This window comes from Harpegnathos saltator, unplaced genomic scaffold (genome assembly GCF_003227715.2).
Source record: "Harpegnathos saltator strain DR-91 unplaced genomic scaffold, Hsal_v8.6 scaffold573, whole genome shotgun sequence".
Taxonomy (NCBI): Eukaryota; Metazoa; Arthropoda; class Insecta; order Hymenoptera; family Formicidae; genus Harpegnathos; species Harpegnathos saltator.
Window position 1 is genome coordinate 207,753 of NW_020230397.1, and position 121,579 is coordinate 329,331.

Consider the following 121,579-nt stretch of genomic DNA (forward strand, 5'->3'; position numbering starts at 1 on the left):
GACCAGCACTCGACGAAGGAATAGACATCTCTATTTTTCATCGGAAAAATGCAATAACATTTTACGTTTACATTATGTTATGTGAAACATAACATATATTATGTGTGTAAAGCATGATGTTACAGTAAAGATTCTCTATCGTGAAACAAAGTGTCTTGGTAAAGTAAATCATAGACGAGTGAAAATATTAGAGAGATCTTCTAGGTAGCCTGTTGAAATGAAGGGCGTATCTAATAGGAGTCATTGTGAACAATAGTGAATGATATTTCCCTCGGCGTAGAAACGTCCCGTGATTTACAAGAGCTGTTTGCCGACAAAGATCTCAAGCGGCTGTTACAATGTGTCGAGCGAGAAAAGAGCGTTTTTTTGCGTGCCTGGTTTTGTCGCTCTTAGTGAGGAACATCGATTTTCATCGTCTCGGATCCACAGAGACGCCACTAGTTATGACCAACCATAAGCGTTCTTAGGAAGGCGAAGGGACGGCTCAAGAATTTGGAGATCTTAAGAATTTCACGATTTTACGATTTCACGTTCACGTTTTTACGTAATACGTGAACAGTCAAAAGTATTTCCGTCTTTTCCGACTTTTCGAACAGCTACCTGAAGGATGAAACTATTGAAATTTCCACAATAAACGGTCATAATGACTTGTGTTATCATTTTCCCATTATTTTTCAAAATATCTTCGAAGAGCATCGCTCATATTATTTACATCACCGGAATTACCGGAATTTCCCGTCAAAATCACTTCAAATAAATTTTCACTCATTCTCGCGCAAGACTTCACCTCGAGAAATTTCAAGTGTGATCGCAGAAATCCCCGGTTCTTTTTCCCTCCTCCCCTCTTCTCGTCGTGGTGCTGCGAGTTATGCTGCGAAAAACGACAATACAAGAACACACCCGTTGAAAGTTTCGCGCAGTTGATTTTACGTGCATTTCCCCCCCCCCCCCCCCGCCCTTGCCCCAACGCGCCTGTGGCAGATTTCACGCTGCTCTTCGCGCGCGGAGCATATGTGAATGTAAACCTCCCCCGGTGTCGCCACCCGTGGACACGGATACGCAGCAGCCAGACCGTTTTGTCATTGGAATTTGATGATCCCGCTCCCGCGGGAGCACGCTACATAAATATTTGCACGGTAATCCCCCCCTTCATAGATCCACTTGTCTCCTTCTCTCGCCGCCCCTCGGTCTAACTGCCGTCCTTGCCCCGCGCGCCCACCCTTTCGTTTTATTACGTGCATGTGGATCTCGGGCAGTCACTTGGACGGCCAGCACTTTATGATCCGCATTTTAATACAGCCGGATCGTATTACCGATTACGACTCGTATCATTTTCCCTGTCTGTCGGCGCGAATGAACGAGTGGATATCCACTCGTCGACGTCCGTAAATTAGTTTCGGTTAATTTCTCTCTTCCGGCAATTTTGCTTAGCCGATCTCACTCGAGTGTACTGTTCATTCGAAATAAATCGGATCAGCGAAGCTAATAAAGAATTGAAAAAACTTCTTCTAAAAAAGATTAGAGAATTAGAAAAAGTTGGAAAAAAGGAAAAATTAGAGAAGCTTCTTGTACTGAAGAAGATTTGGCAGCCCTCTCTCTCTCCTTCTCTCCCTCTTCTTCCTTCTTCCTCTCGCTCCTGATTTTTATTCAATTTAGCTAGATTGCAGTTATTTGTCTCGTGTCACTCCAAGGATTGGCTCTTCCCATGTGCATTGGTTTCTTTTTTCCACTGAACATACCGACAACGCAGAAGACGTCCCAATGTTCCAAATATCATTTGCGTATGCTCCAAATATTGGCTTGTTCGAAAAGTAATTTCGGTTTTGTGCATGAAAGACGATATTTTTAATGGAAAGAAAAGTTTTCTTCTGTCAAATATAGACCATTTTGTTCTAACACCTTTTGCCATCTTTGAGGTAATAACATAATTCCACGTAGAACTTTTGGTCCTTATTAGAGAAAAATTGAATTAAGTGGTTTTTCATGACACCTTCATTTGAATTGAAATTTTTACCATCCAAAGAATTTTGCAGTGACCGAAACAAGTGATAATCGAATGACGCCAGATCAGGTGAATATGGTGGATGTGGTAGCAAATCCCATTCAAGCGCTAGCAGCTTCTGACGAGTCATTAAACTTGTGTAAGATCTGGCGTTGTCATGATGAGACACAACACCTTTTCTATTCGCCAATTCTGGTCTCTTCCGCTTGATAGGATCATTCAATTTGTCCAATTGATGACAATACACATTCGAATCAATCGTTTGGTTGTTTGATAGCAGTTAAAAAAAAATCATTCCTTTCTAATTCCACCAAACGAAGAATTTTTCTTCTTTTGATGAGTATCGGCTTTCGATGTGCTTTGAGTTAGTTCATCACGTCTGCTTCGTGATCTTTTGCGTTTAATATTGTTGTACACCATTTTTCATCTCCAGTTATGAATCGCTTCAGAAATGGATCGTTTTCTTCACGTTTCAACAGCAAATCGCAGATGGTAATGCGACGAATCGAATCTCTTTCTTTGAGAACGCGTGAAACCCAAATATCGAGCTATGACACGAAACCAAGTTGTTTCAAATGCTCATGCACGGTCGAATCCGATAAATTCAATCTCTCAGCAATTTCTCATGTTGTTAAATGACGATTTGCGTCCACCAATGCCTTTGTTTGGTCTTCATCAGCCTTAACTGGCCTTTCAGAACGTGATGCGTCTTTGAGGTCGAAATGAAGCTTGAAATGTGCATTGTGAAAATGTAAAATGATCTTCCGATTTAGATTATGAGGTTAACTGCTCAAAACGGCAATTAACACCATCTATTGAAAAGGCCGAAATTACTTTCCGAATAGCCCAATATGTTGCAGTTGATCTTGACAGCGATATAATTTTTGCGGCAGTGTAGACGCACACATGTTGGTCTGCACGGGAGGGGCGTCTGTAAGTCGCACTTTCGAAAGTGACGAATTCGCCTGGCTGGAGCGATAAATCGGGCACTTGCTGGCTTCTCCCAGGGATCACGTCACCGTGACACTGCGTATGTTTCGTGTATCTACGACTGATGCGTCGCGACGATGTTCATTATTTTTCGAGGCGATATCCCCCGCACGAGGGGACTCGTCGTTAGACAGAAAGGGTAATCCCTACCTGCTGTCATCCGGCAAATAACAGTACGAATCTCGACGAGGGGCTGAGGGTCCCCGCACACGTCAATAAAGCGGTATGATAGTCAGTTTAGCTGCGCGCGGGATATGTTTCAGCACCCCAGGTCTTAATTTCAATCATAGAATCGGAGTCACGAATTTTCCGTAAGCAAAATTAAGAGCCCGTGTCCACATGTGGGGCGAGGATTAGCAGGAAGGTTAAGAGTGGAAAGGTTTGAGATGTAGGCTAATATGGCTTAAATACTTTTTGGAGTAAAAGTAACTAATATCGTTACTGACAATGGACCTCAACGGTAGACCCAACATTTCAGCCCCTCAAATGTGAACAACTATAAAACGGAAAAATGGGCGACTTAAGGCAAGATCTTTATACAGGGTCTTTCAGAAATAGGTGGCCAAATTTTAAGGGCATATTCTTCTCGATGTAAAGATGAAGAAAGGACACATAAACATGAGTCCATAATCACTTCTTTTTCGAGTTATAAACGTTTCTTATTAAGCACATTTCCAGCACATTCTAGCACAGGTTCAAGATTCAGGGTTCAAAGTTCAATACATTCATATCTATCGCTAGATATCACAGCCGTCATATAATTGTAGGTTAGGTCATCCTGAAGAAAAATGTCCTTTACCATTTTGCAAATAAGTACGCAAATTTTCAAGTTATCAATTAAAAGAGTCTCTAAACAAGGTCATTTTCAATCATTAATAACTATTAATAACCATTGAGATTTTTTCAAAATAATACTTGACTCTTTTGCAAAATAATACGTGACTCTCAGTTTGATTTGATTAATCTTCACAATTTTTTGTTTCCCGGACTGTATATTCGCTATCGCTTTAAAAACAAGCTACAAATTTGTGCTGATCGTTAAAATCCGAGTGTTTTGCGCACATCGCACTTAAATAAGTCACAAATATCATTAAATCGTTAGATTTCGTTAAACACTCACATCGCTCACAGAATGCCTGGCTCTTCAATCGCGCGCAAAATATCCAGAACATATGTCAGTCAAGACTGTAAATCCCATCATAATCCTGATGTAAGCGGTCGTCGGGGAGCGTCGATGAGACGACGTAATACGGAGTCCATCCTGGATGATTAATCGCCTCCGCTCGTGCCGCGTGAGCCTTGTAATCTCACTCGGATCGACGAGCGACCTACGACTTTGCTTTTTTCCGCATTCCCAAAAGGATGCACCTTTCGTAAAACAAATAGAAAAAAAGTGAAGAGAAAAAATGTCCTGACCACGCGGAGGCACAATTCGCGTCGCTCATCCGGCGAGGGTGACGTAACGATACTTTATGAATTCCGCGGCAGATTTATCGCGAAAGAAACGCGCGAGCCCCGCACACGTTCGTATCTGTTCCGTTTTAATGAGAACGCGTTTGTCTTCATTTCCGTCTCCTCCGCGGTAGTAGCATGCTCGAGCGGACGAAATTTCAATTCTTTGAAGGAGGATCAGCGGAAGAGGCTGAAATACAGTTTACGTTTTATTTTATTTGGAATAGAGACGGGGCTGATGCATCGTCGCTGACAGATTTTTGCTTTTTGTTTCGAGTATTTTTTAACGTAGGCAGAGCGCAGAGCGATGCGTACTGCTTTCGAGTAATCACGACTGAATCCACGAACCGAAAGCACGACTTTCTTTTGATACGCAGTGGCATTTTTAAAGTAGAAAAAACTCTGTTAAAAAAGAATAGAAAAAAAATTTGGTTATACTTAACCATACTTTTCGATCACTTTTTCTCTTTTTTTCAGCGCAATGTTTCCTGCGCAGTGTTGAAAAATTCGATGTTTTTCCCACAAAATCCGATATTTATTATTAATAAAAAATCAAATACACAAGTTCAATGTTCGAAATAGTCCCCATTATTTTCTGTAACTTTGCTCCATCTATCGGACAGCTGTCTGAATATTCTCGCGGAAGGAAGTTCGACAGTTTTGAGTCGATAAAGTCTTCAAGATTTTTTCGGGTCTCTTTCTCTGCCTCGTAATGTATCAGCCAGGTAATGTTGAAATGATTGGAACAGGTGGTAATTCGCGACGGGATTAAGACTGATAAATAAGCCATATAAGAGGAAGAATTTTCCAATCCAGAACTAGAAAATTAGTAACACTTAGGCGAACCATTTGCGATCTGTAACGTACATTCTATAACGTTATAATTTGTAACGGTTTGCAAAAATGATAGAAACATTAAACGTACAATTTCTAATTTGTAAAATTCTAGAAGAGTTAGGCAAAATTTCGTATTTTTGTATTTGTTCGAATTATACTTTGAGTTATATAAAACTTGCGACTTGCCGGACAATACGCATAATACAGCACAATTAACAAATATAGAATCCGAAAGGGCGAGTTAGCATTTATTAGACAAGATCGAATTTAGCCACAGAAGTTCAGCTGACAACACTAAATTATTGTTTCGCGCGGTATATATATGCAACTCATGAAAATTCTACAAAGGTTGCAATATTGTAAATTCGCTGCGCGATATTGCTGCATTATTATTGTCATAGGCGAATGGAAAGGCGCAGCGTACGTGGTTGTATGGTTGCCATGTGGTAGGAGTCGCAGGATGGAGGTCGGGCAGGACTAGATGTGGAGTTAGGTTAGGTTAGGTTAACACGCGGAAACTCGCAAATTCTTTCTTATTCCGGCCTAATCCGAAGGAACGACCGTAATAAAACGGATCAAAGGGGGATTATGCCTCGGAACACGGCGATATCCCCCACTCCATTCCACGACTCGCTCTGCGAACGCTCGTTTCGGCTCGTTTCTCCACCTCGATTCGCTACTTTCGCCACCAACTTCGCACGGCCGTAGTTCCGTTGTAGTCGACAGACCAACCCCTGTGATCTTCGCAGTCAAGATTAGAAGGGGAAATTTCAATCGGGGATGGAAAAGAGACGCGAGGAACGTGAGAGAAAGAGAAAGGGATGAGGGAGGTGGAAAAAAGAAGAGAGGGAGGGGGATGGCAGACAAGAAATGGCGAAAGGGGGAAAGAGAGGGGTGGAGGAGTTCCATGCGGTGAAACGATTGCTTTTCCGTTCGTCAGATTTTTATCGAGTTATCGAAACTCCATCGACACCGAAACAAATTTCATTCCGCGCCGGCAACCTCGTTGGCGCGATAGCAAGCGTATTCGTGAGATCGAACCGTATCAGTCGGTGCGGGGTGTAAATATTAGATTCCCGCGTGGATTTTTTGCACGATGCCTCTATGTATCGCAATGTGTGCTCTCTGCATTATAACGTTACTTTAAGATGTAGTCTGCAGAAGGAATATTTGCCGAGCCGGGACAGATGATTGACGATATTGATGCGTCTAGTTTTGTGTTACATGTAGAAATATACAATTACGTCCCAGCTGTACATGTGCATTTACGAAACGACGAGATAACTCAATTGTATCATTAACACAACCCGGCAAACACAATGTTATATGTAACGTGCATGTTAGTTGTAATTTCCTACTCAACAATATAACTGTTATATAACACAATTACAACTAACATGCACGTTACATGTAATATTGTGTTTGCTGGGAATATGTGCGCCTGGAAGTCTAGACACTTACGAGACTCGTACATCACATAATCCAGAGCACTTTCGGCAATATTATTTGTTTCTTTGTCAAATTATTTACGCACTTACGTGTTTGATGAAAATAACATGAAAATAACACAGTCAATGTATTTCTCCTAAATGGCGTGTGGTTCTTTCTTCTTTTCCTCGTTTTTTTTTTCTTTTTTTCATTAGTTGAAGATACTGACAGACACATTAAGCTAAACGCTCTCAGGAATATGTTGCTTGTGAGTTTTATTTATATATCTAACACGAGAGAAACGAAATTGCGAAATGATTTTTATAGAAAATAGGTTTTTTCTTTAGATTTTATTAAAACTGCAATGATATTACAGTTAAAAAATAGAAATAACTGATTTAGAAGTACCACGTGTAAGACAAACAAACCTCTGAAAGCCTGCTTTGGCGGCGCTATCGCTACGCGACTTTCGTTCGGTAAAATTATGCAGGATATCTCAGAATTATCGCGCCGTGCGTTGTTAACCGCGCCGCGGATTAACGTTTTTCCTAACGAGAATGAGTTTACATTCTCGTCGATGAGAGCAAGCGTATAACGAATCGTCCGGCGCGTCGACTCAATACCGACTTTCCATTCCCCAGAGCAATACCTTCGGCCAAGTGAAGAAATAATATGCGGCTTTTTTTCTTTTTCTTTTCTGTTTGGCTTTTTTTATATTGAATACATTTTTATGAACGTGGTATATCCGCTACCGTCGCGTCGCGCTGCGCCGCGCGCAATCAATGCGCAATTTGAGATTATTTAGTTTTCGAAATGTGACGAAATCGCCTCGGACTCAGGGAGGAAAAGAAATAGAACCGACGAGAGATGCATTCTACGATTCGTTCCACTTTGATGTATTTTTTATATTTTATATCACTGTTTTTCAGGCAAATGTAAATCTGAGTTATATCATGGAAAAGGAATCAATGGTCCCTAAGAACATTATGGGTTATATGGAAAATCGGAACATTGGTGACTGTTCTTCGGAAAGGAATAAAAAGTGGATGATGTATCTAGAGTGGCTAAAAGTAACAGCTGAGATTTCTGTAATGAAAAAGAGATAGCGATCACTGCTAAGGAACTTTATAGGAACAAAAGCCAATTTGTTCACTCTCTGTATAAATATGGTATTAAGGAACTATCAAACATGGCGACTTTTTGACCATATTTGCACAAAGAATGAACAATATTGCTTTTATTCCTATAAAGTTCTTGATTAGCGATTGCTGCTATCTGTTCTTTATCGCAGAAATCATCAGGAAGCATGGCTTTTACTTCTGGCCGTTTTATACGACGTCTAAGGCAACCAGGAGTGAAAGCCAAGCTTCTTGAAGATTTCTGTGATAAAAAAGAAATAGCAATCACTGCTCAAGAACTTTCATAGGAATAAAAGCGAATTTGTTCATTCTTTGTACAAATTTGGTCAAAAGGTCGCCATATTTGATATGGTTTCTTAACATCTAATGAATGGAAGCTGGATGACATTAATATAGAAATTAATCCCAGTTCCAAAAAACATACTTCTCAAGGTTAAATCTGACGAGGTAGAGGAAATGATAGTTTAAACTTTAAAATATAAACCTCTGTAAAGGAATTTGCAAGACGTTTTGGCCAAAATCGCTAAACTGTCAGAGGATAGCACGATGGCTGCTGACGAGGACGCGTGGTTAGTTCATTAACTCATTAACGGAGAATCGTCATTCGCTGGGCGAGCCTTCTTGGTCTCCTTGATTCAAGTCAACATTTCGTTGCAAGCGTTCACCAGGAGACGTGGCCTTGCATTTGAGATCGTTGGACGTACACATAATCAAGAAAGCGACTGAAGAACTGAAGAAGAGGATGAACGAGATAGAGAGGAAAAATGAAATCCTGATGAAGACCATCGCGGAAAGTAGATCGAGGATACGCGCGGCGAACAACAATGTGGCGAAAATTTTGGATCATGTGCCCGTTGCTTGACAACGGTTGGAGAAAACGAATGAGCAATTGGCGACTTGCTTGATAGCAATTGATAGTGAATGACTTTGGACACAGGTTCGACGACATAATGTATAGATGTGGTAAAACGCATATTTTTATTGAAATCAAACATTTTTGTCGAGTAGAATTACACGGAAAAAATGTCTGCTTATTTGTACATTCCGTTGTGTATCGCTAGGTAAAATTACATGAAGTTAAGTTACGTTGGGTTCTAAATAAAAAGTTTAATTACAAATACAAATTAAAATATAAATTCTTTTTTTAAGTACAAATTAAATACAAATTCTTACTATGTTGTATCATTCGTGGTGTTGCTCCTTTCGTCTGTCTTCGAGTGTTCCAGAAGAGCATTTATTCGTTTTCGTGTATCTTCCGGGATGGAAGCGGCGTACTCACACTTTTTCGCAAATGGTGTCTCGTCATTGACTCGTTACGAATACAGTGATGTAAACGTTGGGATTACTTCTAATTCCATGATCATGGCTTTCATCTGGGCGAGTCTTCTGTCGTTATCGTCGTGATTTTTTCTCAATTCTATCAGTTCCTGCATCAACATGTTCCTCTGCGTCGTCGCAACATTGTTGATTATCGCGTGAATCCTCTCGTCGAGATTTTCGTAACCGCCTGTCTTCTCCACGCACGTCTCATGACTCAGATATGTTTTTTCCAAACACTCTTGCAGAATCTGGTCTTTCATTCGCGTATTGTTCAACTCGAACAGCGCTTTGTACCAATACTGCTGCACGTCGCAAATCTCCATCTTCACGTTTTCGTACTTGTAGCGACGGCTTTTCAATTTTGATTTGTAACAATTAATGCTTCGCTCCATCTGATTAAGTTCGCTGGCAAGATCGATGCTCTCAGAGTCCATCGTACCGCTCTTGATAGATGTTGCTACTGTATGAATCATCATTTCATTCGATTATTTTATTCCACAAGGAAATTTGAAAGAGCAGCCATAAAGAATCATTACTAAAGAAATCGATTACTTTCCGATTACTTTCGTCGTTCAACAAACTCGCCAAGAGTTTGACTCATTGAATTCTTCACGATCCATATTTGAAAGCGACCGTTCCGATTCAAAATATATCCAACAATATGGCAGCCGTTACGGCAGGCCGTTTCCCGCGTAAATCAACGCCAACCTCGCGATTGGCTGAGTTGTGCCAGTGACACATCGCGGCTCGCTCGTGTTTTGCCACGACGACCGCGAGATGGCGGCAGCGTTTGATCGACAACGCAGCGGCGCGGTGATTTTCTGATTGCAACGTGGGCAGTGTTTTCTTCTTCTTGCCTGAGTAGCCGTTAGTTAATGTAGAAAGATGGTGAGTTTCATATAAAATTCATTAAAATATTTCCATAGCGCAATCGTGCACGATATATGTTACATGCTTTAGTGAAGTAACAATTCTATCGGTGTAGCATTTATTGGAGAAGTATTTTAACGCTTCTTTTAGAGGAAACTATAACAATGGTTTGTGGTTATGCTTTCAATCGCACGCATTTTTGGATGCTTGTAATCAACGAATTTTTTCATTAACGACGATTCACTTAATCATTCCGAACGTATCTGTTGATTTTCTATAGTTCTTGCTACAAACGTTATGAATTTATCCGGCATATACTTGTTTATACCAACGTCAGTAATTACACAGTTTAAGAGCTTGTAATATTGGTAAATTTGCATTCAGTCGACGCGTTATTGCATGAAACGAAAGAACCTGGCAGGAAAAATCATCTTGTCCTGCGAAGCGAAATATTGATTGTTAAAGTTGACAATTATTTAGGTTAGGATTTATTAGATCCTTAGGATTTATTAGATAGGTTAGACAATTTTTAGGTTAGGAAGCATTATGAACGGTACGCAGCGGCGTGAACTTTGGCTGCGTTCAGCAGCGATCTTATATTTAAGATCGTCTTAAGTTTATCTTCAGATGCTGTACAAATTACTTCATTGGCTACGGGATATCTGAAACTTAAGACGATCTTAAATATAAGACCCGACTATGAATACCGTCCTTAGATTCTTCATAGACCCAGAAGTATTTACCAATCAGGAGCGAGAATCACTAAGCGCTCACTGATCATTTTGTTCTTCTGAACGCAGCCTTTGGGCCAAAGCACAGATTTCTGCATAACGCATAATACACAACGCATAAGAGAATCAACCAATCAGAGTTCTTCATTTCTGTCATGAGGAGGGAAATGAAAACTAATTGGTTTATTCTCTTATGTGTTATGTATTATGTGTTATGCAAAAGCCTGTGGCTCTTGCCCTTTCTCTGTGGTCACACGTGCATGCGAAAAGAGCGCGAAATTGAAACGTATGCGAAGATCTATTAAATATTCATCTTATATAAGTCTGAGGGCCGGTAGTTCCAACTTCTTAGTAAGTTAACTGATAGTTAAATCATATGTTTATCTTCGTTTCTTCTTCAGGTTAGACAAAAACAGACATAATTTAATTATCAGTTACCTTATCAAAAGGTTGGAACAACCGTGAGCCCTGAGACTATTAGAATTCGACTGAGTGTAATGTATACATTTATTAACTAAACCTAGCCAAATCTATAATCTTTACATTGCACAGAATCTTTGCCAAACTTCTCAGGATTTGTTATTTTAGTATACTTTCTGAGTAACATTCAAGAGATTTTAGTCGTTGCTCATTGTTTATTAAAAAATGATTAACAAAAGAAGATTTATAGATAGACCTCATTTTTCTAACACAATGTACATTAGAAAGAATGTTAAACAGTATACATATAAGCGGAAGGGTTCTGTCCTAACTTAAATAACTGTCAACTTTAATAATTAATATCTCGCCTCGTGGGGCAGAGCGACTTTTTTCCTGCCATATTCTTTCATCTCATGCAAAAACACATCGATTGAGTATAAATTTAATAATATTGGAGATGAAGACCCTAAATTATATAAATACTCCATCAGTTAAACCTTAATCTGTGTTTAACTATTCAAATAGATAAACACAAATTAAGATTCAAGTCATGTTGCTAGGAGCAGGCAATATTTGCATTAAATTAAAGAATTTATGGTATAACAGAACGACCTGAATTGCATCAGGATTAAGTCTACTTAAAATATGTACTGTATAAACGATTAATAATATACTTGGATTTTTCAGTCTCTCGTCATTCCTGAGAAGTTCCAGCACATTCTTCGTGTCATGGGCACGAATATTGATGGTAATAGAAAAGTTATGTTTGCTATGACTGCAATTAAGGGTGTTGGTCGACGTTACGCCAACATTGTCTTGAAGAAAGCAGATATTGATCTGGATAAACGAGCTGGAGAATGCTCGGAAGAAGAGGTAATTTTAATTTAGCATACTTTATTTATAACTCGTATGTTTGCATCGTGTGAATCATGTTTAACATATTGGAAATATTTCAGGTTGAGAAGATTGTGACAATAATGGCTAATCCCAGGCAGTATAAAATTCCCGACTGGTTCTTGAACAGACAGAAGGACATTGTCGATGGGAAATATTCGCAGGTATGAGCATAAGCTATTTATTTTGTGAACAAGAAGAATCAACTCTTAAGAATCGTATATACTTTATCATTGAAAAATATAACGTATACATCTAGTGAAATGTTTTCAACACTTGTGATAAGAGTTATATGACAATATTCATTACTTGTATATTGGAATTCAGACTGGCATGAAAGTACTCTGTAGTATTTATGCTATACATATCTCTTAAATGATAAACCTCGTTCCACCGTGCCTTGCAAGTCGTATCGCACATTTCACGACTGATCGTGCAAATACCCATTGTATGCTCAGTTGGTAGCTTGTGCAATAGCAACAGCATCGCTGTACGTTAGAATTGCTTTGTGTAACGTTCTTATTACGCTAAGTGGCAGGTACGCGTGCAACAAGGGTGCAACCGTATTATACAAATAATATAGTTCGCGAGACATCACAAGATAACTCTTTGACTTGTGTGATTTGTTTGCAGCTCACGAGTGCCAATCTGGACTCCAAACTGCGTGAAGATCTGGAGAGGATGAAGAAGATCCGTGCTCACAGAGGCTTGCGTCACTACTGGGGTCTCCGCGTACGTGGGCAACATACAAAGACCACTGGTCGTCGCGGACGCACGGTCGGTGTGTCGAAGAAAAAATAATTTTGTATATTGTATAAGTAACATTATACATTAATTTATATATTATAAACATCAGTATAATATTACCTTCAGCTGTATTATACTGATTAAACAATAAAATTTCAAAAACTTCAAGCTCCGTTGTGTTTTCTCGATTATATCAAAGGGGAAAATTATCGTGATCGCGAAATAACTTTATACGCATGTATATACATTACGACGACATTGAAATAGAAGAAAATCGAGAACGTTCATTGCGAGTGATATCATTGTGAGTATATATAGGAGAGTAATTTATTGAAGTGGAAGTAGAGAGTGGCTCTTCTTTTGGTCCTGAAGTGAGCTGAAGTAAGCATTTCTCAAGCCTAAGTGCAAGATCGCCGTTGCTTCGACTGATCGAGGAGAGAGAAAGAGCAGAAGTAGCGCTAAGTTCGCTCTAAAAATGCAATTGACAGTAGATAACAACAATTCTTCTTCTAAACGTTTCAACGACGTATAATAAGCGTCTCCAAATACGCCTTGGGCACCTTTCCTCGTTGGTTGCCTCTAACGCCCATGAAGTAATCTTCGTCATCGGGAATTTCGTAAATACCGATTACCTAAAAAAAAGACATCGCGCGTGAGATATGTTCAGCTTACGTTCGCAGCACGTTGCACGTTCTAATCATAATATACTTTGTATTAATGTAACACATACATCCAAGGCACATATAACAATACACTCGATACCGATCAAGATACACATATGGAGTCAAACGTACAGATAGAAAAAAAGAAACGGCATAGTACACACAGTGGCTGCGCAACGAAACGGTGTGAATAAATAAGAATGCAATTTAACAAAGTAAAACGGCAGATGTTTATTGATAATACATGCACAACTCGAATAAATATACACATACAGTAATTCGTCTCGCGTACAAGTACGCTTGTGACTCGGCCCTTCGCGAGTGTGTACATGTTTCGCATAAAATCTAAAGGGAGAGACATCGCCTTTTCTTTTTTCGTGTCACTTTACAAATCAGTAAATCTAAAAGTGTACGCAATACTAAAATATGACGTATCAACGACTATGACGTCGAAAGAAGGCTGATGCAAATAAATTCCTTCGATGTACAACTTGATAATCGACACTATCTCTATCATGCACAATAGTACACGGTGTAGGTAAACGGGACGAATATAATCGCTAATTTCACGGAAATCAATCGATCTCTCCTCAGTGGGATTAATCTTATTTCCCGAGCAAATTTCATCGGACACATTTTTTCTCATGACGAAGGAATGCGTTCCTTCGAAAGATCGCATGTAATATTCGTGAACCTTACTAATATTGCTGTTATCGTTATTACTGTCTCTCTCTCTGTTACAGCGTGTCTCTTTAGAAAATATTTCTTCTCTCCTGATTGAAAGCGATTAGTCCGTTTTATCTCTTCATATAACTAACTGCATTGCACGACTATCACAATCTGCACAATATTTCTCTCGGTGTGTGTTCCGCCCCCTCACGATCTATGACTCGCGGGGGGAGGAGTGTAACAAGGCGAATGCAATTTCTTCCTCGAAATAAATATATATTTTCGTCTAGAATACGTGTAGTATCTCGAGAGTTAACAATGTATTAGCTGCTTGTGGGTAAATGCACCAGTACAATATCGTTAGTATCAAGAGAGCAAAAAGGTGAGATTAGAAAGGGTGGGAGGTATCCTCGAAGACTTACAGATACGAGAACGGTTCAAGGTAAGTTTTTAAACGATACGTCTAATGTATATCGAGAACTTCAACAAACGATAGTGTATTGTGTTTCTCTTTCGATAGGTGGACGAGAGAAATTCGGTCCCTGCGTCTTTATGGAGAAAGCGACGAGAACGCAGTCCCGAACGGTGATTTAAGCTTCAAACGGGCCTTAGGCAGCGAGCTGACGAATACAAGAGGAATGAAAAATTTTTTTCGAGCATACGCTGGCTGCCAAAACGGCTCGAACACTTTCCCCGGGTGCAATTCGGAACGCAGCCCCGATGATTCCCGGGAACTCCGTTTCCTCATCGGCTACGTAGGTGCGTTCCGAATTGCGCTGAAAGAACGTTCCAACCGTTTTGAGGCTCAGCGTGCATATGAAATTCGAAAAAAAAAAAAGGAAAAAGAAAAAAGAGAGAAGAAAGGAGATCTACAAACTAAACGCTCCAACGGGAGTCTTGCGACTTATACTCATACGACTTTCGCTCATACGATTTTCATGCCTTTAGTTTCGCATCGCATCACAAACATGCTCTGTCGCACGTTTCGCACCTAAATTACAAATTTCGTTACCTCGTCCTGCACGACGCTTAATTCGCTAGGATCTCTCGCGTCGTAATTGCATAACACTCTCGCTCGGTCCTGATCGTTCTCTGCTAATGCATTGGTGGAGGCTGGTGGGGTGGTGTAATAGGGACCCCCAGGTAGGCTGGGTAGGATAAATGACAAGTTCGAATGAATAATAACATTTACCTCGAAGTCATCGAATTCTTGTGTGGGGTAAAAAAAAAGAAAACAGGCTGAAACTTCCGAAAACCAGTCGCGCTCAATTGCTGCGTATTTGACACCAAAAAGTACTCAAGTAATATTATATTATTAATATTAATAATAATCATTAATATATATATATATTATAATATGTAATAATATATATTGACTAAGTTGTATATTATTAATATTAATAATAACAATATTTGTTACTTTTCCAGATTCATCTATGCATGTGAGAGGAAAAGAGATAATATATGAGTTTATAATAATATTTAAATAATATAAATTTCATAATAAATAACAAATTACATGTTAATAATATTATGAATAATAATGTTATTAATTATTATTATTAATAATATTATTATATTATTTTTGTTACTTTCTCGGATTTATCTATGCGCTGTGATTATATATTTATACGATAACAAATGAATATTTGTTCTCATCTAATTTAACTACGTGTAGAGAGAGAGAGAAAGAGAGAGAGAGAGAGAGAGAGAGAGAGAGAGAGAGAGAGGGGGGGGGGAGGGAGTTGTTTTTTTTTAACATTTATACTAAAAGAATCGAGTGACTAGGTAAAAAGAAATCATAGTACGTGAACTTTTATCTGGGAATGTAATCTTATCAGCGATATACAACGTTACTAAAACTCTCTTGGCATTAAACTCTTGTCAGTGAGAATTCACGAGCAAGAACATTCATTTAAGATGACGAAGTATTTTCACGAAAGCTCATGACAATAGGGTGTGCGTGGTTTTCGGAAGTTCACCTGAAAATAAGATAGTAATAGTGATGATGACTAATGCGTAATTTCAAGTTGGGCAATGCAAACGGAAGTTATACATTGCCAACGAGTAGCATCACCACACATTTAATCGAGCTTCCGGTGTCGTTTGGCTATAAAAAAGAAAAAGAACTTTGACGTCTGACAATTAATGTAAGAACCCATGAAAAACAGTTAACCCGTAACTGCTGTTCTCCGGTCAATTTGACCATTGCACTATTTGAAATTTAAATTACGCGGTTAATTTTCTAGCTGCGTATTCATCCGTCAGTGTATTTTCTTACATTCTGAATGTCAGTCGACTGATATACGCGCAGTTGTATGGTCGTGTTATTTGTCAAGATATTCATCAATTCCGTTTCCTACCGGTCAATTTGATCGGTGAACAGTGTGCGCGTACTTAAAATGGCTTCACGCAGTGACGGGTTAAATATCTTTTAAATGTAGCATCATCATTTGTCTTTTATACAGACCAAGTTAAACTCAAACTGTAAAAACCAAATTAAGCGTTAATTAAAATCTTATTTATTCCAAATATAAAATCAAATTTGGATTCAGTTTTAGTTAGATATATATTAAATATTAATATGATCTATAATCACAAGGTGTCCGGGATCTTCTGGAAACGAAAAATTGTGAAGATTAATCAGATCAAACTGAGAAGAAAAGTCATGTACTATTTTGCAAAAATTGCAACGGTTATTAAGTTATTAATGATTGAAAATGACCACATCGAGAAACTGTCTTAATTGATAATTTGAAAATTTACGTATTTATTTGCAAAATGGTAAAGGACTTTTTTGTTCGGAATAATTTAATCTACTTTTTTGTTCAGAATGACTTAATCTACAATCATATGACGGCTATTGTGTCTAGCTATAGATATGAGTATATTGAACTTTGAACTCTGAATCTTGAACCTGTCGCTTAATAACTTAATATAATAATAACTATATAGTTGCTATAACCATTGTGATTTTTGCCAAATAGTACTTGACTTCTCTTCTCAATTTAATCTGATCAATCTTCACAATTTTTCCTTTCCAAAAGATCCCGGGCATCCTGTTTAATAGCTATTGTGCTTAACGACAGGTTCAAGTTCAATATTTCTCATATCTCACTCATATCTATTGTTAATGCAATAGCCGTTATATAATTGTAGATTATCATTCCGAACAAAAAGCCCTTTATCATCTTTTCAAATAAGTACGCAAATTTTCAAGTTATCAATTAAAAAATTCTCGAGATGTGGTCATTTTCGATCATTAACAACTCAATAACTACTGCGATTTTTGCAAAATAGTACACGATTTTTCTTCTCAGTTTGATCTGATTCTTGATCTTCTCACTTTAATCTGCACAATTTTTCATTTCTAAAATATCCCGGACACCCTATATATGAGCCTGGGCAAAGTTAAGCTAATAACAGCGGGATCACATTTAAATTTAATTTAGATGCATACTGAGAACACATTTGAATTAAATTGTTTTCTAATTTAATATTCGATTTTTATTTGAGTTTAACCAAGGTGGTCCATATAAAGGACGAATGTGAACCACATTTGAAACATATTTAACTGTTTTTCACGGAAACGAGTGCAGTTTACACGTAAAACCAGACGACGGCCCTCGACCAAAGTGCGTGATATGTACCTTCGTACGTATAAACATACGTTTACGCGTGCTACACGAAGATAACTTGTATTGAACTATAAGTACGACATATTTACAGCCGAAATACGCCGCACGCGTTTAAGTTTTACAATCGAGTGTATAATCGGGGAAGATAAACACACTACCGGATTTTACCGTTTAGTCGTATCTGACAATAAGCAAGATAACAATTTAAGTGAAGCCAATATACATGCAACTCAAGGAGATCAGCTTCCGCGTATTTCGCAATAGATATCGCTTCGTTGAGAATAGAAGAAGAGAGAGAGAGAGAAATTAGTCTGCTTCAACGAGCGTGTGTGTGTCTCCGACTCTACTGCGACTGTGTGCATGCATCATTGTTAATTTACGTTAATTTACCGCCGAGATATACCTGTTACACGCGTCGAATGGAAACTTAATCCTTCCGCCACCGTACAGTACACACAACCATACCAAACAACACAATCAGGATGAAAAGAAAAGAAAAAAAAAAAAGAAAAAACGAGGAAAGCGTGTCTATACATTTTTCATCACATCACTACGTTCAATTCGCACGGCGTTACGGAATAAGTTTCCACCATGACCATCTGCTGTCGAATTACGGCGATTCAAGGCAATTACTCGGAGGACGATGCAGAAGAAGAAAAAGAAGAAGAGAAGATAGAGAAGAAAGGGGAGATAGAATTTCGAAACCGCAGCGATTGCCGTAAGTTGTTCGCAGGAAAGACTGTCATCTCGCGGTCGCAAAGAAGTTGGGTCAATAAGGCCTGTTTTTGACCCCCTTTAAAATTGGACCAAAATGAGTGGAATCACTTTCTTAGGCTCTTGGAAGTAATATTTAGTCGATTCCAGCCTAAACGGGGGTATTTAGAGCTCTACCGGCATATACAGAGTTGGAAAAAAGTTCCGCAACGATCTAAAATCTTAGAAAATATTGATTTCTTAGAAAAATGTTTTAAACAAAAGGAATAAGGCATAAAAAAGTCTATTAGATGGTGACATCTATCTAATCTTGGTATGACCTTGAAAAGCTCTCTCATGGTCAACATAAAAATCTTAAACGGAAACCCCTATTTTTTTACACCGTCTTTTTCTACCAATTAGTTTGAACAACTTTTGTCTAGAACATTTTTTCATTTGCCTAATATTTTTTGAGATATTTAAGGAAAACGATGACTTTTTCAATACTTAATAGTTACGATATGACCTTAAAAATCTCGAAAGATATAAATCTTACAGAAAAGTGTTTCAGATAAAAGTTATAAGGTTCAAAACGATGTATTTACTGATCTTATCAATTTGACTTTGAATGACGTTGCCAAGGTCAGGTCAAGGTTAACTTATTTTTTTTTAAACAGAAATCCCATTTTTTATTGTATCTTTTTCTACCAATTAATTTGAACAACTTTTGTCTGAAACATCTTTTTGTTTACCTAATATGTTTTGAGATATTTAAGGAAAACTTGATGACTTTTTCAATACTTAATTTACGATATCTCGTTAACTATATGTCAGGAGAAAAAATGGTACTAGACTTCTATTTGGTCTCAAGAACATATTGTTACAATAGTTCCCTAACTTTTGTTAACTTACTGACTTGGAAATTTCAAAATCATCAAATTAACAAAAGTCAGGGTGCTATTGTAACAATATATTCTTGAGACCAAATAGAATAAAAAAGTCTAATAGCATGTTTTCTTCCGACAAATAGTTAGCAAGTTATCATAAGTTAAATATTGAAAGTTTCCGAGTTTTCCTTAAATATTAAAAAAAATATTAGGTAAATAAAAAAATGTTTCAAACAAAAGTTATTAAAATTAATTGGTAGAAAAAGACGATATAATAAAAAATGGGGGTTTCTATTAAAAAAAAAAAATAAGTTGACCTTGATCTGACCTTGGCAATATCACTCAAGGTCAAATTAATAAGATCGTACATCGTTTTGAGCCTTAATTCTTTCGTCTGAAATACTTTTCTGTAGAACTTATATCTTTCGAGATTTTTAAGGGTTTCCATCTTTTTTCCTCACCTTGTATATCGTTACAATCACACCCTAATTTTTGTTAATTTGATGATTTTGAACTCTCCAAAAGTCAGTAAGTTAACAAAAGTCAGGGCACTATTGTAACAGTATATTCTTGAGACTAAATAAAGCAAAAAAGTCTAGTACTACTTTTTTTCCCGACAAATAGTTAGCGAGATATCGTAAGTTAAATATTGAAAACGTTATCAAGTTTTTCTTAAATATTTAAAAAAATATTAGGCAAATGAAAAAAATGTCAGACAAAAGTTGTTCAAATTAATTGGTAGAAAAAGACGGTGTAATAAAAAATAGGTATTTCCCTTTAAGATTTTTATGAGAGAGCTTTTCAAGGTCATACCAAGATCAGATAGATGTCACCATCTAGTAGACTCTTTTATGCCTTATTCCTTTTGTTTGAAACATTTTTCCAAGAAATCAATATTTTCCAAGATCTTCAACCGTTGCGGAACTTTTTGCCAGTACTGTATATGCCGGTAGAGCTCCAAATATCTCCGTTTAGGCTGGAATCGACTAGATATTACTTCCAAGGGTCTAAGAAAGAGATTCCACTCATTTTGATCCAATTTTGGAGGGGCCCGAGAACAGGCCTTATTGACCCTCCTCCTCCTTCCTCGTGTTCGTTCTACTCACACATATATGTACAGGTCTGTGTTTCATGTTCAAGTTACAGCATCACGTCCATGTACTCGACGACGAGTCCGGCGCAGCGATGAAGCGATTAATTTCAACTAACTAGGTTCTAGTTCGCGCATATCGTAGCGGGAGCAACCCCGATCGATCCTTGAAGAGAGAAGAAGAAGCGGCGTTCTCGTTTATACTTCGCACAACGCTGGACGTCGTGGATGGGCCCGTCTCTCTCCCACAATCGCGCGAATCGCTAATTAAACTCTCTGGAGAGTCATCATCGATGTCGACTGCGCCGTCACACAGCGAGCGGGGCGAGGGCGAGCCTAGCCGAGCTAGACTTTACTGATATCAGTGTCGAAGGTGGCAGTAACGTAAGTGGTGGAACCGGCGGCGGTTATTGGCGAGCTTTGAGGGTAGACGGATGAATTAACGGGGAGCGTAGGCGAGGGTGTCAGCTCGATCACTTCTTCGCTGTTGACTCTCAGCAAAGGACTCGGTTGACGCGCTCTGCAATCCCAACCGTTCGTGCAAGCGAGAGAGTAAGGTCCGTTCGTCTCCGAACAACAACTTGTCAATCGATGCGATGGGTCGGAGTGAAGCGTGCCTTCTTCCACTCTGACTTATCGCATTATCATAACGCTGCGCATTAGTCCGCGAGCTCTTTGGGAACGAGCAGACCCGGAATAGCGCGGGGCTGAAGAGCGGCGGAGAGACGTGAGAGAATGATGAGACAGCGAATTTACGTCTATATTGCTAACGTGATCGTTACGAAGCGTGCAAAGACATGTTGGACGAGTGCAAGAGTTCGTGTCCGATTGCAGATGTCATGAGGAGAGTTGTACGGTAGCGTCGTTCATTGTTAAGTGTGCGTATTGTGCAGGATGTAACATCGACATGCAGGTCAGTACGACGGGTTGCCTGCCCCTACTCGGACGATAACGCAGAGATTACCGAAAAAGTCTCTCGTTGACTTTGTCGATAATGATATTTGATAATTAATTTTGCCAGCTTATGACAGGAACCAAGCCTCATTGAAAATTCCTCATTAGAATGTAGAATGCTCGTACTTCTAACTCTTTTTATCGAAAAAAGTGGCTTATGAGTCTTCTGATTTGCTTATCAGCTGCGAAAACTTCGGAAAACAAACGCCATTTTTTTATAAAAGAGGCATCAAAATGCAAGATTATGCCATACCGAAAATATGTCGCTTGATAGTTATCGTCGATTAAGTTGCGATCAGTAATTTATATGCTGCGTTTCCGACCGGTTCATATTTTTGGAGAAAATATAAAAAATGAAAAAATATTGAATATTAAAATATTCAATATAAAAATATCAATATAAAAAATAAAAATAAATAATAAATATATAATGTAAAAGTAAAGAAATAAATAATAAATATATAATATAAATATAAATAAAATATTAATATTATAATATTAAATATATAATAATATTAAATATATTTTTCTCATAAAACAGTAACATAAAGCTTTTAAACATTTCTGTATAATTTTTTCTAATTTCTAATTCCTATCGGACTTTCACATGCGAGAAAGAAATTAAGAGATTACGCGAAACAAGAAAATATGTTACACTACTCATCCCCTTAACTATTACTCTTAATTTATCTGCTTAAATTCGTAATATTTATTTCTCTATTAAATAAAAACTCTATTAAATAAAAACATAAAAAAGTGAAACTTTTATGTTTTTATTTTTTATTTGATGAGACTCAGTTGTTATTATAAACGATCACAGTGCAAAATTAGTTGCACTCGTAACTGGGAGCACTGCAAGTATTATCGACAAGATCAACGAGCGACTTTTTCGGCTACCTTTGCATTATCGTCCGAATGGGAGTAGGCAACCCATCGTACAGACCTGTATGTTGATATTATTGATATTACACCTTGTACGTCGTTGGAAACGTGACATATTTAGTTATCACTGAAACGAAAGACTCGTGTGTTTTGATTGAATTTACGTTGCGAAAAAGAATCTTGAAAGTCAGTGGAGAAAAGGCGCATTTACAGCATGTTATGCTTTATGAGTTTCGGGAGGGTGTTGGAACCGCCATAAGAAATAGTTTGAGAGATTTAGAGATTTAGTAATGATTTCCACCTTGACGCGGTCCGCTCAATCTTCTGGCACGAATGATGACATTGTGCGCAATTTCATGCAAAATAGTTCACGAATTTCAACAAAAGAGATTGCTGAGAGACTTCACATTGACAGATCGATCGCATTTGTTAAGCGAAGCGGACAAGTTGAATCGAGTTTCTGCAGCTGCTTCCTTACTGAATAAAGAGTCGTTTTCAGATGGACTGATGATTGACGATGAAAAATGGAACAAGCAAATGAAGATGCAGAATCCATGGCGAAAGCCAATTTGCATGTTGAGAAAGTGACGCTTTCTGTTTGGTGGGATCGCAAAGGAATAATTTATCTTGAGCTGCTCCTCGTTGGTCCAACGATTAATTTTGACAAGTACTGTCAACAATTAGACAATTTAAAGACAGCAGTCCAGGAGAAGCGTCCAATTCCGACTAATCAAAAGGGAGACGTCTTTCACGACAACGCAAAACCACACATTGCAAAACGGACCTTGTGTAAATTAAGGGAATTGAAATGGAATGTCACATCGCACCACCAAACTATCATTTGTTTCGAACATTACAAGAAAATTTAAATGGAAAGAAATTCGCATCTTTAGAAGCCGTGAAAAAACACTTCTCTTCATGAGTTCCTCATGAGAAATCGAGGTGGTTTTATGATCGAGGGCTGCCAGAATGTTGGAAAAAGATTGTAGAAAACGATTACATCATTAATTAATAAAAAGAAATGATATGCCAAATTACTCCTTGAGTTTTAATGAGAGCACGAACTTTTGCACTCATCCAACAGACTGATGACGGAAGCGACTGGGTCGTGTTGGCGAAGACCCGTGAGACTGCTGTTCCGGTCTCATCAGACAGCTGGTTGTCCCTCGAACTTGGCGGTTAACTCATCACCGACTGCAGTCGAGTCGAGTTCAGAGGTCTCCGATGTCGATGAAACCGGGCCATAACAGATGATGTTTGTCGAACCAAACGTGTCGACAAGACAGACAAAGAGAGGGTTGGGGAGAGAAGCATAGATAGATAGATAGATAGATAGAGAGAAAGAGAGAGAGAGAGAGAGAGAGAGAGAGAGAGAGAGAGAGAGAGAGAGAGAGAGAGAGAGAGAGAGAGAGAGAGAGAGAGAGAGAGAGAGAGAGAGAGAGAGAGAGAGAGAGAGAGAGAGAGAGAGAGAGAGAGAGAGAGAGAGAGAGAGAGAGAGAGAGAAAGAGAGGTAAGTCACAGACGTGCGATCGACCGCTCTTTTTCCGTCCAGATGTGTGCCCGCGGATGCTCTAGGGACAAGCGGAACGCGTAGATCGATACCTAAGTAACAGCCATTACTACATTCAAGGTTTGTCAAACATTACTCACTCGGATTACCATAAAGTGGGATAGCTGTACAAGAAATGTCGCAATAACACACGCTGCGAGGACACATGAGTGCGGAATAGATAAAATAGACGTTACTTTTCTACAAGACAGAGAGAGAGAGAGAGAGAAAGAGAGAGGCCGAGAAAGAAAAAAAGGAAGGATAAAGAAGGGACAGAGATAAAGAGAGAGAGAGAGAGAGAGAGAGAGAGAAAGCAGGAAACGAGTCCGACAAGACGTCAACTTACCCGGCGAGCTCGCGCTGCAGGTCCTGCATGACGGCGTGACACTGGGCGTGGTGGCGGGCTTGCGCTTCCACGAACTCGTGCAGGCATCGCAGGTGTCCAGCTTGCGAGCTTGAAACACCCTCCAGCAGCAGCTTCACGATCTCCGCTTGCCGATCGAATTCCGACTGCGCTACCCTCAACTCCCTCTCTGCCTGAGTAAGCAATACATACATTATATTTCTTGTCTCCTTCGGCACTCATCGTCATCGTCGTCGTCGTCGTCTGGAGCAACGCTCGGAACTCCAGGACGAGGAGAGTCACGGGAAACCGTTACCGTTTCGGGTATCACTTCCGATCAACTTTGCAAGTAACAATTATTGTTATCATATTACATATACAGGGTGAATGAAAAGTATGAAAAAAATGAAAAAACCTCGAAAGATATAAGTTTTACAAAAAAGTGTTTCAGACAAAAGTTATAAGGCTCAAAACGATGTATTTACTGATCTTATCAGTTTGACTTTGAGTGACGTTGCCAAGGTCAGGTCAAGGTCAATTTATTTTTTTAAAATAGAAACCCCCATTTTTTATTATATCATCTTTTTCTACCAATTAATCTGAACAACTTTCGTCTGAAACATTTTTTCAGTCGCCTAATATGGTTTGAGATATTTAAGGAAAACTTAATGACTTTTTAAATATTTTTTCAATACTTAACTTACGATATCTCGCTAACTATTTGTCGGAAGAAAAAGTGGTACTAGACTTTTTTACTCCATCCGGTCTTAAGAATATATTGTTACAATAGCGCCCTGACTTTCGTTAATTTAATGATTTTGAAATTTCCAAAGGTCAATAAGTTAACTAAAGGTAGGGCATTATTGTAACAATATATTTTCGAGATGAAATAGAATGAAAAAGTCTAGTACTATTTTTTCTCCGGACAAATAGTTAGCGAGATATCGTAAGTTAAATATTGAGAAAGTTATCGAATTTTCCTTAAATATCTAAAAAAATATTAGGTAAATAAAAAAATGTCTCAGACAAAAGTTATTAAAATTAATTGGTAAAAAGAGATGATACAATAAAAGATAGGGGTTTCTATAAAAAAAATAAAAAAAGTTGACCTTGACCTGACCTTGACAACACCACTCAAGGTCAAACTGTTAAGATCAGTAAATACATCGTTTTGAGCCTTATAACTTTTGTCTGAAACATTTTTCTGTAAAACTTATATCTTTCGAGACTTTTAAGGGTTTCCATACTTTTCACTCACCCTGTATATTACGCACGTTAGATGATACGGTGGATATTTTGCATATAAACAAACATACGCATGCACGCGCCTATATACACGCACACGTATACACATGGATGCGAGGAAATTCTTGTAAGATGTATCAAACTTGCTGAGAATCTCTTTGATACGAAGCCATATCAGAGATTCTCATCGAACATATCTCTGATATTCATCGCCCCCGAGAAGAAACCAAACTTGAGAAGCAACCAAAACGGTCGATTGCGTTAATATACCTGATCAAGCAACACTTCGGGTGGTACGCCAGACTCCTATCGATCGCAGCAGTATGAAGGACAAAACACATCGTAAACATCGAAAACGCATTTTTAAACGGGATCGACGATAACGCAATACTTACACTCTGTTGGCCCAGCAGACTTCTCGCTTTTCTCACTCTGTTTTTACACGCGTCCAAGTCCAATCTGCAAGCATCACTTGGCATGAGTAATGAAACTTTGCTTGAATTCAGCAATGGTGGCTCCAGCAAATCATACAACACTATTTCATTTCACCTTTTAGTTTCCAATATTGCCATCTCCTTGCTAACAGTTTTCATCTCTCCATCCAGAAACTTCCTCAAAGGCTGTATGTAACAGTTAGCAGCGATCCCTATAAAATCTCTCTCAACCTGTCCCAACTTCTGCTGGCATTGGCCAACCTTTATTAACGCGCTGCCTGAAATGCGATTGAGATTCTTTACGCACAGTTCTCATTTGTCATATATTGTGATTCTCTCAATACTAACCATAAGCTACTCCTGGACCAAAATCGTTTCCAGCTTGAATCATATCAATGCCTACATACTCCAAGTTGCTCAGCCTATTAGGTTTCTTCTTATCAATCTTTTCATAGAAGAAATCTTCGATCCTATTGCCTATAATATATAGTTGCATAGTAATATGGTTGATCAATAATAGTGTAATAATATATACATACAGGATAAGGCAAAAGTAGATTTACATTACCAGTCATCATTACTAAAAGATAACTCATAAGGATACAAAATAATAATAAGATAAATAACACAAATAAATAATACAATAATTAATAAATAAATAATAATAATAATATACAAGATGTCCAGAATCTTTTGGGAGGGAAAAATTGTGAAGATTAATTAGATCAAACTGAGAAGAAAAATACCATTTTGCTAAAATCGTAATAGTTATTAGCGATTGAAAATGACCATATCTTGAAAATTTGCGTATTTATTTGCAAAATAATAAAGGACTTTTTTATTCAGAATAACCTAATCTAGAATTATATGATGGCTATTGTGTCTAGCAATAGATATGAATATACTGAACTTTTAACCTTGAATCTTGAATCACTGGACATAATATAATTGTAGATTAGATCATTCTAAACAAAAAAGCCCTTTATCATCTTGCAAATAAGTAGTCATTTTTAATCATCGGTAACATAACTATTGCAATTTTTGCAAAATGATACTTGACTTTTCTTCTCAGTCTAATCTGATTAATCGTCACAATTTTTCATTTTGCAAAGGATTCTAGACATCCTGTATACAAGAATAAAAGTAATAAAAGATACAAGAATCAGCTCTGCGTTTTACATACTCCCAACTATAAACATACTTTTGCCCTATCCTGTATATATATATATATATATATATATATTTAATTAATCCATACCAGGATTCGGAGTGAGCACAGCTTCCATGTTTCGCAGTATCTTCTCTGTCCACGTTTTGGTGGCATTTCCTCTCTCCACTAAATGCTCTAAGTGCGCGTCCAACTCTGTTTTTTCCGAGGTGCCCAGCGTCTCCTCTGTTAACTAAGAAAACACAGAGACGTTGCTACACACGTTACTCATTCCCCGGTTATTTTGGGGGGAGACAATTATTCCGCTCGGTAGCTTACAGATAAGCGCGCGATATCTATGCGTAAACAGCTCTCGCGAAAGCAAAGTCCTTCTCATTAGTATGATTCACTTTCGCGACCGTGCAAGGGGAACGATGACAGATCGGTATCAAAGGCCCGGTAATGTTACTCGTCGAAATGGGATTAGAGATTTAGGTTAAGCGTGATAACGCTACTGCGTATGCGGGAACTCGACGAGTTCGACGGGAGCGAGATCGGCCGGGGACGAGGAGGAGGACGCGAGAGAAATCGCGCGGAGCGTCCGTCCGGCGACGGAGCAGACGGTCGCGTCGCCGCCTGAGGCGTTAATCGTCACGGCGACGAGCGCGATCGGGACGACGTGCGTACTCGTCCGCATCGGCCGTCGCAGGTCGACGGAGCCGGAGAACCGTGGAATTCCCACCTGCACGACTCTGCTGAGGGCGGCTCCCGCATCCTTCACCAGCTTCTTCACGTTGAAGTCCATCCTCGCGCGCGTCTAGGATTCCACCCGATCGGGAAATTCGCTCGTTAACGGACACCGCGCTCTCTCTCTCTCTCTTTCGCTCTCCCTTCTCCGCCAAGCTTGGCCAAGCTTTACGCGCACTTTTGCTTTGTGCGCTTTATTTTCTATCGATCACTAATATCGCATGTTTCCGCGGAGTGGCGACATGTTGTCGCATGCGCACTGCGGGTCCGCTCTTTCGAAAAGGAACATCCCCCGCATGCTGCCGCGCTGACGCGAACTTTTGCCACAGCTTCTACATTGTATATACAGGGTGTCGTAAAAATACCGGAACCCCCGGATAACTTTGGAGGATCAAGTTTTCATGAAAAACTTTAAATACAAAAGTCGTAGAAGATCGAGTAACGGAATTGTTGGTGACCCTGAATTTGACCTTGGCCATGATTTTCAAGATTATTTGTAGGTCAACTTGCGTTTTTTAAATGGGAACCCTTATTTTTTATTACACTGTTTTTTTCTACCAATTAATTTGAACAACTTTTGTCTAAAACATTTTTTTATTTGCCTAATATTTTTTGATATTTGAGATATTGAGATATTTGAGGAAAACTTGATAACTTTTTCAATATATTTAACTTATGATATCTCGCTAACTATTTGTTGGAAGAAAAAGTGGTACTAAAATTTCCTGCTTTATTTAGTCTCAAGAATATATTGTTACAATAGTGCCCTGATTTTTGTTAATTGGATGATTTAGAAATTTCCAAGTCAATAAGTTAATAAAAGTCAAGGCACTATTGTAACAATATATTCTTGAGACTAAATAAAGCAAGAAAGTCTAGTACCACTTTTTCTTCCGACAAATAGTTAGCGAGATATCGTAAGTTAAATATTGAAAAAGTTTCCGAGTTTTCCTTAAATATTTTAAAAAATATTATTAATATTAGACAAATAAAAAAATGTTTCAAACAAAAGTTGTTCAAATTAATTGATAGGAAAAAACAGTGTAATAAAAAATAAGGGTTCCCATTTAAAAAACGACCTCCAAATGACCTGAAGGTCATGACCAAGGTCAAATTCAAGATTATTATCAAGTTCGTTACTCGATTTTCTACAACTTTTGTATTTAAAATTTTTCATGAAAATTTGATCCTGCAAAATTATTCGGGGGTTCCGGTATTTTTAAGACACCTTGTATATACACTAAACCGATAACTTGTCTCTTTAACATGTTCCCTAAAAGTATTTGTTAAAATTTCTTTCGCATGCTCATTGCAAGCTCTTGAAAGGGATGTGACTGCACCGTACAGGCATTTTTCTCCAGAAAATATTATTTATACAATATTTAATATTTCCTCTTGCATTGTCACATTCAATGTTCACATTGATATTAAATATTGGACAAATATTAACATTTCCTGGAATAAAAATGCCTATACGATGCAGTTACATTCCTTTAGGGATCTTGCAATGCAAATGTGCGCACGATTCTATGTTTTACATCAGGAACACTTTTATACATGAAAACCAATGGAAGTTATCAGTCTAGCTTATACAGTGCTGGCGAAAAGTTCCGTAACGATCGAAAATCTTGAAAAATATTGATTTCTTGAAAAAATATTTCAAATAAAAGCAATAGGACCTAAAAAAATCTGTTAGATAATGATATCTATCTGACCTTGGTATGACCTTGAAAAGCTCGGTCAAGATCAATTTATTTTTTTTAAATAGAAACTCCCATCTATTATTACATCATCTTTTTCTACCAATTAATTTTAATAACTTTTGCCTAAAACATTTTTTTATTTGCCTAATATTTTTTGAGATATTTAAGGAAAACTCGATAACTTTTTTAATATTTAAGTTACAATATCTCGCTATTTGTTGGAAGAAAAAGTGGTACTAGACTTTTCTGCTCTATTTGGTCTCAAGAATATACTGTTACAATAGCGCCCTGACTTATGTTAACTTACTGACTGTTGGAAATTTCAAAATCATCAAATTGACAAAAATTAGGGCGCTATTGTAACGATATATTCTTGAGACCAAATAGAGTAAAAAAGTCTAGCGTCACTTTTTCTTCCGACGAATAGTTAGCGAGATATCGTAAGTATTAAGTATTAAAAAAGTCATTAAGTTTTCCTTAAATATCCCAAAACATATTAGGCAAATAAAAAACTGTTTCATGCAAAAGTTGTTCAAATTAATTGATAGAAAAAGACGGTGTAATAAAAAATAGAGGTTTCCGTTTAAGGTTTTTATGTTGACCATGACTGAGCTTTTCAAGGTCATGTAGACCGAGCTTTTCAAAATCAGATAGATATCATCTAATAACTTTTTAAGACCTCTTTCTTTTATTTGAAACATATTTCCAAGAAATCAATATTTTGCAGAATTTTCAACCGTTACGGAACTTTTTGCCAGCACTATACAGGGTTATCGAAAAGTATCGGACTCCCCTATTATCTCCAGAAATACGCACTTTTACGGAAAAAGATTCGAATAAAAGTTATAGGGATTATAAAGTACTATCTTTTGGTGACCTTGAAATTGATCTTGAACTTGACTTTGAGGGTTATTTCAAGGTCAACTCGAAATTTTCAAATGGAAACCCCAATTGTTTATTATACCGTCCTTTTTTACCAATTAATTTGAACAACTTTTGTCTGAAACATTTTTTTATTTGCCTTATAGTTTTTGAGTTTGATTGAGTTTTTGAGATAGTTTTTGAAGGAAAACTTGATAACTTTCTCAATATTTAACTTACAATACCTCGCTGTTTGTCGGAAGAAAAAGTGGTACTAGCCTTTTTTGCTCTATTTAGTCTTAAGAATGTATTGTTACAATGGCGCCCTGATTTTTAGTAACTTATTGATTTTTGGAAATTTCAAAATTATCAAATTAACAAAAATCAGGGCGCTATTGTAACAATATATTCTTGAGACTAAATAGAGTAAAAAAGGCTAGTACCACTTTTTCTTCTGACAAATAGCGCGATATTATAAGTTAAATATTGAGAAAGTTATCAAGTTTTCCTTAAATATCTCAAAAAATATTAGGCTAATAAAGAAATGTTTCAGACAAAAGTTGTCTAAATTAATTGGTAGAAAAAAACGGTGTAGTAAAAAATTGGAGTTTCCATTTGAAAATTTCGAGTTGACCTTCAAATAACCCTCAAAGTCAACGTTCAAGGTCAATTTCAAGGTCACCAAAAAATAGTACTTCATGATCCCTACAATTTTTATTCGAGTTATTTTCCGTAAAAGTGCGTACTTCTGGAGATAATAGGGAGGTCCGATGCTTTTCGAAAACCCTGTATATAGAAGTCTGTGACTTTTGCGCTCTCTTCGCCTTATCGCGGAGATCTTCGCTTGTAATTTCAATACAGGAAAAAACTTGCGAATGAATCACAAGTCGGAACTCGCGCGGATAAGTCGCGACTTCGCGAAATAGGCATTACCGATGCTCGGTTTCGCTGAGCAAAGTAAGCGCGAGATCGACACATTGTGTGATGTTTCATGAAATTTTATTAACAAAATCTTATATGAGGCATATGTATTTTTCCCGCACGCATTTCCTCTACTCCGGCCTTCCCCGGGAATTCAATCACCATGTAAAACGTTACTATCGACGTCGCCCGCTAATTTATATCGGACTAACATTGGACGTCGTCGTCGTCGTTTATGCGACGAGCCTCTCGGCTCGCGCGTTTTTTCCATCCGAGGTCGAAATTTTCGGGAACGTTACGGCGAAGGAAAAGTCGAAAGAAAAAATATGAGAGAAACGAGAAGAGGGCAGTATAGTTTCACGCGGTTTTGACGTGCAGTATATCAAGGCAGACGACGAGGGTGAAATCTGTCCGTGAAAATATCCTACGTGGAATAATCACGATCTAACAGATAGATAGGTACGAGTACTCGCTTGCGATATTGCACCTACCTTCTTAATCTCGCAAGATCTATCCAGACGCACTCACATGGTCGCGGGGAAATCGAGCGATTGTGTGTTCAGTATAAAGGACGTCCCTTCGCCACATACGACTCATGACTGTTTAATCACCTTGTGCGTAAACATTAATCCTTAATATACCAAGTACGGGCATTTGTTACCCCAGAGAGTAATTAACAATTTTGGTAATGTAAGTAATTATAATATCAAAATTCGTCGTTAAGTCATTAAAGTACATGTTAAGCAACCCGAAAAACGTAATTCAGGTCGACTGCGACATTGAACAATTGAATAATTTCCGAAAAATAATTAACCATCATTTTTAGTAATGTAATTTTTAGTAATTATAACATCAAAATTTGTCGTTAAGTCATTGAATAATTTCCGAAAAAACAACGGGGTCCTGTCGGGACCTCAGATGATAATTAATCATAATTTTTGGTATACTGCAATTATAACATCAAAATTTGGTTTTAACAATACTCGAGTCCTTAAAGTACACGTTAAACAACCCGAAGAACATAATTTGAGCCAACAACAATATCAAACAATTAAATAACTTCTAAAAAACGATGGGGTGGATCCTATGAGGACCCCAGAGGATAATTAACCATAATTTTTAGTATACTATCAAAATTATAACGTTAAGATTTGTTAAGTCGTTAACAATACTCTCGAGTCCCTAAAGTACAAAGTTAAATAACCCGAGAAACACAATTTGTGTCAACTACAACGTCAAATAACTGAATAATTTTCAGAAAAACAACGGTTCCGTGAGGGCCTTGGCTTGGTAAAGAGCAGCTGGATTGAAGATCCTTGGTATATTAAGGATTAAACGTATGGTATATTAGCCACACAGAACAATTTGAGCAGTATGACGTAAGCGATGAAGAAATTGACTGGTGAAAATTACTTATTCTTCTCACGGCTCAAAAATATTCAACTACGTTTGGTTCATTTGTTTACTGCTTACACTTGTCTTGCTGTTTTCTGCGTGTCCGGACCCAAAGTTTCTCTATAAGCCTATTCTGTAATCCTCGATGGTAGTGTCGTTGTAGTTATGTCGTTGCGCAGTTGTTGCATCATGTTTCCACAACGATAACGACCCTATCGCAGAGAGAGTTACGAAATAGGTCTTTAATATCTTTCTCGCGAGATAGAAAACCGCAAATGTATAGGTGAGGTCTCGATGAACATGTCGTGGAAAGCGATCTACTGCAAAACTAAACTAGATATATTGTCGAGAGACGCGATTCTTCTCCTCGCAGCTGCTCATTGTTGATTAATCGCAACCCCGCCTCTGCTCTGTTGTATTATATAACAATTTTCAGTCTCAATTTAAACTAAACGTCGGCCTGTAAACGCGTTTTCGACTTTAACTTAATTAAGTATCTGAACACAGAACGGAGAATCCGCTGCTGACGTACCGTATCTCTTAGGAGTCGGTGTGGAACGTATCGTTGAGCGTTTGCGATATTCGATGACGATTTGTAAGAAAGAATGTAGCTTGCAGAGAATACAATCGTGCTTATTAAATTTGGAACATTATAAACAGGCATTCGACTTAATGTATATGTGTGTGTATGCGCGCACGCTTGTACACAATCGGCAGAAGTTCTAAAATCAATGAAAGTGTCAAGGATGTCACATATAAAATCTAAAAAGAATCAAGCAAGTCAATGAGAGGCAATGTAAAGTATCAGAAAGAGAGAGAGAGAGAGAGAGAGAGAGAGAGAGAGAAAAAGAAAGTTGCAAATATTTATAATATAATTAATTCATTTCATAATTCAATTACCCCATATGATTTAAAAAATTTATTATAATTTAATATAATCTTTAAGTTCGGATTTTTTAACAACAAGAACAATATCACAGACAAGTGAAAATAAGGTAAAGGCAAAGGTGTAATTTAGTGTTTCAAAAATTTGGTTTCAGCGGGAAAAAATTAAAACCTGTGGAGGATTAGAAAACTGATGAAAAAAAAGGATGAAGTGGTTCTTTTCATGTGAAACTAAACTATCGCTAGGTAGCTCTTAAACTGTTTTATCAAACGATGTAGATAGAGAGATAAAGAGCAATTAAAATATTTTTATTCTCAGGGGCAAATTACTTTTTTCTTGTCACTTAAAAGAATCGAAACTACGATGGTTAACTCTTGAAGAGTTTTATTATATTGGATCAGGAGTTTCCGGCTTGAAACCACACTTTGTTTATAGATTCGTTTTCAACATTTCGCGAACAATTTACTTGATTAAAAGAAAGAGCAACGAGATACTGTACTGTTCAACGCTTAACGCTTGATTAATCTGTAATAATTAAATACTCGCAAATGATATCTCGCGTTGGCTCTTATCGACCTTGATTCTTTCTAGTCTTAAAATTTACCAGGTTCGAAAGCCACTGAAACTTTCTGATCTACATACTCCTCGCGTATGATAGCTGTTTGTTATATGAAGAAAATAACAAGGATATGTGAAATATTATTCAGACAGGAAATGGCTCTATATGGCGTAAAACATAAGATCACGTATAAATAGGAATCTGCAAGATATCGTCTGTATAATTATGTTAATTATACTTGTTATGCACGGATATGCGGCGCGTGCGATCGAGAAATTCAAATGACCCTGAACCTAGCGAATGTTAAAGCTATCGTGCCAATTTGTATACATGTCCTTTAACATAGCACAATACGACGCATAGCGGTATTGTTTCTCCTCTCGTACAGCAACGTCCCCCTCCCTCTCAACTGCCAAGCGGACTGAGTCCTTCTTGTGTAAAATTTGCGTGTCACCACCGTTGTGCTCCGACTGTCTCAGACGTCTCGATAAAAATGCTTAATTACCGTGTATCAACACTAACACTAACAATAGTGAGATAATATTGTTGATGAGAGACGACAACGACGATATTGGATGACGGTGAGATGGCGAGAACGATCGTTCCGTAGTCGTTTCCGTGTTTGTACTGACATTTCTTTTATTTTTCTTTTCGAACCCGACGTATCTTCTCTCCGATAAAACGAGGAATCCGGCGTCAACTCGGCGTCACTTCCCATCCGCGTCGTACATTCATGCTAATTCCTGAACTCTATCGAACCGTGAACCGCCATGTTGCTTTATCGTCTGATCGTTCGTTATCAAGGCATCTTTTCTTTTTTATTTCAGTTCGTTATCAGCACATTGGCCAGACGGCATTAGATGTCAATGCGATCTGCCAATCGCCGATAGCTTTCGAGCGCGCGCCCGAGCCTCCGTGCGAATACTTGTGTACTCGAACCACAAGACGTTAGGAATCAATGTTGTGTCGCGTAATAACAGGTATTCTGATATTCGCCTGGAAAGAAAATTTCACATATAGATGATAGATGATTGGATATGTAATTAGATGGTAAATAATTAAGCACTATGGTATAATTAATTAAGAGAGATAATTTTATCTGGAGATCATTGTTATCATTCTTATCATTTCAAACTTTAAACACCTTATTGGCTCTGAAGAATTCAACCCAAGGAAGATGAACTATTCATTAGTAATTAGATATGATAAAAAATATCTAATCTAAGAGGAAAAATCTAATCTAGCAGGAAAATAAAATTATCCAACTGTGTAATATACACTCCAGAGACTTTTTTCTGGGTTTTTTTAAGCGAAGCACTGATAAGTAGCAAACCAACCCCAATTGCATAATTTTTTTACTTTTATTACCCCTACTTTTTATGCTTAAGATTTTAATTAAAAGCTGTTGCATATTAGTGTTGCAAAGAATATTGCATCAATTGAATTAAACCAAGCCGGAAAAGATGGTTATACATAGTTATATAAAATATTTGATTATGATCATATATATTATTTATGATTATAATAAATAATAATAAATTATATACAATCACAAACATATGAATTTTGTCTCTGCATAGTCACATATATGACCATATGTAATCATATATAATTATATATATCCATACAGAAGAAAAAAACTATTATACAGGGAGAAAAGAAACAGCTTGATTTAATTAAACGTTGATATCGTGCGCTGTCGTAAGTATTTACTTCCATTGCATTAATATATCATTATTTTCGGTATGGACATTATAAATATTTATTATTTACGTATAATTATATAAAAACAAAATTTATATACAATCATTTTTTTTCAGGCTGATTTCCCAACTTTTTCTAGGCTGACTTTCGCAGTCGGGTCGGGCGCGAAACCAATTTTTCCAATAGTTATTATTATAAACTTTTTACTTATTACTCACCATGAAACTATTATAGGGAAAAGCGGCGTCAGAACCGTATGTGTGACTGCAAACCATGCTATCCCTAGTGCAATGCCAATTAATGCACCCCAGACTACCTGGGTATTGGAGTGGTACAGTAAATATACTCTGCTGTAGGTTACCAATACAGCTGTAATAACACATCCTACTACTACTATTGTCCGCCAAACTCTCTCTGCTATAGTACAGTTGTAATTTAACCTAAAACAGGGCATTCCTAAGATTGTAGATACAATGAGAACAATATATGAAATGAGACATGGTTACGTAATGTCTGCTTACCTAATGTATACAAAAAGTGATGCATATGCAGCGAAAAACCACATAAATTGTGCGTGTGTAGACGGCATACCATATTCAGTATACAAGCCATCTCTCTTAATCGGCCTATCTTGGCAGATTGTGTGTTTCAGTATAAAATTTATACACTCATTGATGAGAATTCCACTAAAAAATACTATCTGCAAAAGAAAGAAACACATGTGTACACATACATCCAAATTTTATAGATATTAAATATGTTTATATTTATATATATACAAGATACATAACATAATATGTGAGACCTATTTCAGGGATAAATTCAGCATTTATATAAGAACAATAAAGATGCTCATATATATTTTGCATTTTTTACTTACATAAACATTTTTATTGTTTTTAAATGCTAAATTCATCTCTGAGGTAGACACAAAGCAAACAAATCTTATCTGAATCAATTTTGCTTCCCAGTTGTAGTCTATTTTGTTTTGTAAAAACTTATATTTATTTATTTCCACAAATAATCAATAGCTACCTTATATTTCAATATAAATATGTTTTATTCTTATCATATTCTTTTGATACATCTAGATGATAATAGATTTGCTAAAAACTTTCCTCAATTCAGTAGCAAAATATTTCATAATCTTATCAGTAGTTGTTGCATGTATATGAAGGATTTCAAATCTCATAGAAAAAGTCTAACAGATATATAATATATTTTTATTCCAACAGATTAAACTTAAATAAGTCATAGAATGTTATGAAATTCTAGAAAATAGTTAACAAAATTATAAAATATCCAGTGTTTCTTGTAAATAGTTGAATGAAATTAAGTATATTAACTTAATTTATTAAATAAATTAATACAATGCAAAATTTACTATAACTCAGGAACAAAATTGAATCAGACATATATGTACATCAGCTGAGTCTATTCATATATATTATGTTATACCTTGTGAGATATATGAAATATCAGCTTGATCATATGAAATATCATATGAAACATCATGCTTACTTACAGTATGTAAATCTCTTCTAAACAATATTAATGTGAGAAAGCCAGCTATAATGGCAAAGGGTATTAGAGTTATTACGGCCAAGAGCTTCCCAAAGAGGTCTCCTGAAAGTTTAAGTGTATATGTTATTATTAGATACAAAGCAAACAAATTTTACCACAGTGTATCTTATTATTTTAGTCCTCTTGTTATTTTGGATATTATTTATTATAAAATAATTTTTTTAGAAATATCAAATAGCCAATTTAATTATAATACAACTTAACAATTATTATAGTATAACAGAACATTGCAAGAGATTTTTCTTAGAAAAATTAAATGACTAATTTAATTATAACTTAACTGTTATTATAGCATAATATAACTGAATGAAACATATGTTTGCACATGGAACTTTTTCCCCAAGAATCTCAAGTGGAGTATTGCAAACAATCCATCAAACTTTATTATACCAATATCAATATGTACAAATATGTTTTGTCTACAGTTGTACCTTATTATTGCAACTACCATTTGTAGCTCGCAACAGCCTGACTGCCCATGTGAAGGGCAGCAGGTGTGTATTTAAGTAACAAAATAACAAGCAGCGCACTAATTAGTGAGTGATAAACAGCCAGGCTTCGAGAGTTCGACCTCGCCGTCGTTGGCGAAATCCTCGAACCGACCGCGTTTCCGGATTACTTGCTACCACGAACAAACGTAAAGTACACCAACCTTGCGGATACTCCACCAATATCAAAGACAACGGAATCCATTCGGGTTTGTCGGCAGCATGTGCGAAACGCAACTTGATCACCTCCAAAGACTCGTTCAACGACGATGCCATGTTACCGTAATCCTTGAAGTGGCATGTCTCAAACGGATAACGGAGTGTATGTGTATTGTGATTACGGCTGCACCAACTCGATTGCGATTACCGCCTACCACTGGCGGCACCGACCGGGTTTCTTCTTTCTTCTCTTCCTTTCGTTTATCTATCCTTTTCCCAGGATATTGCCCTCTCCCCTCTTGCACTTCCCTTTTACTTCAGCTCCCATGAAAGTTTGCGAAAGCCGTCACAGCTGAATCAACGGTACTTTCGTCCATCAATTTGAACCACACATATCCATCACATTCACTGACCGCGCTTTCTCCATGCTGCCACTGACGAGATACTAATAAAGATCGTTAATCTTACGGGATTTAGCGTACTAAAGATATCTCTCTAGATGCTAGCGCCATCTAAAGCATATCGTGGCCGAAATATGAAACTGTAACTTAAAATAAGTATAGATGGTAACGGACATGAGGTGTATGGAAATAGCTATGACTACTGCCAGTAAGGAAAATAAAGTTGGCTATAGTGAAAATTATTAGTGCGTTTCGTTTCCACCACAGACTTTTATATATATAGGGTGTTAGAAAAATCTGGAAACGGTTAAGGCCCAGTTCCACAACTTGCTTTAAACGGAGTTTAAACTCCGTTTAAAGCAAGTTGTGGAACTGGGCCTAAATATCTCGAAAACAAAATGTTTCTGAGAAAAATGTTTCCAACCAAAGTTATAGGGTTTTAAAAGTTCTATTGAATGATCATATCCGTTTGACCTTCAGTGGAGAGGTCAAGGCGAGGTCAAGGCCAACATGATTTTTTTAAATGGAACATCCCATTTTTTATCACACAGTGTTAAAGATAACAGCGAGACGTTTCCAAAACGCTACTTGATAACTTATTTTTATTGAGAATTGTCTGAGTTATGAGCTTTAGAATTTACGGTGCCGCTAGCATTAGTATTATCAGAGAGGAACGTGAGAGCGGCCAACACGGTGGGTGCTTCCGAAATGTCCAGAATTGGATCGAGTTGAGTTAGTTCCACTATAGTATATGTGACGGATATTATAGTGAAACTAAAGCCAGCGGCACACGGTGCTTGTTTTCGTGCTGGATTGCTTGCTGGATGAAAATATTGCGTTGTGATTGGTACATTTCCGAAGATGGATGGAAATGCACCAATCAGAACGCAGTATTTTCATCCAGCAAGCAATCCAGCACGAAAACAAGCACCGTGTGCCGCTGGCTTAACTCAACTCGATCCAATCCTGGAGATTTCGGAAGCACCCGGTGTTTTCGACGACACCGACTTTCCGCACTGGGAAAGGGCGCCATCTGCACCCATTTTGAGAGGGGAACTACGATGCTACATCCACTTTCAGGTTTCGGCGGTAAAACCTGTATGTGGTGGCAGTCCGTGCTACATCCATTTTAGGCGGTTTATGTCCGTGTTACAACCATAATAGCGTACTTGACAAGCATGGTCTCGCACATTGTTACGCGTTTATAACATGAATTAACATGTTAACATGTGCAAAAAAAAAAGAATTGACATTGTGTATAATTAATATCATGAAGATCATACAAAGTGTCCGGTAATTAGCTGCCAACCCGAAGTGTGAGGGTAGATTGGGTTGAGACAAACATAAAAGTCTCATACCATTTTGCGAGATTCGCAATAATTATCGAGTTATTAATGACAGAAATCTGAGAAGTAAAAGCGCGCCGACATAGATGATTCGAAAAGCGTTGCAGCTGCTCAGGGCAGCGATCATGAATCTTTTCCCTAGCGTGAACTAGTGAAGAGTGAAAGTGAATTTTATGAATTAGTGAAAAATGAAAAATTTCATATGAATTTGTGAAAATTGAAACATTTCACACGACAATTTAGTCGTTCAACATGTTGCGGTTGCGATCTAGATAATTCTTAATGAATATCAAACAAATCAAAATAGTCAAAATAATAATGTCTTTGTGATCCGAAGGATATTACGTGCAAAATCCGTTTGATATAATATCCAAAGAAAATGTTTCAAAATATGTATGTACAGGTAATATAAAGCTTATGCACCGACGAGATATACAGTCTGTAAAATAAGAGCGTGTACGGCATAAATGGCAGTTGGCTTCAAATATCGTCCTAGTTCTTTTTAGCCGTATTGTGAGGCATATCTCAAGCACAAGCTTCGAGGAAAAAGAGTGTGCACTTTGAAGCAGCTGACACGACAAATTCGTCTCATTTGGAGGTCTTTACCGAACGAATACGCAGTCAACTTAGTGGAAAGTATGCCTCGGAGATGCCAGGCAATTATCAATGCCGGTGGTGACTGGACTCATTATTAATGGTATAGCGTTTTTCTTCTCATGAAGTACAACAAATCCATATACTTAAAAATCATTAAAAATAAATTTTTCTACACATTAACCCATACACGCTCTTACTTTACAGACTGTACTACAAAGACTGATGGCCTTACGGGATTTAGCGTACCAGAGAAATTTCCCTGGTGAGGCACCCGGGTGAAAGAGACTGTCTCGCATTTAGCGCAGTAAAATTTAATGGGAACTAATACTTTTCAATCCTTTTCTTCGGATCAAAAAGATTCAGAATTCAGAAACATTCAAAATGTCAATACTTTTTAATACGTTACAATTCGACATTTTATACAGGGAAGCAGGACGAAGGGAATGGGATGCGGACAAGATACATCATGCGTCTCTAGACGTGTCAAATGTTTATTATAGAAGAGACTTTGATACGGTAACATCTATTCGAATATTTAATTGTCCCATGGATCACTTATATATAATGAAAAAAAAAATAACGCGCATAAATGAACGATTCGTATCAATTTTTCCTTTTCTTATAGAGCAATGAAAGAGTAAATCAGTATCGAAAATCGAATACCGATTAATATCATAACTCAGTGTCAGAAAATTGTCCAATGACAATTTGTTCTCATTTTTCAGGTATATAGTTACCGATGTAATTTACACAACAAATTAACTCGTTTAAACGAACGATTCGTACCAATTTTTCTTCCCTTATAAAGAAATGAGAGAATAAATCAGTAACGAAAATCGAAAGCCGATCAATACCAAATTTATTCATTAAATTAACGCGGATTAATGGACGATTCGTATTAATTTTCTGCTTTCCTATAGTGAAATGAAAGAGTAAATCAGTACCGAAAATCGAATATCGATTAATACCATAAATCAGTGTCAGAAAATTGTCGAAGTGCAATGACAATTTGTTCTCATTTCCCAGGTACTTACCCCTTTAATTTACTCAACAAATTGACTCGAATAAACGAATGATTCGTATCAATTTTTCTTCTCTTATAAAGAAATGAGAGAATAAATCAGTACCGAAAATCGAAGGCCGATCAATATCTAATTTTTTCATCAAATTAACACGGATAAATAAACGATTCGTACCCATTTTTTTCTTTTCTTATATAGGAATGAAAGAGTAAATCAGTACCGAAAATTTAAAACCGATCAATATTTAATTTATTCATCAAATTAACGCAGATAAATGAACGATTCGTATCAATTTTTTCTTTTCTTATAGTACAATGAAAGAGTAAATCAGTACCGAAAATCGAATATCGATTAATACCGTAAATAAGTGTCAAAAAATTGCAAACGTGCAATGACAATTTATTCTTATTTTTCAGGTACTTACCCCTCTAATCTTATTCAGCAAATTAACTCGGATAAACGAACGATTCGTATCAATTTTTTTGTCTTATAAAAAAATGAGAAAATAAATCAGTACCGACAACCGAAGACTGATCAATACCATAAATCAATGTCAAGAAAATTGTCCAAGTGCAATGACAAGTTGTTTTCATCTTGCAGGTACTTACCCCACTAATTTACTCAACAAATTAAGTCGGATAAAAGAACGATTCGTATCAATTTTTATTCTGTTATAAAGAAATTAAAGAATCAGTCAGTACCGAAAATAGAAGACCGATCAATATTTAATTTATTCATCAAATTAACGCGGATAAATCAACGATTCCTATGAATTTTTTTTTCTTATAGAGAAATGAAAGAGTAAATCAGTACCGAAAATCGTATATCGATTAATACCATAAATCAATGTCAAAAAATTGTCCAGGTACAAAGACAATTTGTTTTCATTTTTCAGGTACTTACCCCTCTAATCTTATTCAACAAATTAACTCGGATAAACGAACGATTCGTATCAATTTCTTTTATCTTATAAAAAAATGAGAAAATAAATCAGTACCGAAAACCGAAGACTCATTAATATTTAATTTATTCATCAAATTAACGCGAATAAATCAACGATTCGTATGCATTTTTTCTTATAGAGAAATGAAAGAGTAAATAAGTACCGAAAATCGAATATCGATTAATACCATAAATCAGTATCAAAAAATTGTCCAAGTGCAATGACAATTTGTTCTAATTATTCAGGTACTTACCCCTCTAATTTTATTCAACTAATTAACTCGGATTAAACGAACGAGTCGTATCAATTTTTTTGTCTTATAAAAAAATGAAAAAATAAATTAGTACCGAAAACTGAAGACTGATCAATACCATAAATCAATGTCAAGAAAATTGTCCAAGTGCAATGACAAGTAGTTTTCATCTTGCAGGTACTTGCCCCACTAATTTACTCAACAAATTAAGTCGGATAAAAGAACGATTCGTATCAATTTTTATTCTCTTATAAATTGAAGACTGATCAATATTTAATTTATTCATCAAATTAACGCGGATAAATGAACGATTCATATGAATTTTTTTTCTTATAGAGAAATGAAAGAGTAAATCAATACCGAAAATCGAATATCGATCAATACCGTAAATCAGTGTCAGAAGATTGTCCAAGGGCAATGACAGTTCGTTCTCATTTTTCAGGTACTTACCGCTCTAATTTATTCAATAAATTAACTTGGATATATAAACGAACGATTCGTATTAATTTTTCTTCTCTTATAGAGAAATGAGAAAGTAAATCAGTACCGGAAATCGAATACCGATTAATATCGTAAATCAACATTTATATTGCTGTTTAATTCGTCGCAAAAGATTTGACGTTTTCTCTATCCTAGTCCTAACTTGTAGAAAATTTGGTACTCATCTCTATTTGACAAAAGTACGTCGGACTTTCTGTACTAACTAATATAAAAAATTTTTTTTCGTTCTTATTTTTTCTACGTCTAATATTTTAATACCGAATCTATCGAAATGAACTGGTCTGCAGAATTCCTGGTAAGACGTTTCTCTCTCTTTCTCGCTCTCCTCTCTCTTCGTCTCTGAATCGCCGCTAACGATCGAAAACCGCAAGCGGAAAGTAACGAAAATTTATTCATCCAATTAAAACATTCTCCGTGTTATTTTTTAAGCGTTGCATAAATACCGATCCGGCGATTTGTCAAATATCTAACAAAAATATCTCCGTTTTTTCTTGCCGACATTCAAATCGATAGTTTTCTACAAGTTAGGATTTGATAAAAAAAAAGTCTTTTCCGAGTCGAAATATTAATTCTACATTGATCCTGCAAATTGCATCCAATTTGAAAAATCAATGCAGAATATCTAGATGCGCAATAGTGAACAAGCTTTGTCCTACCTGAACGTTACATCTGGCTACTCTCGCAGTCTCGCCCATGATGAGTCTTCAACAGCGACATATTCCGCAGTTATTTAATATTCGTTTATCTCGATAATGTATATGTACTTAATCCTTATATTCTTAATTTAAATGAGCAATTTTTGTTGATGTTGATTATATATTCGCTTAACAGCGCAAGAAAGAGAACAAAGATAAAAACGTAAATAGAACTGCCTTTGTTAGAACTGCACGTGAGATAAATATATAAGGATTAAATAATCATATAAGAATTAGAGGAAATGGGAGATGAAAAACACTTTTTATTCTCATCATTCTTAAAGTTCTTTTTTCCTTTTTTCTTCTCTTCTTTTTCTTTTCTTTTTTCTAATGAGAATGATGAGAATTGTAGCTCTTAAAAGAGCTGAAGCTGCAAAGGCAAAGACAACAGTTATGTCTAATAACGCTGTTTCACTAATAGAGATTTTAATTCAGATTCGGTACAATAAGAAAGATAAACAAGAATGAGAAACGGACATTCTAGCAGATTCTAAACGAAAACAGCAAACTGAGCATTATTAGAGGAATAAAAATCAACACTTGTAAAATTTATATCAGATTCTAAGATCATTATTCATAGTTTTCTAAATTATGTGCAACTTTTTATTGAGAACATAATTAAAAATTTGTATTCATAAACCTTAGCTTGCCTCAGCAACCTTGCTTGAATAGACATTAATATTTTACGAGAAAAGAAAAGTAGAACTCATGTCACGTGAAATTAGTTTAACGAATAATCAAATCTCAAGCTATTTTTCAGATGATAAACTATGAATGCTGATCTAATTTCGACTCGGGTATGTCCTTACTTCGAGTAAGGTCCGTTAAAATTAGAAAAATCCTGCGTAATAATAATGACTCGAGGTACCTTGAATACCATACATGATGTATCGCTGTCCTCGGTTATGTCTCTCGGCGCGCTCCGAGTCTTCTCTCCATTCTGACTCCTCGATCCGACGTCCTCCTTCTGGTTACTCCGTCGCAGCACCCCCGGATACTCCATCGTAGCACTGGCGACGACACTGACTCTAGCTCTAACACTCGCGCAAGTAAGATTCGGGGACAAAGAAACGCGTATTAACCGACACTGCTCTGCGTCGCGGCATGCGCGTCGTTCGTCGGCCCGAGGCGCAATGTCCTTTCCGCAATCACGGAGTCATATATAAGCGTACGAAAACAAACAATCGGGAAGACACGGTTACCCCCCCACTTTGCCGATCAATGTTAATGCCTGCGTCGTCCGTTAGCTGAAAATGAAAACAACTCGTGTTTTCAAAGCATGCCTGAGAGAGAGAGAGAGAGTCGCTTCAAACTTCACAATAATTATTTACGTCTGTTCCAAGAATCATATTACGCTGAATTCAAACTGTCTATTTTGACATGACATACACGAGATCTGCGATCACATCATTGATCTTTCTTTGGACAAGAAAATCCTGAAAGGAACGCTGTTCGAGAATATCACATTTTATGTTTCAGGTGCTTTGCAGATTATCGAATCCGATGTAACAGATCAGGGAAAGTATGAATGCGTCGCTATGAATAACATGCGTGGGCACGGAGTACTCCAAGTCAATCACGTTATACGTGAAACGTACGTATATTTAATATTATATAAAACTTACCTTTTTAAACAAAAAGGTAAAAAAAAAAGGCGCCACGTACAAGCGCAACACGTATTGTGTTATTTTTAGAAGTATCAAACTCAAATTATTTTTTTTATTGTATATATGTGTACATAACTTTTTACAAGTAAAACTTATAACTATAATAAAACTCTGCAACACTTTTCTACTGTACAAAAGAAGTGATATATTAGAACAGTAGCGCCAACTGAGAAACCTAACATAACCTAACATAACATAACTAAAACTTGTTTAATACATATTTGACAGCATTTTTATTATAATAAAATGTTCTTGTAAATTCTCTTTATACATATACGGTATAATGTTTTATTTAAGTTTATATAGTATTATAATAAATAAATTATAAACCTTCATTATAGAATATATTATAATAAAAATGCTGTTATATATGTTATATAATGCTGTTATATATGTATTAAACAAATTTTAGTTCGATATAGTTTTTGGTGAAGCCGCGCCAAGATTTTATGAACAGTTAAACCTACGCGTAAGTTGCAAGTGCGTTTTGCATCGCGCGCTGCGCGCACGATTGTTGAAACCTACGTGTAAGTTAAAAGTGCGTAAGCTGCACGCACGGTTATTAAAACTTACGCGTAATTGGGTTTTAATAACCGTGTGTGCAGCTTACGCGCTTTTAATTTACGCGTGGGTTTTAATTACAAAAATATCAATAATTTATCAAATTAACCAAAGCTATTGGTTATTATGCATAATAACCGGTTGTTATGCATAGTAACTGGATTTATCACTTTAACCGTAACATATACAACAACACAATAAATAGATAGACAGACAGAGATTGAACGAGAGAGAACTGCAGATTCATAAAGTGTCTATGATTACTAGTCGGATGATAACGGATCGTGAATGCCGAGCGCGAAATTCCGACTTCTTATTCCCGGAAAATTCGTCAAACGTCAAACGAGGGGCAAAAAGTGTCGTCGCTCGCGAGCCGATCAACACAATCGGCGCGATATAAACATTGCGGGCCTCGGCGGCGGTTGAAGCAAGAGAGACTCCCCCTTGGGCATCTTTTCTTTTCTCGAAGGTTCCGAGACAACGAGGGGAATGCGAGGAGGCCTTTCAACTGTACGCGACATTCATTTACTACTTATTGATTACTGAAAATAAAGAAAATTATTCTGTCGAAGCATCGGATATCTGTTAGCTTTATATTAATTAAAGAGGAATGTGTACGATTAGAAAATATGTTAGCAACTAATTGTACAGAATGTCAAAGTTATTGTAACGCCGTTTTCGGAGAATAACACAGCCACACAAAAAAAAAGTGTCTTGATCTGGGGACGAGACATATGTATTCCTATGTATTTTGACGCGCTGAATCCAAATCCGCTATCAGAATTGGCCCAAAGGGTCTTGGTTCAACCCTAACCTCAAAAAACACCTAAAAATCACAGAAATATGCGAGAAAATTGTGATATACTGCCTGACAGGCAAATTTTCACCTAAAAACCAATGTCTGCAGAGCCTTAACCTTACAATTAACCTGACCTGACCTAATCTAACCTAATCTAACCTAACCTCACCTCACGTAACCCAACCGAACCGATTGTACTCTACTGCTGGGCAGGCCAATTTTGACACAAAAACCATTGTCTGCGAAGCCTTAACCTACAAAAAATCTAACCTAACCTAACCTAACCTTTCTCAGTTGAAGTTGACATGACCGTCCATATGGTCAGCATATTCCTGTACGTTTTCGGAGTATTCGAGTTCAATTTTACGGTTTTGTGAAACTTACTTGTATCCCCAACCTCATGACCATTGAATCTTACTTTAAAAAATATCTCTGATTTCTCAAAATTGCTCATTTTGCAATTAAAATAAGGACACGTGCTCAAAATATGTATATATATGAGCATGACATTTCAAATGTTTCTCGCGTCGCAGTTTATGAACTCGGGGTCACAATTTATATTCTTTTTCATATTCAAATGAAATCTAACTTGTCATTCATATCAAATTAATTAACAAATTGTCTTCAATCTATTTTCTTTCTACTATACCGTGTTCTTTTTTCTTCGAAGGATCTATGCAAAGGGTTTCGCTTACGTTTCTTCCCTTTTATATTCGTTTCTCTTTTCAGCATTCAGCAAAAATTTTTGCTTACCTTTAAAAACTTTTAGAAAAAGCATCAAAGAAAATCACGTTGATGTTGTCATGGGTGAAATCTCACCCTGGTATATATTTTTTTATTTTCGAAATAAGAAAAGCCAAATGAATGCAATTAAATGTTATTTATCATCATTGAATATTAGATGAAAAGTAGAAGAGTTATTGTCCGCAGCGGATAATCTAATATTTAATAAAAACGAAACAAATTCGCATGGGATGAAATTCCACTCTTTAACGTTACTATGACCTTTAATTATTTTCCGAAAACGGCGTCACAACAACTTTAACACTCTGTACAATTAGTTACTAACACATTTTCTAATCGTACACATTTCTCTTTAATTAATATAAAGCTAACAAATGTCCGATGCTTCGACAGAGTAATTTTCTTTATTTTCAGTAATCAATAAATATATGTAGTAAATCAATGTTGCGTACAGTTGAAAGGCCTCCTCGCATTCCCCTCGTCGTTCCGGAACCTTCGAGAATAGAAGAGACGCCCAAGGGCAAGTATCTTTTGCTTCAACCGCCGCCGAGGCCGCAATGTTTACACCGCGCCGATTGTGTTGATCGGTTCGCGAGCGACGACACTTTTTGCCCTTCGTATTAATACTCGCGCGCCTCGTATATTCGATTTCATTCCATTAGCAGCAGTGGTGCGCGACGCGCTCATCACTTCCGTCTCGTGTAATTGAAAGAAATGTATCTCGTCGGTCCTCGAGATACTCAATCGGCATCGCGTCGGTATCGCGTTGATTAACCGCACGGTCAAATCGCGAGTATCGGCATATTAGAAGCGTGAGCGAGTGAAATCCGAAGGACTCCAGCAGCCGGGAAGCAGGATGCCGGCAGCGCTACGTCACGTTTCCAGGTATGTGGAATCATTTATTATGCGGGAGGTCTCCAATAACAAGAGCGGACGTTTGACGAATTTTCCAGGAATAAGAAGTCGGGATTTCGCGCTCGGCATTCACGATCCGTCATCATCCGACTAGTAATCATGACCTTATGAATCTGCAATTACTCTCGTCAATCTCTGTCTATCTATTTATTGCGTTGTTGTATAGAAGATATATTGATCCAGACAAAGACGGATAACGGTTCATGAACGCGGATCTCTAATTCATCATGTTCTCAATCAAACATTCTAAATAATTCCCAACTATGTGAATATACCGGTCTTGTGTAGAATATTCAACGTCATATCGCTTCTTAGACTACGACCTTTTTTGTTTTCAGTCAGCGCTTCTTTCTTTCAAGTCTGTTTACTCTCGTTACGGGATCTAAATTTAAATGTCCATTCGTAAAAGAGTATTTTCGAGAGCACATAATTGTTGTCTTCGCTTCTTGTTATCATTTTTTTTCGTTAGCTTTTTCAAGAGCTCCAAGTCCTATCTAGACTTTCAATGTCAATGAAGAAAAAAAACTGTAGCGAATATTCTCTACTCACCCTGACCAAACATTCTTTCTCTACCGCACACAAACTTTGGACAGCTTCTTGGTATGTGAAAAAATGTTTAACTGAAATGGTTCAGAAATTGGCAGAACTTCATTCATGTGAGAGAACGAATACCTGGCATTTTTACCATGACAATATTGAACTACATTCATCGCCATTAATTCACGAGTTTTTGGTAAACCATAGCTTAAAAGTGCTTGAGCATCCTTCTTACAGTCCTGACCTAGCACCTTGTGATTTTGGTTTTTTTCCATTAATGAAGAAAAAATTAAAAACACATGCCCAAAAATTTAATAGCGATAACGAGTTTTTAGCAACATGGGACCAGGAATGTGCAAACATATCGGTCGAAAGTTGGCAGCAAATTTTTAACAAGTGGTTTATTCGTATAACAAAGTGTAAAAATTATAATGGGGATTATATTGAAGGAAGATAAATAGTTACATCGCAAAAAATTTATCTGATGACCTATACTTGATATTTTGATGTCATTAATTAAAAAATGAAAAATAAAAACTCACTATTGATATAAAAGACATGAAATATTTTTTAGTTACTTCAAAAACAATGAAAGATATGAGTAAGCTCCAATATTTGACATAAAATGCTTGTCTTTATTGCTAAGTTTTCTTGTCTCAATATATAGATCTAATCATGCAAATAATAAAATTATTAATTGGCTATTCTATGGTGCTGACAATTCATTTACAGTGTGTGTGCGTGTGCGTGTGTGTGTGTGTGTGTAAACATCTTATAAATTATGCAATTAATATAAAATAACTTTTCTAATATATATTTTTCTTTAATGTATATTTTTATACACATAAACTGTTGCAAATGCATATGGCAGAGTTAAAGATAATAATATTATAATGGAAATAGAAATACAAACATCTCTGAGACTAATAACAGTAAGTTTTCTTATACAGGGTATTCATTTGAAAACTTTCCAGCTAATTATCTCGAAAATTATGAAAGATTAAAAAAAGCTAAACATGTGTTCCATGATTTCGAAGGGGAAAGAGAATGGCATTATCAGTTTTTTATTTGGAAGGCATTTTCGAGGTCAGTTGAAGGTCAACTTAATTTTATAAAATAGAAAGCCCAATTTTTTATTTCTTCTTTTTCTACCAATTATTGGACTACCAATTGGGGACTTGAATAAATTCTCGCTGTTTCCCGACAGATTGTGTTATCTTAGCCTTTTTGCATCAGGCAATACTACAGCCAACTTCATCGTGAAGCTCCACCATTAGGCTCGAACTGACAGTATATGTTATTCCGCCGAAGCGTAAACAACATATTTTTTCATACCGTTGAACATGTCGAATTTCGTGCCAAAAAAAGAGTATTTGCGGGGAATTTTACTGCATTACTTTTTAAAAAGAAAATCTGCAGCTGAAGCACATAGAATTCTTATGGAGACTTACGGCGACCATGCTCTGTCGGAAACAACATGCAGAGATTGGTTTAGACGCTTTAAAAATAATGATTTTGATGTTGAAGATAAAGAAAAAGTTCGGCGCACCGAAAAAGTTTGAAAACGAAGAATTGGAAGCATTACTTGATGAAGACTCATGTCAGACGCAAAATGAACTTGCAGAATCATTGCAGAAGTTGATCACATAACAGTTGCCAAACGTTTAAAAGCAAGGAAAAACGGCCGCAATACGAAGATAGACACGATAAAAAGTAATTTTGCAACATGACAATTATTTTAAACATAAGGATTTATGGTAGTATTGCAATGCATAGGAAACAATGTACATATGTACAAAATGTTACTAAACGAGACCAACAAAATAAAACTATAGAAATATTCATGTTTGTGTAAGTGAAAAATTTAGATAACTTTTCAATACTTCTATTTTATCACATTTTGAGTTTTCCTCAAGGAAATACGGATTATCATCTAAATTAGATGAAGTGCTCCGCTTGACATTACATGGGTCTACCTATACCGCGTCTTACAAGCTTCTTACTTGCTGGAGTCTGTGAAGTATCCTGAATGCTTTTTGGATTCTTGACAGTCTCGTCAATAGACAAAATGAGACACGCAGCCTTCGTAGCGGCGGTCAATACATTGATCTTGATTGTCGTGGGCTCCCAAATGCAATCGTATATATTTGTTACGACAGTCTCCGAATTTATGTCGACACCGTACCAAGACATGCCCATAGCATGTTTCTGACGTAATTTATTTAAAATATTTGTCGCGTCGAATCCAGCGTTATCACAAAGTTGTCTGCAGAAATTGATATATCTCATTAATATTATATCAACTTAGTAGAAGAAAAATTCGTATATACTGACTATATGGAAAATATCTAATTCACATCTACTACTTGCACACACAGATTAACATAATAGTCTTAACATTCAGTTCAACAAGGTTACTAATATTTTTTAATCACACAAATTCCTTTTTAGACATTAATATAAAGCTACCACTGTGACAAATGTACTGCTTTGATAGAATTAGTCCTTCTACTTTGAATAATCAATCAATGATAAATCAATACCGCAATTAAGAAATCCCAATAATTTATTTGCACAAAATGTTAAAGCTATTATGCCGATCACTGTACATGATGCAATATTTTTTATAGAAATCTCAATCGAAATGTTGTGAAATGTTTATTCTTTTGCGCGAGGCTTAAAGCCTGATTCCTCGTCATAACGTTTAGAATTTTTGCAAATTGTATTCAAATAGAAAGATATGTCTGAGAAATGGCACGTAATGGATTAAGCATATTTACAGTATATTCTGGAAACTTTCTTTTTGTCCTAATAATTAATAGCTGTAAAATTATATTATCTGTGACATGTAGTTTATCTTTTAACTTTTAACATCGCTTTAATTACTTTAAATTGTCACATTAATTCTGACTATTTATTGATTATTGGAGCAAAGTTCATGGATTATTCTGCAAATTTGCTCAATCAATCGTGTCAGTAGTTTATGATCGTACATTTTTATTTTATATTTTGTAAGAATTTCTCGGACACATTTCTTCTCGCATTTAACGTCATTGATCTAAGTGATAACGGCAAAGGAATAAAAACCTCAGGTTTCACAGAAAAACAAGGGAATGACGTGTCAAATACCGAACTTAAATTAGTTTACACATTGTATACCTCGGAATAACCTCATAGGCTTTCGCTATCGCCATTATCAAGAACTGCTCCTTTCCCACGATGTTACGAGAATAATCGCGTAAAATCTTTGAGAGTTCCATTTCAATAGCACCACCTCCACCGACTACTGCATTATTTTTTATCATGCGTCTGACGACCATGATGGCATCGTGAAGGGATCTTTCTGTTTCGTCGAGAAATTGTTTGGTACCTCCGCGTAAAATGAATGTACAAGTTTTTGTTCCTGAACATTCGTACAAGATATTGAATCTGAAAAGACACATGAATGTCACAAAAAGAAAATTATTACATCTAATCCCAGTCAGCACAGATCTCCAAAAGACGTCCTAAGGATGTTTCCTGGATACCCGCAGGACGTCCTTTGGAGGTTTTGTGCTATCTAGGATCTAACACATTGGCTGTGCCATGCTGATCTTCATGGATATTTCAAAGGCTAACTGAAGTCTCTGAATAATCAAAGTTACGATGAATATACACATTTCCTGAGGCCATATTCTGTATTTAACATATAGCAAATGCTAAAGATGTCTTCCAGATTTTCAAGCTGAAACAATGTTGTACACGAGGCTTATATAACAAAAAAAAGTTATTTAGAATTAAAAGAACATACGTATTTGCTATGAGGCCATAATATATCAAGGCTTTAGCTCTTGATGCGTACATTTATTAGCTAATTTTATTAGCATTCTATCAACTGCGTACCTCGATCGCTAGGCGCAATTAATTACGTTTTACGCTTAAATTAATAAGACGCAATAAAGTTATGGTTACACTATAAATAAATATATAGATTATATCGGTGACTACCATGACAGTCAACGTGTTAATACATGTTGTCCAATTTTAAATCCTCCAGGCAAATATCTCAAAAAATATGGAAGATACGGAAAAATGTTTCAGACAAAAGTTGTATGGTTTCAAGGGGGACATAAAACAACTTAATCAATTTGTTTACAGATGGTGCCATTTTCCAGATATTCACTGATCATTACTTTTCTTAAATGAAAACCCCAATTTCTTATTACACCATCTTTTTCTATCAATTAATTTGAATAATTTTGTCTGAAACATTTTTCTATTTACTTAATATCTTTTGAAATATTTAAGGAAAACTTAGTAACTTTTTCAATATTTCACTTACGATATCTCGCTATTTGTCGGAAGAAAAAATAGTACTAGACTTTTTTTTCTATTTGATCTCAAGAATATATTGTTACAATAGTGCCCTAACTTTTGTTAACTTATCGACTTTTAGAAATTTCAAAATCATCAAATTAACAAAAATCAGGATGCTATTGTAACAATATATTCTTGAGACTAAATATAGTAAAAAAGTCTAGTACCATTTTTTTTCGACAATAAATTAGTAAGATATTGTTAAATTAAATATTGAAAAAGTTACCAAGTTTTCCTTAAATATCTCACAAAAATATTAGGCAAATAAAAAAATGTTTTAGACAAAAGTTATTCAAATTAATTGATAGAAAAAGATGATATAATAAAAAATTAGGATCCCATTTAAGAAAAGTAACGATCAGTGAATATCTCGAAAGTGGCGTTATCTGTAAACAAACTGATACAGTTGTTTTATGTCCTCCTTAAGGGGATTGGAGGGTCAGATTACTGAAAAACCGTGCTTGTTTTTGATAATATTTTGTGACGAACTGAATAAATGTGCAAGAATGAAAATTTTTGATACATTTATATAACATATGAAGAGTAGAACAATTTTGCTTATTAACAAATATTCATATAAATATACGTCCACTTAAATTTTAAAAGTGTTTTTCTCGAAATTTTATCGTTCAACTTTCTGCAGAAGTGATTTCTCCGAAACTGAGCTTCATATTGATTTGAAATTTTAAACCAATAATATTTGTTTATCTGGCTCTCAGGTGAATCATGGTCAACTCCGTCAAAATATTTCATTTCGAGATATTAATCTTTTTATTATAAAAGAACTGAAAAATTTGAGTTTTTTCCTAATAATAGCTGCCATTTTGTTAATTTGTTCAATTTTTTTTATAGTGCTTCACCGGATAGTGATAAGCCTTCTTAAGATTTCTAGCTAAAATTCGCTCTGATCGGACCACCGAGAGCTGAGATATTACTGCAAAAACGACAACTTGAAAAAAAAAGGAGAGTATATTTCAGCTATATATATCGTATATTTATGAGTATCTGTTAATAAACAAAATTTTTCTACTCTTTATATATTGTATAAATATACCTAAAATTTTCATTCTTGCACATTTATTCAGTTCATCGCAAAAACAAGCACAATTTTTCAGCAATCTGACCCTCCAGTCGCCTTAAAACCATGCAACTTTAATCTAAAATATTTTTCCATATCTTCCATATTTTTCGAGATATTTGCCTAGAGGATTTAAAATGGGACACCCTGTATAATTTCATTATTAATATCTAGTGCTCTAATATGTAGGCTAGACCATGCACAGCTTAATATTCTGAAAAATGTGCGATTAACTTCAATTCTCCGAGTCTCGAATTTTGTAAGTCCTAGTGGCCTTTAAATCTGTATTAGGATTTATTCTCGTTTACATATCTCGAAGGATAAAAAACAGTAGTAGATTGAATAGTAGATTGAAAATTTCAAATGGATGAATCTTAGTAGACATGAAGACATCGTTATTGATTTAACTTCTCTTTGTGCCACTTTTTGGGATAAAGACATGTACATACTCCATGATTCAGGAAATTTGCTTATATAAAAAATTGTTATACAAAATGTCTTATGACAGCATAAATTTCTCATGTATGTGTACATTAGATCAAACTGACTAAAAAATTTTTTCCACCATTTTGCAAGCCACATAAAATTTTGAGTTATTAGTTAATGATGATTAGCGGATGATCATGTGCAGTGATGTACCAGAGATGTCCTTTAATTAATAACTAAATCTGTGTAGTTATTTGCAAAATGGTATAGGATTTTCTTATTCAGTTTGACCTAATCTACCTGCACGAGAGATTTATATCACACCCTGTATATGTCAAGTAAAACTCTTAACATTCTCTAATCATGGTTCATTCACTTTGTTCAAGTGTCATCAACTGTTGAAAATTGCTGGATTTGTTCTTTTATAAGTTTCTTTACTATTCTGAATTATTTATTACCTCTCATTACCAATCTGCTTTTCTTCAAAGATCTTGCACATTCCAAGATCAGAATCCTTAATGTCATGTACTGTCACCAAAATAGCACCACCATAAGCCTTCAAAGTCCTTTTGAGATCTTCATCTTGAACTCTACCGGCGCAGAACATGTCTTTGTCTGCAAAATACTGCGTCGCGACATCGCCGATCGGCAACTGCGACAGCACGATCTTCGCACCACTTTTATAAATCCGGTCAAGTTTGTCGTAAAGTATCTTCCACTCCGCGTCGACGATTTTCTGATATTCTACTACATTATCCACGCGCACTTCCGCATTATTCTTCTCAGCCTTCAGTTCCAATTCAATGTTCAACAATGCGATCTTACACGAATAGTACCTCTTTGGTTGCATTTCGAATCCGGCATATGAGAAAGTCTTTTTGAAAGCGATTCCTTCTATTAGTTCTGAATTTTCTAATGCACCTCCGGAAACCTAGATTTGATGTTGTTCATATATCAAATCATTCGTAATATTTTATATTCTCGAAACATTCAATTTGGAGCTCGTATTATTACATACCTTCTTAATTCCTATCATGTTAAGAGGAAGCGAGTTGTCCAATGTTAGAACAGCTTTGACAACTAATTTACTGAAATAACTTTTCTGATGGTTTATTAGCTTTGAGCTCATTGATGTAGCTGCACACTTTTCCAGAAGCACAATCTGTTTGTTAAGATTGTTTTTATTTATTCGGACACTTAGTGCATTTATCTTGTCTATAGCAATTTGTAATGCGCGACGAAGAGCTTTAATAATTATATGCGAATGTACACCATCTTCTATAAATGGTTTCATTTGCTTCAAAAATTCTCCTGTTAACAATACAACAATGTGGTAACAATAAAACATGGTGGTACCATCTTCTGTCTATTGAATAGTAATATAAATTAAACTTCTGCATATAATATTAAATTATATCTATCCTATAACATTCCTTGTTTAATATTGATTTATTTTATTTTATATTGCAGTAGAGCATTTTTATATAATCTAATTAAATATCTTATAAAATTATCCTGTATATAGTATAGGTTTTAAATATATTGTCTTCTAAATTAAGCAATGATAAGTAATTTGTCACCTTGTTGAGTCTTCAGAAAAGATGTAACATAATGTTAAAAGCAAGGAATATAATATAATATAGTTACTCACTTCTGCATCTTGTGATTTTGCGATATCTACTAAAATCTTTGCAGCTGGATGAATAACATCTAACATCTTCAAGATAGTGGCACCGTCATTAGAGATTGTGCTTTTCTCATTTTCACAGACTATAAGTTTATCCATGCCATGAGGACCTAAAGTAGTCCTAATAGCATTCACAACAACTTGACATGCATTTATATTGGATATTAAATGTTCTTTTCCCTGGGATTTATCTGTGCCTTCTTTCAATAGAATTATGTGAGGTTGCTATGAAATTAACAGGAAGATTATGACAAAAAAAATATATATATATATATTTATTCTTAAGTAGTTATAAGAAAATTTGTAAAGCAAAATATACTTTTGCATATTTCCCCATTTATAAAGTCTGTGATATTTATATATAGTTGACGTTCAAATAATTATAAAACTGAGGTAAAACTGATGGGTATCTGGATTTCAAATAAATGAGAATCGAAATTAAAAGTCTACATCACTAAGTTCAAGATGAAGACGATGAAATTAAAGATTTTTTAAATATGCTATAAATACATTATAAGATTATCATGAAAAAGTCTAAATATTCGATTGTTTCTCGCTTTATTTTATTTGTTTGATGAAATCATTTGTATCAATATCGATATAATAACGTCTAAATACTGTTCACGCACGTTTACTGTGATATGACACAAAAACATGTACACAAAATATTATTCTTGAATAATATTGTCAAAATATAAGAAATACCAAATAAAACGTGTTAAATAAATAATTTATTGACAATTAGTTCTCTATATTTTAATATTTACCATTTTTAATTTCCTATTTGTAGAATATCCACGATTTCAAAAAATTCTGCTTCTCTTTCTTACATCAGGTCATTTGTACCGTTTGTACTTCTCACTAAAGGCTCGTCTACAATAGCTGTAAGAGTTAAGGCCTATCCAGACAAACTTGCATAAGCGCGTAACGCATATGCATAAGGAAATTGACCAATTATGATCCGTGTAGTAAAAAAATATTTTTTGTATTAAACATACGATTAGTCAATTTCCTTATGCATATGCGTTACGCGCTTATGCAAGTTTGTCTGGATAGGCCTTTAGGGCCAGAGCACAGACTTCTGCATAACGCATAATATACACGCATAAGAGAATCAACAAATCAGAGTTCTTCATTTCTGTCCTGAGGAAGGAAATGAAGAAAACTAATTGGTTTATTCTCTTATGCGTTATGTATTAGGAATACAAATAAGTTTCTGCCGTTTGACAAAAGATGGCCCCACCAGAAGGTTATGTTTGGTGCAAGCATTAGAATTTGAACTGCCAAGGCTCGTTCGAATTCACGACTTTTTCTTAAACATTCTATATGAACTTTTCGCAAACTATAATTATAGGTTCGACATGTATTCAGATATTTGAATTGTTGCAAAAGTCAGTTACTACATATTATATATTTACCTATTTGTAAGACCTTGCATTCTGGATATTGCTACACTAAATTGCTGCGTGTCTACTATATTATGCGTGACATTTTAAGGGGATACAATATATTTTGTACCATTGTTAAACCTTATTCTTATCATACAAACAAAATCGATACAAAATGAAATATTTTTGTTTGATATATTATATTCTAGTTTTCTATTATTATTACAGCACGTATTTGCCGCATAAACTACTCGAGGCAAGTTATATACTCTCGTTTATAGTTAATAAATTATATTTTATCACGTCGAAATTTTAAACATTTAAAATTAATATGTTATATATATGTGTGTGCATTTTTTGCTTTTGTATAAACATACTAAAAAGGAATTCTCTATTTAACAGATGACTAGCTCAAAAGAGTTATTTCCGGCACTTCCGATGGTCTTCCATATCGTGTCCTCGAGGGTAACTGTTGAGTTCAGCGTTGAAAATTTATATTAATGTAAGTTTTTACAATCGTATATCTATTAAATACATAATAAGGATATATATTTTTATAACTCTGGTTACTTCTCTCTAAAATATATATGTATATATATGTAACAATTTATATGGTAAAACTCTTTAGATTATATCACATTTACATCATTAGAGAGAGGTTATAATCTAGATCCATTTTTATTATAAAAGTTTTGTTACATATTTTGAAACATTCTTTTATAACTTCTTACTACCTTGGAAACACGATACTATTGATATTCATCAATTTTTCAATAAGTTATTTTTTATATTCTTAGTAACAATTTCTCAGCAATTTCTCAATCTGTTAATAGTCTAGATTCAATCAAGATATTGACTTTTTTTATAATGACGTAGAGTTATGACTAGAGAGTCGTGAATATATTTACAAAATATTTAACATTTATATATAAATAAATACTATATTTATGTATAAGTAAACAATGTTCTGGTGGGGATCTTTGAATCTGTTTGATAATTATCATGTAAAGTTTAATGAATACAAAATAAGACTGTTGATAACTATTGGTAATATTAATAGATATTGGATATCAACTATGGGGAAGCGCAATAATATGATCCCGAATGGTCATTTTCATAAGGATTGGCAACGTTTTGTCAAAACCTGGTTCAATCAACCTGCTAGAAAAATACGTCGCCATAAAAGTCGTATTAAAAAAGCAAGAGCTGTTGCTCCCAGGTATGTGAAATAATTTTAGTATGTTTATAATTCATATTTTCTTATAGATCTGTATCGTAAGTTCACTAACACGCTGACAATACATATATTTAAACTGTTTTACATATAAATATAAAATTCCTATATTTGTTTCTAATTAAATATTCTTAAACATATTTTAGGCCAGTAGGTCTTTTAAGACCCGTAGTTCATTGCCCGACATTCCGCTACCACACTAAAGTTCGTGCTGGTAGAGGATTTACTCTGGCTGAGCTGAAAGCTAGTGGTTTCAATAAAAGATTTGCCAGAACAGTCGGTATCGCGGTTGATCCACGTCGCCGTAATAAATCTGTTGAATCCCTTCAAACAAATGCACAACGTTTGAAAGAATATAGAGCCAAGTTGATCCTCTTTCCAACGAATGAAAAGAAAGTATGTCAATGATATTTATAAATTGCTTTCGTTTAATGTTTGTGATTATACTATATCTAGAATAGTGTTTAGCATAATTTGATGTTCTGTATGGTAGGTGTGTTTTTAAAGTTATTAATTATTTTTAATGTTTCAGCCTAAACCTGGTGATGCAACTGAAGAAGAAGGGAGATTGGCAACTCAGTTGAAAACAGACCCGATGCCAATAAGGCATCAAGCTCCTGCTAAAGCTAAAGCCCGTACTGTAACAGATGAAGAAACTAAATTCTCTGCATATGTGGCTCTTCGCAAAGCAAGGGCAGATGCACGTTTAATAGGGGTTCGTGCGAAGCGAGTTAAGGATGCTGCTGAAAACCCTGATGACTTGACTAGACTTGCTAAGGACAGAAAGCCTAAAAAATAATCTTCATGATCTGTTTTCTGTTCTGTTTTCAAATATAGAATATAGAAGTACTTACAAATATATTTAATGTGAGTTTATAATCCATATCGATATCTGGTCATTCCTGTTCCAATAAATCTTTATCCAAATTTACTTTTTTTTATCTATAAGATGATGCTTTGCGGAGCAGAAAATAGCCCACAATTCGGAGGCAAAGTGTGGAATGAAAGGTGCAAGCCAGTTGAAATTGGTCACGTTCAGTAGAACAAAGTGATCAGAGAGCGCTTAGTGATTATTGTCTGTGATTGGAGCATTCTTTTAGATTTTTCATAGACCCAGGAGTATTTACCATCACAATCAGGAGCGAGATTCAGTGGAAAATCTAGTAATGTTGTCTAACTGTTGAGTCTGCTGAATGCAGCCATTGGCTTTTTCTTAGAGGACGCAACGGAATTCGGCGGAAAAAGTGTCCCAGCGTAATCGGCCCAGCCGCTCTCAGGTTTCTCTCTGCTGAAACTAAAAGGATAAGTTTTTTAATCCAGCATAAATTCATTGCATTTTTATTGGACAAACGACAATATGGCGTCTTTGATGGATATTTGATAACATATTTTTAAAAACGGTTTGATGAATAGATTCAACTAAAGTAAATAATACATACATATACTTGATTGGTTAACATCAACAATTTAATATTTATATGTACATATAATTCTGAAACCTAGATTTTACGTCTTTTTACATATTTTTTCAACCTAATCTAACTTAATATGTAAATGACATATTTTTTAAGTTTCCCCGATGGATTATCACTATTAGAATCACAATAAAGATTTTTATCAAAAAAATTGCAAGAAAATATCAAAATTCGGAAAAAGTCTTATTCCAAATAATCGCCCATTTTTTAAATTAAATTATAATTTAGTAAAATTTCCATGTTATTAATCACGCACAACCATTATTATTTTTAGATTAAGAAATTACCTCCACCATGTTCAATTAGAAATTTCACAGGTTCATCGACAAAATGAGTCGGTGGATATATGATGGATTCAACGTTATAAATAAAAACACATTGATATGTACTTCATCAATAAATAAAAGAACGTTTCACTGCATTTGCGCTTCACACGATGGATCAATTGATGAATTAAGAAATTCACCGAATTCACATATTCACGTATACGTTACTGAATTTCGTCGCGCATGCGCGTGCAGCCGCTCCAACATCGCAACACACTGCGTCCGCCTGTGTCCGTCTTACAACGCTGGTATCATGGCGTATTTTCAGGCGTGATTTACCTGAAAAAGTCTAATCTTAGAGGTTTGATCTATTGAAACCGCAACGATTGAAAAATAAAAATAAAGGTAATAGGATGGACAAGGTGTAACCCAGCTTGAACGTAATATCCGTATAAATAAGAGGGAAGACTTATCCTCGTAAAGCGCCCTTGATTATTGTACAGCAAACGATTATCCTTTCAAGGATGACTCCGTCGAGTACAACTGACCTCTACTCGTGTGAATAGATTGTCATTCTAGTCGATGCACGTCATTGATTCCATCGTGGTGGAATAAGAGAGACGAGTTTAGACGGCTCAAGGCGGTGTTTAGGCAAACATCCCTCCGAAGTGAGTTTGATAATAGAATTTCTACCTCCTTAGAGAGTATTGTGAAGTAACTCGAGCGATTGCTTTGACGTTTCATTTCTGTCACATAATTATCGTTTTACTCTTTTTCATCGTAGCGTGCGATGTTAGAAACACTACTCGGTATTGCGAGTCACACGAGAAACGTTTCACTTTCAGCGCTCTCTCATGTCGCATCGCTTCTCTCGCTTTCTTCTCGGGCGGAATGCATTTTATTTTCAACGTAGAAAGCGCATGAGAGAGACCGCAAGCAACAAGTGTCGTTGAGACCATTAGACCATTACGTAACGTGTCATAATCACAATTGTCATGATACACAATGCAACCCAGCTAGAATACTGCCCGTTCACCAATGGTTTATTTTCGAGCGTTACTATATTCGTGTGGATCTGGCCAATGATATTGTGCAATACGTCGCTCTGTCATCGCCCGGGAGGCACGAGGGAGAGATCGGGCCGGGTGTATTTTAGTCGTTTCCGCGCTTTTGCGTGCTGCGCCCGCTCGTCCTCGCACTCTGTGCTTCGCATATCCGGCGTCCTCTCGGACGACATATTGGGCAGCCGTCACGAGCACTTCTGCCCGTTCTGAGAGAAAGAGAGGGTTCTCAGGTCTTTCTGAAATTTCTCGTCTGACAACGCGAGAGCCGTCGGTCGTGATTGATTCGCAGGCACCTGAAGCTCTCTCTACTTCACGTGGCATTCGGAGAAAGTTCAAGGTGACGAGATGCCGAGACGTCGATGAGTCGCGCTGAGCGGCGCGCGCAGGCGCCGTGGGCGCGCCTCGCCGTTTACGGGCGAGTGAGAAATCGATACGTTTGAAATTTCGCTCACGGTTTTCACGCATCATCCCCCGCCGCGTTCGATCCGGCCCGGCGGCGTTCGTCGCAGCTTCGAGGTTCTTGGAAGTTTCTTCTCCTTGATTCGCTTTGCCACCGCCGCGAGCCTCGTTGGTCTCTTTCGCTTGTCGCGACCGGGAGATGTGACTTACGTATTCTCCGTTGCCTCTCAAATCGTCGGGATCTCAAACTCACACCTCGCATCTCATGCGGAAGGCTAAGAGGAACTATGAACGGGCACGTTACGTCAAAATAGTCGAGCGCGAGGTTTGTTAAGAAATGTAAAATGCTGACTCGAGGGCTCTCGGAAACGACGCATGATACGTTCAGAGTGCAAAGGTTTCTCCTTCTCCCTCGGGAGCATCGATCTTGAATCTTTAAAGAATTTTAAACGACCGCCATTTTCAGTCTAACCAGCGGTGCGCCGAGGGGAGAGCCACGCGGGAAAGATGAAAACGATCTGGGTGATTGGCGGGCCAGGATGCGGCAAGGGCACGCAGTGCGATCGTATGATCGAGAAATACGGACTCCTTCACCTGAGCAGCGGCGACTTGCTGCGGGCAGAAGTCGCCAGTGGTAGCGAGAGAGGCACCTCGCTCCAGGAGCTCATGTCCAAAGGATTATTTGTACCAACGGTATACAGTCCTGAGGAAAAAAAGAAGATACGCGTGAATTTTGTCCATGTATAATACATAATCGCCCAATCAGCAGAAAATGCTTTTTAACATTTTTTAGATATTTATTTTATTTATTTTAGATTATTTTATTTTAGATATTTTAGTTTATTTTAGATATTTTAGATATTTATTTTATATATTTTTACATTTCTTCTTCATTCATTCATTGTACAAAAAAATATTTAACGTTTATTCGTTTATTTTACATTAATTTTTCATTTAAGGTAATGGTTAAGAAAAAATATTTAACGTTTATTTATATTAATTTACATTTATTTTATATTAATTCTTCATTTGAAATGATGATTAAGAAAAAATATTTAATTAACGTTTATTTAATATTTTGATATTAATAACTTATTTAAAATTATTTTTAACGTTTTGAAAATGTTATTTAAATATATATTTTTTTAATATTTTTAAAAATATTTTTTAAATATTTTTTAAATATCTTTTTTCCAATTAGGTAATTTTATAGGGTGTTTAAAAAAAGGGTTCAGGATTTCAAGGGCAGATAATATTTACAAAATGGAGGAGAAAAATCCTGATAAATATGATGATAAATATGAGAAATTAATGTTATCGGAGTTATAAATAATTGTTTATTTTAATTGAAGCAAGTAACCTACTCACTTATACTTCTGATGTTTCCATATTTTCTGATAACCTAATCCTTAATATTGTCAGAGTTATCAATTAAAAGAGCTTTTAGATATGGTCATTTTCAATCATTAATAACTTAATAACTATTGCGATTTTTGCAAAATGGTATTGGACTTTCTTCCCAGTTCGATTTGATCTTCACAATTTTTCGTTTCCAAAAGATCCCGGACATCTTGTATATAATCACATCTTTTTTCCGGATGTCTTTCCGACGTGTTACTCTCGTTTCGACCTCCTAAATTCGCTTGTTAAACGCGCTTTGATTGCGTCTTGCAAACAGAAGAGCATGAAAATCCGAAACTGATAAGATCGCGCGTTTTACACGGTAGAACTTCGTTTTTCTCAGTATGAAGATTATATGGTTTCGCTAGGATATAGTGCTGGAGCTTATAAAGGAGAAGATGGATAATGCTCGTGAGGAAGGTGTCACTAAAACTGGCTTCCTTATCGATGGATATCCTCGTGAGAAGGAGCAAGGCATTCTCTTCGAGGAAAAGGTAAAGTATTAAACTAATTATTGGAGACTGATTCTTGGACAGTGTAATCTCTGAAAGGTATCCTATCTTCAAATGTCTATTGGACATCTCTGAGACATTTTATTTTATTTTATAGAGATTTATGCCAGCTGAGTTGGGATTTGAGCTATTAGAGCAAAGAAAGCTAAGATTTTAATTAATTGATTCATCAAATCCTAATCTGTAATCTGCGATTCTCAGTCTTCAATATACAGTCTGATAGATTTAAAGTTCGCTTTCTGTCTTTGCTGCTGTTCGTTTTCTCTCCTTATTTTCGTATATCCAGAAACACTAACTTATCTCTGTGCAGGTTTGCCCCGTCGACTTGATTCTCTTCTTCGATGTAGCGAACGAAACCTTGAAGAAGAGGCTTCTTGGACGTGCAGCTGTTTCTCAAAGAGCAGATGACAATGAAGAGACAATCAAAAAGAGAATCGAAATATTTAACTCAAAGAATAATGAAATTGTTGAACATTATAAAGATAAAGTTGTCAGAGTAAGTCCAAGACGCAGTTTTCCTCTATTTATTTCAAATATCTCATATACTTTATTTTTGCTGATAAAAATTTCATTGATCCCGTTTCAGATTAACGCGGAAGGTACAGTGGACGAAATATTCACAAAAGTGACGAAAGCATTGGACACTTTATTAGCATAATTTGTTAGATTAATTTCACCAAAGAGGAACTTGCGTGGCAAACATCATCGTGAGTTCAATGCTGGATCCTCACTAGAGTTACTCTAGATGATATTAAGCATACTTCTTATGTATCTGAACGAAATATATATGCAGGCAAATTGAGTATCTTCAATTGTTGATTGTTGAATAAAACTATACTTACACGCAACCAATGTCTTGAAGTTTGATTTACAACGATTGAAGCAGGTTTTAAAAAAAGTACAGAAGACAAAAACTTAAAAAGAAACTAAAAAAATTGGCTTATGGATAATACATTCCATATCTGACACATCAATTATTTAAAGAGAACATTTGATTATTGGAGAATTAATATCAACATTTTATCTTTCATATCATTTTTTTTACTTAACTACAATTAAAATTAAGATACTCGTTCAAATATAAATAAAAATTCCGAATTTAAAAATCGTTACATATACAAAACGTATTATTCAACAATTAAAACAGTATTATCGGAGAATTAATATTAACAGTATTTTACAGTAAGGTGTTGATATCAGAAATGCGATGCAGAAAGAGTGAATCCCTCAGTTTCAAAGTTTTCCATTTTTATTACAATATATACTTGCATTGAATATAACTCAATATAATCGCTGTGGCGGTCCCATGGACGATTTGATGTGTAGTGAGCGGACGTTCTGCCAGTGTTTCTTCAACAAAGAAACGAGAAAGTTTATCGAGAGGTGCACATTCTGCACCAACTCATCGGGTGTCATCTCGACGTGTCCGACTGCCACCGACAGACACAACACCTGCAAAACAGAAAATAATGTTAGCAATAATCGCAATTTTGGTTAGGTAGAAAAATTGTAGGGAAACCATGCTGCTACCTTTTTCATCTGAAACTTGATGGTGGCCTTGACTTCATCAATTTTGCCAACCATTGATTCCTGGTGGGACAACAATCCAGGGAATTTACCAGCCTTGTTCAAACCAGGACCAAGCAGACGTGGGATCTGTTTGATCAATGACTCACTGGCCAGAAATGCGTCATATTTCTTTGCTGCAAAAAAGATATAATTATGCATCAAATAATTTCAGCTACAGTGTTTTATGCACACATAATTATATTATTTATTTTTCTATCAATCAGTGTTTGTTATACCGAAAGGATTCACAGTAACTCCCACAATATCCAATAATTATTCCCTTTTTCTTCTTCTTTCTTAATAATTTTTAAAACATTTACAAAATGCATTTCGATGCATGGAAAAGTAAATAAATATAAGTTATCAAATCTTTTTTAAATCAGGCAAGTGTATCAACACGGATTGAGGTGCAAATGTTACAAGACACATCACCCTCACCTAGTGAAGACTCTTTTACTATCCTTCTGTTTGACGGCCATCATTGTTCACAAAATACACAATGATGGTGCTTTTAAGAAGGAATCAATTAATATTAAACATTAAAATGAATAATCAACATACCAAGCTTCTTTACAAGTTTCTTATTTTTGTTTAATTTTTTGAGCGCTTCTGCATCCATATACGGAATATTATTAGCCTTAGCTTCATCACAATGCTGTTGATCTCCAAGAACACACACCTGCATTTTAGGCCTGGGGATGTTCTTCAACCTGATATAATAATTTAATGATGATTAAAAGTCTAAATAAATATGTGTCTTATCTCCCTTGACACATAATACTCAAATAATTCATTTAAGAAAGCCAAGTTTTTTTCTTACTATATCTAATATTTCAACATTCTCTCAATATTGTTATATAAAATATATATAATAAGTTATATAAAGTTATATAAAATATATTGTTATATAAAGTATTCAGATAATATATATAATAAATTAAACATCATAGAACATTAGATAGAATGGATCTGATATCATGTTTTACCAGTTTATCACATACATTAAAAAAAGTATCAGACAAAGAATTGGATATATATAATCAGGATTATAACACTCGTATATGCAAAGATGCATACAACTTACCAATAGGATCATGAGTCATGATCCTATGTAATTTAAATAACGGTATAAATACCTCCCCAATTTATTTAAGACCCTGGGTGCAGGTCCGCCAGGTGAAACCCAGCTCCCTGAATTATCATGAAGCATTTTTAACAGAATTTTCAGTGAGAGATATAATATTTGTAACATCCTCACTCTGAGAAACTGAGAAAAAGCTTCAAAATCAGGTGAAAACATACTTTACAGTTCCTGAGAAACGCTTGTCTTTCTGTGGGTCATAGTTCTTTAATCCGATTTGAAGCTCCACTGTCTCCAAAAACTTCTTTTTCTTGTCTTGAGAATGTTGTATCACTGCATTTACGCATTCATAAAGAGTATCGCGGGAAACCTTGGACCTGCAACCCGATCAACGTAAATTAGTACAAAATAGGCACACGTGGAAATTGCCTCTATAATTTTACAATTCACGTGAACAAGCATCTAATTTAACGAAATTTGGAAACGTTTAATCTTAAAAACATACCACAATTATGACCAACTTGTTAAACTTTACATCATAACGAGAGAATCTATCGTTAACAAACTTTGGTTTTGATACACGTAACTGTACACGTTGATCATCATGTCGCACTGAAAGTAACTTCTAGCTAAAAATAATATGTTCTCGTCAATAATAAAAGTTCAACAAGCTTGCTCGTGGCGAAATGATTGCATTTGCATGCAGGATCGCGAATATTCCACACGATGATATACTTACGTCATCTCGCAAGGTGAACCACAAGAACACGGCTAGAATTCTCGACGACCTACGTCAAAAAGAGAATGAAACTGCAATGAAAGTAGCGTGGTTTCCAGATGGAGAGACAAATCTCTTCGGCGGAACTCTACGGCGCATGCCTGAACGTCAGAACTTCACGTGATCATTTTAAGTTTGATCAAACTACCAATTGAAAGTAGACTCGACTTTTATCGTAAGAAATTGACCAATCATAGTCAAAGGTGAGGAGAATAGCCAACTATGATTGGTCAATTTTTTACTTTTAAGGTTTACTATACCCATTGTGAATCTGGAGTTAATGGGCCAATCACAGTGAGGTACCGGCTAGCGAGATCTTTCGAAGGATTTTCATGCTGAATTTAGTGAAATCTGGTGACATGTTAGAAATGCATCAATCAAAATCCCCCTAGCACACTCTGTGAGTGCTTCCGAAATGTCCAGGGTTGGGTCGAGTTGAGTTAGTTCCACTACAATATATGTGACGGATACTATAGTGAAACTAACTCAACTCGACCCAACTCTAGACATTTCGGAAGCACCTTGTAACACAGTATACACAGTAGCGACATTCTCCAAATTTCTCGTAGCCAAAAATGAACTGCACAAGCGCAGCCATGTTACCTAACCAATAGCGTTACAGACATATTTTTCTATTTCACTTTCTCGCAGAAAAAATATAACCATATGTCTCATTCTAACTTATTACACTTAGATCAGTAGTGCAGCTAAAAGGTGCAGACCATATTTCTCTCACAATTGTTAATTTCAATTTCTGCTCTCTCTCTTTCTCTCTTTTCCTCTTTCTATATATATATATATATTTATTTAAATTTTTATTAAATCATATAGAGTACGATTCATTAACTGTTGCAAATGTTTTGAATGCCGTATAATAGCCTTTCTTTTAGCCTTCGAAGCGTTTGTAGTCTCAAGTGGACCCTGCCTACTGTTGGTAAGTAACAAGGCTGCGCATGTATGCATTTATTTTTAACTACGCTAACATCAAAGTGCCGACAGAGTGTCGCTACTGTGTATATTGTGTTTAAGTTCATCTTCAGATGCTGTATAAATTATTTTATTGGCTACGGGGTATTTGAAAGTGAACTTAAGACTGTCTTAAAGACCTGACTATGAATACCGGCCTTAAAGCATTATTTTGGCGAGAGGGGTGTAAACTCAGGCATGTGTGGGGAATTGCTTTCTGCCATATTAGTTTCTACCAGTTCACACTAGTTCACACGTAGACATATGTCTGTGAAATGTTATGACTAAGAGGTTAGGTGCATATAAATTATGAAAATTAATATTTTATAGCAAAAAGGTTAAGTGTATAGTGCCAGAATATCCAGTAACGAATTATATAAGATAAAATATCTAAATATTTAAATAATTGCAAATTATAAATTCTAAAATATTTAGAAATGTTCAAAGATTCATTATATTGTCATTTTTTGTACTTTCATTTATTAAAATGTATTAAATAAAAATATTGAATGTAAAGCAATATATAATGTGATTTTTTATAATTTTATGAGTGATATTTTTATATAAGTTTCATATTTAAGATCGTCTTAAATTTATCCTCAGATACTTCCTAGCCAATAAAACAATCCGTACAACATCTAAAAATGAACTTAAGGTAATTATATTAAAATATAAGATCCGACTGTAAACACCGGTTTAAATTTTATCTTGAGGCTGCGGTCTATTTGATACTACAAATGCATTGATAAATGCATTTAAATGGACCGCAATAAAAGAAACAAATATGGCGGCTTTTTCCCGCCACAAAATATTAAGGGCCAGAGCACAGACTTCTGCATAACGCATAATACACAATGCATAAGAGAATAAACCAATTAGTTTTCTTCATTTCCTTCCTCAGGATAGAAATGAAGAACTCTGATTGGTTGATTCTCTTATGCGTTGTGTATTATGCGTTATGCAGAAATCTGTGCCCTAAGGCCATCACACACAAACGAATTTAAGCCTGGTCTACAATACGTGTCGTAAATTGTAATCTGTAAGAATTGGGGAATCACAGTCGATTATTACAAAAATAATCGACTATAATTGGTCAGTTCTTACGGCTTACAGCTCACAACACATATTGTAGACCAGGCTTTAAGCAGTAAGACGTAAACAGTAAGCAAATCGGCCAATCACAATCGAAACTTGAAGACGCCATTTTAAAACTTACGAGAATAATTGATTGTGATTGGTCAGTTTCTTTACTGCTTACGTTTACTGCTTATGTTCATTTGTGTGTTGATGGCCTTTACCCCGCTATAGCTTGTGCACCGCTCCCCTATTCCTTAGTTCATGGTGTATAAACAACGGTGTTCTACTCTAGTTAACCACGCAACGTATCTTACAATTGAATATATTGTTTACAATAGCTGAAATTAAGATAATTTAATAGAAAGTTTTTAATTGGTATGCGTATTAAACGATTGGTGTTGTAACTAGGCCGGTACTAAAAATCTATAGTTATATATAAACTATAGATTTTCAGTATTTGCAATGGATATCGGAACGCAGCTTGTATTTCCCTTGTGTAGTTTTTTGTTGTAACTCAAACATATGAAAATTTGCGAAATGAAAAATTAAAGTCGTAGCAGTTACAGAAATAGTTTACAATTGTCATTGTACATGTGTGACTGCAGTAAATATAATCGTTACATATAAAGTTAACGATTGGAAATAAATGTTTAACGTCAAATTTTTTATTTTAGGTTATGGGTAGACAGTGCTGTGTTTTGGGGTGTTCCTCAGGCGTACATTTACCCTTTCATTCATTCCCCAAAGATGCAACTCTGGCAAAGAGATGGAAAATGGCTATTTATTCAGAGAAGATTAAGCATCTTACCGACGATCAAATAAAAAAGTGTGTTGTGTGTTATAAACATTTTGCAGAAAGTGACTATGAATCAATATATAGGTTACGAAGATTAAAACCTGGTGTTGTACCATCATTATTTTTGCCAGATAACGGTAACAATAATGGCAATTCGAAGATAGATTCCATTATGAAAAATTCTAGAACAGAAATTTCATGTACTCGAACTACAACTCCTTCTATTGAAGGAATTAAAACAGAAAATGAACAATTTACATCAAAAGTATCAGAAATCACTAGTAATGGCGATTCATCTAAGGCAGGGCTCTCTTCACCAAAAAATTCAAAATGTTCGTATAATGAACATATGAGGTACTTCCAACACTTTACACCAAAAATGTGGAAGTTGTATAAAGTGGCTTGTATATTGAAAAAGAAGCAAGAATCCGTATCAAGAAAACATTTGTCATTTCATCAGCGTATAAGACAAGCCAAACAATATAGCAAAAGTCCTGCTATAGAAAAGCTGTTGTGCTCGCTAACACCTACTCAACGAACATTTATTGAGATGCAGATGAGAGCATTAAAATGTCAACCCAAGGTATGTACACAAAACATTTATTATACTACTATAAAAATAGAAATGTTTGATAAACCAATTTTATTCTGCTTATAGGACAGATATTTCACATTAGATGAAAAGATTGCAGCTTTGTCCATTATGAAACAATCCAGTAAATATTATGAATACTTGACACAAGTTTTTGATCTGCCTAGTACATACACGCTATGGCCTATACTCCAGAAAATTAACATTCATCCTGGTCCAATTAATTTTATAAACCAACGCTTGAAAGAAGAAGTAAGAATGATGAAACAGAAAGATAAACTGTGTATTTTAATGTGGGATGAAATGTTATTACAACCTCACTTAGATTATGATATGAAAAAAAAGCATATTATTGGTTTTGAAGATTTTGGGGGCAGGAGGAATGCACTATTTGTTGATCATGCATTGGTTTTTATGGTACGTGGCATACAAAGCGGATGGAAGTTACCATTGGCATATTATTTCTGCGATGGTGCTACAAAAACTGATCAACTTGTGAAATGGATCAAAACTGTTTCCACAATTATAATTGACAGCGGATTAAATCTAGTAGCTTTCGTATGTAAAGATGGAAAGAGAGATCTTGCGGCTGTGAATAAATTGAAATTGGAGGCGGCTAAACAGATGTTACGACTGGGAGAACGATATTGTAAGCACGTTTTGAAACAAGTTACTGTTATACTGGTGCAAAAATTACAGTCGTTTTTATCTTAAACACTTGCTGAATAAAAATGTTGAAACTAGAGGAAGATTCGCTAGTTGCTTTGTATCTTTCTAGGTGGTGATATAATAATAAAAAACCGCACTATAATTCCACTGTATAATCCGCCGTGTCTTATTAAAGGCATACGCAATAATTTATTGAACTATGATCTCGAGTTTGACTGTGCAGAAGAGCAGGAGCGAAAATTCGCGTCGTGGCAGATTATTGAGCAAGCCTATCATATGGATTTAACTCACAGCATGTATCGATTGATGCCAAAAATTACTACAGAGCATGTAATAAAAGATAAAGTGAGCATTAAGAAAGTTAAACATGCTGCGCAAGTTTTAAGCATGACGATGGGTGGTTTTATACATCACCATACCAAGCTGGAAGGTAAACGTTTGTACAAGTATAATATAAATATCCATAGATGGTTAGCACATTATGGACTGCTATTCTTTTTTGAAAAATTTCCTCTAGGACTCAGTAAAGTTTTGAAATAAATAAAAAAATCTTTTAAGAGTTCAAGAAAGCATAATATGAAGAGAAATTTAATATTTTTATTTGTAAGGAACAAACCAATAAAATTGCCATAATTATCAAAGGATATAAAAATATATCTTTTTGTATTTTCTTAAAGCAGTCAAATATGAAATAAACTAACGATAAAATTTTACAAAGTATGTTTCAAAAATCACAAAAAGTAATAATAATTAAAAAAGTAATAATTAATCAAATTAAGATAATAATAATTAAAAAGTAACTCACAAATATTAAAAGGAAATTTGCTGCTCGCGCACACGTGTGTATGTTAGACAGTATATGAATTAAAAAGCAAAATATAAATTTTCTTTGCGAAAAATTTGAATTGACAATGTAATTTTTTTTACAAAAAATATTAAATAGTCACGAATTCAATTGAGCTTGTAGTATGTTCTTTTTGTTAAAAGGACTCTGCACGAATCTTATGCAAAATTGGTTTACTTGAATTGACTAGATGTTTTATATGTTATAATTCTTAGATCTCTGAGACTTAGTCTGCTTCTTAGTCTCAATAAATACAAGTTCTAAAATTGGATAGATTAAACACTGTTATGTTTTAAAAGCTAAAATTCGTTATTGCTAATTTTAATACATTTGCTTAAAATTCACTATTAATTCTTCACATTTTTACATATGCACATTTCAAACCATGATGCTACAATTTTTATTAATATGCATACTTGTTATTTATTTTTTTCAATTCAGCTTTAATCTTTCTATTTCAATTATCGTTATTTGATTATTTCAATAACTTCTCCATTTTAATCTACTCTTATTTTTACCATCGATTTAATCAATTTAATCGATTTTTATTTTATTTTTTGCATTTTAATTAATTTTTCTCAATTGCATTTGTGATTGTTCCATTTTAATTCAGTGTAATATTTAAGCAGATATTTAAGTTAACTAACTGCAGCCTATTACCAGCATCAAGTACACTTTTCGATAAACTTGTACTTTGACATTCGATATATTTTGTTCATATCAAACGAAAGTAATTTGGATGAAGAAGAAAATGAAACAATCCAAGGTTATTGTTGTACATATGAATCGGGAGTCATACATTGGGAACATGTGACTATATTGCCAGTATTTTATGGTTTTTAGAATATGTCAGAATTTCATGAAATGTACAAGTTGTGCACCCAGTTTTTGTCTAAAGTTGGCTGAAATATGTACACATATTCCGTAATGTGTTGATATATTTATAAGTGGTCAACTCTAATTAAATTTGTCCCTCCACAGGACAAGTGAACACAATTCATGGACCATTAAGAATGCCGGAGAAGGAAGGACGCGATACGGCGGATATGATACTTTTTTTCGACCGTCTGTTTGATTCTGTGAATGGATACACCTTGAAACCGGAGAAATCACTAAGAGTCGTCGTTTCGCACGACAGTCCGCATTCATCATTTTGGGGAAGAGCGGCGAAGAGGCTACGCAGGATGCGCTTTGTCGATCCGACAGACAAGAAACCATTGAAAGAATCGGTCATCCTGAAGAACTGGATATCCACTATAGAGGGATTCCGCAGATTATGGAAAGTTTTGAGAATATATAAATTCAAATACTTCAAGCCGCGAATCTTAAATCAGGATTCGCTCGCGAATTTCTTTGGGCAGATCAGGTCCCTCGGCGAGAGGAACGTTAAACCCACGTGTTCGGAATTCGAGAGTTCTTTCAAGATGCTGTTGCTCGGTAATTTAGCATCAGGTTGCACCGAAAAAGATAACAGCGAGAACAAGACGGACGGGCCGTTATTGTTTACGTTAAAAGAATTCATCAGCTTCAAGGTGTCGTGCATGAACAATGACACCGTAACGGAGAATTTGATGTTAGACTTAGAGATGACGTCCTCAGACGCAACAGAAAATAATGATAGTATGTTTAGTTCTATCACGGAGAGAATCCTGAACAATTCACACGTCGGAGAATGCGAAGTATGTAAGAATCTCATTTCGGATTCGGCCAAATCTGAGTTAGCTCCCAGCAAATGTTTGCTGAAGGTTCTCGAGGACGCTGATAATATACTGGCACAGAGAATGAGTAGCGTATGTTATTTGCATCACACGGCGTTGATGTTGGAAACTGAATTATACATGTCGTTGGATTTACGTTGGCTGAACTGTCAGCAACACCGTAATGTGCTCAAAGAACTCGTAGTATCTTACACAGTCGTGTTTTATATCTCTAAATGGTGTAACGGCATAAATGAGATTTTGATGGGTAAGGAGGATATGTCATTATGAAACAATGAAACGACGTGCCTGTATAAAAACACAAAAATCGAAGAGTCGCAGAGGAACTTAATAAAACAGTTTATTTTATTTCACACATTGTTCTCAATTACTTTTTTACACTCCTTACGAGTAAAGCTTGCTTTATGAGGATACTTTTCAGTCCGATTTTATTTTTAACCTCCTGCAATCATAATTCTTAGGACATACAGTATAAGTTAAATTTATCAGGTCCGAACAACTTTTTGATTGTATTATTGAATATCAAGATCTTCTCAGACGGATTAGTGCTATTTTTAAAACTTCTGATCCCTCGGAACTCTTGATTGATGACATCAGTAAAGAGAGAATGCATGCCCAAAATTCTTGCGTCATTTGCAAGTAGATAATGTATGGAAAAATATTTCAGATTGTTATATATATAGAGCATACTCGTGAAGTATTCCAAAAATTTCTTTTGAACCGTAAGATGACTAATATGAGGCTTGGTGCGGAATGATTCCGTGTGACTGAGTTTCATATTAATAACTTTATGACGTTAATAAAAAAAGAAATATGAAATTCATTCTGGAATCAAATTCCGGAATCAAATAGCTAATCTTCGTGTGATTTTCCTCGTAAATGAGAAGATAAAAGAGCATTGAGCTTATTTCGCGCATACGCACCAATGATATATTTTATTAACCTGTTAAACGTCATTTTATTTATTTATTTATTTATTTTATTGATTTTATAAAATTAAAATACGCACGTACTTACTATCAATATAATTTAAGCAAGTGCGTAAGTATTTATATATATAGGGTGTTCTATAATTCGGCCCGAGGAATTCGTGAAGACATAAAGCGGATTAAAAGAAATATAAAACTCCCATGCCGTTTTGCGATATTCGCAATAATTATCGAGTTATTAATTATAGGAATCTGACGAATGCGAGCGCACGCTGAGATGGAATTGGAGGAGCAGTTCAGCCGCTCGGCTATAAAGCAGCCCAGTCGATCTTAAGGCTATTACACACATTTTAGATGTACAGATGTAAGATGTAACAGTAAAGTTCCAATTAATCGTGTTTATTCAATTAATCATGTTAATTGTTCGGTTACGAATACGAACGGCCGAATCGAGTAACGCGATTAGTTGAAATCGCTTATCGTTGTCTTATGGTAAATATGTATAATGGCCTTTACAACTGTTGCTGCAGCTGGATTCTGTAACTCTACGGCAAAAGCTGCGTAACGATAACGAAAGTGCCGTTAACTCCAATAACGAGTTAAAGAATCGCACCACAGTACCGCGATTCTGTAACTCGTTATTGGAGTTACAGAATCGCACCACTGGGGCTGCATTCCGTACTCGCGTACCGATATTTGTCGGTGTCGTTAGCAGTATTGCGCAGCTTTTTTGTTATATGAAAAACCTGCGCAATGCCGCTAACGACATCGACAACTATCGATATGCAGGTCCTCAGCTCATCATTATCCACCTTATTGGTCTCGGGTCATTTGGCTCATTTTCAAGATTAAGGGCCGGTTGTTCCAACTTCTTGGTAAGTTAACTGATAGTTAAATCCTATGTTTGTCTTCGATTTTCCTTCAACTTAGACAAAAACGGAGATACGATTTAGCTTAACTATCAGTTAACTTACCACCAAGTTGGAACAATTGGCCTTAAAATCGCCAAAATGAAACTTCTCAAACCATCGATGTACTATGCGTTCATTAGTCACATCTTCACCAAACACTTCGTTGATATTTCGAGTCTGCGCTACAATGGCCGCGTTCAGTAGAACAAAGTGATCAGAGAGCGCTTAGTGATCATTGTCTGTGATTGGAGCATTCTTTTAGATTCTTCATAGACCCAGAAATATTTACCAATCAGGAGCGAGATTCAGTGGTAAGTCTAGTAATGTTGTCCAATTGTTGAGTCTGCTGAACGTGGCCATTGGTTCCACGACGGAACTCATATTCGAAAATAACACGAATTTTTAACTTATCCATGGTTACACAAAGATTGCTGTAACAAAGACATTTCGAAAGATAATCACAAATCAAAACATGCGTTTGAAAGAGTGATGATGTACCTTCATAAAAAAAAAAAATCAAGAACTGTAAAGGTAAAATGTTAGATATGTCGAACTTAGACTGCGTTCCGAAATCCACTGCCAGTACTGAATATATATAGTTTATGTCACGTATACTATAAATTTCCAGTACTGGCAGTGAATTTCGGAACGCAGCCTTAGTACTTAAGTCCCTTGCACAATGCCAGGCAATAAGAATAAAAATAGACCAATCACAATAGATTATTCTTGTAATAGTCGATTGTGATTGGTCTATTTTTATTCTTATTGCTTGTTGCCTGGCATTGTGCAAGGAAATCGGACATTTCATATTTAACGACCTAATAGTAATATAGGTACAAGATAGTGACTGCGTTCTGATATTCACTGCCAGTACTGAAAATCTATAGTATATGTGACACATACTATGTATTTCCAGTACTGGCAGTGAATATTGAAAATACATCATTTATGTCACTATATTATACTATAGATTTTCAGCGCTGGCAATGAATATCGGAACGCAGTCTATATAGAAAAAAAAATGGAAAAAGATAAAAAATGGTTCGGGTTCTACAAAAACCCCTAATATCGCATTGCAGGCATGAATATGTTAAGCAGCTACACGCGTGACGTGTTGACGCATGCGCAGAATGTTGCGGAGGGAATAAATGCCCCCAACACGGTCCTGGCCAAGTAATTATCGCGAACTTCGCATTGGTCGGAAGTTGAACGTTCCACCAATGGCACGACGATTAACCTAATCGATCAGATCGTCCACGAACCAATCGAAGTCGAGCTCGGCTGACGAAAAACGTCGATGAAAACGTAGCGTGTTGTTGCGAATACGCAAATTCGCGCGAATGCATCTCAAGGCCCAATAACGCCTCGCGAGTTGTGACTCGTGCTGTCCTCTTAGCCAGTGTATCGGCGAACAAAGCTGTGAAAAATTGCTCAGCCGAACATGGCAGCGGTAGTATCGGGGTCTAATTTGTGTGACGGTCGCCCAAGGTTTTAGTGCCGATGACACGACAATATGAACGATAAACCGGTCCCGTTTCGGAAAAGGAATTCGGGCCCGACAGCGCGACACGGAAGGACGAGGACACTGGCGTTGCCGCGAATGAACTTCCTGCGGGTGAGCCGCTCTCTCACGACTTTTCCGACTCTCTCGTCGCTCTCTGTAAACCCCCGCACGCCAACAGAACATAAACTTGCGTCCGGTCTCTTTGGCTGAGGGCGCGAGATACTCGGCGAAGCGAGACCGGAGCGTGAAGGACGACAATACTCCGTCGCGCGACGGTAATTCTGCCCGGCCGGAACGTTCGGGACGCGAAAGGATCGCCAGTGAAAACACTCGCCGAAAGAAAGCATATCTATGACAGCCGCGGTATCTAGAGGGGGTTGACGATTGATTGTACGCTCAGCCCGTGAAATTTCACCGTCGTCCTCGACATTTATTCGCGGTGTCTCGGAGCCTGCTGCTCGCGAAAGAGCGACTCGCGATAGTATTTTGCCGGAGAGAAAGAGAGGAAGAAAAGGAGAGAGAGAGAGAGAGAGAGAGAGAGAAAGAAAGAAAGAAAGAGAGAGAGAAAGAGAGAGCGAGCGCGCGCGCGCGCGCGTGTTCAGGAGGGATGATACGCGCGATCACTTCCTGCTATTCCGATGCGCGTGTACCCTGTCGCGTGCGCTCTCTCGCACCGCAAACAATGGTCCTCGCGTCGCGTTCTTTCGAAATTGCCGAGCGATTCTCATGAGCGACGAGGACTGTCGCGCGAACACGCGTTACCGATCGTGAATGTGTGCGCGGTCTCTCCGATTCGACGACCATTTCATCGGACCGGCCTTCGCGGCGGATTCGGTCTGATCTCGATCGTGCTTCTTTCTCAGACACGGCCGGGTGAAACTAGATAGTTGAACTTGAGCCAATTTCTGTATTTCTCCGTCTATTTTTATTAAGGCCGACTGATGATTTTTTTACTTAGTGACGCACATGAGACACGTTAGCCCGCTGCTAACTGATGCATGTTCGTCGCTGCTCACTTTGCAATTTTACACGGTGTTTTGTGTGTCTCCGTGAAAACAGGCCATGACAATTTAATGAAAAACGAGGGATAATGGACGGCACACGAGCGGCAGAGGTATTGCCATTGTTGCAAGAACGTTTGGCAATACTACCGGGTGGACGAGACCGTAGGGGAGGTCCTGTGCTCCTGTTTCCCAGCACACCGAGACGTGAACGCGCAAAACCCGAGGATTATAGACGTCTCTTGCAGTATCTGTTTGCTATTCCGAACGATGAAGCCAGAGGCCTACGCTTTACTGTGATTGTGGATATGCGTGGTACTACGTGGGACTCTGTCAAACCTATCTTGAAGGTGACATCTTTTGCTAAGTGTGCAGTTTGCCCATAGATATTTCATCCGCTTCCTACATTGTGCTATTCATGGGATTGTGTGTATCTTGATTGTGATATTAATAGAGATGTATCGTCTCTAGGTATTGCATGAACATTTTCACCGTACAGTTCATGTTGCCTTTCTGATCAAACCGGAAAACTTTTGGCAGAAACAGAGAACCTCGTTGGCTAAGCAGAAGAAATATAATTTTGAGGTAAATATATGGGGATTAATTAATTATATGCTTTATTCATTTCTTGACAAAGAGAATTTCTTAGAATATTAAGTCCACAGAGATATTTTATTGTGAGTTAACTGACATTGAGACGCGTTAATATTTCAGATCAACACAATCAGTTTAGAAGCTCTTGTAAAGGTTATAGACCCTTCCCAACTCACTGCAGACTTGGACGGGTCCTTACAGTATGATCATGCTCAATGGATTGACACAAGATTAGTTGTAGAAGATTTTACGTGGCAAGCAGCCGATCTTCTCGACCGACTAGATGATCTGCAGGAGGATCTTAGTCGGAATGACTTTGCTGACGATGTTGCGGGAGCTAAACATGGCATTGATCTGCATAACGAAATGAAGAAGAAGATCATGAAGGTCCCAGTGGAGGACATTGAAGTTGTTGGTCAACGTCTGCTTCAGCGATTCAATAGTAGTCAGTAAAACCTATGTTTCATTCTCGCACAATGAACAATAATATAATGAATGTAAGAATTTTTATCGCAATATGTACGACAACGTGTAGATATTTTTAAGCGAAATTGGAGACGTTCAAATCTCTCTAGAGTCAAGAATCTAGAGTTAAGAATAAAAGTAGGAATAAAATGCTAGTGAACGTTTAACTAGATAAATTTAAATGTATTTTTAGATGTAACATCGACCGGCGGAGAGGGAGGAAGTATTGACAACGGCGCGGCAAGTTGCACGGATCCCGACGGCCGAGCCTTGGCGACACTCGTTATTCAGCACTTGGACTCGGTGCACGCCGCGCAGCAGCATCTCTTGCAGCTGTGGCACATCAAGAAGATGAAGTTGGACCAATGTTTTCAGCTGCGGCTATTCGAGCAGGATTGCGAGAAGATGTTCGATTGGATCTGCCATAATCGTGAAGTGTTTCTCGCAAGTTACGTGGAAATCGGTCGCTCGTATCAGCTGGCCAAGAACCTGCAGGAGGAGCATAAACACTTCACGATGAGTTCGATGAATGTTTACGTGAATATAAATAAAATCCTCACGATGGCTGGCAGATTGTTGGAGACGCAACACTACGCAGCCGGGCATGTACGGGCGGTGGCAGGTCGTCTGGATCGAGCCTGGAAGGAATTCGCCGCGGGTCTGGACGAGCGCACCGCGGTACTCAGTTTAAGTGTAGTGTTTCATCATAAAGCAGAACAGTACGTCGACAATGTGGCCGGCTGGAGTCAGGCGTGCGACACTAGCAATCTACCCAGCGAAATTCCAGTGCTCGAGTCTCACATCCGCCAGCATCAGACACTCTACGAAGCGATGTGTCAAGCGTATACGGAGGTAAATGTCCACTTCATATTTCTTTCTCTCTGTCTCTCTACGCACGCGCACAAAGAGCATACATCTGATACGACTATTACGATCGAACGACAACAAACGACTGTCGTGACTTGTGTTTTATTATATAAATCGAATCGATTCCTTTCTCATTGTATTTTTTTTTTCTTCGTTCTCTCTTCATGTGCACTGTATTTGTAAGTTCGTTTGATATTTAACAGGTTTACAATGCATATCAGGCATTATTGAGTGGCCTGGGTTCAATGCTGCAAGTATGTCATAATGTGAGCGCCCATGCCTCAGGCTCGGATACATTTCGTGTCGATTATGTACGAAAAAAATTGAGTTTTTAAAGCTTTTACATAGGCGATGGATATCCATTACTCGCTTGGTACTTGGGTGCTACTGGAAATGATATCTATCCGCAAATTTTCTGCAATGATTAACATACAATATAATTTACTCGTTATATAGCCCAGGTATCTCTCACGAGGAAAAAAGATCGAGCTGTCTCTGATTGATTTTTATAGGTTTTGGACATGTTGTGAAGCAGCAAAAGAAAATTTTTTTTTCTTTTTATGTGATTATTTCGTCATTTTAAGCATTGTAATAAAGAGAAATCTCGAAATCAAGAGGAGATTTCATTTTCAACGAATATTATGGAAACTATGAGATGTATGAAAAAATAGTTTCTAAGCTCTGGAATATTTTATATTCTTCACGAATGTGTATTCAGGTTTGTCAACAATGTCAAATTTTTTAAATTTATTCCCCATTTCTGTCTTCGTAAATTTGGAAATATCTCGACAACTGAAATCAAATAAAATTTTATCGTACATTTTTGCAATCGAATATTTGATAGATGGGATGCAAACATTGGGCTGTAGCCTCTATTACTATGAGATATATGTATTAAACTTAGCTGAGTTTTTATTTATTCACGGTATCTAACTGCGTGGTTTATTCCATATCATATCTGATACTACGAGGTAAACGAACGATAACAAATATCGAGTAACATGGGTTTACATTTTATTGAAAATATTTTTAAGTCTCTTCCTGAATTTACTGTGCGAACACACACACACACACACACACACACACACACACACACACACACATACAAATAGTCTTATAATCAACGAGCAGATGAGTATTTGTGACTGTTCCAAAATACATAAGACTTTGAAGAACCAACTGTTAAACCATAAGCACGTAAAACAAATATATAAAACATAAGAAGATTCTTAAATATTACTTTGAACGAAAAATTCACTACGACAAATAAAAATTTCAATATTATTTCAATAAATTATTCAATATTATTATTATTCAATATTATTGTTATTAGACTGTACTATATATTTCACTTTAATAGAAAGAGATATTAAATTTATATAGCAAGCACATTCATCATATACTGCTTTATCAATAATCATGTCACTATCGAGAGCACACGGAGGATTTATCCTTTGTGACACATCATTTCTTCCTCTTTATCTCTTCCGAAATAAATAAGATAGTACAGTCTAAAACAGGCTTTTAATTACTCAACGTTTCTCTTCTTTCTGAGTATGACGTATAAAAGATGCAACATTTCGGCAGTAAGGACAAATACAGTTGAGAAACAGTATAAAACATTCTGTGCAATGTTCAGTGTAACAATGTAGTGTGTAGTGGGACTTTTGTTCAAAGTGATATTTGATAATCTTATATATACTTACGATATTATATATGCTTACGATAATGATATTTTTCTTTTTTTTAACTGTGTATCGCAGAAAGAATAGAAGTGTAATATTGTGTCCGAGTGTATGAGTTTCGCAAGTACTTATTAGAGACTACTTACTTACATAATAAATTTAGAGAGAAATTTTGAAATGTTTCCTTTAGAGGACTCGAATCCATGGTACTAAGTTTAGTTGCTAAACTAAATTTTTTTTCGTTTATTTATCTTGCATATTATCAAATATGAGGCAAAATAAGCCGCAGTTAGGTACCGTGTGTAAGAATTTGGCTAAACGTAACGCGAGGTATATGACGCTGTATTTATACTATATTTGTTAAATATGCGACTTTGAAAACTAACATTGTTGTGTACAAGATGCCCCATTTTAAATGGGCCAAGCGAAAATGCCGAAAAATATGAAAGATACTAAGAAACGTTACAGACAAAAGTTGTATAGTTTCAAAGGGGATATAAAACAACTATATCATTTTATTTACAGGTGGCGTCACTTTCGCGCGAGATATTCACTAATCATTACTTTTCTTAAATGGAAACTCCAACTTTTTATTATATCATCTTTTTCTACCATTTAATTTGAACAACTCTTGTCTGAAACAACTTTTATTTGCCTAATATTTTTTAAGACATTTAAGGACAATTTGGTAACTTTTTAAACATTTAACTTATGATATCTCGCTAACTTATTTGTCGAAAGAAAAATAGTCTTTTTTACTTTATTTAATCTCAAGAATATATTGTTACGATAGTGCTCTGACTTTTGTTAGCTTATCGACTTTTGGAAATTTCAAAATCATCAAATTAACAAAAGTCAGGGCATTATTGTAACAATATATTCTTAAGACTAAACAGAGTAGAAAAATCTAGTACCACTTTTTCTTCCGACAAATAGTTGGTTAAATATCGTAAGTTAAATATTGAAAAAGTTTCCGAGTTTTCCTTAAATATCTCAAAAAATATTAGGCAAATAAAAAAATGTTTCAGACAAAAACATTTAGAATTAATTGGTAGAGAAAGGTGATATAATAAAAAATTAGGATTTCCATTTAAAAAAGGTAATGATCGATGAATATCTCGAAAGTGGCGCTATCTGTGATCAAAATAATATAATTGTTTTGTGTCTCCTTTGAAACACAACTTTTGTCTAAAATGTTTTTTAGCATCTTTTATATTTTTCGAGATTTTTGTCTGGCTCATTTAAAATGGGACACCCTGTATATAATCGAATTCAGCATAAAACTTTCTTTAATTCTGGTTGTTGTATGAACGTTTAAATTACATGAATAATCGAGAGAGGTGGGGATAAACAAGAATTGATATTATCGAAAAGTCTGAATATCTGGTTGAAAAGAGTAAAAAAATAAAATACTGTAGAATTTTTGTAGAAACTTTCTTTTTTTATATACAGGGTGCTAAATTTCAAACATAACAGGTAAAAAATTTTAAAAACTATAAAAGATATTAAAAAAAGCTAAAACACGTGTTCCATGATTTCGAAGGGGAAAAAGAATGGCATTATCAGTTTTTTATTTGAAGGGCATTTTCAAGGTCAGTTGAAGGACAACTTAATTTTTTAAAATAGAAAGCCCAATTTTTTTATTATATCTTCTTTTTCTACCAATTAATTTTAACAACTTTTTAACTCTACTTTAACTTTTTAATTCTAAAAGATTTTTTTTATTTACGTAATATTTTTTTGAAATATTTAAGGGAAACTTGGTAACTTTTCCAATATTTAACTTACGATATCTCGCTAACTATTCGTCGAAAGAAAAAATATTAGACTTTTTTACTTTATTTACTATCAAGAATATATTACTATAATAGTGTCCTAACTTTTGTTAACTTATCGATCTTTGGAAATTTCAAAATTATTAAATTAACAAAAGTTAGGGCACTATTATAGTAATATATTCTTGATAGTAAATAAAGTAAAAAAAGTCTAATACTATTTTTTTTTTACGAATAGTTAGCGAGATATCGTAAGTTAAATGTTGAAAAAGTTACCAAGTTTTCCTTAAATATCTCAAAAAATATTAAGCAAATAATGAAATGTTTTAGACAAAAGTTGTTAAAATTAATTGGTAGAAAAAGGAGATATAATAAAAAATTGGGCTTTCTATTTAAAAAAATTAAGTTGATCTTCAACTAACCTTGCAAATGCCCTCCAAATAAAAAACTGATAATGCCATTCTCTTTCCCCTTCGAAATCATGGAACACGTTTATCTTTTTTTAATCTTTCATAGTTTTCGAGAATTTTTACCTCTTACGTTTGAAATTTAAAACCCTGTATATATATATTTTACAATTTCCACAGTATCTGTTGAAAATGAAACTCTTCTTATTCTCGAGAGGTTTCAAATTTTTACATGTCGCGATAAACATATAAGAGATGTGTTTAATATTCTTACTTGATTATAACATATCAAAAGCCTATCAAAATTGGAGGACAGTTTAGTCCCTTTGCTCGTCAGTATTCTCGAGAAATTTTTTGCGTGTTGACGTACGTCCGTCCTCGTAATCGATATTTGTCTTTCTTTGTTTTGGTTTCTCGTCCTGTTCTTATTTTGGATTCTATTTTTAATTGAAAGTTGAAGTTACTTTATCATGTTTCACACACAATACTCCGTCACGTCGTAATTTAAATCTACATAAAAAATACGAAAAAAATGGATGTTGTATATGACTGTTTCTTAAGCGGGATTGGGTAAACTTCTTATTTAGGTGCATAGTACCAGTAAGAAGCTTCTTTATCAACTGGATCATCTTGTGCAAGTCTGTAATCAACCGCAAGGAATTGACCATGTCGCCAGAAAACATGTACGTTAATTCGTGTATACAGGAACAATTATTACCTTTTTTTTTTTCTTTTTCATTTTTACACGTTGTTGAGTGACACCCTGTGTGACCTCACTGCCCACTGTGTTTAATTTGCAAGAGTTCGGCGAATTCTTGCAATTGCAATTGCAATTCAGATAAATAATAGGAGCCTGATATCTCGCTAGAGAAACTACCTCCCGTAATCAATTGTACCTCTTCCACTTGAGCTCTATCTCTTGCATGGGACATAGAAAGAGACTTTACAATGGAGGCTGTATAAACCTCATTACTCGGCAGGACGATAACAAACATATGCGCTTGCTTACGCTGTAATCATACGTGTAGTTAAGTTATACCTGGTTTGTACAAAGCTGAAATTGGAACAGTAGTGTTCGTCGGGATACCGATCGGGATGCATGCAATATTGTTTGGTTGGCTCCTGACTGATTGATTCGCCAATTTGTACTGCAAAAAATGTATATCCTGATTTATACGCAGAGTCAAGATGGACACAACATTGACAGCCATAGCGGCACGAGCGGCAACCCGGCGGCTGATTACAGCGAAGGCGCATCTCACGTCTTAGCTGTTATCCATCAGATTCTTGGCCACCACAGGGCGCTAGAAGCTCGCTGGCACGCCCGGAAAGTCAAACTGCATCAACGGCTCGCGCTGAGGTATGTAGACGATGCATTTCCGTCCACACGGCGTCGTAGCGTCGCGTCGCTCAACGTGCAACGTGTTTATTTATAATTTCTAGGCTGTTCCAAGAGGACGTGAAGCAAGTTCTCGACTGGCTGACGAACCACGGCGAGGTCTTCATCAGGAAGAACACAGGCGTAGGTCGTAATCTGCAGAAGGCGCGGGTCTACCAGAAGAGTCACGAGCATTTCGAGAATGTCGCTCAGGTGATGTTGAGACCGCGATGTGTTTTGCCTCGCGCGTACATGTACACTTATTGCAAAACGTGCGTACGGCTCGGCTCTCGGCATGAGTCACAACAACGTACTCTCCGTTTGTAGAACACCTACACGAACGCAACGAAGCTGCTGACCGCTGCTGAGGAGCTCGCTCACACAGGAGAATGCGCGCCCGACGAGATCTACGCGGTGGCGCAAGAGTTGGAAGCTCACGTTAGCAGCTTCGCGGCGAGGGTCGAGCAGCGACGTCGCAGATTGGACCTGGCAGTGGTGTTTTACACTCACGAGAAGGAGGTATTTTTACACTCATTGATTGCGCCACGTAGGCTGTTTACGTCGGTCAGCCTGTTGTTGTTCACGCAACGCGTAGATACGCCGCGGCGAGTGCAGTTTTACACATAGTCTCTCACTCGGCTGCAGCTCACCGGATGGGTGGACGAGTTGCGGCAGGAGCTGCAGCAGGACGAGGTCGCGGAGAATCTGGAGACCGCGGAGAGGCTGTTGGAACAATGCGCGCAGCACAGGTCGTCTTGTCTGGACGCGTGCGCTTCGACGATAGCCCAGGGGGAGGCTTTGCTGCAGGAGCTTCGCGAGGCGACCGACGCCCCCGACACTACCGGCTCTATATCGGCGATAGAAACGGCCCTGGACCGATTAGCGGGACTGAGGCAGGAACTGGAGGATCTATGGGCCACCAGGAAGCTGAGACTCGAGCTATGCCTGCGACTACGCGTCTTCGAGCGAGACGCGTTGGAAGCGAGCGGTCAGCTGGAGATGTGGGCGCAGGAGCTGCAAGGCCCGCCTCGAGAAGGCTCGCCCGAGCAGCTGCTGCGCGTGCACAACGACGGGGTTGCTCACATGCAGAATACGGCGTTTCAAGTTCTACACCGCGGCCAGGAATTGGCGCAGGTGTTGGAGGAGGCGGGCGTGTGTATCATGGCGGACGGGCAGCATAGCGCCACGGCGCGGGTGCAGGTGTTGCTCGAGTTCTTGAACGAGAGGGAGTTGGACGCGGAGGATCTCGCGGAGATGCGGAGGGTACGGTTGGAGCAGGCGTCCCAGCTGGTGCAATTGCAGACGGACGCTTCCCACGTGGCCAAGTGGATACGGAACGGCGAGTCGATGTTGTTGGCCTCGTTGCGGGTGCCGGAGAATCTGCAAGACGCCGAGCAGTTGCGGTTGGAGCACGATCAGTTCCAAGTGGCGATAGAGAAGACTCACACTTCCGCCGTGCAGGTGAAGCACAGAGCGGACGCTCTGGTGAGTGCAAATCACTACGATCCGAAGAGCATCAGGGACGTGGCGGAGGACGTCACTAAACGGTGGCAGCAGTTAGTGACCTGTGCGGAGGAGCGGCATAAGTTGGTTACCGCCAGTATAAACTTTTACAAAACGGCGGAGCAGGTGCGCTCGGTGCTCGACAGTTTGGAGCGCGAGTACAAGAGGGACGAGGATTGGTGCGCGGGCGGTGAGAAAGGCGCCCAAGTGCCGACGCTACTCGGCAAGCATCAGGAACAGAAGGAAGCTTTCCTGAAGGCGTGCACGCTGGTGCGGCGCACAGCGGAGACGTTCTTAAAGTACACTAATCGTAGCCTGCAGTTTTATAGCTATCAGGCCAACAGCGTCGGTTCCGAGAATAAAGTTAAAAATATTTTAGAAGAGTTGCTCAGCAAGGAGAACAAAGTACTCGAGTATTGGACACAGCGTAAGAAGCGCTTGGATCATTGTCAACAGTACGTTCTGTTCGAACGTAGTGCGAAGCAGGCTCTCGAGTGGATAAGGGAGACCGGGGAGCTGTACCTCGCGACGCACACCAACGTCGGCAAGAACCGCATCGAAAACGAGCAGTTGCTGCAAGAGCATAACGAGTTCAAGGGCGCCGCGAGGGAGACGAGGGAGAAGGTGAAGTTGATCATCCAGCTAGCTGACAACCTGGTCGACAAGGGTCATGCTCATTCCGCGGCGATCAAGCAATTCGTCGCCGAGGTGGATCAGCGATACAAAGACTTTAGTGCACGAATGGACTGCTACAAGACGCAGATCGAAGGTGACCTGGGTATCCAGTCCGACGAGGGCCACAAAGACCTCTCTATCGACCGGAATTCCGACCCGTTGTTGGAGGAGAAAATCAAGGGTAAAGATCTGAAGGAGCTGAACGAGGAGAAGAGGAGATCAGCGCGCAGGAAGGAGTTCATCATGGCTGAACTCTTGCAAACCGAGCGCACTTACGTGAAGGATCTGGAGACGTGTATTCGTTGCTTCCTAGACGAGACGCGATGCGGCAAGGGAAACGTTCCGCCCGGTCTGCAGAGTCGGGAATCGATCATCTTTAGCAACATAGAAGAGATACATCAGTTTCACAGCAATGTGTTTTTACGCGAGTTGGAGAAGTACGAGACCATGCCGGAAGATGTGGGACATTGTTTCGTGACATGGGTGAGTATCGCATACCTGTGCCGATTTTGTGTGGCAGCGATGAGTATACTTTTCTGCCACCTCTTTCTGTTTTATCTTTACGATGTATTTTTTAATGAAAATAAGTACAATGAATAAGTTTAATGGAAATGAATATGATTTCACATTTTTCTAATATATTAATACTTGTTTCATTTCTTGTGATTTTTATATCCGATTATTTATTTTTAATTATAAGCAGAGTTGATAAAAGCGATTTTTTTTTTTTTTTTAAGTTAATTTCTTACAAAATATTTAAGATCAGAGATTGAAAATTTTACTGAATACTCTCTTCTCACATGTGTCAAAATATAATATATATTTTTTCCAGAATCTTTCGCATGCTAGATTTTTCTTATAAACGAATCACTCGAATAAATTTTGTATATTTGGTATGAAATCTGTAATTATCAGTAAATTATCTGTAAATTATCAGTTTTATATATACAGGGTAGGGGGTTATAAGTTTACAACCCGAAATGTGAAGGTAAATTGGGTTAAGATAAATATAAAAGTCCCATACCGTTTTGCGAGATTCGCAATAATTATCGAGTTATTAATGACAGAAATCCGAGGAATGGGAGCGCGCCGACATAGATGATTGGAGAAGCGTTGCAGCTACTCAGGCCACAGCGCGGCCCACTCGACCTAGCAACTGTTGGCGGCGTACGGCGAGACGTATAGGTCCGACGAGATAAAACAACGAATAGCAGCGCATTATCTTTCCCCTCGCCGCGCACCGGCAACAGTTGCTGGATCAACTGGGCCGCGCTGCGGCCTAAGCAGCTGCAACGCTTCTCCAATCATCTATGCCAGCGCGCCCCCACTCCTCAGATTTCTGTCATTAATAACTCGATAATTATTGCGAATCTCGCCAAACGGTATGGGACTTTTATGTTTGTCTTAACCCAATCTATCTTCACACTTCGGGTTGTAAACTTATAACCCCCCGCCCTGTATATATTGAAATCTGGCTTCAGATTTGTGATCAGCGACATAAAAAACATAAAAATGCAAGATTTCTAAAAAATTTTGATTTCTTTAAAAGTATTTAAGATTAAATTTTGCTGAAAATTTTACTGAACATTCTTCACATATGTCAAAATATTATATATTTCTTCAAAATTTTTTACACGTTAGATTTTGTTATAAACAACTTGGATGAATGTTAAATACGACATGAAGTTCGTAATTAACGATCTGGAAAATCTTTATGTCGTGTATCTGATTCACATTTATCCAGATTTGTATTATTTTATTGTCCTATATGGCAGCTATATTGAATTTTTGAATCTGACCTTAAGTTTATAATCAGCGATCCAAAAAAACATAGAGATGCAAAATTTCACAGAAATCCGTCAGATAGATAAAAAATATGCCACACGAAAGGTTGATGATATTTGACGGTACGGTAGAAACTATCCGCATAGATTGTTCTACGTCCTCGTTCGTTCCTACACCTAGATGTATCGATTTGTTTGTTTCAAGGCACCTAAATTCGACATGTACGTAATTTATTGTAAAAACAAGCCCGAGAGCAATCAACTGTTGGTGACGCACGGTGGAACGTGGTTTGAAGAATTGCAGAGAAAGCATAGAGTAGAACATCCTATCGCTGCATATCTGATCAAACCTGTACAAAGAATTACGAAATATCAGCTGCTACTTAAGGACTTACAGGTACGTGAAGCTCTAAACCAGGGTTCCCCAACCTTTTTTGTATTTTGCATTCCTAAAAATTTATTAACGAATCTTCGCGCTCCCTATAAAAAGAAACATTATTCGTATGTTTTATGGTAAAAATTAGTTATTAGAATTTTAAGGTAAGAAGTTAAAAATCAAAAAAAGATACTCAATTTTTCATTAAACCGAAGAGTTCAGTAATATATTGTAGAACAAAAGAAAAAATTTATAGAATTAGTGCATTTAATTTATAATCATTTATTATTATATCGTATTGTTTTATAGAAATTAATCATCATTTCGATATTATAAAATTATTATCCATGGTATCAGGCTTCGCACAGTAATGATACGTAATGAAATTTAATATATACATACACATATGTAAAAAGTATATAATTTTAATAACATTTTTTTATTGTATGGTAAAAATGCCGGATTATTCCAGAATTCATCTTAATCGTTATTAATTACAATCACTTCCTCACATACTCAAGATTGTTTTTTTGCAACCCCCGGTTGGGAACCTCTGTTCTGAACCTTTATTGTTTCTTCTATTGTGATTGTTGAGGGAATCTCTCTCCTGTTGCTTACGAATTGTGTTGAACATTTTCCGCTTCGTTTCCAGGCTTGTTGCCAAGAGGGGCAGGGCGAGATAAAGGACGGGTTAGAGGTGATGTTAAATGTGCCTAAAAAAGCTAACGATGCCTTACACTTAAGTCTACTGGAAGGTTGCGACGTTAGGATAGATACACTCGGCGACGTTGTACTGCAAGATTCCTTTACAGTATGGGACCCAAAACAACTGATCAGGAAGGGGAGAGATCGTCACATATTTCTTTTCGAATTGTACTTTCTCTTCAGCAAGGAAGTGAAGGATTCTGCCGGAAAGGTTCGTACGCACTCGTTTTGTTACTTCCTTTTTCCAAGGAACCTCAAGTTTAGATTACCGCACTTGATATCTCCTGCGAGCGGCTCTTATAGTTAGTTAACAGTCGGATAAACGCGTCGTATTTTCTGGAGGCACTTTTTCATTATACTTAATTTTCGACAGTAGTAAATTTTATGAGACGAGTGAGGCAGATTAGCTAATGAGAATCTACTGCAAGATATTGAATGTAATAATTTAAAAACAATAGCGCCACGGATAATTTATACAACTGATATTTTCGATTGTCGCTACTCAACGTATTTGTTTCAATTAATTTAACATAAATTGAGGGCGAGATAATATTATTATCTGACAAACTTATGGAAAAATAATATTCCACGTATGTTGAGAATTCAAGAACTTCCTGGCACGCATATTATTACATGTATTATTAATACATCGTTGAACAATTTTCGAAAACGCATGCTGAAAGTTCTTGCGTGCCATTTTCAAACAAAAAAATAAAATAGTCCTATAAAAAAATACTTCAGATCGCTAGAATATACTTATTTGCAAAATGCCTAAAAAAATTAGGCTTCTTCTTTAAAAGTCAATAAACAGTCGTAAGATGACTGTAATATGAGCAGGGTTGACATGTTTTAAATGTTTTGTTTAAAACAATAATTTTAAATATATTTTAAACATTTGATACTTTTACATTTTTTAAACATGTTTTTTTAAATATTTGATATAAATTTTGGATGTAAAATTATTGATGATATAAATCTAATTTTTTCACAAAATATATCTTTTTTCCGTATTCTTGAACATTACAATATTACACACAAATATATATATCTTATTATACGATTATTAAAAAACAATTATTATATATATATGTAGATGTAATAATTCATATTTTGTTTACATATATTTCATAGTTTAAATGAAATGATTTAAAAACTTTTTTTCGATGCAGTCCGGAAGGTAGTCGGTGATTCAATAAAATAAACTATTTTTTACAAATTCCCGGAAATAAAGTTTTTTTTTTATTAAACCATTGACATTCCAAATTGTATCAAAAGTCAAAAGTTCGAAATGTTCAAAATATACTAAAAATCAAATGCATGTATGTTTAAAACATGTTTTTTATGTTTTAAACAGGTATTTTGCTTTTTTTTAAACATGTTTAAAATGTAAAAAAATAGTTAAAAACATGATGTTTTCTTTTTTTTATTTATTTTAATTTATTTGTTTTTTAGCAACATTGAATATGATGCTTATTCATACAGAATGCACGACTAAGCTTCATATTATAAATCATTTTATGGTTGTTGATGACTATAAAGAGAAAAGCATAATATTCGGAGCATTTTGCAAGTACATTCTAACGATGTGACGTATTCTTTCGCACAAAGATCTTTTTATTTGGAAATGTCACTCGCAAGAATATTCAATGTGTCATTTCCCGCCTCGACATCACTATCCAGTATGGCCGCGACGAGCAGCCCAAGGAGCCTCAAGTTTAGATTACCGCACTTGATATCTCCTGCGAGCGGCTCTTATTGGTCCTTTTTTTATACTTCGACCGAATACCTACCTACCTACAGAGCGGATAAATATTTATATCATACGAATATTGATGTTATGCCGTAATTTATGCTTGGTAAAAGGTCAAGCGAGATTGATCATATTAATACACAGTCCTCCTCTCTATCCAGGTGAAATATATTTATAAAAATCGTCTGATGACTTCCGAGTTGGGTGTGACGGAGCACATTGAAGGCGACGAATGCAAATTCGCCGTGTGGACAGGACGAGCGCCGACCAACGACACTCGCGTGGTACTGCGTGCAAACTCGATGGACGCGAAGCAGTTATGGGTGAAGAGGTTGCGCGAGGTGATACAGGAGACGTACTTCAGCCTGAGTATGCCGAAGAGCCCAGCCAAGAAGAGCTCGAGTCAACGATCGAGCAGAGACTTGGAGGAATGCGCGTCTTTGGACGACAGTGTAGAGAATCTCGATAGGAATTCATTGGCTTCCTTCGGCTCGACCAACACCACAGATTCTGACAAGGTAAGATATCATTCCTTTCTTACTTTCTTCGCGCGAGAGAGCTCGAGTCCATCGGACACACGTTTACCCTTAAAAGCTACCATCGAGGGTAAAATTTCACCCCATGCGAATTTCATTTTCACCTTATTAAGTGTTAAATTATCCGCTGCAACTTGTTTACTTTTCATCTAATATTCAATAATAATAAAACATTTAATTGCATTTATTTGACTTCTTGACATCTAAAATAAAAAAAGAATATATAAAAAATACGTATATGTATACTGGGGTGAAATTCCATCGACTGTGATAGCGTTGATGATTTTCTTTGATGGTAACTTTTAATACTAGAAGGACCGTAGGAGCCAATTTGGCCCCAAGCATATCTTTTCGTAAATAACAAATAAAAAGAAACGAAATGTATAAGTGATTATAAAATTTAACGTTTTAACAATAATATCACTAATTTATTGAACAAAAAAATTGTTAGTTATATTGAATTTTTTTTAGTCTTTGGTGAAAGACTTAAACGTGAAATATAACACCGTTATGTACTACAGGAATGCATTTGTACATAATTTTCTTTGTATATTTACCGCACACAAATTTTTTACACGAATGATATTTTCCAACTTTGTGGTTTTTTTTTGCAGTTTTTTTTATTTGACAAAATGGTCGTTTGCCTGAAACATCGTCGGATTCAATTTCTTCTCTGTTTGAATTAAAATTTGGAGACTTTCGTCTTTAGGCAACATATAGGGCATTCAACTTTTCTGCAAGATTTTATAAAAGTTCTTCTTGATATTTTTTTACACGTAACTTCCTTGTATATAATCCATGTAGCAATTTATAGCAGCGAAATCCAAAATATTATAAACAGTATGAACTGGCCAACGGCGAAATGCTATATATGCATATCTATGTATACATATGTATGTATATAATGGTTTTTCAAGCGAACAAATAGATACACATAAAAATATTTATTTATCTATTTAAAGTCATAAAATTTGTAAATAAACCCGTAAGACATATGAAAATGCAATATCAGATATAAGAGAGCCAAATTGGCTCCAACGGTCCTTCTAGGTAAACAATTAAATAAAAATTCAACCATCTTATATTATTGAAAAATTTTTTTACCAAAATTAAGAACATGAAAAATGATGGAAAGTCATAAAAAGATATCATATGGCGGCAAAGTTGAAAAGAATTATAGTAGCAGTTTGAATTTTGCGAGGAGCTAAATTCGCTGCCTCGGTCTTCCTAGTGTTAAGGGTTAAAATTATCTTTTACACTCTTTGTGGGGTATATTCGCTTGGAAGCATGATAATTTTAGCTTAGAACTCTTAAGCCTGATGTACAATGTGCTCTCTGCTTCCTATTTCTTATTCTTTATCTTTTTCTGGCTTGAGATGTAAGGTTTAAGTCAAAAAGAGATAAAGAAAAAGAAGTAGAAGGCAAAGAGCATATTGTAGATAATACTTGAGACTTCTCTCTCTCACACGTGCGCTGTGTTGAAAACGAAGCTCGACGAGAATCGGATAATTCCTGTTTTTACGGAATAAAATAAATCTGATGAAATCTCGCGGATATTAAATTCTGCGATAAGACAAGTGTATCTTTATGTGTCTTTTTTTCGGTTATTTCGCTTGCCTGAGTTAGTGATTTTGTCGACAACTTCTGTCAAACCAGATTTTACCGATCGTGTAAAGATAGATTTGCTTGCGTTGAGATAACTTGTATCAAAATCTGATGAAATCATCAACGAACCGTCAGCGATTAAACAAGTAGTCGAAATAATCGATTAAACTAACAACGAAATCAGCATTTTTCGAATAATCGACTAAACTAGTAGATTAATTCTTTGCATGGCGATGGTAAATATATTCGCCACCTTTTTCTCTTTCACTTTTACGATGTATTATTTACAGTTTAATGAAAATAAGTATTACCTCACATTTTTCTGACATATTAATAATTTAAAAATTTAATTTTCTGAAGAGTGTTTAAGATTAGAGACTGAGAATTTCACTGAATATGTCAAAATATAACATATTTCTTCCAAAATTTTTTACATGCCAAGTTTTTTTATAAACAAATTATTTGTTTAAGAAATGGTCGACAATTCGTGGACAATTTCCCACACACAATTTCACAAACATGAAATTTGTAATTAACGATCTGAAAAACTTTCATATCGTGCGTATGATTTACATTTACTCAAATTTGTACTAATTTATTGCCCTATATAGCAGCCATGTTGAATTTTTGAAATCTGACTTCAAATCTGTAATCAGCGATCCAAAAACGTAGAGATGTAGATTTCACAGAAATCCGTCGGATAGGAAAAACATGCCACACAAAAGTGATATCAAAATATATTTTTTCAGAATTATTATTATTTTTCAGAACATATCCGATTGTGTGTGTTCATTTTTAATTATTTATAAACGGATAAAGCTGAAAAGACCGATTTAAAACAATTTATTTCTTGCAAAGTATTTAAGATTAGAGGCTGAGAATTTTACTGAATATTCTTCACGTGTCAAAATAGAAGATATATTTTTTTCACAATTTTGCACGCGCGAGATTTTTTTTATAAACAAATTACTTGAGTAAATTTTGTAAATCTGACATGAAATTCGTAATTAATGATTTGAAAAATCTTTACATTGCGTATCGCGATTTACATTTATTCAGACTTCACTAATTTACAGACTACACTAACTACTGCCCTATATGGCAGCCATGCTGAATCTGCTATATTGAATTTTTGAAATCTGGTTTTGGATTTGCAATCAGCGAGCCAAAAAATCTAAAAATGCGACGGAAATCTGTCACGTAGAAAATAATGTATCGCACAAAGGATCAAACAAGCGATTGATTAACCGGCGTAGTTGTCAACAATTGCTGACTTTTTAACTCGTCGCTCAACAATAACCAAAAGCTTGATAGTTCGACTGCCCGGCAGAATTTCTCCCTCGCCTCTCCGAGAAAAAGCCCTGAATCCCTCATACCATCCCTCCCATCGGGTGAGTTAATCGCCGGTAATAACATAGATTAGAATGCATCAGGACTCTAAAGCGAGCCTGAGACGAGAAATCCCTCGAGCCCTAAACTCACAAGCCGTTAGCGGCTTGACGCGTCCGGGGAGGAAAATCCAGAAAAACACCCCCTCCCCCCTTATAGAGAGCACCGCTCACGGTCGCCCCGGTTCCCTCCAGCCATTTCTCAATCTTAACACTCTCCTCCTCGAGATCCACTCGCGAGCACTTTCGGAGCGCGAAAGGGCTCATGAAGAAGCTTCTCCCTCCGGCCGGAACGATCTGTCCCCGAAAGCGCCCGCACTCGAGTGGAGTGCGCTGTCGTGCGCCCGACGACGTGCCGCTTCCTCGTCGCAAGCCCCACTGCTTTCGCCCTCTGCTCGACTGCCGGGGTGGTAGGAAGGGCACGGAGGCCGCGCTACGCGCAGGGTGGGGCGCGACGCGAGAGTTGGGTTGGGTTAGTTATAATCTCGTCACTCGGTCGCTCGGCGGACTACGGCGATCAGTACGGGTGCGACTCTCGGGTCGGCTGGGAGGTCCGTTGCTCTACTGGTGGTGTTGGTGGTGGTGGCCGAGCGAGCCGTCGAGCGGAGCTGTCGCCCTGACCTTCCTAACCGAGAGCGGCAGAGGGAGTACGCAAGGGACAGAAGGCATCAGCGCAATCGAGCACTGTCGAGCGATGGCAGGCACAGTGCGCGCTGCACCCTCGGGAATGTGCACCGTCGTCGGCCCGCTGTCGTCGTTCTCCGCGTTACGGTTGCTGCGTTCGTGCGTGTGAAATACGTAGCCGTTGCGCGGGGCCGAATTGTTATGACGTCACCGGCCGGGAAACCGGCGACGATCGCCCAGAAGGCGCGCCGCAAGATCTCGCTGCCCTGGTTCCGCCAGGGCTCCGCGACTCCGCCGCATGCGACCCTCTCCAGGCAGCACACCATCGATACGCCGAGCTCGTTCCAGGCACGACTTCTGCGCCGTCAACCCTCTCTCACCCAGGTAGTCCCACAGCGTGCCCCTAGAAACTCCCCCCTCCCTCCCCCCCATGCAGCCCCATTTCTCCAGCTGAGACTGGCTTGGTCCACACTCCCGTGATCCCGAAGAGCCACGGTCGAGCTGTCGAATCATCAGATAGGGTTATTGGAGGGACAAGATGATGAGAGCGACGAGCCAAGGTCGGGGGAGAAAGGGGTGCAGCTGCGGACGGATGGAATCGCGCGCGGGTCTAGTTTTGTCGCAACGATGAATCACGGACGCTCTTTTCTTTTTTTTCTTTTTTTCTTCTTTCTTGATCTTAGGGATCAGCACGTAAGTGAGGTCGACCTGGTTGATGCGACTTATCGCCCGTGCGCTCGCGAAAGAGTGCGAATCGCACGCGACGGCCGGGTCTCGACGGTATCATGATAGATAACGTAATCTGCTCACTCTTCTTTATCGCGTTTCCTCTGCGTGCGTTTTTTTCCCCGTTTCATCCAGTTCGCGCGGCCCGCGATGCCGACGAGCGTCTTTTGGCACATGGGAAATTCTATTTCGGGTCGTGGAATGCGCGAAAATCGAGCGAGAATAGGCGGGACCGACCACCAAATTACCGACCCATTCGCGACTAGCGTCGACAACAAACAATTGCGCGTTTACAGCTGCGAGGAACAGTGGCGGCAGCGACGGCGGTAGTGGAGGTGTGGTGGTGGTGGTGGTGGTGGTGGTGGTGGTGGTGGTGGTGGTTGTGGTGGTTGTGGCGGTGGAGGTGACGGTGGTGGTGGTGGTGATGGTGGTGGTGGTGGTGGTGGTGTTGGTGGTGGTATTGATGGTGGTAGTGGTAGAGGAGGAGGTGATGGTGGTGGTGGTATAAATACGCGCGGGAGCGTAATGACACGCACGCACATGCGAAGGTATTTTTAGTAACGTCAAAGTATCATCGCGCCGTGGCATTAGTTATTTTCAAAACGCCGGAATCTCCGTGCGCGCGCGCCAACGAGAGAGAGAGAGAGAGACGGAGAGAAAGAGAGAGATACGATGACGGTCAGCAGAGGATCGCTCGGACGTCAGTAATTCGCGCGCGGATCCTCGCTCCGTCGGGCTGCAAATTCAAAGACAATCGGTCGCGTGGACGAGAGAGAGGTTCTCGCTCTCGCGAAGCGAGAGGGAGCGACGAGAGGGGGGAGGGGCGCGATCGTATCGACCCATCTACGCTTGCGTAAGCATGAGAGAGGGCAGCTCGTCTCTTCCTCTTCGCTTTACTTCCCTGCTTTCGGTACATCTCATCCTCTTTCTCTCCTCCTCCTTTTTCGTATTCTTCTTCTTCGTCTTCATTTTGTTCTTCTTCTTCTTGTTTTCTCTCGTATTCTTCTTCTTCGTCTTCTTCTCCGTCTTCATCTTCTTCATCTTCTTCTTCGTCTTCTTCTTTTTCTTCTCCTGTTTCTTCACATTTTTTGTCTTCTTTTTCTCTCTTCGGCATTTTTCCTCATATCCTTCTTAATTTTTCTCGTATTCTTCTTTGTTTTCTTCGTCTTCTTTTCTCCCTCCTCTTTCGTCGTATTTTTCTTCATATTCTTTTTTCTTCTTCTTCGTCTTCTTTCGTATTCTTCGTTTTCTTCTCTTTCCCCCTTCCTTCATATTTTTCTTCATCTTCGTCGTCTTTCTTGTACTTCGTACAAGTACTCCTCCTTTTTCTTCGTCTTTTGCGCCTCCGCCGTCTTCTTCGTCTTATTCGTCTCCGCCTTCCATCCGTGCCTTTTACGTACGCGCGTTCACAGCGTGTCCGTCAATAATGATTTTTGCAATTGCGGCAGGTCGAATGCGAATCAGTCAGTCGTTGTCGATGCTGAACGAGAGACCTAAGCGGCCCGATGCATGTTTCTTTTTCAGACCGGAGTGGTCGAAATGACGTGGGTCGTCGCTGACCATTTGGCGGCGCCTGGCTCGAAGGAGCTTAGCGTGACGAAGGGCCAGCAGGTCGAGGTGCTGGAGAACGGCAGTACCAACACAGTTAGCGGCGTCTGCACCGGCGAATGGACTCTGGTGCGTTTGCCGCTCACGCCTGGACAGGCCGAGCCGCCCGCTGAGGGTCTGGTCCCCACAAGCGCGCTGAAGCAACCACCGACCGCCTCTTGCAAAACTTCACCGTCCAGAAAAGCGTCCACGCAGCAGCAGCAGCAACAGCAACAGCAACAGCAACAATCGCATCATCATCAGTCGCATCATCACCCGTATCATCATCAGCAGATCAATCAGGCGATCGTCCAAGCACAGCAGCAAACTGCCGTTCAAACATCCTCGGGCGCCGTCAACGCGTTACAAGCAACGAGCACCGCGGTCTCCACCGCGGCGCCGGTCACGCAGACGACTTCGTTAACCGCGCTGTCGTCCGCGGTGCTGTCGCCGACGTTGTCGGAGGACGCAGGTGAGTGCGGCGATGCTTCTCCCTGGGAGATCCGAGCCTCTCACGCTCGCTATTTTGTCGCTCGTCGCGAAAGAATCGCGCGGTACACGCAATATCGGGATGTTGACGAGCGGCCGAGGCAGGAAGTCGGTAAACCGCGAGTCGCGATCGCGATGACGCGACCTTCGCTCACGCGCGTTCTTGTTCTTGTTATCGCTCTCGGCCTCCATATACTACTGTGATCAAACAGTACCCGAATTTTATTTTTAAAAATCAAAGTTACAATTCAATCATTCTTATAGTCTCCTTCAAAATAGTCCCCATTGTTTGCAACGCACATATGCCAGCGTTTGATCCAGTCTTGGAAACATCGCTCATACGCAGCAGACGGTATTTCACCGTCCTTCAATTCACGCAGCGATTTTTTTTTATGTCCTTAATCGATTCGAAACGCTGTCCGCGAAGTGGTTTTTTCAGTAGGGGGAACAGGAAAAAGTTGCAGGGGACCATGTCTGGTGAATACGGTGTTTGCGGAGCGACATTCGTTGAGTTTTTGTCAGAAATTCACGCATAAGTGTCGAGGTACGCGATGGTGCATTGTCGTGATGCAAAATCCACGAGTTGTTTTCCAACAATTCCGGTCGTTTCTTACGGATTGTGTGCTGGCATGATCCAAATGATATTCCAACTTCATCTGCTATCTCTCGCACAGTCAATCGACGATTTTGGAGCACCAATTCTTTCACTTTCTCAATATGAGCGTCATCCGTTGACGTTGATGGTCTTCCAGAGCGTGGGTCGTCTTCAACGGGTTCTCGTCCTTCTTGAAACTTCTTAAACCACTCAAACGTACTTATTTTCGATAAACAATCATCGCCATAAGCTTCTTGCAACATTTTGAATGCGTTTGTGAACGAAATTTCGTTCGCAACAGAAAATTTTAAACAAATTCTTTGCTGCATATTTTTCGACATCGTAAAAATCGCCGTGCATAGCAATCTTCACTGACATAAACAACTGCCACTTTCAAACGGCTTGAAGGAACGCCATGATTTTTTCACCAAATGAAGGACATACCTGTATACCAGCTTAAGAAAGCAAACGGATTTGATTTACAGTTTACCCGTAATTTTTAAAAAATAAAGTTCGAATATTTTTTGATCACAGTAGTGATCAAGAGCTGTGCTAATTGCTAGATAGGCTAAGGTAATAATGGCGTTTTTCATTGACGCACACAGAAGCAGCCGGAAGTGATGGCAGCGGATCGGCCAGTACAAATTCACCCGGCAACAAGAGGCGAGGTTTCAGCGGGTGAGCACTTTAGAGAGAGAGAGAGAGAGAGAGAGAGAGAGAGAGAGAGAGAGAGAGAGAGAGAGAGGAGAGGAGTGTAGCAGGGCTTATCTTGAAAATGTCATACGTGCAACGATAATCGCAACACACCGTGACTGCGTTGTTTCTCTTTATAGACGGAAGTGGCTCCCACCGCCTTTACGTAAACTTAGCCAAGGTAAAGTTGAGAAAACCAATACAACTATGCCGGCGTCGTCGTCTCCTTTGACCGGGTCGTCTCTGAAGAAGAGCAGCTCGGACAAGCGCTTTAAATTACCGAGCGGCGTCGAGCACAACCGGCCGGGCAAGGTGGCCTACGAGGCCGAGGCTCAAGAGGGCGAAGAGGCCGACAAGGAGGAGGAGGGCGAAGAGCAGCAGGAGATTGAGGTGGAGGTGGACGTGGACATAACGGAGAGCGAGGACACGGCAACGGTGAGCTTGCAGGAGCAGAATGGCGGCGAGGACGCCGACGACGACCTGGAACTACCGCCACCGATGAAGCCCATCACCGAGCCGATTCTCGTGACCACCGCCAACGGCCCGTCGGGCTCCACGATACCGAACGAGTTGTCCGGCAAGCGAGTGAGCACCTGAACGTCCCGTTGAACTTCGGTTTTATTTGCTCGCCCGCAACGACCGTAACGACTGCTTTCTTCCCATAGACCGCCGAGCGCTCCACGAAGATCCTCGATGGCGCCAGCACGGCCGACCTCTCGGAGATCGAGCAGATCGTCAAGGAGAGGATGGTAAGTTCGCAGTCGTTCGCACGCGATACGCACCGCACTACGCGTATCTCTCGTCTGTCCGAGCAGGAGCAACACACGGAGAACCAGGAGAGGCACAGTCTCATGCGAACGCCCAACGGGAAGTCGTTGAGCAGCGAGGAGGACTACTGCAACACGACTAACCCGGCCGTTCTCGAGGAGTCCGACCCGGAGAGCAGCGCGATCGCCAAGCGGCAGTTCGTTATCCGCGAGCTGGTTGACACCGAGAAGGACTACGTCAACGACTTGAAGCAGATAGTCGAGGGTTACATGGCGCTGGTGCGGAATCCCGACTGCGAGATCCCCTTGCCGGAAAACCTGCGCGGTGGGAAAGACAAGATGGTTTTCGGCAACATAGAAGCCATCTACGAGTGGCACAGAGAGTGAGTCACGTGTGTCGCCGTCTAATCTCGCCGTCGCCGAGTCGCGCTCTGCGTCATGACGCGTTTCCTGTTCGCAGCTTTTTCCTCAAAGCGTTGGAACGTTGCTTGGAACGTCCCGAGGAGCTTGGACCTCTCTTCAAGCGTTACGAGCGAAAGCTGCACATGTACGTGGTTTATTGTCAAAATAAGCCCGTCTCGGAATACATCGTGTCCGAGTACATAGATACTTACTTCGAGGTAATCGGCGGAATCGATAAGCGACTGTGCGTCAAACGGAACTATCTAAATACACACACACATACACACACACACACACATGACCCCGCGTATGTGCGTATGTTGTAGGAGCTGCGGCAAAAACTCGGCCACCGTCTCCAACTCTGCGACTTGCTGATCAAGCCTGTACAAAGGATTACAAAATATCAACTTCTTCTACGGGAGGCATTGCGCCTCACTGAACGAACTCAAAGGTTATCGGAAATCGAAGGCCTCAGAGCGGCGGCTCATGTCATGCGAGTTATTCCTAAAGCTGCAAACGATATGATGGACGTTGGCAGATTACAAGGTTTTGACGTGAGTGCTGCTATCCTTCTTTCTTCCCTCCGCGTGTGCCTTTTTCGCTCTACAAAGGGAACAACGCGACGCATTTCCACGGCCGAATTTCTAATGTTTCATCTTTCAGGGCAAAATAACGGCACAAGGCAAACTGTTGCTGCATGGTCCGCTTATGGTGTCGGAGCTGTCGAATGTCTCCACCAGAGGGAGGGAGTGGCAAGTGTTTCTTTTCGAGCAAAACATTATCTTCAGTGAAGCTGTCGGCAAGAAGACTCTGTTCACCAATCCTGCCTACATATATAAAGCACACATACAGGTACGGCATTGAACTATAGAACCAACTGGAAGGAGTACTGCCTTTGTTTTTGCCTGATGATCGCGAACCGAGAGAGATGGTATGTAAATTGAATCTCCGTCTTTGTCCACCATATACTGGGTGAACTAAAAGTTTAAGCTTACAAAAGTAAAGCAGTAAAGTGTATATAGATACGAGGTGCGTTAAACGTAGTAGAAGAGTTTGATGGATGCTAATTATTGTGTATGGGTGTAACAGCAACATACAGATCAGTATGAGGGTGTTGCTTGCTCCTATTCGGATGATAATACAGAAAAAGTTGCTGAAAAAGTCATTCGTTGACTTTATTGATAATGATATTTGCAGTGTTACCAGGTATGACAAATGCACCTAACTTTGCACTATGATTGTGACAGTTTATCGACAGGAGTCGAGCCTCATTGAATTAGAAAAGATGTTTAAAAAATGAAACTGAGAAATAAATATTACGGAATAAAGCAGAAGTAAGAGTAATACTTAAAGAGATAAATAATATAACATATTTCCTGGTTTTGCATAATTTCTTAATTGTTTTCTCACATTGAAAAATTTGATAGAAATTGAAGATTAGAAAGGACGATACAAAAATATTTAAAAGTCTTTCATACTGTATTTCATCTATGTTTCTACGAAAGATCGTTTCTGAAAAAGTATAAGTGGACTAGAAACGCGGTGTAAATATTGGTTGCAATTTAATCAACCGCAACTATCAAGCGACATTTTCGATACATTATAGTGTTGTATCTTGGCATTGAAAATAGGACCTTTTATAATCTATAGGGCCATTATAGTCTTGTATCTTTTATCGAAAATAGGGCCTGTTTTTCGAAATTTTTTGCAGCTTGATAGCTGCGGTCGATTAAATTGTAACCAATATGTATATTGCGTTTGTAGTCTATTCATACTTTTGCAGAAGCGAGTTTTTGCAGAAATATAGATGAAATACAGTATATAAGACTTTTAAATATTTCTATATCGTTCTTCCTAATCTCCTATTTCTATCGAACTTTCCAACGTGAGAAAACAATTAAGGAATTACGCGAAACCAGGAAATATGTTGTATTATTTATCTCTTTAAATATTACTTTTACTTATTTTGCTTTATTCCGTAATATTTATTTCTCAGTTTCATTTTTTAAACATCTAATTCAATGAGGCTCGATTCCTGTCGGTAAACGGTTGATAAACTGTCATAACGAATACGGTGCAAAGTTGGTTGCATTTGTCATTACTGGGAATACGGCAAATATCATTATCAACAAAGTCAACGGTGACTTTTTTCGGAAACCTCTGCATTATCATCCGAATAGGGGCAAGCATCCCGTTATGCTGACGTGTATGTTGCTGTTACACCCTGTACAAAATGTTCATACATAGAATGTTACTATAAAAGTATCATTTCATAAAAACGACTGGCAAAATAAAACATTACGTTATTTCGCTTTATGATTATTGTTTTCTCAAACAATACATTTTTATAATAAAAGATTTTAATTATATATTCATTATTCAAGAGTAATTGCCGTGATTAAAGTATGACTGAAGATAGTACGCGCGAAATTTCGTTTCTCTCATCTTTTGAAAAGATTTGATAATATTTCCAGACCCACATTATATACTGTGAGAATTTAGGAGAAATAGACTGTAGTACGTCAGTAAGACAGAGTGCGAGATTCAACTTGGTCATAGCCTTTATCTTGCATGCTGATTCGGCACGTATAAAGGCAGTATCCCTTCCAGTTAGTTCTATAGTCTAATGAGGTACGGTCATTGCCGTTTCTGTCGCATCACCGTTGCACGCTGTAGTCGCCCCCGGTGATGCAATGATTTATGATGACGTAAATATATCTACAGTCAAACATTTTTATGATATATATTTACACTCTTCACATAATTACAATCTGTAATTTTATAGCGTGTTTACATTTTATTATTCGAGGGGAGAAGGAAAAGTATCGCGCGTGCGCTCGTATACGCGCAGAAAAAGAAAAAGAAATACAGACCGCACCGGATATGTATCGTAGGTAAACAAGATGAGTCTTGAAGAATCGAACGATGACCAGGAGAAATTTGTCATCCGATCGACGGATCCTCGAAAGCCGGGGCTAGGATTCTCTTGTAGCGCAGCTGAAGAAAGTGGACCGCGCAGGCAGGAGTGGGTAGACACGATCACTGCCATCCTGCAGACACAGCGCGACTTCCTAAAGGCGATACAGTCACCGATTGCCTACCAGAAGGAACTTACCAAAGATCCACTGTAAGCGTCTCTAACTTAACATTGAATTATACTGACTCTCTTTTAATATTCGATCTGTGAATATTCGTTCCGACATATTTTTGTATATTTTATATAAAAAAGAGATACAATCGCCATAATAAGCTAGATAACCGTAGTCGTCTCCTAAAGAACCATCGCCTGCTTTCCTCTGCGCCGCCTCTCAGCTCCATTTTCACCTTTGTCGGCAATTAAGTGACTACTTACACTGTTTGGATATATTTCTTAGCGCCTGTATTGTTATTAATATCATGCTAAAGGTGTGCACGTATCCAGTCATTTCTCTGTCTCTCTCTCTCTCTCACACACACACACACACACACACACACACACACACACACACACACACACACACACACACACACACACACACACACACACACACACACACACACACACACACACACACATTCCTTTTTCTGAATTACCTTACGGTGATGTATCTTGCTTTCGTAGTACAGAGGAAAATGGTAAACAATTCAGTATTCTACTATATTTCCGCGCAGAAGCTTGAAAATGGCTGAGACACAAAAACGAAACGAAGAAAAAAAAAGAAAAAGGCAAACCTACACCTTTATCGGCTAATAAAAAGTACTGTTTATACAGAAGAATATATGCAGAGTGTCTCAAAAGTGCTGCATTACTTTTTAATGGCCGAGCATCTTACGGCACGGATCTGAATGCGGTGTATTTCTCTTGTTAATGAGGTGCGAGCGAAGGTTGTATGCGGCTTCTTGGCCGCTGCGCGACGTGAAATTTTTAACTTGAGAATATCCACACGTGACTAAGTGTCCGGGCAGGAGAATAGTTGTTAAGGAAGCCCACCACCACCTTCGGATCTAGGTCGACTTGCTCGATCGTTAAGAAACAATGCGTTCGTTTTGATACATATATAAGTAAATATAAATATATATCTTTTCATATTCGATAACGTTTCGAACCGATCGTAGAATTCAACTATCGCTCTGTATCAGATACGGAAGTATATACTTTAGTGTTCTAGATCGCCGCAGGCATGCGAGAGTTAATACTCTTTTTATCGTTTAATGGATCAAAATCTACTCACCTGTTCCTTAACGTCTACTACTCTCTAGAATTTCAACTATCGGTCCCAGAGCCTATAACGTGTATTAATCCGTTCCAACGCGTGCATGCATACACGCGTGCATGTTTGTATGCATATACACATTTATATGTACATGCATATATATATATATATATAAATATACAGAGTGTCCCATTTTAAATGGACCAGGCAAAAATCTCGAAAAATATGAAAGGTACTAAGGAATGTTTCAGACAAAAATTGTGTGGTTCCAAAGGGGATATAAAACAATTATATCATTTTGTTTACAGATGATGCCACCTTCGAGATATTCACTAATCATTACTTTTTTTAAATGGAAACTCCAATTTTTTATTGTATCATCTTTTTCCATCAATTAATTTGAACAACTCTTGTCATTTTTTTATGTGCCTAATAATTTTTAAGATATTTAAAGAAATTTATTATAGGTGACTTTTTCAACATTTAACTTACGATCATCACTAACTTACGATATCACTAACTGTTTGTGGAAAGAAAAGATAGTATTGAACTTTTTACTCTTTCAACTTAGTTTCAAGAATGTATTGTTAAAATAATGCCCTAACTTTTGTCAACTTATCGACCTTTGGAAATTTCAAAATCAACAAATTAACAAAAGTCAGGGCGCTGTTGTAACAATATAACTTCCTTGAGATTAAATAAAATAAAAAAGTCTAATATCACTTTTTCTTCCGACGAGTAATTAGCGAGATATCACAAGTTAAATATTGAAAGAATTATAAAGTTTTCTTTTAATAAGAATATTAGGCAAATAAAAAAGTGTTTCAAACGAAAGTTGTCCAAATTAATTGATAGAATTAAAGGTGATATAATAAATAATTGAGATTTCCCATAAAATAATAATAAAAAATTGAGATTTATGAAAAGTAATGCTCAGTGAATATCTCGAAAATGGCGCCATCTGTAAACAAAGTGATATAGTCATTTTATGCATCCCTTGAAAGTACACAACTTTTATCTGAAACGTTTCTTAGTATTTTTCATGTTTTTCGAGATCTTTGCCTGGCTCATTTAAAATGGGACACCCTGTACATATATATGCATACGCATATATATGTATGTGCTGTGGTTGGGTGTGTGGGTGTCTGTGTGTGTGCGTGGGTGGGTGTGTGTGTGTATGTGTGTGGTGTGTGTACACGGGGACGTATTTTGTTGTTTACGTGCGTTTACGTCTACACTTGCGATTAAACAATAATACAAAAAGACGCGCTCCGAGTGCGATGTATTAATAACATATAATATTAAAGATATGCGATATATATATATATTTATAATAATTTTAATAACGTTTACAAACGCGCGCGCGCGAGTCTGGACAAACTGGCGTGAGACAGTAATACTGTATATATATAATAATAATGCGCGGCACACACACACATTGTGGAGGATAGTCCAAAGCAAAGCTATAATTGACCCGCGAATCGTAAGGATTTTGTCTAGAATAAAATTGTAAATTGAGATCAAGATCAGTGGATTGTGATGATGTGCGTTCCTTTGGTCCTCTGCCTGTCACCTAATATATACGCCCACCCCGACCGACTAACAAGCTTCTTTTCTTATCATTTTATCAAGAACACAGTACTGCGGGAAGCAAGTCGAAGTGTATCCACCGCGATCACAACCAACCAACCAACCAACCAACCAACCAACCAACCAACCACTCACCCACTCGCCCTTGCCGCGCGTCGCTATTAAGCACCCACTCATCTAGTTCTTCGACACGTCTGAAAGATCCAAGTTGCTGCGACGTCGACTCCGCACTCCGGCTTGACGTCGAGACCCGTTCCTTCCGATCGCTGCGGGATTTCTTCCGCAATGTCGACGTTATTCGAGAGTCGTTGACGAAACCCTGGGGCTATTCTTTTCGGCTGCACTGCTGAACTGATGCGATAAATTAGACTGAGGAAAGATGTAGTTGTCTTATCCTAACTTGTCGCGCCGGTTCAACAGAAGTGCAGTTGAAAAGGACACTTGCCTACTTGCCTTGCCGTTTACTCCTCCGGTGCGAATCTCCAAGTGATGGCGGGAGCGCGCGGGTCTCGACACGTAGTACTGTGTTTTGGATTTCATTTATGATTTGCTGGCGTACAGCCGTGCCAGTACGTCCGAACCGGCGACTCGGGCGACCGTATCGGTTCCTCCCACGCTGACAGTCCCGGGATTGGCGAGCAAAGACAAGAGTCACGAGCACAGGACGTCGAGCCAGCCGCAGCTGCAGCGTTCGCACACCGGGGGATTGGACTACGCTCAGCCACGTACACCCAGCCCGACCAAGAGTAGGCTGAACTTCTTGGAGGGATTTAAAAATACTCTACGCACGCGTTCGCCGGTGCGCAACAATTCCATACCGGTGAGCCCACCTTGCCTGCTACAAAAACGTCACTCGCTACTCGGCCGGAATGACACTCTCGTTATCCACCTGTATCAATTAGAATTCTTGATTGCAGCAAAGGAGCTCTTCCTCTTCCTCTTGATGCCTGTCACTATCTGCTATCTATTGCATCTATTGCATTGCCTTGTGTCGGTGCGACGAGTATAAGTCATACTTCTGTTATTAAAACGCAAAAAAAGCCAAAAAAAAATGAAAGAAAGAAACTCTCCGGCCGACCACGCCATGAAAAAGACCGTCGTGTGCCAACTTCACGCCACGCCACGCGTGACTTGTCGTGTTTTCTTAACTTGTAATGATAAGAACTTACAGGCGTACGTCGTAGAAGAAGCAAATACATTACATTACGTAGGAAGAAAAAAAAGTAATCGCTGCGAGACTGAAAGGCAACTCAACTCCAGCGTCTCTAGTGGACTTCTGATACTACAGACTCTGTTACCGCTTCTAACATCTCTTATATCCGCTGTGTACCGTTTCGTATTATACTATGCTGCTACACTGCTTTCTCACCACCGCCGTCGACGCACACTCGCTATCGCTCCGAAACGGTCCTGATGACCGTTACTACTGCCTACCTCTGTAACCACACCGCAGCTATACTCTGTACTACTACAACCGCTCCACTCTGTCGAGTAGCAACTACCGTCGTGTTACCTTCTCCGCATTTCCGGGATCTGTTGTACGGCTGCTACTACTATCGCTACCGCCGCTACTATTGCCAACCGCCTCTGAATGATGCACTGCGGTCGATCGATGCTGGGAGCACTTCCCGGGGCCCTGGGGACCCATTGAATTCTTGCTGAACCTGACGATACAGGGCGTGTGTATGCGATGATATGCAAGTTGTATAAGAATTATATTGGCATACCGAACGTGCTTGGGGAGAAGGAGGAAGGAAAAAAGGTCTGTAACGGGAGATCTCCTTAGGTCGTTCCAGGTGCCCGCGTAAGATTAGCCGCGGACTGGGGAAAGTTGCACGCCGGGGACGAGCTGGTGGTCTCCCATCTGGACGGTCCAGGTCTAGTGGTGTCTCCTGTGAACACCAAGGACGAGCTGTGGATCCCAGCGAGTCTGATCCCGAACTCGGCAAACAGTAAAGTGTGGTCGTTTCGTTCGCGAAAGGCCGATCTGATGAAGAATCACGCCACGACCGAGTCCTCGAGAGCGATGACGACGACAACGACGACAATGACGACGACGACGACGACGACGGCGACGACGACGACGACGACGATGACGACGACGATGTCGACATCGACGACGGTGTCTGAGGAGAAAACGCCGGTTATCTTGAGCAGTCCGATGTCGATTCGTGCGGTCGCCGGAGAAGTCATCAGGCTGGCTGTCGAGACGCAGAACGCGCACGGCGCGGTCATCACCTGGAGGAGAGAAGGCGAAGATCGGTGCTTAAGGGAGAGCGACCGATACCAATTCCAACAGAGCGCAGGCTTCATGTACTTACAAATCACCGGTTGCCAGGCTTCGGACTCTGGGACGTATTATTGTCACGTCAAGTGCGACACGGGCTTCTGCTCCGCCAAGATTTCACTTTCCGTCATAGGTATGCACTTAGAGGACTCGATATAGCATGGATGTGCCAGTTTGCGCTGATTGTTTGATATACAGGGCGTATAAAAAGCACCGGGACGGTGAAATATCACAAAAACTAAGCATTTTAGAAAAAAATGTTTCAAATAAAAATTGTAGGGTTTCAAAAGATCTATTTACTGACATTATGAGTTTGACCTGGGGTGGCGTCGCCAAGGTCAGGACAAGGTCACCTTGATATTTTTTAAATAGGATCCCTATTTTTTATTGCATATTCTTGTAGCTCTTCTTCGGACTTTTTCAAAGCACTATAATTTTGTCCACTTTGAGTAAATCGTTTCGAAGTTATCGAGCTTTTTATAATAAGATGTCCAGCCAGCGGCTGGAGCAATTTCGTGACTTGTATTTCAGACACATGTAATATTAAAGTAATACTAATGTACTAAATTTATAACAGCACTAAAATTCACCTTCGAATCACTTCAAATCAATTGCAACGAATTTGACTTGAAGTAGAACACATTACTTGTTTATGATACGCATTGTTTCATACGGAAAAGACAAATTATTTTTTTTATTGACTTTTCTTTCTTTAATTGAATTATCGATTTTGTCATCTAATTAATATAAATTTCTGTTTATTGGATAAATTTTTTTGTTTCCTTATTTGCTAGCTATTTTGTTCCCTTATTTGCTAGCTACTGCTAGCTTATTTGTTAGACACAACACACACACACACACTTTACTTTTTCTTTTAGAGATTAACATTATTCTCAAACGCTTTTGTAAGGATCTTGCCTTGGCTGACTGGATATTTCTTTGATCTATTTTGGTTGGCTGGACATCTTATCATAAGAAACTCGATAACTTTGAAACGGCTTACTCAAAGTAGAAAAAATTATAGTGCTTTGAAAAGGTCTGAAGAAGAGCTACAAGAATATGCAATAAAAAATAGGGGGTCCTATTTAAAAAATTCAAGGTGACCTTGTCCTGACCTCGGCGACGCCACCCAAGGTCAAACTTATAATGTCAGTAAATAGATTTTTTGAAATCCTATAATTTTTATTTGAAACATTTTTTTTCTAAAATGCTTAGTTTTTATGATATTTCACCGTCCCGGTACTTTTTATACACCCTGTATATACCTAGTATATACTAACCTGTATATACTAAGCAGTAACTTTCCCCAGTCAGAACCATAACATTGATTCGACATTGATCTGACCTTGAAATGGTCGATAAACTGTGGAATCAACGTTGATCTAACTTTCATCGACGTCGAATCAACATTGTGGCTCTGAGTTCTATTTATGAAATTCAGTACAAGGTGTATCCCTGCCGATAAATTTACAGCATAAATGTTGAAAAATGTTGAAAAATAAGCAACAAAATTTTGGTCAAAATATATGACCAAGCAAGAGCTTGGTTTTTAATAAGATCCCGGGGAAAAGGATCATGTATAATCCATCTTGTCCATGTATGGCTATATACAGAGTGTTTTAAGAAAAGGCTTCAGAGCTTCAAGGACAAATAGTATTCGAAAAATGGAGAACAAAAGTTCTAAAATAAACATGGGGCTAAAAATCAATCTTTTATTTTAATTAAAGCGAGTGACCTGTTCGTTCCTGGTTTCAAAGCTTGTAGAAGATTTTCTACATGTTTTAATATTTCCACGCACGCGTCACATCTTTGTACCATAGAATTGCGAACTCTCAGAAATTCCCGGCTTTGTTCTAGCTATTTGACAAGCATTTTGTATTCTCTGATGTAATTTGTCTGATGTTATTTATCGGTGAAGAGTACACTATATACTATACTCTTCAGAAATCCCCATAAAAAAAGTTCAAGTGATTTAAATTAGGAGAGCGAGGGGGCTATGAGACTGGTTCACCTTGTCCAATCCATCTTTCACCGAAGGACTAGAGATGTGCGAACTATTCGAATTCGAATCGAATCGAATCTAGTGTAATTCGATTTGATTTGAATCCGGATCCCTATGATTCGAATCCGAATAATTCGAAAATTTCCTATCGCGAAGATTCGAATATGAATCAAATAATTAGCGTTTGCGCGCATCAGCTACAGAACGGGCCATCTGGGCCTCTATGAATCTATGGGCCTATTTGAATCTTTAACTTGTAATTAACTTAATATATAATTAATAATTACTTAATTATAAATTACTTTAAATATTTAAATTAAATATATATTTTATTTTAAGATGATATTACAATATTAATATTCCCTTTCATATTAAAATCTCCCATCATTATTTATATGTTTAATAATCACGTTAAATTTTTTAATGATTCCATTCGATTTCATTCGATTCGATTCGAATTCAAGTAAAATTTCATAGATTCGATTCGATTTAAATTCGAATTTAAAAAATGAGATTCGATTCGACATAAAAATTCTTGATTCGTACATCTCTACGAAGGATTTGTTAGAATATTAGACGAATTGCATCAAAAAATGTAAAAAGCCTGTTAGACAGAACAAAGTTGAGAATTTTTGAAAGATTTTGCAATCTTGTGATACGAAGATGCGACGCGTATAGAAATAGGAAGATGTGTAGAAAATCTTCTGTAAACTTTATAAGTATCAGAAGCGAGTAGGTCATTTGCTTTAATTAAAATAAAGCGTTATTCATAATTCCGACAATATTAATTTTTCGACTCATGTTTATCAGGACTTTTTTCCTCCGTTTTATGAGTACTATCTGCTCTTAAAGTTTTGAGCCTTTTGTTTTAAATATTTTATATAATCATGCATAATTATATATGTTCATAATCGCAAAAATTGTACAAATATAATCGAAGTAAACGCTTAAAGTAAATGCTGCCGGCAGCATACGGATGTCTCGACCTTTATTTGCATAAAAATATTTCTTTCTTTTCTCATTTAATGTCATTTTTTTCTGTGTGGAATTTATATACGTGAACATATTTAGACAAAAATTATATATATAATTATATATATAATTTATATATAATCACATCATTTGAAGTAATTATATATAATCATATAACTTTCTATTATTTTATAATTATATGTAAGGTATATAATTTAACTTTATAATTATATGCAAGGTGTCCTTTCGGGATTTTTTGGAAATGAAAAATTGTGAAGATTAATCGGATAAAATTGAGGAGAAAAGTTACGTACCAAATACTAAGCGAATAAAAATTAATAATATATAGTTATTAATAATATATAGTTATTATTTTAGTTATAATCGATAGATATGAGTATATTGAATTTTGAACCTTGAATCCTGAAACTATTGCTGGCACAATAGCCGTCATATAATTGTAGATTAGGTCATTCTGAATAAAAAAGTCTTTTACTATTTTACAAACAAGTACGTAAATTTTTAAGTTATCAATTAAAAGAGCCTTTAGATGTGTCATTTTCAATCATTAATAACTTAATAACTATTGCGATTTTCACAAAACAGTACTTGACTTTTCTTCTCAATTTGGTCTTCATAATTTTCCATTTCCAAAAAATTCCGGACATCCTGTATATATACATATAGGTTGTACAAAAAGTACCGGGACGGCAAGATGTCTCGAAAATTAAACATTTTAGAAAAATATGTTTCAGACAAAAGTTGTACAGCTTCAAGGGGGACATAAAACACCTATATCATTTTGTTTACTTGATGGCGATTTCGAGATATTCATTAATCATTATTTTACTTGAATGGAAATCCCAATTTTTTATCATATCATCTTTTTCTACCAATTAATTTGGACAACTTTTATCCGAAACATTTTTTTATTTGCCTGATATTTTTTATTTATTTAAGAGATATTTAAAGAAAATTTGATAACTTTTTCATGATTCAGTTTTCAATATCTCGGTAACTATTTGTCAGAAGAGAAAATGATACTAGATTTTTTACTTTATTTGATTTCAAGAATATACTGTCACAATGGCCCAACTTTTGTTAACTTGATGATTTTGAAATTTCCAAAAATTAACAAGTTAACAAAAGTTACGATACTATTGTAACAGTATAAATCTTGAGATGAAATAGAATAAAAAATAGTCACTTTTTTTCGACAAACATTTAGCGAAATATCGTAAGTTAAATATTGAAAAAGTTATAAAGTTTTCCTTTACCCTTTAACTGCTGAGATATTAAATGACCAGTATGACCCTCTTTGCTGAGTTATTTTTACAATTATAAAATATTTTATAATGATATAAGAGATGGCACTATATGCCTGCTCAATTCAATTTTACAAACGAAATTAAATGGGTATTACACATTGAAAGTCCAAATCGAGTAAACTCGATCGTAGCAATCTTTTTCCACACTCGAGTTATCTTGACCGTAGCAGTTAAAGGGTTAAATATCTCAAAAAATATTAGGCGAATAAAAAAGATCAGACAAAAATTGTTCAAATTAATTGGTAGAAAAAAAATGATATGATAAACAAAATGATACAGTTGTTTTATGTCCCTTTTGAAACCATACAACTTTTGTCTGAAACATTTGTTTCTGTATATAAAACGCTTTGTCTTCGAGATATTCCGCCGTGCCGGTATTTTTTATACATCATATATAGAAGGTGGGGCATTTTAATTTATCCAAATTGATATTTTCGAAGATTATGGAAATATCAAAAAATGTCCAAGAGAAAAGTTATAGGGTTCGTAGGGGGTCAACTGATGATGACCTTAACCTGGACCTTGAAGGGCATTTTCAAGGTCAGTTGAAGATCAACTTAATTTTTTAAAATAGAAAGCTTAATTTTTTATTGTATCCTTTTTTTCTACCAATTAATTTGAACAACTTTTGTCTGAAATATTTTATTATTTGCCTAATATTTTTTGAGATATTTAAGGAAAATATAACTTTTTCAATATTTAACTTACGATATTTTGCTAATTATTTGTCGAAAGAAAAAATAGTACTAGACTTTTTTACTCTATTTAATCTCAAGAATAGAATTGCTATAAGAGAGAGTGCCTTTACTTTTGTTAATTTAGTTAATTTAGACAAAAGTTGTTAAAATTAATTGGTAGAAAAAGAAGATATAATAAAAAATTGGGCTTTCTACTTAAAAAAATTAAGTTGACCTTTAACTGACCTTGAAAATGCCATTCAAAGGTCAAAATCAAGGTCAAATCACCATCAGTTGACCCTCTACAAACCCTATAACTTTTCTTTTAGACATTTTTCGATATTTCCATAATCTTCGAAGTTATCAGTGTGGATAAATTAAAATGGCCCATCCTATATAGGGTGTTTCAGAAATAGTTGGCCAAACTTTAAGAGTATATTCCACTTATTGTAAGGATGAAAAAACGTCATATAAACATGGGTTCGGAAACGCTTCCTTTCCAAGTTATAAACATTTCTTACTTACTTTACTTATAGACTTTAACAACATTTGAACTGCAAGAACATTTCATTAAATTGCTGGAAATGATTTCCTTTCACATTGATGCATGCTTCGCATCGACGTCGCATGGAATGTCGAAAACATTCAAAAATTCCCGGAGTATTTCGTATTTTGTCATACGAAGTGATAATACGATTTCGGAGTACTTGCACTTGAGTAGTAGCAACAGGAGTATCATAAACGAGAGTCTTAAGATGTCCCCATAAACAAAAATCCATAAGATTCAAATCGGGAGAACGTGTAGGCCAAGCGATAGATCCTCTTCTACCAATCTGTCTATTGATATAATTATTATTCAGGAACTCTAGAGCAGTGCGGCTGAAATAAAGGAATGAATGTTTATAACTTGGAAAGGAAGCATTTCCGAATCCATGTTTGTATATGACTTTCTTTCATCCTTACAATGAGTGGAATATATGCTCTTAAAGTTTGACCAACTATTTCTGAAGTACCCTGTATATGCATGAATTATTAATATAAAATTGTGTTTTAGGCAGGAGCAATACGAGGGTACGTGTTTTGGGCTCCTCGCGAGTAGAGATCGACTGGGAAAAACGGGAAATCGGTAGCGCGTCGTGCAGCATAGAGTGTAGAATTTTACCGTCGCAACAATGGGTGTCAGTGCTAAAGCAGGCCAACGAGCCACCCTCTGTACTGGACATGCCGCCTGATGCTTCGTATAGCTTCCGGGTGGTGGGAGACGGTGGGAGGATGACCTCGCCGTCGAACGTGGTGACGCTGTCAAGATTGGACGCCGACAGTGGTGCGGAATGGGAGGCCAAGCAGTTCATCGGCAGGTACTTGGAGTTGGACGAACTGGGTAACGGCAGGTTCGGCACGGTCCGTCGCGCCAAGGACCGTGGTACCGGTCAGGAAGTCGCCCTCAAGCAAACCCCGCGGCACAAACAGTCAAGGTCGCTGACGCGCGCAGAGTACGACCTCCTGGCCGCTGCTCATCACACCAACATCGTCCGGGCGTTCGCCCTGTTCGAGAATGCGCCTCGACCCGGCGTGGACACCATCGTTTTGGAACTGTAAGACTCGCACCGATCAAGAGTGAACGTCGCTGACGTCTCGCTCATCGTTTCTCATCGAGTTCTTGTTCTTCAGGGTTAAAGGTCCGACGCTATTCGCGTATTTGAGCGAGAAGATGGAATATACCGAGGCGACAGCGGCGCGATACACCGGCCAGCTATTGTCGGCGCTGCATTGGCTGCATTGTCGCGACAGAGCGCACTTGGACGTGAAGCCGGAGAACATTCTCGTCGACCAGGAGACAGACGTCGTGAAGGTGATTGATCTGGGAGAAGCGGTGAGGGCTCCTGTCGACGAGGTCGTGCCGCCTGCTGATCTTGAATTCGCGGCGCCGGAATCGGTATTGGGTAGACCGACCGGTCCTTACACAGACATGTGGGCCATCGGGGTTTTTATTTATGTTCTGCTAAGGTATTGCTTAGACTACTCTCGCTCTTATCTTAAAACGTTTTTATTCTATTTTTTTGTTTTTAATTGTTTCTATCGTCAATTTGACTTCATTATTTTTATTAGTTTGGGGCTATTTTTCTTGGTTTCGGGATAATTATTCAGTAAACAGGAAACGTTGAATTAATATGTTTGTAAATGGTCATGGTCATGTGTGTCTCGTAAACATCTCCATGCAACATTTTACATTTCGAAAATGCAAACAGAGATGGAGTATTATCTTCCCACTGCTGCAAAAGTGTCTTAGAAATATTCAAATGTTAAAGTTGTTTCTGACGATGTTGATACAATGTTAAGGGGGGAATTACATGTGGAAGGCCTTTCAAGGCTACGAATTTTATAAATTTTTTTAATAGAAACTGTAAGATCAATGGACTTGAAATTTCCACAGTGTATTCATTAATGTTCGAAGTATAAAATAAATTTTATTGAATTACAAGAACCGATTGTGATCCAACTTGTAATTATAGATAAAAATGCAGTCATCCGTTTGCGAGCTCTATATTTGCTATCATAATATTTGTTTTTGACATAATTCCGGGTCTTTTCCTACTCTGAAAGCAAAAAATGAGAAAAATTTTTTAAATATACGGTTGCCATTTTAGCTCGTATCAAAAGGCGGTGAAGTCAAGTTTGGAAAAATAATGACTGTACAAAAAAAGTATCGAAAATGAAATTTTTTTTAACCTATAATCATGTTTAAAAAAAATGAATATAACTATGTGAAAATAAAATATAACCATGTTCGATATAGGGGCGAAAACTACAAGTCTATTGTATATTGTATAAAAATTTCAAACTATTCGGTTCAGTAGTTTAAGAAAATAATGTTTCCAGATAAACGATTTAAAGTTTTGTGTGTACTTTCCATATAAATAGTAACAAATTTATTTTATACTTTGAACATTAATGGATACCACTGTGAAAATTTGAAGTCTATTGATCTTACCGTTTCTGTTAAAAAAATTTGTAAAAATAATCATGAAAACGGTCTGCTTCGCATATAATTCCCCCTTTAAACGTTATGTATTAGAAATTGTTATATTTTATTAAATATCGTTACGCAATAACATTCTACCAATGATATATTTACGGACCACGTAGTTACATTTTACTTGTAACTAAATTTTATGTAATATCAAAAATGGTTTTGATTAATTTTAATTATTTTAATCGTGGTTTTCTCTCATTTATATAACTATATTTCTTTAATTATATATCTTTAATTCTTTATTATTAATATTCTTTAATTATATATTAAATTTTTCATATACTTTTCTTAAGAATTTGAATATTTCAGTGGGTTATCACCTTTCCTGGACGATTCCATAGAGGAAACTACCGCTAATATACTTAAATGTGACTTCTGTTTCCCCGATGAATACTTCGAGACAATATCCAGTGACGCGAAGAATCTCCTCAAGAGATTATTGTGTCTGCATAGTGAGGACCGAATAAACGCGGAACTTTGTCTCGCCTCAACGTGGTTAAAGGTACATTTTCTATTGAATATTTTAATAATTCCAGTTATTTTTTCTCAAATATTAGTGACTTATTCTTATATTAATATTAGTGGTTCAAAGAGAGAAAAAGAAAATATTTCTTACCTTGTTGAATTCTCGCTTATCTTTCTGATAACGCAAACAATTTTATATAAAACCTACTTATGCAACATTGTTCTTTCTTTTATCAGGTATCGACTGGCGCTATCATACCGTCCACTAGAATGGCCGCATTTATAGAACGTCGAGCGCACTGTCTTAAACTGCGTCAAGATCATAATGATAGTTTTTATTCTTAAGACTCTATATATATATGTATATATGTGTGTGTGTGTGTGTGTGTGTGTGTGTGTGTGTGTGTGTGTGTGTGTGTGTGTGTGTGTGCATATATGTGTGTGGGTGTGTGTACACATATAGAATGTATAAAAAGTATGGGATGGCGAAATATCTCGAAAACTAAGCATTTTAGAAAAAAATGTTTCAGACAAGAATTGTATTCAAGGGGGACATAAAACAAAATTATATCATTTTGTTTACAGATGGTGCCACTTTCGAGATATTCACTGATCATTACTTTTCTTAAATGAAAATTCCAATTTTTTATTGTGTCATCTTTTTCTATCAATTAATTTTAACAACTTTTCTTTGGAACATTTTTTTATCTATTATTTTATTTGTCTAATATTTTCTGAGATATTTGAGGAAAATTTGATAACTTTTTCTAGATTCAGCTTCCAATATCTTGGTAACTATTTGTCAAATAATTATTTATAAAAATAATACTAGATTTTTTTACTCTATTTGGTCTCAAGAAAATATTGTTATAATAGTGTCCTTAATTTTTGTTAACTTATCGACCCTGGGAAATTTCAAAATCATCAAATTAACAAACGTTAGGGCATTATTGTAACAACATATTCTTGAGACCAAATAGAGTAAAAAAGTCTAGTCTAGTACTACTTTTTTCCGACAAATATTTAGCGAGATATCGTAAGTTAAATATTGAAAAAGTTACCAAATTTTCCTTAAATATCTCAAAAAATATTAGGCAAATAAAAAAATGTTTCAGACAAAAGTTGTTCAAATTAGTGATAGAAACAGATATAATGAAAAATTAGGATTTCCATTCAAGAAAACTAATGATCAGCGATTATCTCGAAACTGGCGGCATCTGTAAATAAAATGACAAAATGATAAAAATGATAGCTTTATGTCTCTCTTGAAACCATACAACTCTTGTCTGAAACATTTTTTTCTAAAATGCTTAGTTTTCGAGATATTTCGCCGTCTCGATATTTTTAAAGAACTCGTCTCATCGTCTTACGCGAATTCGTTCTCCAATTTCCTTCAATTAATAATCTGAAATTTTATAGTTGTTTATAAAATAGTAAAGGACCTTTTACCCAGTTGGATAAGTTCTACTTGTACAAGAGCAGACGTGTGCATGAGTCAGACATCTTACACACGCTCACACATACATATGTAGTAAACATGTTACTTAAAATACATGACAAATTCATATGTAAATAATGGAATATATACTTGAATGTCTAACTGTCCAGTATGTTGATTTAAAGGACTGTGGAAACCTTTCGCGAAGGTCCACGAAATAAGCAAAGATATATTTTGTTTTTTGAGCAAAATACAGAAAGATACATCTTGTAATTGTGATATTTGTAATCAGGAGAATCGTCTACAGGCGGCTAAAGAACATTTTGTGGAAAATAGGGTCAAAATAAAAATCGAGTAAGAAATTAGAATTAGCCACTTGTAGCACAAATTAATATTTTCATTTGTTATGTTATTCCATATATATATATATATATGGAAATAATATTATATTATTTCCAAAGGCCTAATTAAAGTCAGCCATTTTAGTCTCTTTATAAGTGGGACAAGGAAGACATCAAAAAAGTTTCAAGAAGAAATGTAGCATTAAAGGAGTAAAATATACCAAATTGCACAATTTTCGTTCACACGGGAGCACCATCATAGTGCAAAAGCTAGTTCCAAAACGTGGCAGTTTTTGACAAAAAATAACATGGCGGTTGTCCTTGGCAAAAGAATAACATGGCGGTCGTCTTTGGCAAAAGATAATATGACAGTCGTTCTTGACAAAAAATGACATGGCCACATCTTTCTTACTCGCCGGATTTAGCCCCTTGTGATTTCTTTTTGTTCCCCAAAATGTAGTTGAAACTCAAGGGGCGGGTTTTAGCACGGTCGAGGGGATCTAGTCCGAATCGCAAGAGAGAGAACTTAATGCTGCTCAGGAAAAGATTTCCACGAAGCGTTTGAGGCATGGCGGAAGCGATGGGATCGCTGTATATATACATACATAAGGGAATTACTTTGAAGGAGATGTAGATCAAATTTAGGTTAAAAAAAATATACTTTTTATAGGCTTAGTCCGGTTTCATTCCGATAGCACCTTGCATGTGATATATTTGCTTATCTTATAGCCGGGCGTGTATTTTTCACTCACAACTGAGATCAAGCGATCGTTCAAAAATTATGACTCATAACCCTTTTTAGGACTAAATTTACGTCATTAGCATATATTCATAACATGAGTCACATCTATCGTACTGCGAGACGTAGAAATGTGTATAAAATTGGATTTTATATACGAATTATTAGTCGCAAAGAGAGGGGAGACCGAACAGTTCGGAAGAGAAATGACAAAATAGTTAACGCCAAAATAAGTCAATATTTAGTCGAATAAAATTTTCATCGCATCGAGCATGACATAACTTTACCTACCTATATAAACTAATCTAAATCAAACTCAATACGTTATGGTAAGTTTAAATTACTATTTCTACAATCTAACAATTTAGAAGTAGTGGTGATAATTTGTATATTATTAATATATAT

At 37.2% G+C, this 121,579-nt stretch overlaps 9 protein-coding genes and 1 non-coding gene across 34 annotated transcripts; 6 read left to right on the forward strand and 4 right to left on the reverse strand.

Moving 5' to 3' along the window:
• Nucleotides 1-6,968: 6,968 nt before the first annotated feature.
• On the forward strand, nucleotides 6,969-8,773 carry LOC105189423 (uncharacterized). The gene is made up of 4 exons (XR_002163025.2): nucleotides 6,969-6,977; nucleotides 7,639-7,760; nucleotides 8,343-8,421; nucleotides 8,507-8,773. It is a non-coding gene; the product is annotated as an uncharacterized LOC105189423 (transcript).
• A 1,179-nt stretch (nucleotides 8,774-9,952) lies between these two features.
• On the forward strand, nucleotides 9,953-12,998 carry LOC105189416 (40S ribosomal protein S18). 2 transcript variants are annotated; one of them, XM_011151502.3, is made up of 4 exons: nucleotides 9,953-10,056; nucleotides 11,877-12,062; nucleotides 12,146-12,247; nucleotides 12,717-12,998. In XM_011151502.3, the coding sequence occupies exons 1-4, from the start codon at nucleotides 10,054-10,056 to the stop codon at nucleotides 12,882-12,884; spliced, it is 459 nt and encodes a 152-aa protein (XP_011149804.1). In that variant the 5' UTR covers nucleotides 9,953-10,053; the 3' UTR covers nucleotides 12,885-12,998. The 2 variants fall into 2 exon arrangements, with proteins under 2 accessions (XP_011149804.1, XP_025159541.1); XM_025303756.1 differs by lacking the exon at nucleotides 9,953-10,056 and adding an exon at nucleotides 10,960-11,120.
• A 13-nt stretch (nucleotides 12,999-13,011) lies between these two features.
• Nucleotides 13,012-28,034, reverse strand: EndoB (SH3 domain containing GRB2 like, endophilin-B). Of its 8 annotated transcripts, none has more exons than XM_019844302.2 (9): nucleotides 27,766-28,031; nucleotides 27,135-27,276; nucleotides 26,225-26,353; nucleotides 25,992-26,154; nucleotides 25,838-25,901; nucleotides 25,713-25,748; nucleotides 24,201-24,391; nucleotides 15,174-15,309; nucleotides 13,012-13,462 (listed from the first exon to the last, which is right to left on the reverse strand). In XM_019844302.2, the coding sequence occupies exons 1-9, from the start codon at nucleotides 27,826-27,828 to the stop codon at nucleotides 13,349-13,351; spliced, it is 1,038 nt and encodes a 345-aa protein (XP_019699861.1). In that variant the 5' UTR covers nucleotides 27,829-28,031; the 3' UTR covers nucleotides 13,012-13,348. The 8 variants fall into 8 exon arrangements, 6 of the variants coding, with proteins under 6 accessions (XP_019699861.1, XP_019699862.1, XP_011149799.1 ...); XM_019844303.2 differs by lacking the exon at nucleotides 27,766-28,031 and adding an exon at nucleotides 27,363-27,713; XM_025303754.1 differs by lacking the exon at nucleotides 13,012-13,462 and adding an exon at nucleotides 13,699-14,781.
• A 5,510-nt stretch (nucleotides 28,035-33,544) lies between these two features.
• On the reverse strand, nucleotides 33,545-38,581 carry LOC105189417 (dolichyldiphosphatase 1). The gene is made up of 5 exons (XM_025303765.1): nucleotides 38,036-38,581; nucleotides 37,325-37,425; nucleotides 36,321-36,499; nucleotides 36,018-36,239; nucleotides 33,545-35,091 (listed from the first exon to the last, which is right to left on the reverse strand). Exons 1-5 carry the CDS (start codon nucleotides 38,145-38,147, stop codon nucleotides 34,959-34,961), a joined length of 747 nt encoding a protein of 248 aa, XP_025159550.1. The 5' UTR covers nucleotides 38,148-38,581; the 3' UTR covers nucleotides 33,545-34,958.
• A 12,149-nt stretch (nucleotides 38,582-50,730) lies between these two features.
• LOC105184432 (T-complex protein 1 subunit eta) lies at nucleotides 50,731-57,628 on the reverse strand. 2 transcript variants are annotated; one of them, XM_025303758.1, is made up of 6 exons: nucleotides 57,326-57,628; nucleotides 56,519-56,783; nucleotides 55,890-56,233; nucleotides 55,330-55,802; nucleotides 52,171-52,440; nucleotides 50,731-51,277 (listed from the first exon to the last, which is right to left on the reverse strand). In XM_025303758.1, exons 1-6 carry the CDS (start codon nucleotides 57,326-57,328, stop codon nucleotides 50,974-50,976), a joined length of 1,659 nt encoding a protein of 552 aa, XP_025159543.1. In that variant the 5' UTR covers nucleotides 57,329-57,628; the 3' UTR covers nucleotides 50,731-50,973. The 2 variants fall into 2 exon arrangements, with proteins under 2 accessions (XP_025159543.1, XP_019697576.1); XM_019842017.2 differs by having other exon boundaries at nucleotides 55,890-56,182; nucleotides 56,523-56,783; nucleotides 57,326-57,623.
• A 731-nt stretch (nucleotides 57,629-58,359) lies between these two features.
• LOC105184436 (60S ribosomal protein L13) lies at nucleotides 58,360-60,041 on the forward strand. Its single transcript, XM_019842012.2, has 4 exons — nucleotides 58,360-58,448; nucleotides 59,007-59,165; nucleotides 59,327-59,576; nucleotides 59,713-60,041. The coding sequence occupies exons 2-4, from the start codon at nucleotides 59,023-59,025 to the stop codon at nucleotides 59,977-59,979; spliced, it is 660 nt and encodes a 219-aa protein (XP_019697571.2). The 5' UTR covers nucleotides 58,360-58,448; nucleotides 59,007-59,022; the 3' UTR covers nucleotides 59,980-60,041.
• Nucleotides 60,042-61,138: 1,097 nt separating this feature from the next.
• On the forward strand, nucleotides 61,139-65,149 carry Ak1 (Adenylate kinase 1). 8 transcript variants are annotated; one of them, XM_019842008.2, is made up of 6 exons: nucleotides 61,139-61,326; nucleotides 61,445-61,589; nucleotides 62,851-63,125; nucleotides 64,154-64,279; nucleotides 64,608-64,793; nucleotides 64,884-65,149. In XM_019842008.2, exons 3-6 carry the CDS (start codon nucleotides 62,892-62,894, stop codon nucleotides 64,953-64,955), a joined length of 618 nt encoding a protein of 205 aa, XP_019697567.1. In that variant the 5' UTR covers nucleotides 61,139-61,326; nucleotides 61,445-61,589; nucleotides 62,851-62,891; the 3' UTR covers nucleotides 64,956-65,149. The 8 variants fall into 8 exon arrangements, with proteins under 8 accessions (XP_019697567.1, XP_019697569.1, XP_019697566.1 ...); XM_019842007.2 differs by having other exon boundaries at nucleotides 61,243-61,326; nucleotides 61,425-61,589; XM_019842010.2 differs by lacking the exon at nucleotides 61,445-61,589 and having other exon boundaries at nucleotides 61,207-61,326.
• Nucleotides 65,150-65,528: 379 nt separating this feature from the next.
• RpL10Ab (ribosomal protein L10Ab) lies at nucleotides 65,529-67,812 on the reverse strand. The gene is made up of 5 exons (XM_011143241.3): nucleotides 67,687-67,812; nucleotides 67,169-67,324; nucleotides 66,428-66,576; nucleotides 65,828-66,000; nucleotides 65,529-65,749 (listed from the first exon to the last, which is right to left on the reverse strand). Exons 1-5 carry the CDS (start codon nucleotides 67,689-67,691, stop codon nucleotides 65,579-65,581), a joined length of 654 nt encoding a protein of 217 aa, XP_011141543.1. The 5' UTR covers nucleotides 67,692-67,812; the 3' UTR covers nucleotides 65,529-65,578.
• Nucleotides 67,813-69,998: 2,186 nt separating this feature from the next.
• LOC105184438 (uncharacterized) lies at nucleotides 69,999-74,744 on the forward strand. Of its 4 annotated transcripts, none has more exons than XM_019842014.2 (5): nucleotides 69,999-70,143; nucleotides 70,443-71,147; nucleotides 71,223-71,805; nucleotides 71,935-72,255; nucleotides 73,651-74,744. In XM_019842014.2, the coding sequence occupies exons 2-5, from the start codon at nucleotides 70,446-70,448 to the stop codon at nucleotides 74,655-74,657; spliced, it is 2,613 nt and encodes an 870-aa protein (XP_019697573.1). In that variant the 5' UTR covers nucleotides 69,999-70,143; nucleotides 70,443-70,445; the 3' UTR covers nucleotides 74,658-74,744. The 4 variants fall into 4 exon arrangements, with proteins under 4 accessions (XP_019697573.1, XP_019697575.1, XP_019697574.1 ...); XM_019842016.2 differs by having other exon boundaries at nucleotides 70,006-70,073; XM_019842015.2 differs by lacking the exon at nucleotides 69,999-70,143 and adding an exon at nucleotides 70,234-70,372.
• Nucleotides 74,745-77,584: 2,840 nt separating this feature from the next.
• Nucleotides 77,585-119,048, forward strand: trio (trio Rho guanine nucleotide exchange factor). Of its 6 annotated transcripts, XM_011143246.3 has the most exons (29): nucleotides 77,590-77,842; nucleotides 78,791-79,082; nucleotides 79,204-79,317; nucleotides 79,447-79,771; nucleotides 79,985-80,643; nucleotides 80,862-80,969; nucleotides 85,113-85,208; nucleotides 85,707-85,885; nucleotides 85,969-86,116; nucleotides 86,231-86,422; nucleotides 86,549-88,564; nucleotides 90,071-90,262; nucleotides 90,894-91,157; nucleotides 92,858-93,214; nucleotides 99,100-99,634; nucleotides 100,852-100,924; nucleotides 101,080-101,524; nucleotides 101,605-101,688; nucleotides 101,755-102,089; nucleotides 102,167-102,326; nucleotides 102,435-102,662; nucleotides 102,772-102,960; nucleotides 105,003-105,235; nucleotides 108,453-108,711; nucleotides 109,678-110,311; nucleotides 116,212-116,752; nucleotides 116,829-117,164; nucleotides 118,501-118,693; nucleotides 118,894-119,048. In XM_011143246.3, exons 2-29 carry the CDS (start codon nucleotides 78,822-78,824, stop codon nucleotides 118,999-119,001), a joined length of 9,264 nt encoding a protein of 3,087 aa, XP_011141548.2. In that variant the 5' UTR covers nucleotides 77,590-77,842; nucleotides 78,791-78,821; the 3' UTR covers nucleotides 119,002-119,048. The 6 variants fall into 6 exon arrangements, with proteins under 6 accessions (XP_025159567.1, XP_025159566.1, XP_019697559.2 ...); XM_025303780.1 differs by lacking the exon at nucleotides 80,862-80,969; XM_019842000.2 differs by lacking the exons at nucleotides 116,212-116,752; nucleotides 116,829-117,164; nucleotides 118,501-118,693; nucleotides 118,894-119,048 and having other exon boundaries at nucleotides 77,587-77,842; nucleotides 108,794-109,786.
• The last annotated feature ends 2,531 nt before the right edge of the window (nucleotides 119,049-121,579 follow it).

Coding starts and splice junctions, on each gene's coding strand:
- LOC105184436 (XM_019842012.2), top strand. CDS start 59,023: ATGGGGAAGCGCAATAATATGATCCCGAATGGTCATTTTCATAAGGAT. Junction 59,166..59,326: donor GCAAGAGCTGTTGCTCCCAG/GTATGTGAAATA, acceptor AACATATTTTAG/GCCAGTAGGTCTTTTAAGAC. Junction 59,577..59,712: donor TTCCAACGAATGAAAAGAAA/GTATGTCAATGA, acceptor TTAATGTTTCAG/CCTAAACCTGGTGATGCAAC.
- LOC105189416 (XM_025303756.1), top strand. CDS start 10,977: ATGTGTTATGCAAAAGCCTGTGGCTCTTGCCCTTTCTCTGTGGTCACA. Junction 11,121..11,876: donor CCGGTAGTTCCAACTTCTTA/GTAAGTTAACTG, acceptor TGGATTTTTCAG/TCTCTCGTCATTCCTGAGAA. Junction 12,063..12,145: donor GAGAATGCTCGGAAGAAGAG/GTAATTTTAATT, acceptor GAAATATTTCAG/GTTGAGAAGATTGTGACAAT.
- LOC105189417 (XM_025303765.1), bottom strand. CDS start 38,147: ATGGCATCGTCGTTGAACGAGTCTTTGGAGGTGATCAAGTTGCGTTTC. Junction 36,240..36,320: donor TCACTTTTTGTATACATTAG/GTAAGCAGACAT, acceptor GCCCTGTTTTAG/GTTAAATTACAACTGTACTA. Junction 35,092..36,017: donor TTCCCTATAATAGTTTCATG/GTGAGTAATAAG, acceptor TTTTCTTTCCAG/GCGAATATCAGAATACCTGT.
- LOC105184438 (XM_019842014.2), top strand. CDS start 70,446: ATGGGTAGACAGTGCTGTGTTTTGGGGTGTTCCTCAGGCGTACATTTA. Junction 71,148..71,222: donor CATTAAAATGTCAACCCAAG/GTATGTACACAA, acceptor TTCTGCTTATAG/GACAGATATTTCACATTAGA. Junction 71,806..71,934: donor ACGACTGGGAGAACGATATT/GTAAGCACGTTT, acceptor GTATCTTTCTAG/GTGGTGATATAATAATAAAA.
- trio (XM_011143246.3), top strand. CDS start 78,822: ATGGACGGCACACGAGCGGCAGAGGTATTGCCATTGTTGCAAGAACGT. Junction 91,158..92,857: donor TGAAGGATTCTGCCGGAAAG/GTTCGTACGCAC, acceptor CTCTCTATCCAG/GTGAAATATATTTATAAAAA. Junction 108,712..109,677: donor TGCGCAACAATTCCATACCG/GTGAGCCCACCT, acceptor AGATCTCCTTAG/GTCGTTCCAGGTGCCCGCGT.
- EndoB (XM_019844302.2), bottom strand. CDS start 27,828: ATGGACTTCAACGTGAAGAAGCTGGTGAAGGATGCGGGAGCCGCCCTC. Junction 25,749..25,837: donor GTCTGCTGGGCCAACAGAGT/GTAAGTATTGCG, acceptor TGCGATCGATAG/GAGTCTGGCGTACCACCCGA. Junction 13,463..15,173: donor TAAGCGTCGTGCAGGACGAG/GTAACGAAATTT, acceptor TCTTTTTTTTAG/GTAATCGGTATTTACGAAAT.
- Ak1 (XM_019842008.2), top strand. CDS start 62,892: ATGAAAACGATCTGGGTGATTGGCGGGCCAGGATGCGGCAAGGGCACG. Junction 63,126..64,153: donor TACGCGTGAATTTTGTCCAT/GTATAATACATA, acceptor TGGTTTCGCTAG/GATATAGTGCTGGAGCTTAT. Junction 64,794..64,883: donor ATAAAGATAAAGTTGTCAGA/GTAAGTCCAAGA, acceptor ATCCCGTTTCAG/ATTAACGCGGAAGGTACAGT.
- LOC105184432 (XM_025303758.1), bottom strand. Junction 56,234..56,518: donor ATCACAAGATGCAGAAGTGA/GTAACTATATTA, acceptor TTCAATAGACAG/AAGATGGTACCACCATGTTT. Junction 55,803..55,889: donor ACATGATAGGAATTAAGAAG/GTATGTAATAAT, acceptor CATCAAATCTAG/GTTTCCGGAGGTGCATTAGA.
- RpL10Ab (XM_011143241.3), bottom strand. Junction 66,001..66,427: donor GAAACTTGTAAAGAAGCTTG/GTATGTTGATTA, acceptor TCTTTTTTGCAG/CAAAGAAATATGACGCATTT. Junction 65,750..65,827: donor TCAAGTTTCAGATGAAAAAG/GTAGCAGCATGG, acceptor TCTGTTTTGCAG/GTGTTGTGTCTGTCGGTGGC.